At 42.2% G+C, this 134,532-nt stretch overlaps 1 protein-coding gene across 1 annotated transcript; it reads left to right on the top strand.

Moving 5' to 3' along the window:
- Positions 1 to 54,904: 54,904 nt before the first annotated feature.
- On the top strand, positions 54,905 to 113,243 carry LOC137904604 (adhesion G protein-coupled receptor L2-like). Its single transcript, XM_068748802.1, has 21 exons — positions 54,905 to 54,968; positions 67,719 to 67,932; positions 71,347 to 71,456; positions 74,664 to 75,464; positions 83,287 to 83,586; positions 86,217 to 86,317; positions 87,798 to 87,983; positions 90,629 to 90,667; positions 93,484 to 93,667; positions 95,095 to 95,217; positions 96,088 to 96,293; positions 96,734 to 96,907; positions 98,631 to 98,840; positions 99,781 to 100,001; positions 100,754 to 100,820; positions 102,556 to 102,647; positions 103,746 to 103,914; positions 105,272 to 105,400; positions 106,725 to 106,821; positions 107,847 to 107,972; positions 111,247 to 113,243. The coding sequence occupies exons 1-21, from the start codon at positions 54,905 to 54,907 to the stop codon at positions 112,107 to 112,109; spliced, it is 4,476 nt and encodes a 1,491-aa protein (XP_068604903.1). The 3' UTR covers positions 112,110 to 113,243.
- The last annotated feature ends 21,289 nt before the right edge of the window (positions 113,244 to 134,532 follow it).

Genomic DNA, 134,532 nt, shown 5'->3' with positions numbered 1-134,532 from the left:
ATCATTACGTGTCTGTAATAGAGGGCACTTGACCAGAGTGCAGCAACCTCTGCCTTCCTTTTATTCCAAGTGATTTCAAACATATTTACAGATTTTAATTTTCTTTACTGAAAAAGAGTGGATAGACGGAGACCATGCAACAAAAGGAGAAGAGGAAAACAGAGGAAGCAGAAAAACAGACAATATGTCGAGGAAATCATCAAATATTATTTGCCCGTTTTGTTAAGAGCTGACGGTGTAAGTGATTAGAAACACAAGAGTGGAAACTGATTCATGCATGATTGCCACTCAGAGTCGAACACATCTGCTTTAAGAAGGCGGGATAGCACTGTGCAGACATTGCGCCTGTTTTTCCAAGACATCCCTTTGAGTGCTTGATGGGGTTAAATTGTGGTAAACAGAAATACTGCTCTGGCCTAGATTTCTCTCACACAGCGCCTGTGTCTGTTACTAAGCGCATCCAGATCAGGCTCCCTTTGGTGGAGCTCATCTGTGACATGTGCTGACGAGCTTTGTGTTGTGAAATGCACCTAACCGTCACAGCAGAGATGTAGATTGTGGGTTTGTGCCTCCTCCACTCTTATAGCCTCACTGGCAGCGTGATGGTTGTATCACCTTTTCATATTTCTGCTCTTCTTTCTGGAGTTTTCAGGATCTTCCATCAGAATCTTCCATCTGTCTGCCTCATGCTGAGTGGTTTAAAAAAAAAACATCTCGCAGGCAAACAAAGACGGAGTTATTTTTCTCCTCAAAGAGAGGGAATGAAATGTAACATCCTTTCCCACACACTGTAATTTGTACGGCTATGAATTGTATTGACAGTTGCATAAACCTGTGTGTGTATGTGTGTGTGTGCAGTCTTCTCGAGTGCAGCTGCTTTAAGAGAGTGTAACTTTTAAGGTAAGATGACAGGACAAAGTACTCAAATAATTAAAACACAGCATTGTGGGAATACTTTTGCTAAAGACCTGCATTCTAAATAAAAAATAAAGTACTGATTTATAAGTACTGATTATGTAGAATGTTACATGTCAGAGTGATAAATATGAAACTGCAAACACTTACTTATTAATGACCAAACATACAGTGGCTGCTAAATATAAATGCCATTTATTCACGTATGTAAAAATCTATTCAATGCATATTAATTTTTAATCAGATAGGGTATTACATTTTGCATTACTCACACGAATATTAAAATAAATCTTTCATTTGAAGCTTTCAAATATTATTTATTTATTATTTATAATTGAAATGATAAATGCAATGCAGGAAAAATTATATACTATGGTACCTTTCTCTGAATGGTTGGGGGAGTAGAAAGAGAAAAAGAACTGAACGAATACAAAATTCTCAAGCACCTTCAAGTTGCACACAAGTTAAATGCTTGAGGAAATGTCATTCAGAGAACAACAACAGATCTGTGACTGTGACTCATGTATTGCAACCAGATTCCCTTTCGTTTGAACTCAACTGTGTCCGTGTGATTGTGCAACTTCACCAAGCAAGTGAAAATGTGTGTGATTTTCCACTCTCGACTCTAATGACGCCATTGTTCTCTCAATGTGAGACTTGAGAATATTACACTCAACATTCATCATACCTTAATTGAGGCTGTAAGATTGCTGTAGCGTTAAAGACCTTACACGTGTGGGTTTGAACTAACAGGAACATCTGCTCAGTGTTAAAGCAGCCTGGGTTTAATTGAAGAAATTGTGTTACAACCACAAGAGCTAATGGCCCAATCACAGCCATACACACATCCATGGAATCATTTTAGTCAAACTGCAGCTACAGTATTTACTTTTTATTTACTGTGGACTAAACTGTATTTAGTCAAGGAAGATATGTCTAACCCCCCCCCCCCCCCACACACAACACACAAAAAGTCTTAGCGACATAAGGAGGATATCATAATGATATAGCTTTGAGTCTAGAAATCTGCTAACTGCTTTGATTTGAGCAAAAGCAGGTCTGTTAGTGTTGCTTTCTGCGTAAAGAAATGAATTGGCAAAATGGATCCTTTTCCCCTCTGATCGTGATAGTTGTCGAAGCTGTCACAGCTGTGTCTGAGGACAGGAGGAGGAAAACATAAAAACAATCCCACGGATATTTTAAGCTCATCGCCAACATTTTGTGGCTTCTCTATCTGAACGCCGCACTGTGCTGTTATTAGCTTGTTTGTGGTCACTCCTTTCAAGAGCTACATCCCTACATCTTTCAGTTTCCGCCATTAATGAACTTGTTTAAAAAAAAATGTAAACCTCAGCGCTGTTAATAGATGAGAATCTGGACCCATCACGCCTGGCAAGAACAATCACAGCAACATATTCAGCGTCTCTTTTGAATCTGCAAAAACCTTCTCTGCTTGCTTCATGCTGAAAGCCTCAGCCTTGTGATTCTGTTTTCCTGTGCACGTGATTCACTTTCATGATTGCTGTAATGCTCCTAATAATATTACGATATCTGCAAAAGTAAAAAGTGAACCAACAATGTGTTACTGTTTTCTTGAAATAACATAAAAAAAAAACAATGGGGGAATGAAGGCAGTTTTACATACAAGTGTGTCTGCACATTGGATGCCATATGAAATGCTTCTTACTTATATTGACATGCCGGCAATGCTGTTTCGGCTTGTGCTTTGCTGAATTCATCTACTGTCAAGCTCAAGTTGATCTGTAATTATTCTCTTTGCTCCAGTTCCTCTCCCAGCATCCACAATCCAGACGCACCAGGGAGAAACCTTGATGAGGCGCAAGAGAAGAAAACCAGCACATTTGGGTATGACTAAAGCCTTCAAAGCATTCTCCACCAGTAAGATCTTTGTGTGTGTGTGTGATTCGGACGATAGTACAGATGAGCAGCACATGGAAAAAGATATTCTATATTTTCAGCACCATGTGTTATTTGTGTCTCTCTGGACCTTGAGGTTCGTGGAGCCTCTGCAAAACGAGGTGAGAGCTTGAAGCAGCTGCCAGACAGCGTGTAGTGTAGAAATACTACCTCTTTTGATGAGGTCAAGAGGAAAGACAAATTTTTAAAAGGAGAGAGGAAATAAGAGGATTAGAGCTGATGATGCATGTGCAACCTCCCGCTCACAAGTCTCGGATACCTGTGGCTCTTGTGACGGCTTGTTTACGATGAATTCATATCCAAAGGACAAAGGAGGAGCGTTGATGGTTGCGCAATCACCATTTCATGAAACATACCGGTACACACAAAGTTAATTGATCTGATGTTCTCCTGAAGCTTGTATATTCAACAGTAAAACTGAAGCTCATTGTAAAAACAAACAAACTAGAAAAGCAGTCAGAGCTCAGACCTCCGCCAAGCAGCTCATTGCCCTTATAATTACATTTACACCGTCCATCAAAAGGTTCTAAGTTGTTCTTGGTATCTTTATATGTCAACAATGAAAAGTAAAAGTGAATCAGATTTGATTTTTGAATCCGTAAATGGGATTTTCAATGTTAAAATGTAATATTTTTTCCTGACTCCATTCTAAATCAGATCCAGATGTAATTCGGTGGTTAGATAGAGGCCCCCACCCTACATGATTGTGTCAAATTCCATAAAGATCACTCAATAATCAACCGAGATATTGAGGAACAAATATTTAAAGCAACGTCAAGGGAAAATTCAAAGTGATCCAGAATCCAGGATCTCTTCTGGATCATCACCAAAATGTAATCATCTGTTCCTGGTAACATTCACAACATCTCCTGATAGTTTTCTTCAGATCCGTCCAGAACCTTTTGCGTTATCTTGCTAATGGACAGACAAAGAAATGGCGGCGATTACATAATCTCCGTCTCGGCGGAGGTAAATAGATTGTGGGAAAATAAGGACAAAGGCATTTTCAGAAAATGGGCTGAAATTATTAAATGCAATTCTAATAGTGCCATGTTATAATTTTAAAAGTCAATTTAATTACTATTATGAATAAACTGTAAATGTGAGAAATGATCTAAGAAATTCAAGCACCAAAGCAGACTTTGTGTAGTTTCTAAATCACGTGCGTGTTCATCATGTGCAAAGGATTTAATATGAACTTGTTGTCTGGAATACGTTCCAGTGAGGAAATGTTCAAAGTTAGCTCCATTCAAAAACAATTTACGGATTGGAGCACATGTTCACAAGCTTAAAAATGTACCAGATAGGCTTGCCAAACGGAATGGCTAAATGCCCCAAAACAAATCAAACTATTTTCTTATTGGCTTTATTATCAATCCCAGGTAATTACAGCTCTAACTGATGAAGATGCTGGCAGAGCAGCAAAAGCCAACCTCTTACCATATTTACATATAATAAATCATGGTCTGCAGAGTGTGTGACTTTGGCATTTGTATCGCAAATTTTAATAAGACATAAATAAACAAAGTAAAGGAAAGGTGATTTTGTAGCTGAGTGTCTCTGGTAGAAGCGTTCCAACATTTTGCACAATCTACCTTGCCAAGCCTCTAGCTGCTTCCTAAGTCGTATCATATGTTTGGGCTTTATTGGGACTTGAAATAGCTATTAGCCTGAGCATCCACCCTGCTGTATTTATGTCTTGCTAAATTAAGACCCAGAAAATAATGGGCTTGCATAGTGTGATATCTATTCCCTTCTGTTCAAGCCTTTTCTTTCTTTAAATCAAAAATTACCCCTTTTAAAATGAAAGCAGGCGGGTAGAATTGTAGCAAATATGAGAGGTACCAAATCTCCTTTCAAGACTGCTATTCTGGGAATTCACTCAAAATGAAATGCAAAAAAAAGTTTGCAGAGGCAGCCTTATGACAAGCGATCTGCTCAATAGTCGTCTTCAGTGGATTAAAGGAAAACCTTCAATAAACAATGAACAACACAGCCACAATAGCTCCGAATATAAACCTTGCTGCTGTGGCTGTGTGTGTGTGTGTGTGTGTGTGTGCAGTCGGCTTGCTCAGTGTGTCCTGAAAATATTGTGAGAGAAGGAGGCAGAGAGATTTTATGCCATCCACTGCATGTTGCCTAAATTACACTCTGTGGGTCATTTCCATAGGGAAAGAAGAAGGCCTGTGGCGTGTCTAATTTGACTATAATACCAGCAGAAATAGAGAGTCTCCTTGCCAAGAAGCATCTCAACTGCTTTGTCTAACATCCTGTTGCCGGAATTGTAAAAACTCTGCCAGACTTCTGTTAATATTCCATGAAATCAGATGCAAAAAAAAAAAAAAGGAACAGGTTGGTCCATGTTTACTTATGTATCTATTTTAAATGAATAGATGCACTTTCGTGATGATATTTCTACACACAATAGAAAGTTGTTTTAATTATGGTGGGAATATTAGAATGATTGGATTAGTCTGTGTTCTACATTATGAAGGCTGATTAATGCACAAAACTGAAGTCATGACCAGCAGGACACAGTGGGCCACTGTGGTTTTTCGTAAGTGGAATGCCTTTTACTGTATGAAAGTGATGTGAGTTGCTGCTGAGACCATGCAGTAAGTCGTGCTCAAGAACAGGAATGTTTTTCATGCTGATGTAAATAGCTGTATCCACTGCAGCCCCATGTGTCTGTGTCTATATATGCAGTAGTTCTTATTATTTAATATGCTTTCTTTCTATAAACAGTGTGTTATTTACACACTGAATCCAATACAGGAAACCTTGGAATCCATTCATTGGCAATAACACAAAGAGCAAAAAAAAAAAGAAAGTCCTTTCTCTTCTTAATAGACATTAACTCCTCATGAAATATAAAGTTGTGCTGATTCTATTTAAGAGGTCTATAAAAGAAATATGGTGAATGAGTGGCGGGCACAGTGTTAACCATTAATTTGTGAGTTTTAGGAAGGTCCGCTGATCCTGTGGTGTTGTCGCTGTTTCTTCACTGTTGTCATGTGAGCATAACATGGATTGAAATCTTCCTCAGTGTGTCTTAAATTGCATTCGGGTCAATCTGTGCCAAGAAGCTTCTGCCATTCAGATGTCCTTCAGAGAGCAGGATGTGTTTGACTATTTCAAATTGATTACAGGGTGAGCGATAGCCGCCAGACCTAAATTTAGAAAGGCTTTCACAAGTGAGATCTGAGATTTTCTACCATTGACACTGCTTCCTGTCGCTCAGGGTTGCAAGCTGTTTCTCAGCTTGTGTTCAAAGTTAAGCTAAATTGCACTTAATTCAAACTGACACGGAAGCCAAAATAACGGCAGACCTTCCTTTGCTACGTTTTGTAATTTTCCCAACTATGTTATAAATCTAATTATGTCTGTGGGGGGTGCAGATGGAGGCTAAGAGAAGTCTTGATTACAAAGAATGAGATGATTAGAAGGTGGTTAATCTTTTGTCTGTGGTGTCTGCTTCCTTTGTCTTCTGGTTAACATTACATTATAAATAAAACTCCTCAAAATAGACATAATAACCTTTGACTCTCTCACAGGTTAAACACTTAAAAGCTCACAACTGTGATGACAGACATTCAGTCTAAAGCCTCAGAAGGTGAACTGGAGTTCAACTGTTACACAGTCCCTAAAATACAGTTGTGTTATTATTAGACTATGTACTTCCATTTGATAAGAGCGATTAATCTGAAAATATTTAATTGGGACAGTGACATGCAGTTTATCTACACACACAAAAATTACAGTACTTAAAGAGTATACAGTAATACCTTGACATACGAGTATAATTATTTCCTGGACCGAGCTTGTAAGTCGAATCAATCGTATGTCTAATCAATTTTTCCCATATAAAAGAAATGAAAACAATTTAATCTGTTCTGGCCGTCTAAAAACACTGAAATCAACTCGACCAACAATGGATTTTTTTTTTTTTAATTGCTATATAGACACACACGCACACAGACAAAATGTATATAATATTTATATTCTATATTTATATATAATTTATATAATACTCGCTTTCTTTGGGCCCATCACTTACTCACATACAGCAAAAATCACATAAATAATGGAAACACAACACGGGAGATGAGCAGGAGACGATTACGGAGGGTGGTGAATACCATTTAGCGCCATCGTCTGGAAGTTGCTCGGATCTCAAAGCAAAATTTTGTTCGCAGGTTTGCTCGTGTCTCGGAACACTCGCATGTCAAAGCAGTCATATGTCGAGGTATTATTGCATTTCTAAATATACACTGTATTTGTATTTTTTATTTTGCTATATTTGAACTTTAGATTCACTCTGGCATCGAGTGTACATCCCTCTGGAAATATACACCTATTGTAGTCTAATCCATGACACTTTTTCATGTTCATTGTTTATTCAGGTTTCTGTTTTTTTTTTGGAGGCTGAGGTTCATGCTGGTGTTGAACTCTATACCAGGGATGGATTATTGTGGGGATTAATATAGCATCTGACTAAATAAAACACAATAATGAGACAGAGCATTGATTAAAATAGAATTGCCTGGGACTTACTGTGTCTGATCTGATATTCCAGATTGAAAATAATGTAAATTGAAAGCATTGACTCTTATGTTATCACTGCCAAACACACCAGTGGAGAAGTGAAGGATAATAGAACGACATTTGGCAGAGAGTTTAAAATAAAAGAGAACTTTCAACAGCAGCAGCAGCAAAAAAAAAAGAACTAATTGTGATTGAAATGCATTTTGACACTCGTGCATCAGGCGAGCCAGGAGCCAGCACTGCAACCCTGCTCTGCTTACACTGTTAAATGTCTTGCTGCTGTATAATTCAAGCCATGCAGTGCCACTGCTGTGTCGCATGCGCTGCTGATAATGACACGATGAATAGTCCTTTCACGCCCGCTCGTGTGTCCCTCTCCGTCATGCTGTTCCGATAAACATCTGGGCCTCGCCAATGCAGCTGTCAGAGGTGTAAACGACGCACAATGTCACTTAACGTCATTTAGCTAGTCAAGGAGATCCAGGATGGTGGAGCATGATCGTTACGACACAACAGCTCCTGACACCATTAGCGTCAGGCCTCTTGTTAACGCAGTCACGGTGCTCTATTTAACTGCTGTGACTGTGCAGACCAGTTCAAAATCCATATCGGTGCAAGTTGACACCATGTCTATTTCGCGGTAACATAATTCCTATAATAGGTGTCTGTTAATGCCGACTGTCTGCCGTGCCATCAGTAGCAGAGACAGCACCGGGGGCCCAGTGTGTTGCACGAATGAAATTCATGTCGACTGGTGAATCTCAAAAAGCAACCGTGGAGACATTGCTGTTGAGGGTTCTTACGAACCTTTTGCACATCCCTTACTGTGGAGTTACGGGGTGGAAGAGCGAATGTCGTCACACTGTATGGAGTGTTAAAACAGTGTTAGTCAAACACAACCTTCAACTCCAGGGCAATGAGACTGAAGGACCTGCAGCTCTTTTTAATTCTCTGTGCAAGAAAATGCAAACAACAGTTTGTGCCAGTGATGGAAAATTACACGTTTTATTTGGTCTTTCCCACTTCCCCAATAAAGTCAGACGAGAAAACATAATTCCTAATCAGATGACTGGCTACAGGAATTGTCGAAATGAATTACCCATCTGCTTCTGTCACAACCGGCGATAACATGCAGTTCTGATTGGAAAAAAGAAAATATTTTTGATGAGGCTCTGCAAGATGAGGGTGAGCTGGCAGAATGCACCACAATACTTTACACAAAAGACAACCCAGGGAGCCGTTGTTCCGTCCAAGACACCAGTTTGTGCTGTTATTACATACACTACATGTATTTCCTGCCAGCAGGGGTCTCTAAATGTAACATGAAGTAAAAAAGGAGGGATCATGGGAGTTGTTGTCTCAATTGTTAAAGAGCCACCGCCGCCTTTGAAAATCTGTGCAACAATACTCACAAATGTAACGTTTGAAAATCTTTTTTTCATGTTATGCTTTATGACTTCTATGAACAGAAGCAGCACTTTCTACAGATACGGTTCAACCCCATCACAATAAAGACTCTCTGTGGCTCTATTTTATTTTTATTTACTCCCAAAAATCAGTAACAGCCCCTCCAGTGTGTGATTTTAAACTGCAAGAATGGGAATTACACAAACATGAAAGTCATGAAATGTAACAGCAGCTTATGTGGCCATTGTGGCAAAGAAATAACATTGGACATGCGACCAATCACCTTTCATGTGAGGTTTCACTTCCTCCAGCTGTTGGTAGTGGAAGAAGACAGAAGGATGCCTGGCATGTATACAGAGCTCTGCAAAAGCTCTGTATACATGCAAAATAGAGCTGAGGGATACCCGATGAGGGGTCAATGTAACCTTAAAATGCGACAAATAGGAAAAGATCGTAAACACCTTATTTTGGAAAAGAACGGATGGCGGTAAATGTACTGCTGTTGTTATCCTCTGACGTCACTTTCTCCAAAACCTCCATAATGACTGTTTTCTGTTTGAACTTTGAGCCACTGCATGTGCAGGCAACCCCACAGGATTACTGTTGACTGTGCATGTGGATCGTGTGGAGTTGACGTAGTTCTACCATTTGACATGTTTTGCCACAGATGAACTTGTCTGCCATCGATGCCAATCTTGTTTAAATTCGTAGAGTGGGCAAAAAAATCTGATAGTAATGGCTAGAAGGGTCTTCAGCAGAGTACGCAGGAACTGAAGTTCCGCTGGGATTAAAGTAGACCCTAATTCTACCTTACAATGAATACAAAAAAACTAACATATAATAAATGCTGAAAACCCCCCCAAAATTTGCCATTTGCCAGAACCAGTTAAAAAAAAGTCAGATCATGCAGTGTTCAAAACGGTGGAAAAAATGCACAAATTCACAAGACTTCTTTTTACCATTTCTGTCTATTAAACTTTATTTATTTAAATATAGTAGTAGTAGTAGTAGTTTTATTTCAGTCAGTCTCTTAACTCAGACATGATTAAAATAAAATAATTAAACAAAAATGCCTTTTTAAGTGCTTTTACTGAGTTTTTTAACGCGTCGTCCAGGCAGACTATTCTCCTCCTTTGGTGTTTGTTCTAACTTTTCTTTTGTGATAAACACGAGCTCCTCTTGAATCCTAGTGGGTCTCTCTGGGTTCTAACCCAGCTTGTTGTGAGCATTAAACATAACAATTGCTGTGTTGAGATCGACAACGTCATTTAATTTTAATATATTTAATTGAATGAACAATGGGTTTGTTGGAGCATGATAATCTGCATAATGAATTGTTTCTGACTGTCTTTTTTTGCAGAATAAAAATAGGTTGGACTTTCTTTTACATTAGATAGGATGGTTTTTCACATTTTCCCATCATTATGCACAAATATTCTAAAGCGATTTCCACAAAAGCGTGTAATGCTTTGGGGCACATGGGTCAGACTAGCACGTCAGACATGTGGGATTGTTCGGCCTGGCTAGGAGGAGAGACACAGCACGGCCAAATAAGAAACATGGCTTTAGAAACATGCCACAAAGCTGCAATGTGAGACGACATCTGAAAGTGCCTTTACAGAAAAACAAGATCAAAGATGGTTATAATGGCCATACTTAGTGGCACTGGGGGCTGTCAAACGCTGTCAGTGTTCGCAAACGTCGGCCATGTCGCAGTCGTTGTTAGTGGTGTTCATTTCCATCACGAGTAAAGAGCCATTAAATAATTTCATGGTTTACCTTGATGAACGCAAGAGACATATAGCTTGAAGATGAAGACACTGTTATGAAGATGGAAACTCAGTGTTTGGGAACTTCTAAGTAATGTTCTTCCACGGGCTATTTTTGCCAGGTCTCATTAGCTTTTAATGCTTTTTGTCTTTTTTTATGGGCTCAATACTGGAGCTCCAGGACTGAAAGCAATACATGAAATTACGCTCTAACATTGCCCAGGCTACTTTTCAATTAAGCTTTTACTATTTTTATTCTTCACATATTGAATTGAAACATTGTTTTGCTTCAATCTGAAATGACATTTTAGTTAAATTGCAAGAATTGCTCAGGGACTGTCATTTCTTTAACATTCAAAGTCCAAGAATTCTAAAAAAGAAAATTAGTCTTGCTGTTTATGAATGTATTTAATCATTAATATTGAGTTTTTTTTAATCTGCTCCTATTATTAAATCTGACAGTGCGGATTGCTCTTTTGCTGAAAAGTTACATCTCTGTCTAAACCTCCAGGCGTTACCGTGGGGAGAGATTAGCCTTGCCCTTCGCCGTTTGATGTGGTCGGCTGATGTAAAGTGGCACAGCCGGTTGCATAAAGAAACACGCACCAGCCTCCATGCTCATGTTGCGTGTGAAGCATTTGAAGATGGTATATGAAGCGCACGCTTTGCTATAGTCTCCTTCTTAACAGCTTCCAGCCAAGGATGATGTCACCCCTTGCCTTGCAGAGGCGTAATCAGTCTCCTGCATGCCTGAAGGGCCCCTTAGGAGTTATCAGTCTTTGATAGTTGTCTCTGTTGCAGTTGACTCAATCTGTAACATCACTTTAGGCGTCGTGTCAGTATAGAACAAACACGCTTAATCGAGCCTGCAGTTAGAAGAGGAGAGAATCCGTCGCTCCGCTTTCCGACTCATGTCGTGGCTGCAGAGCATTAATATCAGCGCACACTCAGCGCTGCGCCTCGCCGGAGGTACAATTACATACATGCACATGACAGAAGGGGATGGAGGGAGACAGATTCACACACACACAGCGCACTGAGACACAGTGGGCTACTTCCTCATCTCCTGCTGCTCTGTCCTAAAACCTCTTCACCCTCCATGCAGGGAGCAGACATTGTGCTCTTTTCTCTTTGTCATGGTAATAATACTAAGCCTAACTGTCCACCATTTTGCCTGTCAACTTGCATTGACTTTGTTTTTCTTTCTCCTGCATGTACTGTCAAGTTTCTTGGGGTACGTTTAAGTCCCTCCCTGCATCATCTCAGTGCTTCTGGAACCAATTATATTACCCGGTCCTGCAGGGGGAGGGACAGAAAGAAGAAATCTACATCTGTTCTCTTTGCCAGTAGCATCACACCTTCACTAAGATCCCATTAAATAGATGTTCCTTTCTCGCCCTGCTGCCTCTTTCCCCTCAAACGCTTCCCTCTGTAGGCTATCGTTCTTTCGATACAGCCTCTCCTTGACGGCGTAAATGTGGGTCTCATTGTTCGCAACACCAGAATACTGCTGTGTGACACATTATCTGATGCAGGCTGCCATTGCAGCAGGCTGTTTGCCTCAGAGCCTCAGCGTCTGAGCTTTCACCTCACCCCTGGCTATCTGCTGCGCTCTGGCTTAAGGCTTATCCCCAGGCCTCTGCAGAGCTGCCGGGCTGATGAACACTAACAACTTTCTCTTTGTATGCCGTGTGAACCTCCTTACACAACCAGTGGCACATTTTCCTCCTCCTATCTACCTCTATGACTGATATTCTTCTCTAAGTGGCAAGAAGATAAGTTGCACTATGTAAGAATTGTTCGGCACAAGGCTCTCCTTTCAGCACATGTGCTGCTCCGAACAATTCACCGCACATCTTGTCCTCTTGAGCGGTGCAGACCTGCATGTTTGGATGAGATCACATCACTTGTTTTTTGAATCACATCTGGTGTTTTCGTTACGCGTAGAGGCAACGCTTCGCTTTTGCAATACACGATGCCGAGAAACCAGTTGAGAATGATAAAAAAAAACCCTAAAAAACATTTTTCACTTGAACGTTATCTAGTTATCAGTTTACACAACCGTGTCGAAAGTATTTGGACATCCAGGGATTACATCCATATGCAATGCAATTGTTGAGCGTCCCATTCCAAAACCACAATGATTTATATGTTGCTATATCAGCCCCCCCACCCCTCCACCCCCCCACCCTTCTGAGAAGGCTCTCCACAAGATTTTGGAAGCTGTGCTGCAGGGATTTTTTTTTCATTCAGCCCCTCAGCGCATTCGTGAGGTCGGGCACAGATGTTGGACAATAAGGCCTGCCTTGCAGTCCGTGCAGTCAAGGCATCCCAAAGGTGTTGAATGGGTAGAAACCAGGGCTCTGTGAAAGCCAGTCAAGGGCTTCCACACCAAACTCAGGAAAATGTCCGAGTCATCCATCTGAAGTCAGAACTAAAAAGAAAAAAAACATATGATGGGGATTTCACAGGCCTGCACTCAACCAATCCCAACCCAATCCGACTGCGTTCAGCCCATGCAGCTGTCTTTCTACCTCTCCTACCGCTGAGAGTTTGCTGGACGGTGGGAGTTGCTACCTGCAAAACGCCACATCGGCCATCTGACCCATTCCCTTACATGTGAAAACAATCAATCCCTCATCATTGCACACGTGATGCCTTCTCTGTAGAATGGAGGTAGGCATCGCACGGAAAACTATTCCTTCATTTCACCGCCTGCTCGCGCAATCAGACAGGCTCCAGCCGTATAATCATCCTTTGATATGAATGTAGTTTCCATTGAGATTTGTGTCATGTTCTTTTTATGAAATGCCCTGTTTTTACTTTGACTGCAAAGTAATACTTAAATTTCATATAAAATGATTTTCACCCCCCCATAGTTTCTGACTCGCCTTCGTTTTTTACGCAGACGTGCAATCCTGTGTGTGGGCTTGATTGAAATTCTAGTGCTACATTCAAAGTTGTCAGTAGTTTCACATGAAAAGGGGACCTATGCAATTATCTTAATCACAGTTTTAAAAGCTGTTGAGCTGTCATACACTCCCATGCAGTGAGATACACACATGACCAGAAACATTAAGAAATGACACAATGCCCCTTAATGATGTTCCATTACTTCTGTGGTAGACAAGGTCTAATTAAATGGACACAAAAAATGCACAGACGGGAAATATTTATTCTAATTTATCGACTATAAAATTTTAATCCATTTACTACAGCTCATGCTATATTGCCATACTTGTTTTCTTCATTGCGTGCTTGTATCTTTTAAAGAGTGTATTGCAATTGAAAGAAAACTAAATACAAATACAAAGAATAGATGCTACCAACCAAAATGTGGAGTAAAGTCAATGTTAGGTTCACAGGCAGCTGTGAAAAAAAATCAAACTTGCCTCATAACACAGTGGAGAGCAGCCGCGTTAAAGCCCCTGTGACGACCCAGAGGTCAGCACCCACGTCTGCAGGAGCTGCACTCACCTAATGTTAATATAACAACAACCATTTGGACATATGCCATTCTAAACAACTTGTATTCTGATGTACATGAAGGTATCACACAGACTACTTTTTTTTAAATGTGTTTTCTGTGCATTTTCCATTTTCCACACCAAAAAATGGAAATGCTAAAAAAAAAAAAGTATCTCATTGCAAAAAGTTAGCGCTTGACTGAAGTGAACCAGGTGTAATGGAAAAAGACAAAGCAAATAAATCAGAGCGCACATGAAGCATGCGACTTAAATACCAATGCCACCGGGTTCTGATATGTGCGGCGCAATGAATGCATCACAGAAACAGAAACGCCCAGTCGGTCTTCACCAGAAGAACAGCCTTATGGTCCTCTGTGCAGCTGGCTGGCGACTTCTATAAACATATATAAATTAAGCACGTGCATATGCGTTATGCATAACTAACATTTTTAAGTCAAGCCACTTTTTTTTTTTACCCTAACCCAACAGCAATTAATGAAGTTCCAGTATGACCTGTTGCTGGTGCTCTCTAATAGAATAATTTAATAACCTGATCCAATAATAATCAAATATAATAATTATTGACTCTCTAATGTTTGGGTTTCATTCCCAATCATTCCTTTCAGTCACTAGGCATGAGGCCGTTTTGTAGACGACAGATCGCCATTGAGTTTTCTGTGCCATATTGGACTGTTTGAAGTTTGATTGACGCTTGTATAATCACATCACCTTTTTGCCTTCTGCGTTGGTTTAATGGCACCTGAACAGATCATTAATGGCATCAGCCATTTTTTGTGAAAAAGCAACTTTGGAAATGCAAGAGAAAGCATCAATTAATCTTCAATTAAACACAGGTACAGATACATGCACAGAGTTGTGTGTCTGTATATTCTATACTTGTTATGTATGATGTGTACATTTGTTTCGACAGCTTTGAGGCATGTGTCTAGGCTTCACTGCAAGCCTCTGTGACCTACAGTAACTCATAACCCCCCTCCCCTGCCGCCATCTATCTGTCTCTTCCAGAGACACATAATTACAGCCTAACAAGGAAATTAGATCAAGCTGACCTTTCAGGAAAACAGCGATTGTTTATGATTGCTTTGGGAATGTATGATGGAAAAATTTGGAAAAGTGGATTTTGATGCAATGTAAATAGAGAGGGAAAAAAATGTGGGATGAATGCATACAATGTCTAAAAAATATATATTTTTGAATCTCTTTATGAGGTTTATGAGATTTAAAGACGATGGATGCAGTGATCTGGATCAAAACCCTCGCTTGCTCATGCATGGCAGCACTCAGACCTGCTTGGTTCCAACACTGTATTGATCAGCGAGTGAATGACAACAGCAGAAGCAGCTGTTACACAGTGCATACTGAGCAGATTGAACAGGAAGAGCTCTTTGTTCAGGTCACGGACAGTTCAGACAGCAGATTTCTGGTCCTGTAGCGAGCAGCGATTGTGCCGCTGAGAGAGGGGTTATTATTGGAGTTTTTATTCCTCGCCACAAACAAAGTAAGGAGGGGGGGTGAGGAAGTGGCGTCTGTTGCTCATTTCGGGACCATAACCAGAAAGATTTATAATTTTTTCCCACCAAAAAATTCTAAACACAAACAACAAAGTATTGAGGTTGGGGCCTTTTGGCGTTTAGGGACTTTTGCCATTTAATTTTAATTTCAATGGTTACAAGTTGAATTTTACATCATTCTGTGAGTGGGATTTGTTTCAGATGAGGGTTTCCAAGGAATAAAATAATTGTTAACTTTTCTTTCATTAAACTCTATATGTGTACATCTCTTATTTACCGCGGAGGCACCTTTAGATATTTTGGGAATTTTCTGCATTTATTTTCCATAATCATCATTTTTAAATATTCACTTTTTCTCCCATACACAGTCAACAAGTTGTGACATTTTTATGATCTTCCTTCAAATAAATGTACCTTCGGTGGGGGAATTTCATGTTTCTTCTTTGTTCATTGTCCCATCACAATGCAGTAAGTATCCATTAGAACATTAAGGCGCTGCTGTTAATCGCTGGATGAAACACAATCACTTCATATCTGGTGTCAACAGGAAAAAAAAAATACATCAGTCATTTACATATGACACCTGGCTGTCAAACAGACACCCATTTTGTCTGCCTGCTTCACACATTTTTCAATTTTATTTGATTAAATATTTTTCTTTTTCAAAAGCGCCCACATAAAATGCCAGTCAGACGGCAGCATGGGTTCATATTCGTTTGTACAATACTTTTTTTTATTTTTATAACCATGCATAACAAATGTGAGATCACCAGCTTCCATCACAGTCACCTCAGAATAAATGTGATTGTTCGTCTGAGATTGCATACCGTGTTGTCAGGCTGCTGTCTCCTCGGTGAGATGAAACAATGCAGCCGTGCCGTGATGCGGAGGGTGTTTCATAATGTCAGAATAACAACTGTGAGGCCTGATGTCTCAAGCGACAGTATAGAACATTCACAGCTGCCTGTGTTTAAGGGTCTATTAATTCCAGCCATGACTGCTGAAAGATGAAACAGCTGGGCCATAAACTCTTTTGACAAACTTCCACGTCATATGAAAAAAAGGGAAGGAAACGCCACAATTAGACAGTCTCCGTGTTTTTATTTCCTCCATCATCACTTGGGCAACATCTTCCCCAGCTCTGCCAGACCCAGCACTTCTAAAGGGGATGGACAGAGGGCATTATTTATTTTTCTTAACAGCCCACTCAGGACCGTTTCTCAGGATTCTTCAAGGATTTTCCAGGTAGGTTTTTTCTTCTTCCCCCCTCCCCATCGGTTTAGTGCTTTCTTTGCTGCTGGTATTAAAAATTTAAGGAATGGATCTTGTATGAAGCAGTTTGGACAGTCAGACCTCAGTTTGTCCAAGAACTGTAAAAGCCGTTAAAAGTCTGCCTTCAATAACTCATAAACTGCAAAATAACCTGCCCCTGCTGCCAAAGATGAGTTTACATAACACGCAAACTATTAGTGGTGCTTTTGAAGATCAGCCTTGAAGATGCTTCCCCTTCCTGCTTGTGAAGCCAGCGCCTCTGGGGGGCAGTAGAGGGATCAGCGCTTCCTTTCATCTCATCCTGGCTTCAGGAAAGGAGGTAAGGTCAGTGGGGGATTTGAGCTCCACTCACTACCACATGTTTCGGAGCTTGCTCAGTCTTCTTGCTCGAGGCACAGATTATCACCGTGTATACCAGCTACTGTTGCAGCCTATACCTTCGTGGCTTGTGCAACAGCGACAGATTCCGATTGGCACTGCAGGAGATTCTTCTTCCCAGCCTCTCCTTCCCATCCATATTTATGCAGCCAAATCCCTTTTGTCACTTTCACTGACGATGGGGGCAAAAAAAAAATGCACACAAACATCAACACACTTGAAGAATTCTTGAAGGACCTCCAGCTGAAATATGCATGAACAAAGCCGGGCTGGCAGCTATATTTTTACAGCTGTGACCATTTTTGCAGACTGAATGATCAACCCAGGTGTGCCTCTTCAGCAATTTAAAAATTCCGTATGTACGGCTGATGAAACGATAGCACACTGTTTATTATCATCATTTCTAGTCAAGCATTTAGCAGAACAACCCTCGAAAGACTGGGTGCAATAAAAGATTTATTTAGCGCTGGGTGTGCTCTTAGTCTCCTCTGACGTCACATTCTTTTCATGCCCTACATTTTCTTGAGCCATATAGTTGTATCATAAATAAAGTCAGGCTACTCTGGTTGTGTGTTATTATCATACTTTGTGAACCGGTAGCGTGTTTCTTGATTGTGCCGATGGTTTGGCAGAGAAAAAGTCGTGCCGGTCAGAGCATGACTGAGAAAGAAATCTTCCAGTGAGTGAAACAAAATTGCAAATTTCGCTATTTCTAGGCTTGGAGAATTTAAAACGTGTGGTGTGGGTTTGAATAATTTTAGTCTCAAAACCAGCGCTGCCAGTGGAGGAACACAGTAAAAGAGAATTAGAAATTAAAAGACCATGTCTGATATTGTCACCTTTCCAATTATTTAATCAATTAAACCTTATTATACAAACCTAATATTCCTCTGCACCCCCCCCCCCCCCCCCCCCCGCCGCAATAAATGCATAGCAAACAAAATGCATCCAGAACTTGTCCAGAGGCCTAAGTATAGGACTTTGCTTGGAGGACCAGCACGGCGAGGTCGAAGTCATCCAGCAGTGGCCTCCGTCTGGCATTTTACCCAGAGCACATCCTGTGGGAGTGGGAGCTTTGGAGCCGGCTGTGTGACCACATCAAACAATGGCTTTTTGTTGTAAACAAAGCCAGTGCAGCTTGCCGGGGGCCCTCTCTCGCTCTCTCTCTCCACGATCACACGTCCAGTCTTCCTCTCATAACTCGGAACTGTCAGACAAACGCACCCCAAGCCTCTCTTTACCGTTTGCGTTTATGCAGACCAAAAGAAGGGCCATTTGGGAACGTGAAGAGTGAAGCAGGTTGAGCAACTAAAGGTTTGTCTCAAGAGGATAGTTAAAACTCAACCGCCTGAGCAGTTGTTCAACTACGCAGCAAACATAATCAAACGTGATGTCCTTATGTTTGTTAATTGGCCAAAACAACCACTGCTGCAGCTGCTTTGTCCGGGGGGATACGGCACCAGTTGTGCATAAAGATTTGTTTTACGTGAATTTGTTTTCCTGAGAAAGTTGCGTATCTATCATTGTGTAAAAAATCTGCACGTTTGTTCTTAAAGGCACACATTTTTCTACGATGATTCCGAGCTGGAACTTCCCGGAGTGAAGTTGAGCAAAAACATCTGTACAGTTTTAAAATGTCTGACATCACAAAGTTTCCGGATTCATTAAATCCTTGTAATTATCATCATGAAATGTACGTAATACCTAAAAAGTGCAGATATCATTGAGGAAAATGCACATTGTAAACAAAATATGTTTCAATTTTTGTCATGCTTCAAAAATCTAAATACATTTACAAAATGTATCCTGAATATATTATTTAATAACACTGACTGCAGATGTACAGAATAGCAGTTCTGCAGAATCCTGTAAAGTTTATTTAGCAAACGTACAAAATCTCAAACTCATCCTTTTGATCGACATTGAAATTGCACAACTCTTCACGCACATTTGCAAATGATTCACTTTCAGTAACGGCCCCATAAACCCAAAGGTGCGGCATAATAACGTCACATTGCATAGAAAAATCCAAATGGGGAGGAGGAATGATTCAAAGCGCTACCAAATGCTGCAACCTCTGCTGTTTCGCGTTAGTGCCATCACCTCCCATAGAGCTGGTCCGCGCTTGATTGAAGCTGACAAGGCAGAATACTTTCAGTCAGGCTCGTGTTTATCCTACTAATTAGCAGCATATTATCCTCGAGTGCTGACTTTACCTGGTTGCCATAAGACCACTGATCACACTTCAAGTATGATAATGAAATATTTTTAAACACCACACTAATTGGTATGCTGGTGCAAGGTAGCAGCTGGGATGCCTGCTTAGCCATTTTCACCACTAATAGTCTTGATTGGAAGGGGGAACTGGGGAGGCAAAGGGAGGCCCAAGCCCCCCCCACCCAAGAGACCGTCAGAAGCTATTAGAGTTCATCATAGCACCTATGTATATTTTATCCAAACTGACTGTCTGTAACTCATGCCTAGTAGAATTTGGAGAAGCTGGTTAATTGCAAGGTTCGACAATAATTCTTTCATTAATTCTAGCTGGATTCCTTCGTTTCCGGCATTGCACATGGGTCCAAGCATATGCAGAGCTTGGCAGTAGTTTTTAAATGGGGGGGAAATGGAACAACCTGCTTCACTGCCCCCACTGATCCCTCGGGTTTCAGCTGTTCTTTCTTTCTTTTCTCTCTCCCATACATACTGTGTCAAGGGCAAGGTCTCCAGGCTTCTGGAAACCTGCAGAGGACGATCATTCTAAAAGCCGGTGGGGGCACACAGCAGGGGACCAGATTTACGTACTTGCTCCATATTCCCCTTTGACAGAGCTGCGACGACATTTGCTCTTAATAAATACCACAGCTTTTACAGTTGCGCAAAAATATTATTTTCAAATAAAGCGCTAGCTGTAAGGTTCAGGCCTCAATTGTTTTGTTTCTTACAAAAGGGAGACTGAACTTCCTGCTAATATTCATGTCCTCATTCTTTTTCATATGAAGTGCAAATTACAACGGGTTGAACTTGAACCAAGTATGTGCATGCTAATCATGCCTCTGGTATTTGAGATCCACATGCTGACTGTTGAAGAGGAACGAGGCGCCCATTGACTCCATTTGAATCCATTGAGCAGCACATGTTCCAATCTCAGGGCTTAGAACCGGGGCTATTAAGTATGTATGCAGTACGCAGAGACCAGGGACTTTATTCTAACCGGAGCTCTGCTCTGTGTCTTCCAGGGTTTAAAGGTTACAGTTGGATTTGCTGCAGCTCATCTTCTGCGAGCAGTTATGCAAATTAACAGTGAGAGATCTTTTAACTTCAAGAAACGTCAAGCCGTCCACCCTCAGCGCTACAGCCACGACAACAATCATCTCACGTTCTCTACACCCGATCGATAAGACAATTTATTTATATGAACCGATTGACAGGATACCTCTTGTTATCCATTTGAACCGTGTGAACATATCATGCTCGCGAATCTATTTCTTGTTCTTAAGGACTATTTGAGGAAATTAGACCAGTGTGAAAATATTTTTCTGTGCCTTTTTTTGTTCTTAAAGAAAAACAGGACGCCTGCTCTTTTCATTTTATATCCACTTACTCAAAATAAAAGCAGAATCCAATCCATTCTCTGCGAGTCTTGGAATAATACATTTGAGCTTTGAATCACAGTGTAAATTCTGTCTGCCGCCTCCGCGTTACGCAGTGGCCTGCAGAAGGAAGGGCAACAGTGAGGGGCAACTATCCACCATCATAGCTGGTGGCTGTTTTTCCTTGAACTGCAAAAACACAAGGAGCCAAAGTGCCTCAGTGTAACAGAAAAAAAAAAAAAAAGACTATCATTTATTATTCAAATGAAATGAAGTCCGGCAGATGGTGGAAGAGGGGCTGTGGGCTGAAAACCTCCTGCTCTCTACCTCTGTGATTTCAGCCAGCCCCGTGACGAAACAAGAAGTTCAAAGGGAATCAGCGATCGTGACGGGTCTCATTAGCATATTTCCAATGAGCACTAACAGAAGCAGAGCTGGGCGGGTTGGGGATACTTCCCATGCAAGAGTTAATCAATGTCTGCTGTGTGTAGACGATACTGCAAACAACCTTCACATAGTACATGACATATTCTAGTTGTTTAAAGCAGTTTCAGGTCAACCAGGCATTTTTATTAATTGTTTCATCTAATCACGGAGAAGTAACATAGACTCAGTTATAAAATGCTTTGTCAGCATTTTCTTATATTTTGGATGTCTTTGTGTGTTATAAAGGAAAGGAAAATAAAATACATAAAGATTTACCCTCGAAAAAACACCTGAATAGACGATGACATTTATTTCACTTCCATATGGACAATTAGGCATTTGCTTTCTTGCTTAACCTAATGGGAAATACTAGTAATAGTTATCCTTAGCATATAGTTTGGGAATATATGAAAACCAAGACAATAAATAAATAACCAAATAAATACATACATAAATTCTAGAAAGCTAAAAAACAAAAAGATACATTAAAAAAAGCCAAATAACTTCATGGAGTTTCCTGAAATAGTCAAACCCATAATTCTTATACAGCCACAACTAGTTGCTTTTACACTTCACTTCTTGTACAGTTTACATTCTCCTTTTGGTATTTCAACCTCCTAGCATTTCACATACTGTATCGCATATATTAATATCCAATATAGGACAGCATACAAGTACTGTAAGAATTTTTTTAAGCCCACAGTGGCTCTGCTCACCTTCTGGAAGCGTTATAGAGCCTCATGCCATTTGGGTGATCGCTGTAAAACTGTGAATAAACCAAGGCTGCCCTGAAAAAAAGAAAAAAAAAAACTCTGCAAACTCTTAAGCGCCCCTTCAGACACATAAGACTTTAGCACCTGTCAAAGCGTTACTTAAGTGTCAGTCCGTAACCCCGTGCACCCAACAGCATGCAGCCAGCCGATCGTACATGGAACTTCATGTTATTTAGCACTTCATCCAGGGACAGGCCATTCTCCCTTCTTTTCAGAATAGAGCACCACTCCATCTCTGATTTGAAATAGTGCTCCGGGAGATGCTCCTGCCCCCTCTAGGCACGACTATATTTCAAAAACTGGAATTTGAGTGAGTTTTTCTGAAGTTCCCTGCGGTGCTGTTCTTTTGGAACACAACAGGCCGCAAATCTGGCTGCAGTGGCGTTTTTCTCAGAGAAAATACAGAGGAGCATCTTGCCAGTAAAGCACAAGAGGAATTTGGTTAGAAGTGGAATGCAATTAAATGCACATAAAAGCCAAGTTTGACTTTACACAAAGGATATATGAAGGTCCCAAAACCAAACAAGGGTTATAAAAGAACAAATAGATCAGCTTTTTATTTATGGAATATATATAAATGAGCCTTCACATCCTGTGGTGGGGTTTTAGTTATCACATAACACAAGAATGCTCTGTCTGCAGACTAGAAATAAATCTGCAGCAAATAAAATCATCCAATTTGTTCATCCTAATTTGGAACTGATCATGAAAACATGGTGGCAGTTTTTTTCTTTCTTTCAATTAACCAGTTAATAGGGTATAATTCTGACATATAGCCTTTCATCTTGAAAATGTATTGCTAAATAAAAAACATTTGAGCATTTGACTTGGCATCACTTTCTCCCTTGTTTAGCACAGATGTCAAATGGCTTAAATACAATACAGATTAATATGAAGAAGAAAAAAAAGACATTTAATTGCTGGGAAAATACCCAAACATTGCTTTAGAAACAATCTTGCTGTGAATTTATCCAAGACCCTTTAAAGCAGAAAAAAACGATTGAGCGATTCTGTGTCATGATTCATGAGTGATGGTGGCGTCACAAGTTTATTTCCTCCCATAACTGTCCTCCTGCCTGCGATGAGGTTTTTTGCGGCTCACACATGACTCTCGAGCAATCTCAGCATGTGACTCCCACCCCTCTCTGCAATGTCACCTTGTAAATTCCTCTCCCTGCGCTTCAGATGCATTTTTAGTGCTTTGAACATGAAGAGACCACCATGTGCTTAGAACATACCTTCACTTGCAACAGGTTCTTCCCTTTTGTCTGACTCCCACTCCAGAGCTCATCCGCTTCTCAGCAGAGTGCACCAAAATAGAAGCAGCAAAGCGACATTGATGAGGCCGCTGGGCCTGCAGGCTGACGTTAGCCCACCCTGGAATGAAGCTGGTGATGGACCACCCCAGAGGGCTGCTAAGCTCAGGGTGCTTAGAACAATTTATGACGCCTACAAGGGGCGATTGCACTGTAGACACTTTAAAAATCAAGTGGCTGAGTCACAGACACACTGCACAACATCCGGTATTAATTCAAACTTTGTTTAATTTCAATTTTCCTGTAATTTCATGAATTATTGGGACTTAAAAACAATTCTAAAAAGGTACTGTATATATCCTATTTTAACCAAAGCATACAATATAAAGTCCAGTGAAAAATCAGAATACTTATTTCCACACGCTGCTCAAGTGCACACAAACGCAGTTTAAAGATACATACAGTGGTTATTACCACATACTGCATAAACAGATGTATTTTTATGCAACATGCATTTTTTTTTTAAATTGCACAACTCATTACAGTCTTTGAGGCTTAGTCGAGCTCCGCAGAATTTATATCTCTGTCAGGGGTCCACTCTATTTAAATATGAGGGCGCTCAGTATTCCACAGTAATCATCAAATGTGAAAAGGCTCATGAGGACATTTACATCTTATAAGTCATTATGAGTAATATAATACATGGACCTCTATAGAGACCCATTATGCCATTGTATTTATAACTCAAATCATTTAAATCTCACAATTTGAGGCATTACATGTAGATTAAATATGAATGACCTCGTTAGGATGACATGCAATGACGATGAGTAACAAACAGTTTTGCATTAATGCATAATATTACAGTTTTTCACAGTCTTCATTCACTCCCCCTCGCTAGCTCCACAAGTCATGACAGCTTCTTCTTCTTCTTCTTTTTCACATTATTATTATTATCGTTATGAATATTATTATTATTATTGTTTTTACTATGAAGTCCTGACATGAATCAAATTGCAGTTGGCCTTCAAAGGTATTGACGGTAATCAGAAGCACCCCTTCATTCAGACTGCATAAAAAGGGGTGAAATGAAGACCAGACCAGACTGTGGACGGGGTTTAATCCACAGCAGATTTCCCCCCTCAGCTTGAATAAAGCTTTGCAGCATGGCTCTCCACCATGTCTGCTTTCTCTGGTAACAAGCTTCCTCTGTGACCAGGCAGAAACATTCATAAGCAGGTCAAAGGTAGGGATAACCTCCCTCCCCTTCCTCTTCAAATAGAGGCATGCAGAGCTTCAGTGGACAGCTTTGTGGTAGTGGGGTACTGGGGAACATTCAATCCCTGCTCCCCCTCACTTGTCAGTTTTTAAACCAGTCTTTTCCACAGCCCAGTCTGCACGCAAAACAAGCCAAAATAGATAATGAAGAATGTCAGCCTAAAAACAGAAAATCTCTCCAACCAAGATTAAGCTGGTCCACGGGAGTGGATTGCATTCCACAGCAACTCTGAGTGATTTATTACTACCAAAACAAGTCCCCCAAAAAGACATCTACAGCTGGTTAATACCAACTGGTAATGACTTGTGATGAGTAATGGCATCCCTTTGAGTCAGTCGCTTTGTTCTGCTATGTCTCGATGATGGATCGCTCTTTTAAATCTGTTTCCAAGATGTGCATATTATCCCTTTCATAATCACAGTCTTTTAAAGCAGGCCCGAGGACCACGACAAACCTTGTTCATGACCTCCACCAGGTCAGGTTGCGTTATCGGCGTTTCTGGGGAGCACGAGCTGAAGCTGCACACGTCCACTTTTCACTGCGCTCATCAACAGTAGCTCCTGGGTCCATACAAACCCAATTAAGAATCAATTTGAGACAGTGTCAGACAGTCTGGCGCCCGGAGAGGGGTAAATGCATTTAATATGAGCGTTTTATCGTTGTCTCGCAGTCCTCCATCGTCGAGCAGTCTGGCATGTGTAAAGTATCTGTCATGAAGCCTCGTGCCTGAACGCTGCCGCAGCGGCGTGTCCGTGGACCTCCACACATGGCATGCACGTGAAAGGAAAGGTAGAGAAACCGATGTGACACGAGACCATGTGAAAGCCATAAATCATATTATGCCCAAGTACAATGACATTTTGACAGCGGCTATGATTGCCATATTTATTCTCCCTGCTGCTCCGTCTCAATTTAGTCAAGATAAATGTTCGGGCATGAAATGTGCTCTTGAATAATGTCAAACATTTTGGACATGGACCCGGATTGATTGAAAGGCTTTGAGAAATGGTCATCTCTGGCCTTCTTATTGTTCAAATAGTCAAAGCGACTCTGCGCCACTTCACTGACCACACCCTCCAGTCGGACACGTGGCCTTTATGCACACACATAGCTCAGCGTCAGTTTATTATTGTCGTGGACCTTGCAATGAGACCAATTTCAAGGAAATATCTATTTTTTTTATGTCAGTTCAAACAGAAAACTCAGGGTCAGACCAAACAACGGCATTCTCTTTTGTAGTTTATGGTAGCCATAAGCCATTTCCTCTGCATGGCTCCTCTCTCACCAGGTAGCACGCCATACCTGCAATTTATTTCATTTCAGATAACAAGAGCCAGCACTCAGAGCAAACCCCGCCTGAAACCTGTGCCACAGAAGCCTCATTTCAGCACCTCTCTCTCTCCACGATGACTTATGTGGCTGTGAAATGCCATGATTATCATCCGAGGCAACGCGGCGCCGAGAGGGGCCGTGAAGAGATGATGGCATCCAACGGCTAAGTGGCGGTCCCAAAATGAATCACGCTTTCTGAACATATTCACTTGAGCATGAAGGGAACAAGTTTCACAAAGTCGTGGATGCCAGTGGTGTTTTTATGTTGTCATCGATTTCAGAATCACCTATTCATCGGATCAATGTTTGCCATTAACACAAGAGCAGAGGTTTTAACAAAATGAAAAAGTTGCAGAGGGTCGTTGACTGACGATCTACGCGACAGTTCGACTTTACGGCCGCAGTGTCTGTTGTTGTTTTTATGACATACCGGAAAGCGAGCGAATCGAGTGTGCGACAGTTTCTGCGGTCTCACCCAAGATGTCTACCGAGAGGACATTGCCTCTTTCTACTCCTCATTTACAGAATCATGACGCAGCATAATATACTTAAGGTATTTTAACATGGGCCGACTTACGACCGAGTCAGCTTACGACCGAGTCAGCTTACGACAAAACCCTCAAAACCAATTGTGGTCGTAAGTCGACAAGCCCCCTGTAATTAATTGGTTTTAATCAAGACTTTATCTTCACGATCTCCTCATGAACCATCCTGGAGGCTTTGGGATCCGCTTGTGATTGACATATATTTGGATCAATTTATTATTCTTTAGGCAAAGCTGAATACATTTCTGTGACTTTCTGTTTGTGGATTTAAATTGGATGGTTTTACACTGTTTTATAAAAGAAAGATCATTTAATGCCTTTAAACAAACAAGAAAAAAATGAAATAGAGGTTAGGTTTAGGATTAAACAACTTAGTTTCCTATAAATGTTTGAATTACGGGGTGATTAAATGACCTGCATGTTCTTGTGTGACAAGAAAGGGTTCTATTTGTTTCACTGGGGTTTACCTTGAACCAGAGCCATACTGGAATAAAAAAAAAAAAAACAGTTTTACAATCCCTATGCATTAAATCCAGTGCAGAAGCACGGACAGATTTAGTCATTCAATTAATAGCAATACCAGCAATGCCAGAAAATGAAATAAACCCTGAGTCAGAACTACAGACTCAGCCCAAACTCAAAGTCCTCCCTAGACTTGTGTTTTATTTTGTCGAAACCACTTTGCAGATGAACAGAGGATGCTTTCTTCATGTTTGGTGGAGTTAAAATTCATCTGCATGTGTTACAAGACCAGGTTAAAGCGTATGGTATGTCTCTCAGCTCCCTAAAAATAGAGGCAATCCCAGAACTCCTTGAGTGACAGGATTTCTTTCACCGGCACGCAAGGATGACCCATTTCCTCTTTTCCTCAAAAGTCAACCACCAGCTGCCGTAAGGCGTTTGCACCTACTGCTTTATTGAACTGCAGTATTATCCAACAAATGAATGGCATAAAAAAAAAGATATTTGTGGAGTGACAACATTTATTGTGTTGTCTAGAATTTTGAAAGAAGGCTCTGACTGAGCGGCTCAGTATAAAGTATAAAGGAATCTTACCTATCGGCTGTAGTTGAACGAATTGTTCCTCTTTTTCTCTGCCGTTTTTTTTTTTTAGTCGAACAATGAGCATCTGTTTCCATTTTTCCTTTCTCAGCCTCGACGTGGAAGAGGGCAGACTCAAGGCACAACAACAGAGCAGCAACACTTGCAACACTCTGAAAAAAAAAAAACCCTCACCACTGGAACTCAATTAAAACATGTGTTCCCAAGTGCTTCAGCAAGTGCTTTAAAAAAAACCTGGAGTATAGAATGAGATGCTTTTTTGCAGATAAGCTCACATTTGAGTCGCGACCCCACTCGTATTTTTGGAGCAATAACACAGTTGGCAAGCAGCGACTGCGCTACATTTACAGGCATTTGTTCCCTGGTTTTTGCCATATAAGAACATTCTTTTACAGACAGAGCAGAGGCAAGGTTCTGCGAGCCCCAAAGATCTAGAGGGCAGACAAGTCTGGATACATGTTGCTTGTCAGATTTGATCTTTTTCAGAGAGCTGAAAAGGCTTTCTGCATTTGATCTAACTTCTGTCAGCAGAGGCCGGAGTCAACAATTCTCATGTGGGGGTAAAAAGGGAGACCAAATAAAAAAAACACTTCTAGAGACAAGAATGTGTCGTATGGCTTTGAAATTCAAAGCTGACTCCAAAGCCAAATGAATATGAGAATATACTGTTTATGCTCTAACTAGCTTTTTAGGGAGCAACGTTATTACCAATCATTTACAACAAGATACGCAGCATATGAATTGCTACGTGTTGAAAGTTCCCCGCCAGACTCATAAATGTGTCTTTTTGATACTGTTGAGCTAAAACCAGTTTCACCACCAGTGCTACAGTCTGGTTTACTGTGGCTTTACAAACCACTATTTTAAAACTGGTCGCGCCACACAAACTATTTGTCACATATAGATTTGTTTCAGCGTCCAGGAATACATTCTTTTGGGCACAGTCATGCCCGACTGAGCAGCCGATTGGCGAATACTATCATTTACATTTTCAGACATGGAAAATACAGTATAGAAATTATAGTAAACTACCTAACTGATCTGACTTTATAATACTGTGATTTTCATTATTTATTTATTGTTTTTAAAAATAACACAACATTCCTCAAATGAAATACGGTAAACACTTACACCACCATGCAAGCCAAATATTTCGACAAGTGGATGTGGATGTTTTTCATTTCAAAGGAAGGCAACACAAATTGAAATTGTGATGCATGCACTCGAAGTGCGGCAATCCTCAGCCTCAGCGTTTCTTGAATATTTCATTTTGATTCCAACAGAGATCTGTTGACTTGAGAAGCTCTTGGCATTTCTACTTTGACACATCCATGCTTAAGGATTACAGCAAGCATTACAGCTTCATGCAGCGTGTCATGCATCCCACGGTGTCGTCCTTGTCCTCTCTTGGCTCACGGTTCCCAAGTGAATCGATTTTATCTTTACCTCCTGACAACTACTATGGCAAGTGTGAAGAAGTGTGGACAACACTTTCTCATTAAACATGTGAGATGGACAATAAAAAAAAATAAAAAATTGTTGCGATCCAACAACAAGGACTCAGAGAGAAAAAGGTGGAGCTGCCACAAGAATAAAAAGACCGTGTGTCACAAACTCATCACATTGGTATTGGCTACAAGGAGCAGGTAGCCGTTAGTTAAAACAAACCCGTGAGATTAGGGGTGGAACTGTTTGACTCCTGCCCTCAAAACATGCACCTCTTTGGCCTCATTCAAAACGGCCCTAAAAATTCACCTTTCAGGGGGACAGAAACGGAGATAGTCATCACACATCACAACTCTCTCTGGATCAACCCCCCCCCCCCCCCCCCTTTTTTTTTGCCCACCTACGTTGTACATATTATGTGTCTTTTTAATTTGTTGCTATTTTGCACCTGTGGTGTAATTTAAATTTATTTTATTGTTATTTTGCATCAATTGAGAAATGTAATATTAGTTTTATTTGTATTGTTAAATGTCGATGATTTATGTACGAAGGACTTTCAACGGAAACAAGACCGCAAGGGCTTTTTTGAAATGCTCCTCTTCGACAGGATGTTTGACTGTATTTGTACTGCAATACATGCTACTGTTTGACTGTACTTGTACTCTAACATTCTATCTAATAAATATATTCATTCGTTCATTCATTCAGATGCATTCCTAATTACATTTATAGTGGATTTACTTAATCAGTCATGTTGTTACTATATAGTCCCATAAAACAATTCTTTCATGAAGCTATATTATGCTGTCTGTCATAAATTGCGAGATGCTACAGATTTACTGAAGTCCCTCACACAGTTGTTATTTAAACGACGCGGCTTGATTCACTAATGACTCTGAAACTGAACGATGATTACTAAGAATCAGGAAAAAGACACTCACCAGCGTTCTGATGGATTTATGAAAAGCTTCCACAAACAATCATGCAGATCCTCGTTGAATTAAATCATTGTCTTATCATGAATGCGTGGAGTTCACTTGTGTTGGAGGCTAATAATTGAGCCTGTTCAATAATGGTAGCTCCGATTATATGACTATCAAGATCATGACGACTCCCTCCCTTTTCTCATGCTGCCCTGTGATTAGCAAACTAGAGACGGCGTCTTCACGCAATGAGCTGGGAAGCGGATGTTTTCCTTAAATGCATGGAGCGAGAGCTTTTATTAAACCCCATACAAAAATCCTTAAAAAAAAAAAAGCTTGATTTAGATGCTTTTATTTTTCTTTTCTCTGTAAACGACTCTTCCCCTTCAAGCAGGGAGAATGCCTTTGAATGTGTGGCGTTTGATCATAATGAGTTAAACTGCCTAATGATGACTCAAGACATATTTACCGCAGCGTTCCTCGCTACCCTCTTATTTACCGCTTGAATGTTTGTTGAAACACTCCACATTACTGTATGAGGCTTTGGAGAGCAAACTCACACAATGCACGAAAGGCCTAAACCCAAGACAACACAGTGAGGTGAAGGGGTGAACTTGAATTCTGAAACCAACTCTTGCTCTCAGTGGGGTTTCTGCAGCTGCAAATCCCCACACAAAAAAAAACAATATTATCACTCATGTAAGCCCATCTGGAATTTAGGAGGCTCTGTGATGCGCTGGCGAGTGGCGACACGTCCGGGATGTACCATGCTTCTCGCCCATAGCGAGCCGTTATAGGCCCCAGAAACTCCCGTGACCTGCAAAGCGGAAAAGCGGCTGCAGATCGATGAGACAAGAAAATTGATGGATGGATGGATGGAATTGGTTTTAAATTTTATGCTTTGCTTTCTTGTAACGGCAGCCTGAGAGCAATTTCAAAGCAATGCATGTGAAATTACAGTGTAGTATGTACTGCAATAAATGAAACATAAAACACTAAACTAACAAAGAATTTAATCACATATCGACAAAGGAAAACTTAAATTTGATTTTTCTATAGTTTGCTGAATTAGGTGAGTGAGAAAGACAGTTCCATTTTAATTTAAGTTTTGAAATGTAACCAATAGGAACAGTAAGTGATACAATTAGCATTTGTAGATGGAATTTATTCACCCGAGTTCTTGTATTAAACCTACATTGTGAGATATACATGTATGGCTTGTGCAAAACGTAAGGGACGTATACAGAGAGAACGCATTCCATCCTTTACACTGCAATAGTTTAAACATGGTTTAAAGCAGGAATGCATAAAGATGGATTATTTGCAGAACATTTGCTGATCTGACGGCGAAATGTATTTAAACTCTTTTGATGGATTACCATACAAACATGCAGCTCTTTGTGCTTTTATTTATGGTTTTGATTGTGCCCCAAATGGCGGCAAGGATGACTGACTGCAGCAAGAACATGCAAACCAAAGTATTTTCTGACAACTTCATCAGTCCCCCAAAAAAGGGAAAAGAAAGAAGAGCGAGAGACGAGGGCCGGCTGTGTGTATTTACATATATATGCTGCATTGACCACGATGAATTCAATCCCAGCTAGCTCGGCTCTCTTGGGTCCGTTCAGATGAAATAGAGAGTTTAAACTCACGGCGGTCGGCCATACATAAACGTTGTTTTTCTATATAAGACTATATGCCAGTGGATCTGCATCATTACATGTGCAATATTTTATTCTTCTATTCTTATTTTTTTTTGCGAAACTACACTTCAGCGAAACTACACTTTGCACTAATCCGTTCCCTTTTCACCTGGTGCATTTGACTGAAATTCCCATTTCCGCTTGGTGACCAGGGAATCTTTTTTTTTTTATTGAAGCCACATGTAATGGAGACCGTTGACCTGGCTGTGTTCTACGGCTCACGACAGCAAGAGACGGTCTTAACTTGACGGCAGGGTGTTTGTTCTCAGACAGACTTTTCTATGCCCTTCTCCCAAAGTTTCACCATTGAGGGAACTTTGCTTTAAAGTAAGGTTCTAAAAATAGCAGTAGTGTTGGAGAATATTAAAAGCTCCTACTCACAGCCTAATATAATGTTCAAAAGGAAGCTGCATGGGGCTGAACTTTAGAAACCTGATGAAAATTTTGCCGTATGTCTGCTTTCCAGCTGGGCACATCATCCTCTTCTCAGTGCGTCGATTGTTGAGAAACAACAAATGAAACCTGACGTGATATTTAAAGGCAAAATGACAAAGCTCAGACAGCTTGTTAAAAGTGTTATGTCGCCTGAAAAGAGGTGGCTGTGCAGCAATGCCTCGTCTTACAGAGAGAGCACAGCAGGTATTAAAGCACAGGTATAACAATTACACATTTCATTAACCAATAGTCTGCTGTGCCACGATGGCTCGTCCTGGGTTCTACTGATAGTCTCACTGCAGACAATGAATAGTGAGGAGCTCACGAATTACACTTATTTCTTGTTATTTCTTTGTTTTGTTCCTTTTTGTGCAAGATGGAAAAAATATGTATCTACCGCCGCTGCATCCTACGCAGTCGACAAATCCTAACTGAATAATTGGGGATCAGTGCGCAAACATGTTGTCCAGTCTGTCATTAAGATAATATCATATTTGTTCCAAAATGGCAATTTAATGCTAATGTTTTGCAGCTTACAGTCAAATCCTAATGGGCTTTTAGCTTTGATGTGTCATTTCTTTGACAAAAGCTGAATTATTTCCAGTCGACTTTGTTATAGTTTTCATTTTTTTTGGGGGTGCCAAGCCAGTTACAATCCTGGTCTCAGTTCACAACCACAAAATCAGGAGTCAATTTGCCCCCCCCCCCCCCCCCCCCTCGCTCCATTGTAATCAGAAGAGACATGGTGTGCTGTAAAAATGGATGCAGGGTTAATACAAAAAAAAAAAAAAAACCCCAAAGAAATCTTGATTGCATCATGAACAATTTCTTCTGTTACAGGCAGGCATCTGTCTAAACTGTGGAAATACTTTGCACACAAATTTATACGTAATGATGTTGTTCAATAACCAAACAAAATGAAATGACAAAGGATAAAGAAACATCGTCTGAGAACCCCCCCCCCACACACACACAATGGACAGGATTTTGGCATCTGTTGCTGTGATTCCATTGTTTTTCTTCTCCTACAATAAAAGTCAGCAAGACAAAGATTCAAAGTGGCATTATGCAATTTGTGTAAATGTATAGTTTCTGATCCGTCCAGCTTTTATGTGAGAACAAATATACATCAGCTACTCAACATCATCAAGCTTAGTTGAGTCGATATGATGCATGCTATATTTATTACCCCACATAAAAGTGAAAAAAAACTTGTCTGTCATGCTTTTTCAAAAGATTTGGACACTTCTATTAAATTTCCCTGAAAATCACATTTGCTTTGAGGGAACTGTAGAAATGCAGAACATCGGTGCTTTTCATGTTCCAGCATCGTTTGAAAAATGAAGTTAAAATCGTGACCAATAAATATGAGCATTCAGACACTCCTGGCAGACACTGTTTTCTATTCATCTCCGTCCAGCATCACAGGACAGCTTTTCTTGCGTTGTGTACTGCACCACAAACACAATCAAGAACAGAGGAAAGTATATTTCAACTACTGTTGAGTAATTCTGTTTGATGGCAAGTTTGTGCCTCAAAGAAAGCGTGAATTTGGAGAAAAGTGACACCGATTCTCGTGATCACACCTGAAGTAATTTGTCAAAGTTGGTCTGTGAAAAAGGATTTAATTAGATAACAATGGTACAGTTCTTGAAATAGTCATTCATTCATATGCATTTATAGAAACATATACTATAAGGAATGTTAGAACTTATTCAACCGTGGAACTTCCGTATAACTGTTACTATTTAATACTCTGATTTCTTTCAGCGATTAAGAACCGCTCATAAGTAATTATACTTCATATATTTGCAAGCAATAGATGGGCAGACATGAGGATATGTTTCTCCTTGGTACCATCACCCTGTACTTATACACATCAGTATACAACTGATAGAGGGATGCAGTCCTGGGTGTTTCTGTCGGTGATCAAGTTCTTCTGGAGCATATCTCACAAACTCAACATTCTGGGTTCACCAAACTTTATACAGCTGTCAAGCATACAAAGTTTGGTGCCTTGGAATTGTAACTTTCCAGAACTTCTGTTAGATGTTGTTTTCATGGAAGGATGCTCTCTTAAGTATATCCCGAAGTGTGTTTATCTTTTCACAAACCAGACATCCTGAGTTCACTAAACTGCACACATCCGTTAACCATATTAGACAGATGTGCTTTTTCATCTTTTGAGCTGTATACTAATTGCATTTGGTGATGTTTCCTGAGAAACGTTATGCTTCCAGTGACTCCGAAAGATGGCCGTGTTGTCCAGATCTTATACCGTAAACTATCAATTTCAGCTTCACCAAAAATTAACTAAACCTAAATGAAGTGTGAAAAGTAGTTCTGCTTTTTAATATTGTGATTTTTTATTTTTTAGTGGAGTATGCCAGTTTCAGATTTCTTTTCTTTGTGCGTCTCCTGATTAAGCATCAAAGGATTCGGATTTAAATACACCGTTTAGGGTCTGTTTGAAATGTGTTTTATCGAGGCGTAATTATTTCTTCTTCTTCTTTTAACCCACGCACCAAAACCTTAATGACGCAGACTGTCCCTGAGGAGTACATTGACCCAGTCCGTATCCTGGTGGAAGTCCACTCCGTGTTTTGCGCGGCTCCCTCCACAGCCAGCTGCTGCAGCGAAGCGGAGACCGGTGCGCCGCGTCTCCTCCTCGCCTTGCTTGCGTCCAGTCCGACTGTCGCTCCGACTGGCTGCAGGGCTGTGGATGTGGCGCACAGGGAGCGATCGGAGCGCACCGATAATCAGAGTGAAGTCATATTATCAACCCTCTCCATGCTGCGTTAAAGGAGACCTTCATACCGACTTTCTGTAGTGAGACAGGGGCGCATCTCGTCTCCTTGAACTAAGCTTTTTTTTTTTTTAATGCAATCGAACCGTAGCGCTCCCGTCGGAAGGAGCGCACGCACTGGAGGAGGAGGAGGAGGAGGAGGAGTGAGGAGTAACGATCGTTACTTTTGAGCAGACCCCCCTCGTCATGGAGCTATTCGTCCGGTCCCGGGCGCATCGGTTCGAGCACATAGCTGCCCCTGGAACCCCTCGCCCACTGTAAAGAAGAAAGTGGGGGGCATGCAGCCGAGCCCCAGCCGTCTTTGTGCGACCCGTTGCTGAGTTTCTGGGGGGCCTCTGAAAAAGGGAGAGCGCAGAGGAGGGGGGGCTCCTGGTGTCGATCTGAATATTCACGCTCCATGCCGGGGATCCATATTTTTGGCACAGCGCGCACCGACTGTAAGTAGATATTTAATAGCGGATGTTTCCAGTCTTTGCGCGGAGATGATGGTTCATATCTCGCTCGGAATCGATGCCATTTATTTACATTTCCAGCCCAGGATATGATGAGACGCGCGTCAGAACGGGTTCCGCGGGCTCCTCCAACTGTTGTGAGGAGATCGATACTGCCCGTTAAAAAGCCCAGTCTGATGATGTTTGTAACCGAATAGCTGAAGCCTCCAGACTTTTCATTAATATGAAGTTTGGCTCGGCTGCTAGTTGAATGTGGATTTGAACGCATTAACTCTCACTGCGATGCGCGTGATCGAATGTATGGAAATGCTCCTTTAACATTGAAGGTGAACGCTGGGAAGAGGGAAGTCTTGAATGTGAATTCAAATCATGCAAAAAAGAAAAAGCCGGGATGTCATTCATGATATGATCAATGACAATTAGAAGCGTGTTGACCCCCCCCCCCCCATCTCCACCCTGGTCGGGCGCACCAGGCGCTCAGTGGTGGGATGTCAGTTACTGTCTCCATTTACTGCTCCATTTTGTGGCTATAAAATAAGATCATTTCACAGTGCATGTATAATTCACAGACCTGAGCCAGCCATGTGTGATGATGGGGCACATGCACGCACGCACACGCACACGCACGCACACACAGACACAGAGTTTTTACTGGGTTAGGAAACCTTGTCTTTGGTTGGTTTTAGGAAAACGACCAAACTCTCACGCAAAGCTTTTAGCGATATGGACACGAATCCAGCGACAAACGCCAGCAGAGCACGACCGTTATTGGACTGGGATATCAAGGTTAAATGACATTTACACATAATCCATACTATCAATGTCAAATCAGCTTCGTGCTGCAATATTATATAAGCCATACTGACAAGTTGGGGAATTGAGAGCTTCCCTGGCATATACTAACCCCTTTCATGCAGGGGGAGTATATGGATGGTGAATTTTTGAAATCCAGTTGGAAATGAAAGTAAACCAGACCATAAACAGGTTTAATTTGGAACCAGACAGCAAAGTGGATTCACAGTGCAAGGAATCAGCTTGGCCCGACGTAAATCCGAGCACATTTAGACTGTGGAGAAGGTTTTCTTTTCTTCTTTCTGTCATGCCAGCCATTTTGGAGGGATGGCATGCCCGTCGGTGCTTCCTGAGGATGACATCTGCCAGTGGGGCCATAATGAGACGTTTTACTGGTGGGTGTAAATGTTGCTCTTTGGCAATCCAGCAGTTGAGCTCAAGCTGAATCCGTTTTCTTGGAACAAATGCCGGGACGGTTTATTGTGGGGATTCAAGGGGAGCGGAGCGGGGTGGTGGTGGTGGGGGATGCTCTGCTCTCTGTCTCCAGCCCTCCTTCCCTTCGCTCCACCCTCGCTGCACTCACTCCCATCTCTCACCCTCCCCAAACTTGCTGGTTGGGTCCATTTGTCTGTGTTGTCTTGGTAGGAAGTGTCATCTCATCTCACATTGCGCAAATGGTTTCAATGCATTCTGGTGTGAATTCTATTCTAGCGGGGAGGGGAGGGGGGGGGGGGTTGTAGCTGCCAATTTCCATATCAAAGTGTCTGAGTTTCAATAGGGAGAACTTGAGCTACCAGCCCTTGTCCTCTAAGCAGTTTTGTTCTGATTGCTGCTGCCGCTGCTGCTTCTGACTAGGATTGCTGAAGACTGCAACGGATTGTGTGTGTGTGTGTGTGTGTGCGTGTGTGTGTGCATGAGGAGCAAGCGTTAGTGTTGGAAGCAGATTCACTGTGGACTGGGAGCATTTAGTTGGCCGTGATATCGCACCAAAAACCAAGCGTTGAGCTGAAAAGTTTGGACGCCATTCAGAGAGGCGGTCATGTTAGAACGATTTTGGCCGTCGCGCTCTTTAACCCAGTTTTTCTCCATCAATGAAGGGCTGGGTTTTATTTTCAAGGAGAAAGACAAAAAAACAAAAACCCCACATTAATACATGGAATAAAACTGTTTACATATTTGACAGCTATTTTGGACACAGCATCTTAGATTAAGAAAGCAAAATGAACGTGCCCAAAATATTTTAATGTTTTGTGCAAAATATATTTTTGAATACACATGCAGAGTACTTCTGCTTTCTGAAGGACTGAGAGGAGCAGTGTGTGATTGTTTTTCTGTTGCAGAGATAATATTTGTCTCCATTCTGTGCAGCTGCTTGTCAGTGAAAGAATGCAGAAGGGCGCTGTTTATTTTGATGGGTTCCTTTTTTCTCCGTGTTTGCTTGTGATACATCACCTAATGTTCCCTGCAAAAAAAAAACCAAATAAAAACAATATAACAAAATATCAACACTTATTTTGAGCGAGTATGAGGAGAAGGCGCTCCTTTGTGCATGGCTGAATTTAGGAAGGAGGATCCGCGTAGATTAATAGCGAATGAAACCGCAGCATGGGAAATGTCCCTGCATGGAGACACGATATTTACCTTTACATCAGGAATCTGATGACCAAAGTTACATTAAAATAAAAATAAAAATCAAGAATAAAGAGAGAATGAATTTTGAATCCAGAGAACAAAAAAAACATGATTTCACCTGCCATTTTCACTCATGGCAGTTCGGTTTGACAGCTGTCTCGGTCAATTCCTCTGACACATTTGCTGTGAATAGTTGGCCTAAACAAATAGGACAGAAGAGAGAGAGAGAGATGGGGGGGGTGCATGACAGAGGTAGAGGAGAATGTTGATTACTGGTGTTGCAAAGCGAGAGGCTCTTTACATCAGGAATCAGTTTGTGATGTTCAGTGCTGGGATTCCTGTTTTCCTGCAGTGGATCCCGACAGAAGCCTCGAGGACGCGGACGTCTGCTTTGAGTGTGTGCAGGCAGACAGGACAGGAGCGGTAGCATTAGCAAATGTGGTTTGTTGAGTCAAGAACAAGTGAGAGAATGGAGAGGAAACCTGCGGTGCACTGAGCTGAACCTGGCTGTTGGAATAATTAAAAAAGCTGCTGGAGAGTGGCGGTACATGCATTCTGCCCTGTCGAGGCTGCTGTCGGTGGAGACCCCGGCGTCGCTGCGCCGTCTGAGATGGATGACTCCTCGGGTAAGTGTTGCACCGCAAGCAAGGTCTGATTGCAAGGGGCTGACATCGAACCTGACATTTCCAGGTGGCACCATGAAGAGTCGCCCAACCCGCCTGGCTCTCTTTTCAAGCAGCTTTCCCTCTTTGCATTTCTAAGACCTGCAAAACAAAGGGGCTCTTTTTAAATGCTAAAAGCAAAGGCCATTCTAAAGTGAGTTTCTCTTTAAACTGTAAAAAAAAACTGCCCAACATGGCCGTTTATGCCTCGCCTCAAAAATCAGGAGACAGATGACTGGAACGGATGATTATGTGTTCGGGTGGTTAACCCGATGGATGGATATATGGCCTTGCTTCTTTTCACGGAGAAAATACATCTGAAGGCGAAGAAACTCTCTCCCATACGACCACCTCCCGGCAGCTAACTTCCCCCCCCCCACTGGTTTAAAATGGATGCTTAATGATCAACAGAGGCTTGAAGGGTCGGTCCGGCAGTCACGCCGGTTCTGCACGCTCTCTACGCCGGGCCGCTGCCCCCCCCCCCCCACCGGTGCTGTTAAAGGATGATCTGCTCAAAAGGAGGCTGTTTTTTTTTTTTTGAGTGATGGATCATCAGAGGTCTTTTTGGGGGTGTTTGTTAACCCTTCAGTGTGAGTTGGGGAGCCGTTGGCGGCCGGTGATGGATGCATCACGGGTCTTTAGACTCCATATATCAGGAGATTAGCACTGACCTGTGAGCTGTCTGGGCCGCCCTCTGAGCTCCTTCTCCGGCATGGGCATGGGCCATTAGCATATGAGGACACTGCTCTGTCTCAGGGGGGGGGGGGGGGGGGGACACAGAGATAGTGTTCTTTATTTGGTTCTGTCATAGAATAGGTCACAGGAAGTGTGCAGATAAAAGGCTGAAGGCTTTGTGTTGGCATTAGGTGTATCTGACAGGTCATCTGTCTTCAACCAAGGAAATGCCGCTCTCTTCCTAAACGGTGTCGTATAATTATCCTGGAAATTGAGGTCTGAGATCGGCTTCACCGCGGCGAGCTCGCTCCCGGTCCTCCTTCATGGTATTCACGAATCATATAAAAATGTAAATCGGCCTGCTGATGTGGGGCGATATATATATTGTTATTTCTCATTTTGCTCTTGAAATGGCCGAGATGGTGCCCCCCCCACAAAAAAAAAGGGGGGGGGGGAGCATGTGAATGAAATTCTAGTAATCTGGCTTTTCATTTCATAGAAGCAGGAGAGCAAACAGGCTTTTTTTGGGGGGAGCCAGTTATCCAATATGTTAAAAGTCTAAATTCACATTTACAGCGTGTTGTGGAATAATAAAACCCTTTACATTTAGTGCTCTCGTGTTTTTTTTTGCCCGACACTTCCTACCTCCCACTGTGCTGCTGGCATTTGTCGTCCAGCCTTTTTTTTTTTGCAGAAAGAATGCTTTTAATAATAGCTTTCAGAACGCTGCTGTGATGTTGAAAAGGAGTCATGGGATCACTTCGAGTCTGCCATTTCCCTGTCTGCCTTGTCTAATGGCTATTTGATGCCTGCTTGGTCTTGTGACGAAGCCAATATGTTTTCAAGGTGACGAGATGTTGTCAAAGCCCTTGAACGTTCCCCGGGCTTTTGATTGGCAAGTGTTGCCGCAGAAGATGAGAAACGGTGGGAGTCACACAGGAAAGAGAATCTATTACCTAGAATGGAGAGGCGCGCTTTCAGAGTTGTTTTTTTCCTTCTTCTTCTCTGCAGTCTGCCATCATGGTCTCTGCGTCTGTGGAATAAGCTCTCCTCTGCTCAAGGAGGGAACAGCTTCCAATTCCTATAAGTGATGCTATTGATGATTTTTTTTTCCCCCTGTAGCTTCACATTTTGATTAGTTATCGCCGAGAGCTAAAAACATGGAAGGGGTTCATCAGGAGCGGCGTGCGATCTGTTTATTCTACTGCTGGCAGTTAGCATTAAACAAAACCGCAACGCACTCTGCATAAATGTCATCATGGCAAACTCAACCCTCTTATATGGAGCAGGGATGATTCCCCCCCCGCCCCCCCCCCCCCCCTGCATCGTCAAAGCCTGCTCAGAACAGAGAGATTGAGAGAGACTCACAGGCTTTGTGAGATGCTGGCCGCGAGAAAGAACCTTGTTGTTGATCAGCCAAGCAAATCAGAGCTTGATATTTGAAGAGTGGAGTTGTGATTGCTAATCACTCCACTTCTGAGTTTTAATTAGAGGAGCCATAATCATTATGTCAACCTTCAGCAGAGCATAGTCAGACATCAGAGGAACTTAAGAGAACAAATAATTAGTTTTTTCATTCATTATGGCTCTAAATGCAAGCATGCACTATTGCGTGTTTGTGTGTGTGTGTGTGTGTGTGTCGTGGATTAATGCTATTTGATTTTATGTACTTGCATTGATTACAAGTGTTACAACATAATTGTGTCAGGTGAACTCGCATACGTGACGTATCTTCTCAAATCAGATCTTGGCCTTGATAAAGGAGCAGAAGCTATTTTGAGCTCCCAGGATCGTCCACGGACGCTCTTTGCATTTGAAAGGCTGAATCTAATCTCGGACGGTTTTCTTGCAGACCGAGCGGCGAGTTGGGCCGAGCGTATTTTCTATGGGTATAGTTTCTGTGCTTTGCTCCTAAGACCTTTGTTGGGACGTTTTAATTACAGCAGAGCTGGGTGTAATTGATCTAGGCTTAGAGGGATTTCACTGTCAATGAAAATGAGCCTGGGCGATAATACGGCCGAGCAAATGCTTCCACCTTTGTGCTGCACTCACTCACACAAGCCTGGTGGAGGCGAGGGCGGGGGGCAGGAGGGGGGGACGCTTTGCCTCTCTGGCCGCATCTCGATTCAGCCAGGCATCCGTCTTTCACGCGTAATGGTCAGATCATCCTCAGAGGATGGGCTGAGGCGGAGGCACAGATGAGGGTTTTCCTCAAAATGCACATTCTTGTCACCTGCAGTGTCCTCTCGCGGAGCACTTTCTTCATAGTTCAATGTTGTCACACACGGTCTTCAAACTTTTATAAGGCTGTTAGATAATGCTTCCCGATGTGGGTGAATTATTGATGGTCTTGTTCGTAAGAGTAAGACAGGTCAGGCTTTTAACTCTCTCAGCCGCTGGGTCTCTTATCCTGTAACTAAGGGACGCCGCACAAACACCCAGAGGAATGATGTACTGCAGGAGGGAGGGAGGGAGAGAGAGAGAGAGACGGAGGGCTGAAAATAAAATAAAAGAGTTGGGCTAAGCTATAACACAAGGGAAATTTGGCAGCAGAGAAAAGCGTCGCGTCTTCAGAGGGTTTTGAAACATCGATATGACGACTGTGTATTTGCTGCTTATATTTGTTGGTTTATACGGGAGCACACACACACACACACACACACACAGCGCTGCTATTTTATTTTGTCAAGACCAATTTCTCCAGTTTGGTTTTGATGTTAATGCAGTGTGCCCCCCCCCCCCCCCCCCCCCATTGTAATCTGTTTTTGGAGTCTGAGTGGACACTAGAGCTCAATTGATTAGTTAATCGTCTCTCGGAACCTTTTTTTTCTCCTCTCAAGACTAAACAATTAATGATTAATCAGAAACATCTAAATAGATGATTCAAACTTTACTTCCTGCTAGAGGAGAGCGTTAAATGTCTGCGTGAAAGCAGAGTGCCTTCATTTAGAAGACAATGGATTGATTTTTAAATACTAATCACATGAAGCTACTACTTTCACATCCTTGGTCCAAAGCAGGACTTCTGGATATTTCCTGGCGATACAAACGGCTCGTACCAGAGGCCATTTGTTCAGTGGTAGCACGGAGAATTGAGCTGCTCCTTTGGCCCCGAGTGATAAACGGTGAAATATCCTGCAGACAGGATGCGCACACTGCGGTTAAGTAGAACTGCTAAACGCACATCCCGTACACCCCGACAGCTGCTCCGATTCTTAGAGTATTGTTCCAGATCATTTGCTCTGCTCTCCAGTTTGCGATAGAATGGAGCCAGCAGGGGGAAAAAGATCTCTGATAAAGTGTTCAATTTGATTTAAAAAGATCCGACAGGAAGGTTCTTTGTAACACCTGCGTAGTGATTTGGAGTTTAATAACATGTGTCTACTATAAACAGTTTAGCTGTTGTCAAAATCCCACAGATTTGAAGGATTTAACTGCACATGAAGTCTGGTCAGTGTTACCATCCAGGCTTGGATCAGCTCTCTGGATCTGTCAGGCGATAAAGAGGCTGTTTTGTAATTTTTTTTAAAATTTATGCTCATTTTAACTTGTTCAAGCTCAGGTTGCATCTCTGAAGAGTCCTTTGGAAAAGTGTGTGTTCAGCTTTTTTATTTTAATTTTAGAAACATCAGGGAAAAGAGGACTACCATGGAGGCAGCGACTCTGGCAAACCTGCAGTAGTCCGTCTTTCAAAATGAAAATTAAGTGGTTTACGGCCAAACCGGGGGTAGTTAAATAAACAGACTAAATAACTGTCACGGTGAACACAGGAAGAGAGCGAGACTGTCACCGGCCAAGGCAGGTAAGAACCCAGAAACTGAGCTTGGTTGTTCAATACCAGGTAGTCAGTCCAAAGCAGCAGACAAATCAGGATCGGGTGTGGCAATGAGGCAGCTCCACAAACCAGGCAGTCAGAACAGACAGACAGGCAGGCAAAGAGACGGAATCCAGGAATCAGACGAGGTCTAAACACGGGAGGTCAATCTGGAACGCTGAAAAATAGGAATCACCACTAAACAATCTGGCAAATGTGCGGCGTCTGAGCCGGGGCTGATTGGAGATGTGGTGCAGGTGAGCGTAGGAGGCACAGGTGACTGCAATGAACTCACTGCAGGAGAAAGATCTGGAAGACAAGAGAAGTTAGTGCATGGGAGAAATACAGCTCCTCCTCAAGGTGCGACAGAGACAGTAATTATATACAAAGAAACAAGAAGAACAAGTCCGACTGGTTCCTAATTTCCCTCTGGGAAACACTTCAGACTGATCTCTGTGTCTGGGATTACAACAGAACAAACTGAGGGGATGGACAAATTAGTAGAAGTTAATAAAAAGTAAAAACCAAAACACTTTGAATTTAAAACAAGCATGTGACCTGTCCTCGGCTCATCCGGTTTACATATGAATTCCGTGGCTCATTTCCAGCTCGGTGCGGCCAAACAGCAAATCTGGGCAACATGGCTGACAGATATTAGGTTGATGCTTTAAGCCTCGGCGAAATACCGCATCGCTCCAAAAGTTTATTTTAATTAGAGCAGTAATTCAGAATAATCTGCAAATATGTGTGACGAGACTCAAACTTGCCGGTACAAATATGATTTCATTCTACATTACAAAGCATTTTAATAATGGTTTGGCAAACTGAATTAAAATTTCAAGATTCTGCATCCAGAAGAGAATCTCTCCAGGATTCTGTGAATTTCTGTTATCACTAACAGCCCAAAGTAATTGAAACAAATGCAGAAGACATCTGCAAACGTCATGTAAATTTTGTTCTTTCTTTCTGTCAGACATTCATTGAATATTTTCATGCCCTCGTTTACCCAAATTGGAGAGCACACAACCTTACCCACTGCTGCTAGAATGTGATCAATGCACGTTTTATTCAATTGTCAGTTACTCATCTGCTCCAAACGCAGAAAGTCACCAAAGATTATGCAGCTAGAAGTCCCAAACAGGGAGCTGGTATTTCAGTTGATCACCGCGAATCACAGACGTCAGTCACAAAAGCTCAAAAGATGGATGGATGGACGGATAATGGAGGAAGTGACAATTAAAAAGCAGCACAAGTCTGTTCAGCAACTGCTTGCTACACTAACTTACAAACAAATTGGTGAATGTAATGGAACATAGAAGACATATGAGAAGGTTTATTTCCCCCAGGAATAGGTAGAGAAAATCCAAAGCGAAGAGGAGAGCAAAAAAAACACAGTCCTTGGATGACAGAAGTACAATTACAAAAGAACGATCAATAATTTATCTGCATGCGCGCCGAATATTTAAACCTGCGCAACTTTTTCCTGTGAATTAACTTTCATTAGATTTAAGAACTTGCCAAAGGAGAGAGCAAGATTTAGAGGACTGGATTCTTCCTCAGTTGCAAAAGGCACTGACGGGTTTGTGATCACTGTGAGCTTGTGATGTGTCCCAAGGCAACATGGCAGCGATGCAGGAAATGCAGACTATCCATCTTAAGTGTGAAATTGAACCACATTTGGGAGTTCTTGTCGAGTCTTCAAGCCTGAGTGCTGTCTGATCTTTTCATCTGCTGACTGGCTGTAATGTGTTGACCTGAATATACATATAATCGAGGACCACATGGTGGTTGTAGGCGGTTCGAGTTATTTTTTTAATGTACGAGATTGGATTATTGAGAACTTCAGATTATTTTTTTTTGAATGCTGAACTCAGTGCATCAAAGATGGTTGAACGAAACGATGGTTGGTTGGTTTCAGCAGTCCTGTTTGGCATCGTGGATTTAGAGAAATAGAGAAAGCAGTTCATTATCCACTCAGGAGGCGTGAATCAGGATTTAATGCTCACGCCTTCCAACCCAGCTTGAAATCTTTAAATCTCCACCACCCAACCTGCTGAAACTTAAACTTAAACTCATGGCACCATTTTTAGCACTGAGGGTTGAGAAAAGCTCAGAAAAAAGTCTCCAACTTTATTTCTGGTAGGAGCAGCAGGATTCTCCTTCGCCCACATCAGTGGGAAGATCGACGCTAAATGAACAGACACATTGTTTTCTTTAACAATCTGTTTGTAATTATATTTAAAAGAGATATTCACATTGTTGTAATTTATATTTGAAGGCCCACACAAGAAATAAAAAAAAAATACACATTCAGTCCGTCAGCAGGAATAAACCAGTCCAGATGAATTATCATTATGGAGAGCGGTTATGTTTTCATCCATATCATTTGTCGGGGTTTCCTTTAGTCTGTCGGTTGGTTGGTCTGCAGGATTATTTATTCGAAAAGCCATAAAATTCCTATTTTCATGAGGTTTTGTGGGAATGATGGATGAGGCTATTTCGGCTGGAGATCTGGATCAGGATCAGGATTTAGGGTGTGTGTGAATGTGTGTGGTTGTTTTTCTTTGAATGAAATCAAGCATTTTTCTATATTTTCAAAAAAATCTGATAATAATGGAAAACGTTACGCTAAGGGAACCTATTATGGATTATAACCATAATAGGTTCCCTGTATATGTGCAATACAAAATCATGCACATTCTCAGAAGCAAAGCGTTGGGATCAATGCATCGTAATTAATAGGCCTAGTTTTGGATTTTCTCTTTCATTTGTTTTGCCTGACTTTAACTATCATAACCGGGTAATATCTTTCTAGAATGTGATGAATAAAATATTGTATTTTATGTTCATATAAATAAGCACAAACATTGTTCATTGAGACAGAACAGAATCGTGTGGGGTGTTTCTTCTTCTTCTCCAAATCCTTTTTATGTAACTTGACGGATAGAAACAAGAATGCAGGCAAGGATAACGCCACAGTAATCGTGACTGATCTGTTTATAAGTTCGAAGGTTGAAAGTAAAGCAATAATAATAAAGCAATGATTAAGAGCGACAATAATAATAAATATTATGGAAGGCTGTGGAAACAAGGATATCTCATTTGATAAGTTTGAGTCCTCAATCATTTAGCGTTTTCTCATTCTCTCCGGGATGAGTTAAGACACGAGGAAATGACAAGTGACATCATCTTAAAAAAACAAACATTTTCTCTCCACGATCTTTAACGAGAAACAAATGAAGGCAGCGTGGTTGCATTTTTCAAGACAATAGTGTTAATTAGCACTTTTAAAAACTTTCACAGTCATACGTCAACATTTGGAAATAATCCTGTAGGCATACAAATCGACAAAAATGATGGAACGCAATGCACGCCAGATCAGTAGTTGGCGATATGTCGCACAGTTTGGTAACTAAACAAAGAATTGGCAGGAAATGCTTGATACAGATGATTTTTACATGCTTGTAACACATTTTGCATGAGGAGCATTTAACAAATTCAACACCATGAGCATTGTTTTTGTTCTTCTCTCCATGCATGGCTGTTGGGCTAAAAAGTATAAAACGTTTTCACACGTTTTCTAAGGATTGCACTCTGCTAACTGGTGTCAGAAGTTTGCGTTCTCAGGCCCCAAGAGGACCAAACGGTAAGAAGAGGTTACCCTTCCACGTGTTGTGTAAACGGCCCCTAGAAGACTTGGCACAAACACGCTGGAGGGAAGGAAATGCAAGCTGGAGCAACTGGGAAAAAATCAGATAAGGCTAAACATTTCTAAACATTTCTTTCTCTTCCATCCTGATGGATTCACCTGCATAATACGTCTGCCGTTGGGCCTATAATAGCGCTGCCAGCCACCTCGTGAGACTCATTAAGGTCTGACGAATGCTTCACACCCTTGTGTAATGGCCAAGGTATATGAGGCTATTTTACAGCACCGCAGTAGCCGTGGTGGTTTCATGAATTAAATCAAAATCCCAATATGGTTTCCCCCCATCACTTCATCGAAACATCATTTAACATGTGGAGAATCCCTGCAGAGCAGCGCGTGGAGGTGATTTCCACCTCGTTCAGCTCTCGCACAACTTTATTTCTACCAAAAAATATGCACCTTAGGATTTGTGTATACTGTAGTTCTGCCCACACATTCTCGAGTTACCGCTGCAGGGGGTCGTCGATTTACGACCACGATTGGTTCCGAGGGTTTTGTCGTAAGCCGACTTGATCGTAAGTCGGCCCATGTTGAATTAAATTAAAGTATTGGATTAGAAAGAGACCATTTCCTATCGGTAGACATCGCGGATGAGACCGCAGAAACTGTCGATTCGCTCGCTCGCTTTCCAGTATGTCGTAAAACCACCTCATAAACAGACAAAAAAACAACGGACCAGTGCGACCCCCCCCCCCCCCCCCCCAGTATGACCCCCTGTATATTGATGCTTCTCTTCTTGCTTGATGTCATTGACACGTCACCTACAGTAGACATGCATCTGTCATGCATCTGTGTTGGTGAAAATTGATAATGTGCATCCAAATTAATGATATCAGGTTTTATGTGACATTTTTCCTGCTGTCTAACCCTGTAATATTTTCATGATTTTTTTCCCAATATAAGCATATTTCCATTTTACAATGACATTAAACACATGTTTGTCATTTTGCTTTAAAAATGACTTTAACATGTAACTGATCATATAAAGAGTTGCAGACTGACGCTCCGTTGATTGATCAATTGGCTAATGTAAGTTTACATGTTAGACTGGCAGCTCATTCAGTAAACTCACTAGAGTGAGCTGTTGCACACATTAGCCCTGAATTCAGGCAGATTCATGCACATCAGTCACAAAAGACCATAAGAGGAATACATACCACATAAATCACCCAGGATTAAAATGCAACCTGCTTGTGTTGCAGAGACAGTGCAAAGCAGAGTGGAGAGTGAACAAAAAATAAATAAAATGCTCTTGAAGTCTGATAAAACCCTGAATTTTACAATGATTTCCACAAACTGGAAGGTGATGAAAGCAGGATGATGGATGTGTTGGCGCATGTGAAGTGAGACATAGTGGCAAGAAATAACTGTTTCCAGTTGAAAGGAGCCATATAAATTTAAATAGCTTGTTACTTTAGGATTGAAATGTGTACCATATGTAAATGTGGACACTAGCAGAGACATACTGTCTGTCTGCCTGTCTGTCTGTCTAATGCAACTAACCATAACTTCCACGATTAATCTGCAAATAATTGCCCTGATTAATTTATGTAAGGAAACTTTGACCCATTTGCCGATGATGCATGACTGTGTATCATTGCAATGTGGATAATACATGCAAATCAACGATGCCCCACGTGTGTCCATTTTCCCTTCACCCTGTGCTTTCAGCTTATTTGCTGGCAAGCCTTTTTCCAGCTCTAACACTGTCATGCAAATTGCAAACCGTACTTCTGTGGTTTTGTACGTTCACCTCCTTCGGCACACAGAACAGTGGGACTCAGGTCTCTACGTGTTTATCTCAGATCATACTCTAACAAGGCGACGATGATCAAATCAGAAGCAGGGCTCTTACCGCCTATTTCCTCCCTTGAAATGTTTCCTGAGACATATTTTAAGTCTACGTTTAGCACTAACATTGAGGATTTGTGACATTTAATCGAAAACTGAGCATGATGGTCCCATCTGAATTTTGCCATGTCAGTAACTTGTGCAGATTTTAGCAACTGCCCAAATCTGACACCTCCAGCACCCGGCAGATAATCCCTAATAAGACCTCGGCCGGTCCCATCTGAACCAACAACCCCGGGAGAGTTTGAAAATAATATGTAATTTCCTTTTCGGGAGTGAAGACCTGAGATCACCCTCCGAGTTCCTGACACGGCATTTCTTCTCCTCCGCCGTTCTCTCATTGTTAAAACAAGTTGCTGTCGGCTGCAGGAATTATGTTGGATTATTGTGAACTTGAATTATTTCTGTAGGGCTGAAGACCAAATGCACAGAGTTCTCCTCCCCTGTGCATCGCTCATTAACTTTACAGACGTTGTGTATTAGCAGTTACCTCACATACATCATGTTGAAATCTAATCCATTCTGTCTGAGACTATGGTGTATAAAATGTGCCCCCCCCCCTCCCCCCCCAGAAGGTGAGAACATCAACACATCCCCTGCTGGAACCATGATGTTGACGGATTCAATGAATTGCTTGTGTTGCACGTGTGGCGCTCATGTCTGGGTGAAGGGTGATGCTGCCAGGACAATCACGGCTTCCGCTGTAAAAGCGGAGCAAGCTGGTGCTGAGCGCTGTGCATGTGTGTGTGGGTGTGCTAGTGTGGCTAAAAAAGCAGGCAGTGCTGAAATTAGGTATGGAGGAGGTGAGAAGTGAAGCTGTCGGTGCAGGGACTGATTGAAAAGCAGAAGCAGCATGTCTTTGCTGTGCCACTCGCTGCTTCACCTAACCCGGCTGCCGAACCGATAGCTCTGAGGTCTCGGCGAACAGCGACTGAGGATTTTAGGGAAATATGAAGAAATCAAGCGGATATTTGAAAGCATTTTGTTCCTGTAAATTCTCAATGTTTTTTTTCGCCCACATCCGTAACCAACATAACATAACCTTTATAAAATGCTAAAGGTTAGTGTATTCATTTAAATATTTCTGCAGACAGAAAGAAACATTTTGCCATTAATTGTAATATTTACAGGTTTTTTTTTTTTACATTTTGATAACAATTAAAGGTAAAAAAAAAAGAAATAGATTAAATACATTAGTTCCGGTTTCCTAAATGTTAGTAGTTTCTGGAATGGAAAGCTATAAAAATAGTAATTTGTCAAAATTTGTTATAAAAATAGTAAATAGATTGATTATTAACTAACTACAATAACTAGCCGAGCATTCAGTGGAGCTTACACCTCCAACAAAAGGACACGTCGTCTGTAACCATTATTTACACGGCAGGCTTTTAAGGCGTAAAATGTTCATTTTAATAAATTTAATCTTATTATGTATAGAAACATTCTTGAATCTGCACCAAATTACTTATGCTAATAAAAACGGACCCTTAAATATGCTTCTTTTTTCACACTATTAAAGAAAATGTCAAATAACAACATAGTGTTATAGAAAGTGGGAAAACAAAACAAAATGAAACTCAATTTGTACCTTTATCTAAATATATGCCAAAAATGTGATTAGATATATCCTGGAACAAGACCCATCCTCACCATTTCATGGAGATCTGGTTTACAGGTTTTGTGTAATCCTGCTGAAAACTTCAAAAATGTGCAGCCAATTGGTGAGAACACGACAAGCTGGCGGGTACTGCAAGTATTGTACTGCAGCCTTAATGTCAGTGTAGCTACTCAGCCAGACAGAATATTAATGGCCATTAATTATGTCACGGTTTCAACTGCAGCCCAGCTTTTGACCTTTTTGCTCATGTGAGCTGCTCCGGAGCCGCCTCTTGAAAACGAGCCGCCACCCTCTCCTCACTTTGCTCGACACTAACCTGGTTGTTCAGCCTGGGTTTTCTTTGTTCTCTTCACTTTGCTAAACTGCTTCTCTCACCCCTCTCTGTTTCACCATGTCCATCTGCCCGCTGGCACTCTGTCTTATCTGCCGCCTCAATCGTTTGGCCAAGAGCCGCTCAACACACCAACTGTTGTGCTCTTTCAATAAAACACTGAAGCAGTGCACCTTTCATGGCTTTTCTTTTCCGTCTCTTTTCTTCAGATATCTCCCTTTTAATCAGGAGCCATTTAGTCAAACCCAGCAAAAATAAGACATGAAAGCAGCAATTTAAGTGGCCTGGATTTGTTTGCCCGTTTAAACGTTGCAGAGACTCGTAACCGACGTGGACGCAAACAGACGTGTAAGAAGTTCTGTTCATCATGTACGCGCTTGTAAATGCAGGAACTGACACCGAACCAAGCTGTAATTATGCTGGATTATAACACTGCGTCACTAGAATCTGGATTAAAGAGTTTGTTCCGGATTTTGTTCTGCTCTTTGGGTAAAATTCGTTCTCTCCTTAAAACTTCAGACCCAATTTCCCAAATCCGAGTTAACCCCCAGATAAGCGGAAGAAGATGGATGGATGGATGGAGTTAACAGAGTGTTTCTGAAATACTGAAAAACGGTCCCAAACCAATGTGTGTGGGTTCTAATTCCAAAAGTTCTAGACTGAAGACAGGAACATTTTATTTTTTCCTTGTGGCGAGTTGGAACCAGTGAATTTTTCCTGCATTGTGTCTAAGTTAACAACACAGATGGTTAGATTGATCAGTTAACAGGTGTGGCTCTGCTTTCATCAAAATAAACACAAGAACGGTTCTGTTATGGTCTACATGTTTCTGTTTTCACATTCAAATAGCTTTTTTTATGCAAACTGCTGTTGCATATTTGGCAAAAAAAAATGTCCTCCTTTGTTCAGTCACATGTGATGAGACGTCCGGCTGCAAGCTAACCCTTCTTATCCTAAAAGCATATCCTATAGCTGCTCTGTACACACACTGAGCCTGGTGCTGGTCCATGTCTGCATCTGGCAGATGATGGCAAGCGCTCGACATCATAGGTGGAGCCAAGGAAATGACATCATGTCCCCGTAGGGGTTGAAAGCGCAGACCTGACAGGACTGTCTTGACAAAAGAGTTCCTTGGGAACATCAGGGCGATTGAAGACAGGAGGGAAAAAAAAAATAGCGTCTGGAGGCTGTGCTTTCTGCCTGTAGTTCATCTCTTACTTCTAGCCCATCAACCATTTTCTGATGTTTTTTAAATTCTCCTCTCGCATCAAATGTGCCCCCCCCCCCCCACACACACTCCTGAATGTAGGACATGGGGGGTGGGGGGTGGGGTGCAAAAGTCCTCAAATTAGAAGGTATTCAAAGTGTGTAAGATGAATTATTGTGTTGCAGGACGCCACATCTCTGTTTCACTTGTACGTTTGCAGCTTACACCTGGACTTGCGCATTAGCTTTGTCCCGTCTTACTTGGTATGTATGTATGCGCTCGTCATCGCGCTCTTCATCGCACTCTCCAAGTCGTTGACAATTGAAAATAAATTAACATTCCAGGGCTTTATTTTTTTGTCTCCTCTAAGCCTGTGGAGAAATCTTGGAGGCGAACCCAGGAGGTCAGCCCATACTCACAGGCTGTCAATCCTTCGCACTGACCCCACCGCCCCTGCCTTTCTCCCACTTCCATTCTTCTCCTCCTCTGCGCTCCCTCTCCCATCCATTCAGGCCCTCCCGGTTGAGACCCTCTCACCCTCCTCCTCTCCTCTCTCACATCACGCTCTCTTTCATTGGACACCTCTCTAGGCTGAGCGAGGCAGGCACAAGCTTTGCCGGAGCAGATTCCCATTCATCCACCTGACTGTTGCACACACAGCCTTGTGTTTCACGTACAGACATGTGGGCTGTCTCCTTCTATCCATTTGTTTTCATTTGTTTTAATTTGCTCGCCGTCCTCTTTTAAATGCGTGCTTATTATTTCCATCAGGGCTGATGTGAAAAATTAGCTGTGGGCTGTGATTTTCTCCATTATCTTAATTGATGATAGATTTCGCTCCTTGGGTTTCTACTGTGTGCGTATAAGAGACAAAGGAAAAACAGATGTCTCCAATGTTTGCATATCATTTTTCATTAAATTGCGGGGATTTGTTTTGTCTTGTTCCCAGAAATAAATGCTGTTAGTCGTGGAACCCGAGGGGGCCGGTGGGGGGGGGCATATATACTTATGTTTTTGTAGGAAGAAGATCTCATGGCGCAAATGAGAATAAATATATTTTATTTTCTTAGTTCTCTTCTGCTGTAATGTTGAGCTCATTAAATTTTGTGTAGGTGGCAACAGTTAGTCATAACTACATATTTTTCTTAAAAATATCTGCCGCAGTGGAACATGATGATCATTATGTGGAAATCGCTGGCCGAGTAACAAGTAACCTCATTTCCAGGCTTGTGGTGGGGGTTCTTGCTGATAATTCCTCAGCACATTCTCTGAGGGGTTAACGAAGCTTCGCTTATCTCTTTAAAATCATTTTCTGCTTGAGAACATCTTAGCCCCCAACAACCAGCACCCCTCTGTTCCCTGATGGGAAATTGTGATACATCTGTCAATGCTTGTGTAAAGCATCTTAAATGTCACCCGCCTAATCCTTTTATCTCAAATCCGTACTGATTCCGGGCCGGAGCTGCACCAAACAAAACGGTTTGTTAGGAAGATGAGCATGCCTGTGTCCTGCGCCGGTTTAAGAAAAAGAAAGGAGAGACGCTGCTCAGCGAGGTGACGGCTGATCAGGAGGAAGAACCCTGGGGAGGCGAGGGCAATTCTGCATCTTTGAGGCCTGACAGGCTCAGGTCCCCTGTTGTCTGGAGGGGCTGGGTAGCTCAGCGGGCCCCAACAGGCCAGAAGGGCAAGGGGATGCCCCCCCACCCACAACAGTTTTCAATCTCCCTCTGTCAACCATCATTACGGCTACCCCACGGCCCCAGGCCTCACATTTGCAGAGGATAAATGGCTGAGGAAGAAGTCATGTGTGTGTCTCGGGAGATCTGGTGTTCTTCCCAATATTGAGCTGGTTGCAGTCTCGTTAGAAGACCTGCGAATACGAGCAGCTTCACTGCACTGCTGGTGAGCGTCTTGCTGAGCTGGAGACCTTTTACCTTCCATTTGGGTCTTATCTGATCTGGTGGGGTGCCACTGGAGGATAAACAACTGGAAGAGAAATAAAACCACAATTCCTGCGAAAACCACCCAAGTTTAACTAATAAATTGTGCGTTGGCTTTATGGCTTTATGTGTATTTCCTCGGCTCAGACTCTGCTGCACAACTGCTCAGCCAGGGCGACCTCAAATGCAAATAAACTCTCAGGCTGACTTAGAGTAGTTGCAGATCCAGTCAGGTTTTCAGCTATATTATCCCCCCCCCCCCCGACCAGCCAAAGGACATGTATAGAATGAATCCAACATAAATTAGTATTCAGTTTGCTAACGTGGAAGCTTTCCATGTTGCAGGTTTTTTTTTGTTGCCAGCACATTAAGGACGATTGGAACCGACTTCTCTGTTGCTTAAATGTACGGAATTAGAAAATAACCAGGGTTGCTGACGGGAAGCTTTGTGGGAGCGGCATTCAAAAACAGGAAACATTCGCTCTCCCTTGCATAGCGACGGATACCGATTGGCCGATCCTGTTTATGGTATTGATTTGTGTCCACGTTGAGATGCTGGATGACAGCCACAAGGGAATAAATGTGCACCCGTATGGATGGCATTTCTGCATGTGTGCACGCATCAGCAGGAGTTTGCACATACTGGGTTTCATGTTCGTGCAGGCATGCGTGCTACCTGTGTGTGTGTTTGCGCTTGCGCGTGGCATTTCACATACGACACAACACACTTCCTCCTTCGTGTGCGACTTTGGTTAGCATCTTATCTGTCTGATGTGAGTCTGTGCAAGATTGTAACCTTTTTGCTGCTTTTGCAGACAAAAGCCTGTTTTTGTCTTCCCTTGATAAGGAAGGAGACAAAAGTAACTCACAAAGCCGCTGTGTCTCTAATGGCGTCCTGTTGCCGCAGTGACAAGCTCGCTCCCGTGGGGATCTGGGAGTAAATGGGGAAAGGTTGTACAGGGAAGAGTGGGAAAATAGGGCTGTGTAAACATGCAGCCCGAATGCACCAGTGCATGCTGAGTAGTGCAAAGCACCAGAGACATTCACCTGCTACGTCTTGTTGTTCGCACCATTTAATATCGCTGTGGAACATTTGAGAAATATATTTGCTCATTGAATGTAATAACAGTGAGACTTTTTTTTTAATGGTGTTGGATTGCGTTTTATGCAAAAACCTATTAAAAAGTGCAAAGAAAAAACAGAAAGCATTTTTCCTGAGGCTGTGATGATTCTGAGCTTGACCTTCCACCTTCCATCATCTTTGTGCTTTTTCTTTCTTTTTTTTCCAGATGACTGCGGATGCTTCTCCACGAGCTCCTGATCGTTGACACCCCCCCCAGTATTTTGCTATCCTGCCGCAAACTGCGTCTGAACTATTATTATTAGCCGCCGCCCTCCCGGATCGTTTGCATACAGCCCACGATGGCCTCTGCACTGTGGACGCTTCCAGTGTTGCTCCTTGTCTTTTGCTTCCCCTCCTCAAAAGGTGAGTTTCCATGGCGTTGCGTGGCAGGGAATAATATTAATTGGGTTGTCGTGAACCTTTCAGGAAGTTATTTATTGTCAAAGTGATAGTAATGAATTTCATTTGCACTAATTTCCCGGGGTTTAATCATTGTTGCTGTTCAGCGGCTTCATCCATGAGGTTTCGGCTGAACTCATTAACCCAGGGACGCTTTCATCCAAACAGCACTGTGCTGACATGTCTTGTGCTTGCCACCGCACCTCTCCTGCACTGCAACCACAGAAAATACATTCATTTTTAGATTTGCACCTGAATGAGATTGCTTTACGCAGCCAGAACACCTGCAGGACTCTTGATTTAGCGCCAGAAGTCATGAACTGGGAAAGACTTTGTCAATGTTTGAATGTCTGCCATGACATCCTAAGGCTCGTCTTTGGTACCCCCCCCCCACCCCCTCCCGTCACTTTTGATTAGTACATTTGGCTGTAATTACTAAGCGTTGTCACCCGACACACCCGCCTGTTACAATCCCATCAAATCAAATGTTGGAATGTCTGCTTAATGATCATCATTAAATTTTCCCTTTTTTTGCTCCCATTGTAAAAGGAAATAAAGTAACCCAAGATTACATGTTAGTGTGCCAAGCGCTGATTAAAGATAGCTGCTGAATCGCATTATTTTATTTTAGTGGCTTTCTTTTCAGCGTGGAATGGAATTTATTTTCTGTAAAAAAAAAAAATCTCTCCGTCAGTTATATTTGAGGTCTGGCTGTGATGTACAATTTGTTAACAATGAGAGATTGCTACAGAGAAGATTATCCCAACAGCCCTTCTAGTATATGAATGGATTCCTTAGTGGTAATTTTGTCATTTTTAGGAAATATTGAAGAGGCTTCCGGAGGCATTTGGAGAATTGCCCTTTGATTTGGCCCGGCTTTCAAACCGAGTTGAATGGCCCTGTTGAATTTCTTTAAGAGGAACGCTGCTTTGGTATGCAGAGAGTCCAGGTTTTGGGTTTCAGTTGATGTGAAGGCTCTCAGGCCAAGGAATGCATATTTGCCCATCTATCAATACATGTGTGTGTGTGTGTGTGTCCCTCTGGAAACAATATCTGATTCTATCCACATGCTGCTCACCTTCAGCCTGTCCAGCCCTGAGGGCTGGCATCCCGCCGCTTATGAGCTACGTGTCCATCAGAGGCCCTGCAACAAAAACTCTCCTTGATAATTACCTCCTGTCCCTCCCCAGGAGAGAGTCTAATCAGGTTATCTTTTTAATCCAAAACATTCCTCACACTTTAAATGACTGAAGTCTATTTTTTTTGTGTGTGTGTGTTTCTCCCTACTGGTTTTTACATTCCTGCAGCACACACATGTTGTCAAGCATCCACTCGCCTGCTTTAAAGGTTTTAGAGTAATTCAGCCCAGTGCGTTGCTGCCTGCCTTTACATGGCTGTGCTACGAGGGCTCGCTCTCACAGCTCTCATGGGATACACACTACCTGTCAGTGCAAGCATATTATCAACACAGTGGAGGACCAGGCGGCAAATTTGATTGTGGATTTGGCAGCGGCACTCCCCTCATCGGTTTGTTGAGACAAATCAGACTTGCGTTCATCAGGTTGCCAAAAACGCAACTCTAAACGAATCTGGTTAATTTTTCTGTGCCTTTTCTTGGCAAAAATATTGAGGTAAAACAGTCACCCAAAATAGTTAGCTATTGCTCATTTCAGACTTCTTGATGTGTCAGTGACAACAAGCAGCTCTGAGCCGCTATTTTGTTAGAAACGTGGTTAAATAAAGTGAATGAGTAGGTTCTTTCCATCATGCCATCAGCAACCACAGTCTGATTTCACTGGGCAAAAATGACGCGTGTTGTTTTTAATAGGACAGATCAGACTGTCGCTGGTTCTCATTGTGGCTGCTCTTTGTTCTTCCATTCACACTCTATCTTGCTGACAAAAGAAAATGCATAAAATTTAAATTTGGTCCTGTTTGGCTTTGGTGCATTTTTTATGAACACCCATCAATGTCTGGCAGATTCATTTGACTGCCTTACAATCAAAGCCACCATTGTTTCACCCAATGAATTTTTTTTAATGGGAAGGCCCTCCACATTTAAATCCAGTGCAGGAATGGAATGGTGTGTTCGTATTCCGAAAATCTGTTCGACTTCCGGGGCATTTTAAACTCTGTTTTTTCATTCGAAAACCGAGTCGTTCGGGTCCCATTATAGGAAACTAGGTCACAAACGTATGGTGCATTAGATGCTTCAGACCGCCCAGTCTACGGATATGAAAGAACACAGAATTCAAACGGAGAAGCCGGGACGGTAGGGCACGTGCACAGACACGTACCGACTGCTGTGAGAGAGTCAGAGCTGTTATCTGAGTCTTTAAAGTGAAGAAAGAAAGATTTAGGAGGGATTATGTCGCGCAGCCTGGGTCAACACTTTCAGTTGTGTTTGAATTCCAACAGGAGGGGAAGCGCCTCCGCCTTCATATCGGAATATTTCACAAAAGGGAAACGTCAAAGATTAAGTGGTTCATGCTTGATAGCTCTGTGTCGTAGCTGCAGAGACAGAGCGGGGATCAGGCTGGAGAGGACATATTTATTCAGGTCCTGTTAGGTTGCAGACCGGACAGAGGGAGAAATGAGAGGCATTAACTCATTCGTTCAACAAGGGGCGACTTTTTTCATCGTGAAATATTCCTTGGTTAAACACACCAGCGCGCTTGTGCTTCCCCATGAAAGGCCGTTAAGGTAAACAGTGCGTCTTAGCTCAACATTTGTCTCGCGCAGTGCCAGACGTTGTGCTGATGGAAGGCCCTCCCATGAGCCTCACTGGTATTTCCAGTCCCGCAGTGGCTGAGTGGGGAAGCCATTGTGCTTTAAAGTACTCTCTGGCCTCGGGCCATACACATCCAGTCTGTCATCTATTGATATGCTTTCGCTTGCCATTTTGCAATTCATACTGAATGCTGAAGGTCCAGAGCAGGGCAAATCGTGAATTATCAGCTAAACCAGGGATTTCAACTGAAGTCCAGTAAGTCCAGTCTGAATTCTGAGGCCCTTAATCCTTGACCTTTACTCATAATAATATAATTTAATTATAGAAGGTTATAATAATATATAAATACCGATTCACTTTACTTTTTACCTGCTATGTAAAGAGTCTTTGCTGCCCGGATCGAGGAATCTCGCAAGCTGAGCTTGGCTCACGGCCCACCAGTTAATGACACCTAAGTTAAATCATGGCCGATTCATCGGAGACTGTTTCAACTGAGTGGTGAGAACTAATAAAAAAAAATCACAATGACGCATTAGTCTTGTGTTCTACCCAAGTGGAAGTGTTTCCAGAACCGGGGGGGGGGGGGGGGGGGGGGGGGGTGGTTCTTCTAATACAGTACATTATTATCCAGGTCTTCAGTTTCTGTATAGAGCAGCAAGCACTGCGTCAAAGTGTGCTGCTTTAATAATAACCGAGGACCTGGAAAGTTTTGAATGGTAACAGAACTTGAAATGGAAACGAGGCCGAGTCACATCTCCCTGGGATCAGTGTTTCACTCAGAGGAAATGAAATACAATATCACCCTTGATAGGGTCATCCTAGATTTATTGCAAATGTGATTTCCTGAGTGCAATTTTGGTAAACCAAAAAGTTGCACTAAATGTCTCTATCTAATATGAGAGTGTGAGATAGTTTTTTTTTTTGGGCCTTTAGGAGAGAAGCTGGTGCTTTATTGTGTGTTTAGATGTGATTGTAAAGCTCACTTTTATATGGCCAGCTGAGGAGCAAACACTTTATTACACAAACAATTTATGGGCCTAAGAGCTACAGTGGTCTGACAGTTTGATTTCATTTGTTAAGCATGCTTTAAATCTCACTTGCTCGCAGTATCTTGGAGCAGTTCAATTCACACCCCTTATGGTAACACGTTGTATAAACATTGGACCAGATGCCTACCTCACTCTTTCCTTTCTTAAATGCTGTTCGCACTTGGGCTTTTTTCTTCTTCTTCTTCTCCAGGCAGCATAATTCAAATAATAGATGAGCCCGGCTTACAACCACAAAGTAGTTTGCCTCAGAATCTAAACTTTTGGATTTGCTCAGTGTAAGTCGCTGCATCACAGGAGGGTTCAGCTGTCATAACAAAGTGACCCATTTAATGTTGAGAGGAAGCAGAAGGTTTCATATAAAACCCAGTTCATTCTATAGAGAGCAGGCTTACGTTTACTGTGTAGGGAGAGGCTTTTCCAAGGTTTGAAAATAACCCCCCAAAAAAGCAGTATTTGTGGAGACAACAAGAACCTGTTGGATTTTTACCATGGTTCAGTGGTCACCCAGTGTCTTTAAATAACTTGAAGACATGTCAGAAATCATTTTGTTTGAAACACAAGGACTAAACCAGCTTGTAAAAACAGAGGCGAGCGCGTAACATTTAACACCGAGGGACTTTGTGCAAAGGCAATCAAAGCAGATTGCTGCTCTGACTGAATACCTGCGGCAGTTCCATTTCCTTTTTAGCGCAGCCATGCCAGCTGTTTGTCGTCACATACATTTTAGACATCAGCTTTTTTTTCTTAAAGAGAGCTTCATTTGGAGACACATCAAATATAGAAGAACACAGCAATCACTGGGAAAAGAGAGCAAAGCAATCGCTGCGTTCCTCCATGTGTCAAAATGACTCCCTGCCAGCCCACCAAAACCCAGAGCAGGTACGCAAGTAGGGAACGACTCACATTTGTGTTACGGCTGCTAATGATTTGCACACATCCTAATTTTAAGAATGCAGTTTTGTTTGCTTGTTATCACTCAGGTGTCTGTTTTTAAGACTATAAAGGAGGACAACATTCCGTGTGACTGAATTCAATGAGCGGAATGTCCAGGATTGGATCTCTCGCCTTGTGTCTGCCGGCGACCTCCCACTATAGGCGATGAATGCAGCTCTGTTGAACTCACTGTATTAGTAATCTCCTCAGGCTGAGAGTCGGCACCACAGAGCATGAGCACACTTTTTTTTTGTGCAGGAATTAAATGTCACCTCAGGGTGGGTCACCAGCAAACAAAAGGCCACCAGCCGATTTGCAGGTATAAACAGTCCAAGATAAGGAAGCCCTCTCCTGCCGTGCAGGAAATTGAATAAGTACGCTGCAAGAAAATAGTCAAAGAAACAGCCGAGCACAAAGGACGTTTTTGTTTGCCTTACGCTATCTGCATTGACCCCCCCCTTTTGCAGCATGCATCTCCATCGAGTGTGCGGGTTACAATGGCCTCATCAAGGATGACGGGCAGGAAACCGTCTGTTGTCAGGATCTTCCCATCTGTGCATTGCTTATCAGTTTGTCTTCGGCTTGCAATGACCGGAATGCCAGTGGAAGGCAATGGGGCAAGGGCGTCACACGGAAGCCAATCAAAGTGGCCAGTGTTCCAGAGAAAGTTGATGTTCTTGCCAAGGGATGTTCTGGATGTCTTATTTTCCCAGAGTGTCCTGGTAAATCTCAGCGACCTGAAATTTATAGAATAAAAAAATCGCAATTAAGGATCTGTTTTATCACTGATTTCTCAAACAACAAAATATAAAATATTTCGGCTATTGGCATGTGGTATTGCCAATTACTCACAAAACCAAAGCATCAGCCCCACAGCGAATTTGTTCAATTATCTGACATTGCAACAGCTTGCACAAGCAAGCAGCAGTCAGCAGGCAGTAAATACACCAGTAGTGTATCTTGGTAGGGGCGATACCAGTGTAGCTTGTTACCCTTACCTTGCAGACTGTAGCAGAGTTTTTGAAACTCGACACGGTGTGCATATATTGAATGCATTAACCTGAAACTCGATGCATGCACAAATACTGTCGTCCAGTGCAAGCACAAGCATTAAAACCTGGAGAAGCTTTTATTTAAGTTAAGCATCAATCAGAGCAGATCCTTTAACGCAGCTCTTTCTGCCGGTTTCATCAACTCTGCTCAGAGGGAAGCGACAATATTTTATATAATGAACTAGCAATGAACTAATTGTGTCCAAACATGCTCTCCTGGGAGCCTATTGTTTTTTCATCTTCCACGTTTCTTTAAAATATTTAGCCTCTGTGATAGTTATTTGTATCTTCATAAAAGGGCTGTTTTCTTAATAAGGTAGGTGTAAAATTACACTTTGATCGGATTGATGTGTTTGACAAGAGGAGACATTACATCTGGTGATGCTCTCCATCAGAATCGTTTGCTATTGCGATTAGTTTTGAGCTCTGACCCTCATTCATAGGATTTTTAAGATTCAGGTCTGTTATGATGTGCTGCTCTTTCCTTGCTGGTTTGCTTTCATGCATCCCCACAGGGCCAGAGGTCCTCCAACCAGTCAATGGAGGAAGAAGCCCAGATCCCCGTGGCCACATTAAGACAGAGCTTACATGTTCTCTCTATTTTCCCACTTCTCTCTCCCTCGGGAGAGTCTTCTGCAGCTGAGCCGGCTGTTCTGCTCAAGCAAAAATGATTACCGATAACTTTCTCTACATGTTGTGTAACTTCACTCCGGTTACTGCAATGTCAAATCTTAAATGTTCATGCCAGATATTTTGAGGAAATTGTGGAAGTTTCTTTTAAAAAATAAAATAAAAATAGGATTGGGGATTTTTCAGCTTTCATACAATTTGCTTCAAAATGTGTTTTCATTTTTTTTTTTACATGAATAATTTCACATGCATGCCTCTCAGCTGAGCCACATCCTACGAAGGTTGCATCGAACGAGCGAATGCATCGTGGTGGATTCACAAGGCCAGTTCATTTCACCGACTCCTTCAAATCTGTCCATATTTTCAAGGGCTAAACTTGTATTATGAGACATAGCACATTTTCTTTCTTCTTCTCAAAGCAGAAGGTTAAACGGACACTCCTTTGCAGCCGAGGAGACAAACTGAAATACCTAATTTCTTTCATAATATAAAAAAATGTCATTAAAATATCTTGATCCAAGTTCTGTTACCAGGGCTCCTGCTGACACGACTGCAATAATTAAAGTTTAAACGTTATTATTACTACTACTACTGCTTCTACTACACAACATTTAGACCACACCTTCCTAGACAGCATCCTTTCAAGGGTTGCAGCACATGAATGGAGACAAAGTTAGTAGTCCCATGAATTAGTTAGTAATTAACCACCCAGTCAAACGAGCTAACTCTTTGGTTAGTCACCTAACAGGCCTCCAGTGAGCCTTAAAGTTTGGTGAGACTCACAGACAATCTTACAAAGACTGGATCCAGATTCTGGGCGATGTCTTTATTCACATTTCCAATGTTGTATGTGCGCTCATCATGCTTGCTTCCTGTGGAGTCAATGTTATCTTATAAATGCAGTGATGATTTAAAATGTTGATTGACTCAAGCAGAAATGGAATATGGTTTTTTTTCTCCTCCAAATTGCAATGATGTGTGCGAATTTGAAAGTCTTTTGGCGAACTTTATTGGAGATTGATAATGGCAAGCATATTTTTTGCCACAGCTGCTGAACAGGGTATTGAGAAGCTCCACAATCATAACACCCAGAATAAAAATATGATCTGATATTGATATGAATGTGATTGACTATTGCTGTGGTCACATAACCCTGAATCCGTGTGTTTTCCAAAGATTGGAAACACCCATTTAGGGCTGACGGGGTTGATTGTTCTTTTGAACACTGCGTAAATGGAACTGCCTGAGGAGTTAAGTGGCAGCAGCACTGTCTGTCAATTTTAACCTGACAAACATGAAAGAATGACAAATCCTTACCCCATTAACCCCTTCAAGGACACAAGTGTCGACACATCAGACATGATTCGTTCATCTCACTAATGCATTTTTTTGAGTGAAGGAAACAGACGAGACCGGGGCTTTGATATAGAATGGCGTCTTTAAAATTCGAGGTGACAACACTGAATGCGTGCATCATCAGAAAGAGAAAAGAGATATGACTCAGAGCGCTGCGTCTAACCACAAATGCACTCTGTCCCATATTGCCAGTTTCTATTTTGGAATGCTTATATCGGAATCAAGAGTGTCTGATAGCAGCTGTGTGGGAAAGGCGGGCATAGCCCCGGGGTTTGTGGTTTCTTCTGACACTGTCTTTAGAAACAATACCCAGCAAGGTGGATGAGAGCAAGGACTAAAGTGTCCTGGGAAATGGTGCCGTATGTCCAACTAGATTTTCTTAGTTTCACTGCATTTCAACTCTTGTGCTGAAATGTGAGCCGCTGTGGCGTAGTAAGGAGTTCTCAGGGTGTTGTCTGCATTTGAAAAGGCAGATGTTATTTTTGCAAATCCCAAATCTCCCTTCTCATCTCCCACCTCACCCCTGCGTGTCTCTCGCTTCTTATGGGCAGTCATGTGCTACATTTGGGAACTTGTGTCGCACTTTTTAGGTGTCAACACCGCAGGTCTCACGCAAAAGACACGGGGAAATTTTGAGTGCTGTCTTGTAGCTGCTGGATTTATCAGAGCATTTAGCTTTTTAGGTATGTGAACAGACAGTAGAGTGTATTTTTGTTTTAGTTTATGCATAAAAAGATTACCGCAGTGGTCTCATGAATATATATTTTTTTAAGTGATAATTTTATTCCTTGGCGGCAATCAGATCTTTCCACTGAACAGATTAAAAATGCTGCAGTACAGAACAAAGAACCGGGACAAAAGAGCCAACACACTGCCGCCCCTTAGGAAATCTTTCCTCCATCAGAGCAAAACATGCTGTAGGACCACGTTGTCATTTCGGATATTGGATTATGGAGGCATCTCCTGCTATTGGAGGGAAAGCTTGACTCCAAGAGCTGCTCTTTCTTCGTGAGATGTTGGCTACCAGTAGTATCAGGAATAAAAACAGCCTTTAAAGACAAACAATCCTGAAGTGCTCCTGCTGTGACCACGGTGGGGGCACTTTTATTTGACTAAAGGCTACACCCTCCTTTATGCTGCAAAGAAAGCATCCCTGTCAAGCCCAAACTCAGAACAATGGGGGCCGGCCTTGGGGAAACGGGGCTATTTGCATGCAGCTGTTTGCCGTATCCAGGACCACAAAGGCCAATCAAAGGAGCCTTAATACAGAATGACAAGCGTCAACCGACGCCTTTGCTCTCTCTGTCTGTGCCCGCCTTTACCACTCCGTCTGCCCTCCAAAAATGGCCCAGTTATTTTTTTTAACGAATCAACATTCCTCTAGTTCCAACTCCAACTGTCTGATGCCGTGTTGCTGAAAAGTTTACAAGGTGTAAACTAAGGTTGGTAAATAATGCACATTTCATAGAACAGGTCAACCTTAACATGTATGTCGAGTTCTGGCACTTGCAGTCGCCAAACGCTGCAAAATCACGACAATAAAACCTCCATTATCTTTTCATTGCATCTCCAGGGTCACTAAAAGCTACAGTTTCAGATGCAACCATATCTGTGCCACAGTGCCACTTCCAATTTCAGGGGTCCTGATAGGAAACACCATATGTATTATGAGGTGGGGGTTGTCACCAGTGAATTATAGGCTGTCAACCGGAGAAATAGAAGAACCCGGGATGCTACATATAGAGAAAAGGAGCTGGCCGCTGCTTTGCTCTCTCTCTCTCTCGAGCTCAATAGAAGGCTTAGCAGGCAGGACTAGGGGCAGGAATCAGAAAAGCTACTTTCCTCACAACTACTCACTGACCAGAATGCAAGATAAGGTCTCTTGTCATGGAATTGTGAAGACAGCCATTGACAGTGGTTTTCTTGGCCATTTTGACTAAATGCTATGTAAAGAACATGTTTCCGTACTGGTTGTGTAATTTAGTGTTGGGAACAAAATCAGAGAGCACAGCCCTGTTTTCTCTCTTCCTGTCCACGTGTGTAAACACATGAACAGGAATTTGTGTTATGGATCCTTCCTGCAGCTTTCTTGACTTTGCTTTCCCTGCAGCTGGTGGCCTTCTGTCGCAAGTCTTCATCTTCTGCAGAGTTGAGCAGTCAAACAAAGAAGCAGAACTTGAGATGAAAGAGCTTTCCGAAGCTCCCGAAGACAGCGACATTTGCGCGCACCGCTATAACCCCGCAGATGTCTGGGGAGAAGGGACGTGCCTTGCAGACAGGGCGGTCAGGCAGGCTTTCGCTATTTAGTTTAGAGTACAGACCATAAAGATGGTTACTCACAGGTTGTCAGCCAAGTAGCTAAACACCAAAACATGATGGAGAAAAAGTGAGGTGTCAAACAACAGAATGGGCTACAAGTAGCACCGGTTTACAAAACAGACAAGACAGAAGCATCACCCAAGAGTTCTCCATTTAAAACAGCCGAAACATTCGTTCATTCATCTTCTGAGCAGCTTTATGACCGTTACCGGGTCGTGACGGAGCCTATCCCAGCATGCAATGGGCGAGATGCGGGGTACACACCCTGGACAAGCTGCCAGTTCATTGCAGGGCCACACACAGACAGCAAATCAGACACACCTATGGACAATTTACTGTAATCAATTCACATAATTTGCATGTTTTTGGTGGTGGGAGGAAATCAGGAAGAAAATCAACACAGAAAACGACATGCAATCAGAAAAGCTTGATCCCCCCCCCCCCCCAAACATTTCTTAGTCAACGGTCAGTTGAGTCACCCAAAAATATACCTTCTCTAATTCATCTCACCTTATCCCTCCACAAATCAAAATAATCCTGCATACACTCTTGAACTTTTCATTACTTGGCCTATTACAATGTGACAAGAGCGCATTAATGAGGTTGAGGCTACCCTCTGCTTGGAGGAGAAGCAATTTGTTCTTTCGCCTGCCGTCCAGCCTTGATACTCCCACTAATTGATGAAGTGTTAGCCTATGACCGGGGAGATCTATACAGGCGAGGAAGGAGGAGGGAAAGACACGAGTCCAATCAATCGCTCGACCTCTGTTGACAGCAGCATGCCATCATACCATACTGGTTTGATGGATGGGCAGTTGCTGGTGGACGGCCAGAGAAAGGAGGTTACAAAGGCAGCGTGTGCGTGTGCGTGTGCATGCGTGTGTTCATGAGGGTGTTTTAAGCCAAAAGACGGTCTTTCTACTCCGGCATTTAAAAGCCAATGAAATGGATTCTTTCAGTGTTTTTTTCTGAGCCGCTGTTATAAAGCCGTCTCTCCTTCCATGAGGAATGGCAGCCGGGACAATCATTAGTCTTTGCAGTAAAGCCTCGGACTTCACTCTGTTTTTTTTCAGCCCCCCCCCCCCCCCCCCCTATTGTGGACTGGTTTTCTGGAAGAGTTGGATAACTGTACTGGTTACTCGAATAGATGGAATGGCCCCACAGCGCTTCACTTATAGTTTGGCTACTGACGTGTTCTAATGAGGTGATAAACAGTCCAGCTACTAAGCAGAATGTACTGGCCGTTAGTTAGATCACTGTACCGCAATGAAATATCTAGTGGCCGGATGCCAAGGATTTTATATCATTAGTCTCAGATTTTGTTATCCTGTCGTTGCTAGTGTTTGCAAAAGCTTCTCCTCATGTGCAGCAACTTTCTCTCCTCTCGACAAGCGTTTCCTTCTCAGATGTGTGTGTGTGTGTGTGTGGTTTTTTTTTTTTAGTCTGTTGCTGGTGTGACATGAACAGACTGACATGGAATATCATTATTACTGAGCCAGGCACAGCAGGCTGAAATGAATAGCAGACATGTTGGTCGGGGGGTTTTCAGGGTAGGAATTTCAGCCGGGAATCGCTTCTACGTTCAGAGCTTCAAACAATGCTAATTGCGTCAGGCTCTGACTGTTAAAAGGAGCGAGGATAATTAGAGCGAGGAGCACGGTGAACCCGGGGTGGGACGCATTAGTACGTGACAATGGTTGGGGAGGCAAAGGGAGCATGGAAAAGGTAACAGGAAGAAAGGAGGGCTAATTAGTACCGAGGAGTACAGATACAGATGGCAGCTGGGGGGACCCAGCATGCTACAAGCGACGGTGATTATTGACAGCTAAATGTAACACATTTGCATGTGCCACTTAGATTTGCTTTAATTGTTCTCGGAATTTTATCAACACCATTGTTATCTTTTTCTTTTCTTCTTGTTTGGACCACTGGAACCCCAGAAAATAGATGTCTTTTTCCTTCATTCTTTCGTCCATCGTTAAAAATCTCAGGATCTGTAGATCTGCAGTATTTTGTGTCAAATGGTTCGTCCTCCCCGAAAGTAGGGCTGTCTGGCTTGCACTCCCGTCTGCCGTGTTCCATCTACAGATTTCTTTCCCTCCTGCGAGGACTCGAGACTCTTTGATCGCAGACACTGTAAAATGGATTATATTACATGGCATTCTGCTGGGACTGCGGATTTCTCTATCTTTCCTTACAGAGCAAGGAAAGCAAAAGAAACAAATGAGGGTGTTTGTCCAACTGTAAAACAAGCTTTTCTCAGACCAGATGTGTTTGGCTCTTGGGTGGACGTTCTTCTCTGTGGAGGCCTTCCTGATGTCTTTGTAACCTTTGGGATTGTTCTAGCATTTATGAATATGACACTGGTCTCCAGTGACTTAGATTCAATGCCTGAGCCAACATCCGCAACCATGAATCGCTTCGCCTTTTCCCATTCCTGTATTGCGTGTAATGGCCCGTTTGTTTAAAGCTGTGGTAAACATTGGACTGCTGTTGCCTATTCATATTGCGCAAGTGATTTCTTTTTTTTCTTTTTTTTTTTTTACTGCATGATGTGTGGTCTTATTGTATTGAACAAGTCGCCAATTTCCACTCATTCATTTGATCCATTCGTCTAAAGATTCCCGTCTGTCTCCTCCGGCAGGGTTCAGCCGTGCAGCCTTGCCTTTCGGGCTGGTCAGGAGAGAGCTTTCATGTGAAGGCTACGCCATTGATCTCCGCTGCCCGGGGAGTGATGTCATTATGATTGAGACGGCAAACTACGGCCGAACCGATGACAAGATCTGTGACGCTGACCCATTCCAGATGGAGAACGTCAACTGCTACCTCCCTGATGCCTACAAGATTACATCACAAAGGTAAAAAAAAAATGCTGGGGAGAGGAGGGATCAGAATTCACAAACATAACCAGGAGGTGAGGAGGAGCCAAGATGTGAGTCCCCCCCCCCGTGAGCTGCACTCAAAATGAAATAAAACGGACATTCAGCATCTCAAACTTGAGATTTTACCACATATTATTGATAACATGATATTGGTGGATTCTGAAATGTCAGAAAAGAGCGTTAGAGATTATTTCCCGACAGTCAGGAATTGACATCCAGCTCCTTCACACCAACTGTGTTTTGTTGTTGCCATTTGAGTAACAATCAGTGAAGCTCGGAGAGACTGCCAGTCACATGAACAAACTCTAAACACACCTTCAACAACATCGGCCTTGCTTTGTTTAGAGCACACACACACACTGGCTTTACCTCAGGCAGTGAGATATGTCCATCATCAGGCCTTTTTCCTGGTTACCGTCTCACAGGATGCTGCTCTGCTGTCAAACGATGACTCTTCAGTTTGACTGATACTTAGCCCTGGAGGTGTGTGTTTCTTTAAAGGCTATTCATAAATAGTAACCAGCACGGTTCATCTCCTAACGTGCCCCGCCCCCCCCTAAGATAGCTTCTGAGGATCATCGCCCACCATCTTGCACCTCTGGGCTCCTGCCCGCTTTATTCACTTCTTTATTTACTCCCAAGAGATGCAGCACAACAGAATAGCTCAGGAGTAGATCAAGTGTTCCTGTCTTTCGCTGACATTCTATATTTACAGCTGAGTCCCTGCACTCTCATATACTAATGCGTATGTAGCTGCCAGTGGCCGTTCCCCATTTTGACTACAACCTGCTTCATTATGCGCCAAAAAAGCCTCTCGCTTGCAGAATCTGCGTTTCAAAATCATCTCCATTGAAGAGTCCCCGGAGATGGCGTGCGAAGGAACGCTTTGGGAAGACCGTTAGCCCTAAACTAGAATTATTTTCATGATTCAGGTCAGACAAAAATGGGCTCCTGACTGTAATTAATGTCGAAGCGAAAGCCACTGATGTTGGAGCTAAACTTCAGGAGACATGAAGTAGTCCTTCTGACTGCAGCAAAGTAAAAATGTTTAAACCACATCGCATTAAGAAACAAAGTCCTGCAAATTTAAAGGAAGATCAGGGAAGATAATGGCATTACAGACGGATAAACAAACATTGAAAAGGCCGGGGGAGGAGGAAGCAGCGCCGAGTGTGTGAAGCCTGCTGCACAGTGTTGTTCGTGTTGTCACTGTGGAATTTGTGACAAAAAGTATTCATCAGCGGTCCCTTTCTCACGACAAAGCCGACCAGGCCGGAACCAAATGGCCTGGTTTTCAACAAGCTTTACGTCAACGTGATCTGTCAAGTACAATGTCTGCTTGCCGACAAAGAAGTGGCTGGATGAAAAGTGTGTGGAGAATAGAGGCTTTTTAACATTCCGGTGATCGTTCCCTCAGAGGTGTACTGTAAATGGATGCTGTTTCTGACCCTGAGCCCTCTTTGGCTCCCTTCAGCGCTCTGTTTTCAACTTGTGTGGCTATAAGAACTCATCAGACCAAGCGGATTGTTTAAATAAGAATCTTTTACAGTGATTTATTTAAATGGACCCTTGTTCTCTGAACATTTTACAGCAAAATCACTGCAAACATGCAGGTTTATAATTTTTTTTAACATTCAGTCCCACAAATGTGCTGGATTCATTCTTTACTTCACTCATTTGATCAAACTCGGCACTGAATCAACAAAGAGATGTGATCAAGAATGTCTTTGACTCCGCCCCACTAACTTATCGAAATGCTTACCAATATCTCCAATTTGGTAATCAGCTATGAATGATAGAAATGTTGTCAATATTCTAATGACAATCTGAACAACATTATCAGTTAGTGGTAGCCACGTATGGATCATGCGATGTTAAAATAGTGCTTCTGGAACTTTGATGTCTTTCAGCTCTTCCCCCTGCTGTTTTCAGTGATGAGGTTTTGATGAACTAACTGCACGCTGCCTTTTCAGCATCGGCAACAGCAGAAACAATTAGCAACTAGCCAGAGAGCATTTAGCCTCTAACGAGTCAATAATTTTCCTCAGGACACTGCGCTTAAAGGAAGCTGAATATTGGACTCCAAATGAATGCTAATGTTGCCGCTCCACATCTTCTGGTTGTGCAAATAAGCATTGGGGGGGAAGTGTCATCTCCAGATGCCTCTATAACGAACCATCGGATCTGTTGGATGTTATCTCTCTATTCCATCAGTGACTTGTGTATATATAGAGGAATAGAGAACAGGATTTTCCTCTGGAATAATTTTTTTTTATCTCGAAATCATAAATAATTCACATTTGTAAATTCTGAACGCTGAAATAAACAGAATATCTCAGGGTATCATTTGAAGTGCTCTCGTCTGCTGTCAGTCACATTTCAGCGCTGTTGCTCCTCTCCATCACCGCAGCGCTCACTGTAGTGGAGTGATGAAAGAGAATCTCTTAAGTGCGGCTGCCACCATATTGTCAGCCATGTTTACGCATCGCGGCTGTTTGTTTACTTCATAATGGACTTTGGCCCTTTCATTAATATATGAGATTGAATCATTCATTAGTTTCAGGGGAAGGGTTTCGTTAGAATAATGTACAGGTGGGGTTTAAAGTCAGGTTAATGTGGACACATTACACTTTTTATTCACCCTGAACACACACAAGGTGTTTGTGGTTCTTGTGCAACACAATCCCAATGCTTCTTTGAAGGTTGTTGTAATGTTTGAAATATTTGTCTCTGTATTGCGAACTGTCAAATTACATATATTGGGGTCCATCTTTTTTTTTGTGCCTCCCTGGCTGCTGACGAGATTCTCAGTCCCTTGGCATCGACTGAGCTTGATTGAAAAGGAGCCAATTTCCTCCTATGCAGTATATTTACTCCAACACAGGCCTCTGCTGCTCTTTTTTTCACCCTCATCCCTCCATACTTGGCAAAGATGTGCAGACACGTACACACTAACTTGCAATTCCCACATCAAATGTTGTGCTTCTTACAAATGTCCAGAGGAGCCTCCCTGTTCCCCATGAGGTCGGCTACCATTCCGACCGAATGCATGCACCTTGCCATGTGTGTTTTAATGAATGCTGTCCCTCTCGCAGCAGTATGAAGATGCAGTGAAATGAAACACCATCTCTTCTTCCAAACATGTCTCTCGCAGCTCTCTCGCTCACATCTGGTGACTCGTCCTTAATGCTTTTTTTCCTCTCTTTTGTTTGCCAAGGTTTAAACTAGAATGCTCAAGTAAGAGTCCTGGCTGGGATTTCATCTATTCCTTTACAGCTGTAGCGTTTATCCCGCCCCCACCCCTCTGTGCTATTAATGTCCTCTTTGCCGAGTACTCTTGCTGTGGGGAGTCATGATGAAATCTCTGGTCAATCTTCTTTTCTTTCCTAGGTGCAACAACCGTACGCAGTGTGTGGTTGTCACTGGCTCTGATGTCTTTCCTGATCCATGCCCTGGCACCTACAAGTACTTAGAGGTCCAGTATGAATGTGTTCCCTATAGTAAGTATTGCCATCCAAATCTCCTATACCAAACTTTGATTGTGTTTCTCAACTGTTTTGATGAATGGACAGATGTGCTGTACAGACTGGAAACTGGAAGCATTTACAAGGCATCAATAGTGATGAATGAAATCAATTAGGTTTTGGAGTCATTTAAAGGGTCATTTCACCTAATTACCAAAGAAACCCTATTATTTTAATTACCTCTGGCTGAATCTAATCATGCACTTCGTTTTGGCTGTAGCTGTCGGTGTTTCTAGATATTTGCTTTTGGGTCACGTTTTGATAGCTGTTAACCTTTTTACTACAGGTCCAAGTTGCCAAATATCCAGATGTTTCTTCAAGTCCAGAGGCTAAAATATCTTTTAAAGGAATTTAGATTTTAAAATGGCTTAAAGGAAACTTGCGTCATCGATCTGGCTAGCATATATGCATGCGTTATTGTCGTCCAGTAACTTGTGTACATGCCAGAGCAACATATCAGCATATTTCACATGTCATTTATTTTCAGGTTCTATCTATGAAGGACGAGTATTAATCGACTACCATGCATGCTGTTTCAGTGGGGTTGATTGCCGACATTGAATCTTTGAGTTTGTTACACAGCTTATAATATTAGTTACCCACAAATGTTGGGAAACGAAACCAATTAGATTTCAAAATAGATTTAGAATTCTTGGAAATAATTGGATTAGTATAATGCAAACAAAGCTTTTCCCTATTTGAGATTTATTCTCCCAGCAGTACAGCAGGAGAAGTTTCTGATATGGAGTCTGTGTTATTCAAATCACTGAAAAATAACATCAGCAGCAGAATCGTATTTTGAAATAGTGTTTTGCTTAACTTCGAGTTTGTTTGCACAATCTTACCCATAAACATTCCACCGATTTCTATTATGTTTGGGTGGTGGACGTAATCTTGGACTCCAGTACCTCCACACTGGGCCAAAAGGTTTGGTTGAACTGACCTCTTAGAGGCATTTCTAAATATTGATGTAAGATTTCTTATCTTTTTCTGAGATCATTAAGGAGAAATTACAATACTTGAATACGTGGTGGGTCTTAATTTCCCTTCTGTTCATTTAAAACATATTACACAAGCTATAAAAGTAAAATAATGTTAAATGGTCTCTGTCTCTTTTCATAGATGAACCAATTCCTCTAGTCGGGGTCATGGATCGACTTTAGTGTCTCAATGCGAGAACTGTTTAATTAAATGTACTGAAGAATCATGTGAATCCGACCCGATTAAATTCTCAGTCGTGACTGATTTGAGTTAATCTACCTTAAAAGTGTATTTTAGAGTCATTTATAAGAGCTACTCTAGGCTTCATCCCTGCCTGTGAAAGTGCTTAGTATTTAAATTGATGAATTATAAACATTTTTACAAATATTCTCCTTCTTTCAAGCAGACCAACTTCTCACCTCCCGTCCCTTTCCCTCCTGACTAATCTCTTTGCTCTTATTTTTTTTAACTCCGAGTCATTTGCATTTGTCTCTATAGACTCTCCAGCGTCTTGCAGCATCAACAATCCACCAAACAAAACTCCATATTAGGTGAACTGTTCATTGGCTGGCTCACGTGCTGTTGTTCTTCTTGCCTCATTTAATAGTTTGATCTGTAGGATTAGCACTGTGTTGCATTTTATTCATGTGGGCGAGCAGATTTTGGATTGGGTTATGATTTGTTTATAAGGGTTGAACGATCTCCACCTTTAGTTAAATACATGCCAGAGTAACTCTTGTGTTATAAATCTAAATATGACTCTTTTTTTCCCTTCCTCTGCCATTTCGAAACATTTTTCAAGGGATTTATTCTGCTTTTACTGTGGCCAATACATTATTTTGTTGGCAGCTAAAGATGGTAGGAATGAAGAGTTTAATGCACTGGAAAACCTAGTGCATAGCTTGTCTCCAGCCATAGTGTGTCTGTTTTTACACCCTAGGATGAGAGTGCCGTTTCACTAACAAGCCTTTTTTTTTCAAAGCTCTTCTCCGCATAGCGGAGCCTGCAGTTCAGCTGGTCATGACCTCCGACTAATTCTTCTCTTTGTACCTGCTAGTTGACTCGTGATAACCTTTCTCTTCCTTTTGCACTCTTTTTTTTTGCTTTCTTTTCCAATGCCTGAAATAGAAGTGGAGCAAAAAGGTAAATGAGTGGTCTGGTCCCCCCCCCCCCTCCCTCCTCACTGGCTCCTTGTTCTGTGGTGTTGAGTACAGCTCCCCTCACGTTTCCTCCCCTTCCTGAGGATTGTTTGCACCCATGGAGTCCAAATGAATTTTAAATCTGAATTTCAAATGACATCCACGGTCAACTGTTCGCCGTCGATTTGTTACAGGGACTCTTGTGTTAACACCCTTGAAGAATGTGTAGTTGTCACCTCGTAGTCTCAGATTGCTTGGGCCCACCTTTCACCACACTCATGGCACGTGTTGTGAAACAGCCCTGATGGCTGAGTGAGATTGAGGCGGACAAAAATGGAAAAAATAAAATAAATGAAAACGCTTGAAAAGAAACAAAGAATGTATTGTCTCTTTGTAATCCAGAGCCAATGAATTCAAACTCTACGACCTCCCTCACCCATCAGTGGTTACTTTTGTCTTTTGCCACAGAAGTAGTGAAAATCCTTTAGCACTGTTATTCCCCAACCTCCACTTTCATTTCATTTCTGCTTTGCTGCCACCACCACCACCATCGACAAATCTGTTGTTCACTCTTCTCTTCCCCCCCCCCAGTCGTCTTGGTTTACGACCTGAGTCATGTGAGTTTGCATGTGCAGTGTGTCCATATGCCCAGCTGTCCATCAGAGACAGGCTGGCATTTAAAAAGAAATGTGACCCCCCCCACCCCCCACTTCTCTCATTTCCCCTGTCTTTCATTTGCAGGATTTTTACCTTTTCTGTTCACCTTTTGTTATTTGGTTTTACCCTTGCTAGGATGTAGCAGCAGACCCCTGAGATGCGAGTTCTCCTAACCTCTCATTTCTCATTCCAAATAATCCCTATGACATGTTTATTTGGATGTTTTTCTCCTCTAATAATTAGCCATAGTAGAAAAGCACTATAGTTTAAAGATTTCTCCAAACTCAAAGTCACAGATCTTTTTGTCCTGAACTTGTGCAGCAGCTGAATGATGTGTCTGAAATGCATTTGCAGTATATATATTGCCTCATTTTATTTTTGGCTTCATTCTCTTCCCTGTCACTAGTCTTCATTTGCCCCGGGACTCTGAAGGGCATAGGCGAGGCCACCTTCCTGTTTGAGGCAGAGCAGCAGGCGGGGTCATGGTGCAAAGATCCTCTGCAGGCTGGAGACAAAGTCTTCTTCATGCCCTGGACACCGTATCGCACCGACACCCTCATTGAGTACGCCTCTCTGGAGGATTTCAAAAATGTCCGCCAGACAACCACCTACAAACTGCCCCACCGCGTTGATGGGACGGGCTTTGTGGCCTACGATGGCGCCATCTTCTTCAACAAGGAACGCACCCGCAACATTGTCAAGTTCGACCTGCGCACTCGCATCAAAAGTGGCGAGGCCATTGTTAATAATGCAAACTATCATGACACCTCACCTTACCGCTGGGGTGGCAAGACAGACATTGACCTGGCGGTAGACGAGAGGGGGTTGTGGGTAATCTACGCCACGGAGCAGAACAATGGGCGCATTGTGGTCAGCCAGCTCAATCCCTATACGCTGCGCTTCGAGGCCACGTGGGATACGGCATACGACAAACGCTCTGCCTCGAACGCCTTTATGGTGTGTGGCGTACTGCACGTGGTCCGCTCAACCTATGAGGAAAATGAGAGCGAGGCCAGCAGGAGCCAAATTGATTACATCTACAATACCAAACTGAGCCAGGGCGAGTACACTGACATGCTATTCCCCAACCAGTACCAGTACATCACCGCCGTGGATTACAACCCCAGGGACAACCAGCTATACGTGTGGAATAACTTTTACACACTGCGCTATGATCTGGACTTCGGGCCGCCGGATCCTGCGGAAGGTGAGCGAGCGCTTCTTCACGAGTTAAGTCACTTGTCTTTGCTCATGTTAGTCTTGGGGAAAGGAATCATTTGCAGACAAATGCCACATTCACCTCGGAATGAGGACCAGCCCCCCCAATGGGATCACGATACTTCAAAAACCTGTGTCTTTATTACCATGAGGCGAGATAAGCTACTCGCTCTGGGACCCAGTATATATACTGAACTCAGTTTTGCTCCCGCTCTATTTTGCGCACCTATCATGCCCGCGCCTTTTGAACCGGCGTGCCCTATGTATGTTTAAAATACCGAAAAAGCAGCCGTTAATGAGACCGCGCCTTATCACCAGGTGCACCATATGCTTGTGAAAATACGGTGTGTGTGTATATATATATATATATATACAGACCATGTCTTCCTCATTGAGGTCGCAAAAATAATAATTGTGATCTTATTGTAGCATAATGTTTCTAAAACCTCCATACCTTTGTGTGTGTGTGTGTGTGTGTGTGTGTGTGTGACTTGCACACCACATGGTGAATCCTAATAGAAGAACAACTTGCGAGAGAAGAGAGATCAGTTACAGTGAAGGATCTTGTCAGTTTAAATGAGGCTTAAATGAATTTGTGGAGTGCTGATGGCGACAACGTGTCATCAGACAAGGACCTCATATTAAAGTGATGATGGGCCTAATTACCCGAGTGACCCCACTCAGCCCGGCGAGGTCGCCTGTATGAAGAGGGGAAACGAGGAGCTTGACCCGACTGTTCAGCACGGCAGAACATCGGGTTGCCCTTAAGCTTGGGCTTGGAGTAAGTTATGGTTGCTAACTTCTGAGGTTTGGGGGTGGGGCTAGTCTCCAAGGTCAGATTCTTTTGACCTGCGTCGCTAAGAGGAAGGCATGCACTGACGACAGCTGTGTGCTGCGAAACTCTGCCCTTCGTCAACGTGCATGTTTGTTCTCCCTCGCATGATAGCTGGATGCCAGCGAGGACGCCAATTTTGTGTCTGTTTTGTTGCGCAGCCAAAGCCTCAATTAAGAGTAAAGTTAGAGGAGATATGAAAAATACTTTAATGAGTTCGCCACCCATTGCAAACGGCGTCCTCAACCGTTCACTTCCCGATGTATGTAAATGTAATTAACAACTGAATTATCGTAATTACCCTCTTTGTCTCAAAAGAGGCTCACGGAGAAGAGGGAAGCGACCATCGCAGAGCATTTCCCATGAAGGGCTTAACGTGCTCCTTCAGCTACTGTAAATGCCTCGGTAAACATAAATGCCATATAGGCTTAGTGTTACCGCGGCAACGGTGCACTAAATCAAGGAATGTAATACCGTATGACATAATTATAGATTTCAGACATTATTCTAAGTAACTGCTTCCTGACACTATTGTGTTATTGGGATCCAATCAGAACTGTTTTTTTGGCAGAAGAACTTGTCACGTTGAATCATTAAGTGTGTTTTATGGGAACATTTTTTAAATGTTGTGAGCTCAAGAAGGAGAAGAGCGACATCTCGAGATGCCTTGGCCAGCAGCAGCAGCAACCCTGACTTTGTGAATGGCACTTGAAAATAATTGGTTCTTGTTTATTAGGTTGTTTTTTTCAGCTCCACACCTTTAACTTCTTTACTGTGTAGCTATTAGGATTTATTGCTGCCCGTGATATGGCGTTGAATTAAACAACCTGTTCTGCAGGGCAATCTAATGGTGCTGAAATAACGTCTCTCTTTGAAACTGAGGGGCACTTGAAGCATAAAGGAAATTAATTGTGCCCATTAAGATTCATCGACCACAGACTGAAGTTACCTCGAACACCAAAATCTAGTGTATTTCTCTCCTTTAGTTGGAACTTGTGCAACACGATGAGCATCTGTGTCCTTTTCTGTCAGAAGCATCAACCTTTGCTGCCGGGCTCGTTTTAGAGGGAGCAGCCAAGCAGCAGCGGGATTAGGAGTAGAAGTAAATAGATCAAAGCAGAAAATAATTTACCCTCGCGCCTTTTCAGTCTTCCCTTTATCTCGGAGTGTTTGTAGCTTTACAGATGTCATTATTTGGGCCTGTAGTTGAAGTGGTTAGCTGAGATCAGGCCACATATTGATCTTTCTCCGTAACCTTCCGAAGAATTCGCATCATTTAAAGAAAACGCCTTTGCTCTGCTAACGCATTGTGAACGCGAAACAACGGCGGTCAATAATTAGTGTTTCTCTGAAAGCAATGCGGCTATAAAATGTAAAGGTAGGTGGATAATTTAGTCCCTGTGATGTATAACGCCATTGACTGTTTCAGAGAATTCAGAAAGAAAGAAAGAAACAATCAGATGAGCCTGTCAGTGCGTTTAACATTTCAAAATAACAAGGACAGAAGGGAGAAAATGAATCTGTCTTTGAGCGAGCATTGATCCGAGGCCTGAAAGTCAAGAGGCATGAAATTTGTCCGAAAGGCTTCGCCATGCAGAGAAGGAAACTGGTAGAACAAACAGGCTCTGCTTATATCTGGAATAGGAAACAAGAAAGAAAATAACACATCATATCCTGCATGACACGGGATATATTTATCATAAAGATGATTTAGTTTTTCTTTGCTTTGGCATTTTATGGCTAATTCTGGCTATGCATATCCTCGCTATCTGATCGTTTCTTTGTGTGTGTGTGTAATACACCTCCAGGTGAGTCTTAAAAACAGAGGACATTTATAGATGCATCTAGCTATGCTCTAAGCCTGTTTTCCACCCGCTGCAGCATCGTGTTCAGCAACAGAAATAGACACTGAGGTAAAATAAATCAAGAGCACTAATTGTTCTCCAGCTTGCCAAGGATCAATGCTGGCACGGATATGGAAGGAAAATGTTTCAGAACACATTATCAGCACGTGCGACAGAATGCTTCTGCTCTGAGTGTATTCCTGTGTGTGCATCGAGTTCACTCTGCATGCATGTGACTTTATTGTGACCTGCTTTGCCACCTTCCCCAGGCTCAGATTGTCTGCTTGTAGCTGCTGTTTCACCAGGTCTCAGTTTCAGGCCTCATCAATTTCCCCACACAGACACAGGATATGTCCAGCAGAGCTTTTTTTCTGTCTGCTGCTCTTGAAAAATAAGGCAGGGCAGAGGGTCCTACAAAAATTTCTTAGACGGCTTGAGTGTTTTATGTTCCAAGAAATAATGGCATATTCCGGGGCGCATATTAAAGCGCTGCACGTGATTTGTATTGTGGCTCTTTGCTTTCCGTGGCGAGCTGCCCTCGTCATAAAGGCTTGAATGAAGCGGAGCAGCATGAGTGCACATTAACAGTCTAATGTAAAATTCATGTCTTGTGGGATTTGTTTCTCTGCCGTTAATTATCTGCACCGGCTCGAGGTAAAGAGGCAGAAAGACCAACTGTGGCTCCTACACCGTTTTTATCCTTTGAAACCGCCTTGTTATTGAGACGCACTTAAAATGCACAACAAACGAAGACACATTGATTCACTGTGCAAGAACAAGGAGGTACCGTATGTGTCTGGTGTTATGGACGACAGTAGTGTCACAAGACTCCTGTAGGTTTAGGTTGGCGAAGGGTCGTCGACTGACGGCCTACGTGGCTTACGACAGGTCGACTTTGCGACCGCACTGGTCTGTTGTTGTTTTTGTCTGTTTACGAGGCGTTTTTACGACATACCGGAAAGCGAGGGAGTTTCTGCGGTCTCACCCACGATGTCTACCGAGGGGACATTGTCTCGTTCTACTCTCATTTCCAGTATCACAACGCAGCATAATATACTTACGGTAATTTAACAAGGGCCGACATACGACCGAGTCGGCTTACAACAGCGATTCAGCTACATTGTGCTGAAAACCACAAATGGTATTTAGATATAATAAAACATAATTATATCATAATCATTTATAACCTTTCTGACTTAATCTCATTAAGTCTGCTTAATAAGGTCCGCTTAATCACGTTCATTATGTTTATTCGACAACAACCTGAAAAATGACTACATCGCGTTCAGTCGCAAGGCTCTGTCCTGTCCCAACCAGCATCAGTGTTTCTAAAGTGGCGCCGATAACTCAAACACTGAGCCAGCGGGCCGGTCTCAGTTAGAGGAGCCCATAGCCTTCAGCGGATAAAATGTCCCAGCTTTGACAGTTCAGCACATCCCCAGTGCAGAACCCCACAATTCAGAAAGACTGTGTTTTGAAGTCCTATCACCCAGAATAAGTTGGCCGGTGTTTATCTGAAAGCAGGAGGAACTCCTGGTTCTGTTCGCTGCGTTGCTGCATGTGAACCAGCCGCCTCACATGATGCTAAAGTTGCTAAACTAAGCTAAAATAGCTGCAGACAGATTGCCTGCTTGCCTATTGATTCTCTATAAGCTTTTCCGATTTGATATTTCATCTCAACTGCATGCAGCTGTTTGTTATTGTATGAAGGGGTTTATCTTCGTATTTATTCATCATAGAAATCCTTAAACGTGCCTGAATTGGCCGTAAGTCTTCATCGCTCTTCCCTAAAAGAATGCATTCGTTGGCCATAAATGTGCAATTTATCTTGGGTATAGACGAGTAGATTTGTATTGCTCTGACTTTATGTGTAATATGAGAAAAATGTGCTTGCGTAGTGCCGTTGTGTAAGTTGCAAAAGCACAGATGCAGAATATCTGAGGCCGTGGATGATCTAATTAGGGTTTAATATTTTTTGGGTCTTTTTTAGTGATACGAAAATGGCTCTAAGGGAGCTATAAAGTGATCAAGCTAATTATTTTTCTTCCCTGATGTCTTGATTAATGATCTTGCATAATGGTTTTCCTTCATTTTATCTCTGTTTTAATTTACACACGCTCCAAAGGCCATTTGTGTTCAGTCTCAGCCGCTTCCATTATTTATCAGAGGTATTATTCGGCATATGGCAACGGTATGCCTCTGGTGTCAGAATGCCCATAAAGGGCGACTTCACTGCCTCTCGGGAGAAATGGTAGTTAATTGGCGTGGCCCTTTCTCCTGGTTGAGTGCTATCAGAGGACACGGAGCTCTTAGAGCATCAAAATCTGTTCTTCAGATTCCAAAGAAAATTGCAACGGGCATCAAAATCTGACAAGGTCATTTGCCTGGCGTAGTATTAAAAAGATCTGTTGTGTATTTGTTATTCATTGCTTTCACAATCACACCTTGACATGCTGATTGAAAACATCCACAAAGATTGTATCTTGCGTTTGAGCAATAATAATAATTAAATAAAAGGATCTCCCGGTATCTTTCCTAAATAAATTGATATATTCAAAGAGTGAGAAAGGCAGTGGTCAGGTTTCTCATCGTAGGAACAAAGACAACAAATGAGTAATAGTCCAAATTTGGCCTTGCAACTAATATTTATCTTCAATTTGGACCTGCCAGGTTTTTTTTTACCACAATTTCATTCTTTCTCAGTAAATCTCTGTATTTTCTCATTTTAAAGGATTTTCTCAGAAATTAGAGAAAAACATCCATCACATTATCCCAGAAACCCAGTTTAATGCATTTTTGTTATTTTCCTCCATCGGACTAAAATCTAAACAGAGACAGGTAGAAAAAAAACATCATCCCGTTGTTGAAATAGAACCTGAGTCAATTTTCTGTTCATTAACTAATCTATAACTCGATTAGTCCTTCCATTTCATCTACAGTTAAATAATCAAAAAATAATGTTTTACAATTCGCAGCAGCATTTTAACAAAATACCCCCAAAAAAATTATTGCAAGTTGAATGACAAAAAAATCGAATATGTTCAGGTTTCGAACAGTAAATGAAAGAAAAGAGTCAATTTTAAGATTCTCCTTTGAAGCTGTGACAATCAAGACTCAATGGAAATCTCTAAATTGGACAGTTTAGAGATTTCCATCCATTTTCTTGTAGACAAGACGGTCGTAATCATCTCATCGGCAGCCGCGTCTCTGCCTTGCAACTCTCTGAAGTGATCGCATAATAATCTGGCAAGTCTGACTGAATATTACATGAAACTGTACTATAAAGCATGCATAAATATTAGTGTGAAATGGATGTATGATCTCAGGAGCAGGTTAATCAGTCTGTGCAAGCATCCCTTTATAGGCAGATGCATATTAGAACCTGCGGCAAAGTATAAGTTTGCTCAGGTATGGAGAGGTTTAATATTCTGAAACCCAATTACACATGCTCTTATATTGTTTTATATAAATATATATTGAATCAGCAGAGTCATCTTATAAATCATCTCACATTTCATGAGGCAATAAAAAGTCTTCACGGCTAATGCATAATATATTTGAGATACCTATGTTTTCCTTTTTGAAATTCCCCACTGCTGTATTATTAATTGAAAGTTCAACTTTTCTTTCCTTTCTTTTCTATTTTATATTTTTACTACACTTAAAAAATTGATTACATTTTTTAATAAAAAATCAGCGCAGGTTCTTTTCATGATTTGTCAGTAATGTTGGCCGTTTGCCATTAATTTTCCTTGGAATCATTCTGAATGCCTTCATAGCTGTGGGTACTTGTACTAATCACATTTGTCAGCTGTTACTTTTTGCAGCCATTCTGGCTTGGACAGTCTGTAAATGTGTGGACGACAGAAACACAATGACCGCTTGAGTCTAAGGTAATTAGCCAAGGCGGTTGCCGGGAGAAAAGGTCGCTGAGTAAAATGTCAAAATCCAGCCTTGCTGTTAGGTGGTTTGGGGCTATATATAAAGAGCATCGTAGGAACGCTGTACTCCTCCACCTGCTGCCGTCTGACTACAGAACATTCTATCAGCTTTGTAATAAACCTAAATATTTCACTCGAATGAATAAGAGGCGTTCCCCTGGCTGGTTGGTTTGAGTGAAACATGAAATGCAGCCTTTGTCACCATTGTCTCTCAGGAAATGGAGTTATGTGTCTGTTGATGGAGTGTCAGATAATATGATATTGCATTTTTCCAGACGCACCCAGGGAGCCTTGAACACATCACTATAGTGCCTTTCACAACGATAGACCCCAGTGGGAGATAAATTAATCTCTGAACACAATCAAGTGTCCACAGTGTTAATAAATTTGTCAACAGTTTTAAAAAAAAACGAAGGAAGCCCATTCATTCATACATGAACAAACACCTACTGTATCCTTTATTATATATATATATATCATATTCATATTGGTTATTAAAGCTGTGAAAGATTTGTAGGGTCATATTTATGCTCTCATTTTCTACACACCGTGTCTCCTGCCTTGCAGCTGATATTTATCTGTGCACATGTTGTCCTAAGGAGCAACATACCTGGGCAGTGGAGCAAACGCTCGTGCTCCTACACGAGGCCACATTCACACAGAGATCTGGCGCGCAGGGTAGGCGTGGATTGAATACAGTGGAATCTCAATATTGCTGATGTATCTTTTTTTTTTTTTTTTGCTTGGAGCAATGCAGTTTTCTTTCCGCACATCACCTTTATCAAACTGAGAGAGGTGAACTAGGCAGAAAAACAAGTCAAATGTGGGCAGACTTTGTCTTGTTGACATTTAATCAGCCCTCAGTACCGACTCTGTTGGGAGAGATATCACTGGCTGCCATGTCAAAGAATGCCACTGCAACTCCCCGTCTTATTTATGGTCATAAGTCAACTAAAAATAGCAAGAGATGGCTGTGGTGTCATGTTTGCAGGTTTGCCTTGATTACGTTGGAAAGGTAGAAGCTACATGTGCTTTTCATTTCCACATATTATGGGCCGCAGTAAATCTAACAAACAAAAAAAGCCTTGGGACTGGGAACAGTGGCAGCTTCCTCACTGCTGAAAACAGCAGGAGTTCAAGGCTGGGATATTTATGACTCAACTTCCAACGGCTTTGGCCTTTTTCTCTTTCCAGTGCCAACTATTGAAGATTTCTCTGTCTCACCATCCATGCCCAAGACCACTTCAGTTGCCACCGCCATCGCTTTGTCCACTGTGAAAGGCCAGGATGGCACCACTGTAGCAGGAGCTGATCCGAGAGACGGGAGGGACCCGTTTGAGAACAATCGTGGCTCAGGAACAGTGGAGCCCCCCGGCCCTGAGCTGCCACCAACACCCAGACGCTTCTGTGAGGCAACCAGAAGCAGAGCCATTGACTGGCCCGAGACCCACACTGGAAATATAGTGGAGAGGCCGTGCCCTAAAGGGACCAGAGGTAGGCTCAACATCTGTGTCTCACATACGTTGGTGTTAACACTTCTTTAAAAAAATATTTTCCGCCCGCTGTTTTATGCTAGAAAGGCTATTATCTGCTAACATTATAATACAGGAAGTCTGGAATCTGACTTACAAGCACAAAAAAAAAAAAATTGGGGGGGGGGAATTACATTGTATTAAAATGAAATTCAAATAGCTTTCATAATCATAAACCAGTGTCACTGAAAATGTGGTTAATTAACCAGATCAGACTCCACTGTGATTATGCTGAAGAATCTTGAATGGCCAGATCCACTGAAACACAAAATAACAACCCATTATTCTGCCACCCTGACTGTTATTATAGGAAAATGACCATCTGATCACAGAGCTTAGTGGCAGAGCTTGATTGGTCAGATTGCTGTTGAGGAAAGTCTTCCATTTTCATTCAGTCCTTCACTCTAAACATAAATATTATTAATGTTGGAGACACGGAGTTAAAATTCAGTGGGAAGTTGAAGCTCTTCCTTTTTACATAACTGCAGCATAACATTTTTTTTTTTACATTATTTGCATTTACAGTTGCTTCTGTTTATTTTCTATCTCGCGTCAGTCAGCTTTTTAAAGGTCTCAGAATCTCATTTTCACGATTCAAAGACTGAAAAGACTTTCAAAGTTCCTGACATTATGTGAAAATGGCCCTGTTATTTTTTTATTTTTTTTACTACTTTTCATTTGTGTGTTGGCATTCTACTTACATCTGTGTTTCTGTGTCTGTGACATTTCAGCTAGAAGGATTGTTACCAGTACATTTAAAACTATTACCTGTTGCCACAATTAGAACTGCTGCATTGCTGGAAATAGGTCAAGTGACTCTGTTTTAATGTAATGGAATAATATACATCTGTTTCTCTGTCATTTTCAGTGAATGAAAAAAAATAATGCTGTTACCCTTTACCACGCAACAGCATAACAGTGTTAGAGAGGTGATGAAATACATTCAGTCACCGTGTCTGGTCATTTATCAAACTCGGAATCACTTGAAGACGTGAAGAAAGTCAAGAGCAGAGGGAACATTGTGCCGACGCTACTTAGACCAGCTCGTTTGACAAATGTACGCGCAAATGAATCCTTCACAAGTTCCGCTAACACCCCATCAGAGACTGACAGAACTGTCACATTAAAGAGCAGGCCTTTTAGAGGATAAGTAAAATAGAGACAATGTTTAGACTTGGGGGGGGGGGGGGGCACGAACAGGGAATGAGTCTCGTACTAAATGTGCGGCTGCTGTTGGCGGCTGTGCGAGAGATATTCACGGGGATTCTATTTAGACGTTGGATTTTAGATCATGCCATATAACGCGATAGCAGCTGCGCGATTTGCACTTAACGTGGCCATTGAAGGATGTGACAACGATCAGCACTGTGCTGCGCCTTTCGTCTAACTTTTTAAGGCACCTGATTCAGTCTGTCGTGGATTTTTTCGGATAAACTCTGCTTTTCCGTTCGATGAAAACCCATTTGAAGGGTTTCATGATGACCCTCTCAATCAGTCAAGTCCCTCTTAATCTGTGACTAAAGGTGCGACAATGAGGGTCGGCTCTCTCCCCTTTAATTAACTTTACACATAAATTATGGCATCTCCCATTGAAATGTGCATTTTTCAGCAAGCAACGCTATTTTATATATCCGCTGCTTTGCTCTTCATTTGGCAGTTGCAAATCTAAATCTGCTTTTAACATATTGCGGCTCTCTTTCATCTGCCTGTTAGATGAATAATTTCAATATATGGTATTCTCTACATCACCAAAATGTGTTTGAAGGTTCTACTCATATCTGGAGCCTTCAGGGTATTGAAAAAAGAAAAAAGAAAAAACTATTCAATGTGATAAACACTCGTGGCTCTGGGTCGAATGAATTAGAAAACTGAAGGTCCAAATGAACAGAAGCTAATTCTTCTTTTGCTGAAGCACCACAGGACAATCTACAACTTTGTCCACACTTGATTACGGGGATGTTGAATATGTGCATGCTTTATTTCCTCCATATTAAAACCTCTTTACTCCATTCATTTCAGCACATTGCATGTCATCGCGCTGATGTATTCGCCATTCACGGATGCACACTCCATAAAATGTGCATCATCATACTCGAAGTTGTTTGAAACTATTGCTGTTACCGCTGCATCATGGTCGGTGTCACGGTGACACAAAGTCATGACGATCCATTCTCTTTTTCACTTGAAACATTTTAAGTGTCTTTGCTGTTAAATTTGTGTTGTTAAATTGTTTTCATGTGTGTATTGTGAGTTATCTGTGTCTCACCATGTTTTAACTGCATAGGTTAATTTTCTTTATAGAACAACATCCAGTTCTTAATGTTTAAATAAAGAGTTGAGTAGTATGGGAAAATATTTAAAAAAAAGTTTTAAATTCAGAAAAGTTCAAAAATAATGAATACAGAGTCCATTTCTTTTCCTGACTGTCTTGCCCAGGATATTTACCAGCAGTAGGCTGCTAGTGTTGAACAATTAGTTCATCAGGAACCTGCCATGGAGATGATCTATGAATGAAGGATCAGCATGACAAACCGCATTCGATCAAGGTTTTGCTCTCCCTCCCACTGATGTGTTTATTCTGTGCTACTGCAGGCATCGCCTCCTTCCTTTGTACTGTGGCAGGGAGCTGGTGCTCCAAGGGCCCAGACCTCAGCAACTGCACCTCCCACTGGGTGAATCAAGTGGCACAAAAGGTAAAGCACGATCTGCCAATTCAAGCTATAGCAGCAAACAAACCTTTTCCTTTATTTAATGTTCTTACAACCGCAAAGAATGGGTCTTGGGTATACATCATGTAGACATGTGCAACTTGTTTTTTTTTGTTGTTTTTTTATATAGTCAAACGAGTGGCAGCGTGAAGAAATCAGTCTGAAATGTGGAGAAAAATGTCACGTTCTGCAGACAGTTATTGAGAATCAAAGAGCCTTTCACTTTTTAATTGACTAATCTGCTTTGAAGTTCAGCAGCCATGCAGGTAGAAATCTAATGCAGATGCACAGAGAGGAGAGTCAGTTGCCTGAACAGACCCCCCAACGTAAGGAAAATGGGGGCATTCTAAAGAGGAGATGCTTTTTCTCTTGGTGTGAAAAATACATTCCACACAGCAGGTTCAGACAGTTTGGGCTGAGGGCATTTTCCCTATTTATTGGAGACTGCAGGGAAAGTAGAAAGCATGTACTAGAAAAAGGCTGTATGCATTGTAAATCAGCGCATTGTTTGAGAGAGTGGATGTGGAGTGCAGTACATAATAAGAAAAACACATAGAATGTACTTACAAATGGCAAAGAAAGATCTCAGACAAACAGATAATCATGTTTTCATTTTAGTACGCTATAATGAATATATTGAGAAAACTTCAAATTTCTACTCCAATGTAGGTTCTTTACCGCATCATTAAGAGACAGGGGCCTCTATTGCAATGATAGAAACCATGATTAGCTTTTTAGGTTTTGCTCATTAAAGGAAATGTATTAATAATCTCATGATTGGGTTAGCACTACTATTGAATTTGAGTTAGATTTAATTACCAACAGTGGTTTTACAAAAACCCTCCTGGTGGTCTGCTGACACGTCCGTAGTTCTTCTCATCAACTGGGAAATATTGCAGATATTTTTTCCACTTATTTATCGACGTGGAATTACAGGCTGAATGTTATGACTGTTTCTCCTACTCGTAATTATGCTCGGTGTGATAAGATATAGCTGCAATGACTCTGTCTTTGTGAACTTTCATTGGCAGTGGAATCACAAGGTTGCTTTTTTCATTGTTGTCTTTACATGCACTGCTTCATTTCCTCTGAGTTCCAAATGGAAATGTTCATTGATTTCTGATACATTAACTCTGGGAGCATCATACCATGAGGCATTTGGATTTAGTATTTATAGTATATGCTGTATAGAATGTGTGATACATGTCATTGAGTCATCTAACACGCTGAGGTTAAAGGATGGCGAGACTTTTCTTTGCTTAAGGTCATGTGTTTCCATCTTGTGATGGCGTTCCCTACAAATACATGCTGATTTTCCTTCCATTCTGAACGAGCCCTCTCGCAATAGATTATGACTCTGAGGCGTATATGACATGTATTATTTCATCTTCACATTACAGAGCCGTCTCGAGCCTGCTTCCACTGACGCGTCATTGATGTACGTTTTCCCTGTCGCCATTCATAGATTCGAAGCGGCGAAAATGCTGCTAATTTAGCCAATGAGCTGGCGCACCACACACAGGGCCCGGTGTTTGCCGGAGACGTCAGCTCCTCTGTGCGCCTGATGGAGCAGCTCGTGGACATCTTGGATGCTCAGCTGCAGGAGCTCAAGCCCAATGAGAAAGACTCAGCTGGACGCAGCTTCAACAAGGTACTGTGAGAATTCCTGTCTGGCTTAAACTTTGCCCCCCCCCCCCCACCCCCCTTCGGCACAAGTCTTTGTCAGGGTGGCTCAGGACATTCATTAGCAGGCTACCAACCTGTACACGCATACACATGCTTTGACTTGCTCACACACACACAGTCTCAGGCGAGGCAATGAGGCAGGCAGGTCCTTTACGGCACCCTGGTAATTACTGGCTTTGAACATCCTGGTTCACCTGGCAGCTCTACCTTAAAGAATCTAATGACTTTGGGCCCCCACTACTACAAAAAAATAAATAACTCTACATTGCTGACAAGAGTGCACCTCCTCTTGAGGCTCTGCAGGCGCTCGAGGAGAAACGAGGAGACCTGAGGGGCACCTACGTCTCTCAGCTGCTACCAGTCCCATGTAGAGATGACTGGCAGTTTCAAAAATGGCGTTGCTATAAAGACTTTCTAGACGGCAGCTGCTCTGTAAACAAAGTACAAAAAAAAAAAACCACGGCCATTGTGAAATGCTCAGGCAGCCGCATTGTTAGGTTTCATTTGAAGATAAGCGCCAGCAGCTCTGATCGAGTTGTGCTGAGCTGCCGTCACAACATTATTTTCACCATGAAGTACTCCCAGTTTTCAATTATAGAAAAATGCATTTAGATGCATGTTGCTTCCTAATTTTGTTTGAAGTGCTGTTTTTCACCCCCTGCCCCCATGCCACTTTTCAATGGGTTGTTTTGAGCAACTTTCATTTTAATTGGAATCTTTTCAATTTGATCTATTCATTTATTTAGAAAGATGATTATAAAGGTAGCAGAACAGAAGAGCAGCTGACAATGTCGGGTCGCAGCAAGAACGCTCTGGTGGAGGTTGCATGTTCTTCCCGTCTTAGAATTCCTTGCGGGTGTCCGAGCCTCCTCCTGCAATTCAAATGCATACATTACGGGTGATTGTGTGAATCTTAATTACTGAAAGGTGTGAAAATGAGCATGAATGATTGTCTTTCTATGGTGTGACCTCATGATGAACTGGTGAACCTGTGTTCCCCAACTGCCTCCCACAGTCCGCTGCCTTAGGCTCTGACTCCACATGGCACTTCCGGAGGGTAACTGTTTATGGAAAAGGGATTGATGGATGGAAACAGGGATGCTTATTAGCTTTTTCATGCCCATGCATGCTCATAGAAGATGATTAGAACATAAGCAACCTATAGACATGACCGAGAAATCAAGTAACATTCTCATTTACATGATGAGAACAAACTCCAACCTTATCTAATTGTGTCTCATTATAAATAATGGCGTCTCTGTTTATTTCTCTGTATGTGTTGTCTTTGCATGTCATTTGCATATCTCAGTTACTGATTATATGATTTACTTTACAGTAGGTGGGAGTCAAAGACACAGTTTTAATAAAGTTGACCTATAGCAGCCTGTTCAATATGGATGAACTTTGAACAAGCAGGCAAACAGAGCCTTTGTGTGCTGCTGAGGTCAGGTTTAGGGCTCTGTAGACTCATCCAGCCATTTTCCGTAGCTGTTTATCTTCCACAGGCGTGCAGGAGGCGCCAGCCTGGTCATATTTGTCCAGTCATCACAGGTTGTGATGCTGCTCAGCTAATCAAAGCTCTGCAATGAGACACTAGACAAGGCGCAACGGTTTCAGAAACAAGAGTCACGTTTCTGTCCTCTAAAAAAGAACAGACAAAACAGGCCTTACAGTAGATGGCAGACAACGTGCCTCTTGTTTGGATGGTGAGCAGCAAGGCCCGCAAAATGATGTCAGCATCAGTCTAAGTGTAGCAAAAATGGCTCTCTCCGCACGCTGCTTTACTAAATATTCCAACTCCATGATGAAAGCAATTTCTGCACCGCTTCTGTTCTGCTAACATAAATTGACATCATGCTTTATTGAAGTTTGTTATCCTTACTTCTTCTGTTTCCTGTTTACTTCTGCGGCCAGGTTTACATGAGAAAATGGCTTAAATGAAAATTACACACTGTTAGTTACTGACTGCAAATTGTTCCACTTGTTTTGCTCGGCCCACATTAGTGATAAAATACAGTGATGAAAGATGAATTGTCATATCTAGGGAAAGCTGTTATTATTGCTATTATGCTGTTATTGTTATTATGGTTATTAAGTTGGGTTAAGTAGTACATAAGTACATTTATCAGTTCTCGAAATATCATGTATTTGCTTTAATCCTGTGTTCAAAGATATGGGGTTATCCTCGGTTTGAGGAGACTCCTCCTCCACAATGAGAACACTTTAATGCCAAGAGATGCTGTGTCATCCTCTCCAGTCCATGAAATACAAATGAACCCATCTCTGCATTGTTTATCTTCACAATGTATTTTAAAGTCTCGCTAATGGGGAGCGTCAGAATGGACTCTCACCATTTTATCCTCCACACCTCTCTGCATTTTTCATCTTCTTCCCGCACAACAATGCGATCCATGTTCGTATTAAAATCCCCCCCCCCCCCCACAGAAAGCTTTGAGAGCTGCTGGATCACTTTAAGGTTCTAGTTCATTGATGTGCTCCTTTTCTTCTCTTAATTAATTCTCTTTTTTTATGCTAAGTGGCATTATTTAATCCCTGGTGTTTACTCCTGATATCTCTTTTGTGCCCAATCCCCATCATTGTATGGAAAAGCTCCAAAAAAGAGAGAGGACATGCAGAGCGTACATGAAGGTATAACCACCACTATAAGCGTAACGTGTTGCTTTGTGTCCTCCCATCCACGCCGCCTCAGCAACAGCATGCAGCGCTGCAGATCCGTGTCTTTTGTTGTCATGTGTGTGTGCTTGGTGACCCGCTTGTGAAATGTATGTCTGCTTCCTCTGCTGTCCCTTGTCCTATCTCGCTATCCTCTGTCTATGTCATTGCCATTTCCCTGTTTTCTCTCCTCTGTGAGCCATGACTGGTACCTCTCTTTCATTTGTATTTCTCCTCCCTCACCTTTTGTCTCTCGCTCTACCTCTCATTTTCGGCTTTTCACACTTTGTGTGAATAATTGCCTTCCCACGGCCATAATTGCAGCTCCCTGTCAGATAGAACTCGGATCAAAGTGGCAATGTGCTCAATTTTCACTTTCTTGCATTGTGCAATGTCTCCCTTGTCTCCACTGCAATAAAGCGGGGGAAAACGTGTAGTTCTATTTTATCAATGTTATTAATTTCCATTAAGACCAGTTGCTGATCGCGCGATGTGGCCGGATGTATTGCATCGGTTAGGTTCAGCTGAGAGATGAGCTGAGATGCAAGAACACTTGGGAGTAGAAGCCGAGCATGGCATCAGACAAATTATCTGCTTTTCTATTTATCAGTGGCTCATGGCCTGCCTGTATGCAAGGTCTCATTTTTCAGAGGCAAACCGGTGATGATTTCTCTGCAAATGATTTCGAAATGTTGTTTTAGTCATGTTACTGGCATGGCGTTATGGATTGCGTGGACGGCCAACAGTTCGATCCAGGCAGAAATATGTAGGATGGATTGCCAAGACGCTTTTTTTATTTGCTTGTCTTTTGACATGAGTGCTGCCGAGACAATGAATCCTAAAGACTCTGGCGATCCGTCTTGTTTTCTCTCTACAGATTCTGGTTTTAGAAGCGTACCCCACTGATCTAACAACAATGCACTATCCTATAACATGATGGATGGCAGAGTCAGTCTCATTGTCAGTGTCAAACAAGATATGAGGAATGGGCTGCTTCTTTAACTCAATGCCGCTTGATTTTTGAAAACTCATCTTCGATTCCCAAGTGATGTTGATTCAAGTGGCATCACTTGACGCCGTTTACCAGGCATTGCATCACTCCTTCTGCAGTTTTGAGGAAAACACAGACATCATTCTGTTCTCAACTTTCATCCTATCCAGGTACATTTAGTTGTGTGAATGCACTAAGACACGCAACAACAACACCAGCATGCGGCTATTCTTATTGTTGACATGTTAGCATTTGACTAGTCTTGTGCCGAGTGTAACACGAGTAAGGCCTCGCAAAGCAGCTAGCTCGGCTGCTACTGTCGACTGTCGACTGTTGCCCTCGAGACCCGCGTTGGAGCCCCCACCACTGAACGCTTCTCTCCAGCTATGAAAACCCTACTAGCGCCTGTGCAAATTATAACGCGACCTCCACCCAAACAAGAATACAAAATGATAGAAAATTCAATCAGAAGTCAGATCCGTCCACTGCTACACAAATTAGACTCGTAACCCCCCATCCCTCCCTCCCCCTTATGGACATCATGGGTCCCTCGAGGCGTCTCACCGAGGTGAAGACCATTTAGTGTCTGTCTGGCTGTAATGGCTATGACCCTGTAATAGTGCTCTCTCTCTCCACCCATACGCACACTCATGCTTAACTCCCATCATAGCCGCAGCTCACAAGCGTCTCGCTGCCTGCAAGGTCGGGGCTGCACAGATTGATTTCTGTGCTTCTGCTCGAGCTATAATGACACGCTGAGAGAGCCCTGCGTCTGGATACACTCGTCGCCGCTGTGGTTAATATGAGCTCAGCGGTTAAATGTTGTGGTTAATCATATATTCCTGCAGACTTTGGTTGATCCCCTTTTCTTATATTCTAAATGGATAATCCCGGCTGCGGTCAATTAGTGTTGTGGATAATCACAGCTGTGACTCATTTGTACAGTGAGGAAAGACTTGTTATGGCTAATTACCGTTATTGTGGTGGGTTTTGCTCTGGTTAATGGCACCTATGGTTAAATTGTCTCTCTAATTTGCCGCAAGTGTTTTGTCTAGATTCCAAATCGGAGACTAAGTGGCTTTGTGGTCGATCGTGTCACACAGGAGTCATGAACTCGCCCCGCCAGGGTCAAAGGAAACTCGTGTTTTTATCAACATGTGATACTTGCGTGGGTTTTGTGGAATGTTTTCCTTACTTACTGCTTATCAGAAAGCAGGAAATTAAAGGATTACAATGGAAAACAAGCAGAAATCCCCCCCCCCCCCCCCTTCAACTTGACTCAGGTTGCCACTGGACAGATCTGATGAGAGATGTTCATGATCATAAAATTGGATTTGTTCATGATAATTGCTTCAGAAAACAGATGCTTAAAGCAGGAAGTGAAAATGCAGAATTGTGGAGAATTTCATCCAGTGAAATAAAATAAAATACACTGGTTTGTATTCCTACCCCCCCCCCCCCCCCCCCATCCTCAAGCCTATTTACATTATTTAATAAAGAATTTAGTCTGGGAGAAGCTTCCACAACTTTAGCTATTCTTTTTTTAATAAACAGAATATTCAGTAACAGATACTGCTTTTTTTTATCCTCATTATTATTTTAGTTCCCCTTGTCTTCTTTGGCCCCTTGCGTCTTCAGTCACAGTGATCTTGACAACAATTTGCAGTTGTTGCTCCTTTCATTGTCGGCCATGCATGCCCTTTCTGTCATTTGCACCCAAGTCCCCTCTCATTGTTATTAAACTGAAGTTATGATGGGAGGAAGCAGCAAGCTGACATTTCACTCATCTCCATGGATACAGGCAATTGTAGACACTGTTGACAACCTCCTGAGACCCGAAGCTCTGAAATCCTGGAAAGACATGAATTCCACAGAACAAAGTCGTGCTGCAACAATGCTCCTGGATACGCTGGAGGAAGGGGCGTTTGTCCTGGCGGAAAATCTCATCGAGCCGGCAATCGTAAAAGTGCCTGCAGTGAATATCAGTAAGTTTTTCTCTAATAACTATAAAACAGATGCAGCTTCACATCTACATCTGTCTGTCACAATTCATGATACAGATGGTTCATTTTCGTATTTCCAGGAATAAAATTGGCTTTCCAGTTATATTTTTTATTTTGTTAAGGGGGGGTGGGGGGGTGGTACTGTGGCGTTCATACAAGAAACGGCTAATTCACAGTTAAAGATAATAATGATAATAATGTATGCACACAGGCAGTTTATTAGAAACCAGATCTCCATACATAGGTCACCTTTGCATGGTGAACTGTCATATCGCATAGCTCTCAGTTGCTATGGTAATTGCCTCATGATTCACCCTCTTTGTCACATACCTCACTGATTTTTAATCTTTTTCATAAACCTGATTGAACGTGCGCTGCACAGAGAAAAAAGAAACAAAGAGCCCATTTGAATAGAGAGAAAAACGCAGCGAGCTCCATCTACTTTCGCCGAGCCTTCCGCATTAAGTGGTAGTGAGCTAAGCTGATAAGGACTGGTTGCTCCAGCATAGGCACTGATTAATTGCATTGTGAAATATTCTGTATATTGGCCACTTAATCACTGAATTCAGGCAATTTTTATGAGCATGTCAAGTTCCTGCTTATCTGCACAACAGAGATCATATCAGGCGGAAGGCGAATCATAAACACTGTCGTTAGAAGAAACGCACAACCTTAGAGAACGGCACACCTGACCTCCGGGGAAGAGTTGAAGAAAGTGGTTACTCATTCAGTTTTTCCACGCCCAAATTGCACCCCCAGGGGAGCACCAATGGCAAGATATGAAAGGAATGGGGAGAGAGAAGATATAGAGCGAGTTAAAAAACTAGACAGAGCAGCCAGAGAACAATTCCTCATCTCTGTCCGTCAGAAGCCATCTATCAGAGGAGGGGAGGCTGTTTCTGATGGGAGGAAGTGGGCTGATGTGTGTGTCCTCCTGACCCTTCAGCAATTTCGCACATCAAAGGGAAGCACCACCCGGCAGCTGGCATACCGGGGCGAGGGGCCACAGGAATTTGTAGGATTTTCAGAGATATGCTCTTCAAGCCCAGAGTTATCTAAAGTCACCGGGGGGATAGAGAAAGTAAAAGCTCAATGATAGTTTTGATCCTGTGAATAATTTGACATTCATGGTGCTGTCGGATCTTTGTTCATTCTCCACCGTCGTGATTCTTGTTATGTCCTTTTTGCGCTTGCTTGGGACACTTTCACAATACAAACCGGCAGCTTAGTGACACGGTTTGTTTTAAATTGGATGCCGCTCTGTGGCATCTTGCGAGCAAGATGTTTGGCTGCTTTTGCACGTACCTTGTTGGGACAGACAGTAGAGTTCATTAAACAAAGTGCTCTGTTTAGAAATCAATTTATTGAAACGCAATGCATCTCTCTCTCCTTCTGCTACCATCGCTCAGTGCTGGATGTGTACGTGTTAAGCACCGATGGTCAGGTGCAAGACTTCAGGTTTCCGCAGACGAGCAGGGGCGGCTCATCGCTTCAGCTCTCCTCCAACACGGTCAAAGTCAACAGCAAAAACGGTGAGAGAAAAAATTGCTGTAGAAACATCTAATCATAGTTTGATTTTCCCCCACCCCCTTTTCAGCAGCTAACTGGTGATGTAAAATCTTCTCGTGGTCGACATGCTCATTGCCTTTCATGCGGCAGACAAAATTTGAACATTTTTCACTTATTCATAGGGCGTTGCATGCAAGGATTGGTTCGCATTAACGCTAAAGCTTAAGGCAGGGGGGGGCATTTAGTGTAGATTGACTTCAGGCTGGAATCAATATTAATAATTTATGCGTATAGCTGCAAAACTCTTGCAATGATGATTTTTATTCAGTGAAATGTCACAAGCAGTTGTGGTCTTGAGAGAGCTAGAGAAATCAGAAGGCAGCATTTCTCAATCAATGGTACATAAGAATATTTCTGGGAACCAATTCAAACATAATGAATGAATTAATGTTTTATTTTTCCAGTTAAATACAAAACACATACATATAAAGGATATACAATTTACAAAATGTTTAACCGAAAGAAGAAGAAGCTGAAGTCAAATACTTATTTTTGCTTCTCCGACTCCCATCCTTTAAATCAAATTACCTAAAACTACAGCAAAATGAACACAAATTAAACTACAGTCATAAATCACTCACATACATTTATAGCCTTTACAGAATGTCACAAATTATAGTTTTTTTTCAAACTCATTCGATGTTTAACTGATTCCATAATTTTACACCAATAACAGAAATGCATCGATATTTAACAGTTGTTCTTACTTTACATGTTTCAAATATAAACAACCCTCTTAAATGATATCTCCCTTCTCTTAACTTAAATAATTTAAGAAAGTCAAAAGATGATTTCTAATCCTTGTCTCATGACTCCGTTATTGTGGTTTGCAGGTGTGGCTAAGCTGGTATTTGTGCTCTACAAACACCTGGGTCAGTTCCTCAGCACAGAGAACGCCACGCTGAGGGGAATGGGAGACCTGAGCAAGCGCAACCTCTCTGTCACCGTCAACTCCCACATCCTGTCAGCTTCCATAACCAAGGAGTCCAGCCGTGTGTTTGTGACCGACCCCGTGATCTTCACACTGGAGCACCTGGATGTAAGTCTCCCCCCTGAAATGCCCCCCCCCCATGCAGTACCGTGCACCAAAGCAGTTAAACACTGAAATGACTGAACAGTCCTTTGCGTTGGAGGGCATTGATGTATTACCGTTATAGAAAATCTGCTGGAGAAAGCTGAAAGAAAATTTGCTGTCATTGCGCATGTGTTTTCTCTTTTTGTTTTCTCTTCGTTTTTTGCCACGGAGAAAGGATTTCTGAATTTGGATCCTTTTCATCCCTTTTCTTCCGACAATCTATCACATTTGAAGAACTTTAAAAAAAAACACGATAGTAACCTCTGAAACAAACATGCAGAACAGCAGGTACATCATCGTATGGTTGCAGATATGAAATATAAAAGACGTATGTGTGTACTTTCACCACATTTTTCATAGATATGTTTAATCAATTTCTCTCTTTCTGAATTTGTGTTTTGCAGAAGGAGCACTACTACAACCCCAACTGCTCCTTCTGGAATTACTCTGAGCGCAGCATGATGGGTTACTGGTCCACTCAGGGCTGTAAACTGCTGGAAACCAACAAGAGCCACACCACTTGCTCCTGCAGTCACTTGACCAATTTTGCCATCCTCATGGTTCATCGGGGAAATGTGGTAAGCGGTTCCATCTTTATTGGTTGAATGAGCTGTTTTTCTATCTCTGTTACTTGCTCTGATAGATTTGTGCACACATGCAAGAACAAGAATGGCATTTCAGGGTAGATAGTTAGATTATGGCTGCAGGAGAAGGTAAGGGTCGGGGGCGAGAAAGTAAGGTGGTGTGGACGGAGGGGGGGGGGGGGGGGGGGTCGAGATGTCTTGAGCTCAGCCGAATCCGCAGCTTGAAACTAGAGCCTCGCCGATTCCCTTCACATCACCTCAGCTGCAGCCCTTAATTAGATTACAAATATCACAGGAGGTATTGCCTCACTTTTTAGGCCGTGTCGCTTTTTGATGATCGAGTTTGTGATTTTCCCATATGCCCATCTTGAAACATGCTCAGTTTTAGATTTTCTGTAACACGGCATGATTTTGACTTCAAAAAGTCACATCACATGGTCTCCTTTCTTTAAGGCGGTATTGCAGCTGATGTCACTCTCTTCAGCGCGGACCCCATAATGTGATCTGAGCATTTTCGCTTTGAGGCCCAAATGTCGTCAAACTAAAGGAATACATTCACTATTTTTCAAGTCCGTCGGAATGCAGTGTATCACACACCTATATGGACACTGAGTCAAGTGTTACTTCAGTAGATTATTTTTAGCAAATCATAATGAAGCGAATGTTGCTTGCACAGGATATTTCCTGATGGTTACTTTCACCATGAGAGTTTATCTGCCACTGGGGAAAAAGAATCTCCTGGGAAATAGAGGGCTGACTGTTGATCCAATCAGTTCAGCAGCCTCACACTATTTTTATCTGCTTCCAAGGCTCCATTATAGACGAGATGAATGAATAAATTCCCTCTTTCATCCTGCACTGTCGAGACTTTCCACTGTGAGGAAAATGGAGACTGATACAGTTGTCTTTGCATCAGAGGCACCAACAATAATAGCACTTTGAACGTGCTGGAGGCGGGGGGGAAGTCTGTTTCCAGTTTAATTTGGAATAATCCCCTCCTAATGCAATGCAATGCTTTCCATTGATGGAGGTCAACATTCCTTGTTTTATGCAAAATGTTTGAAGCTAAAAAGAGATATCAAAGTCGATGTCTTGTAAAGTCATCTTTGTACAAACAGTCTGTTTTGATACGATCATCCATCCATTGCTGCTCAGTCGGGAAGCATCGTCTCCGGAATGAAGGCTGTAATTCGCAGATTTAGCTTCAGACTACTGATTTACTGGCTTCAAATGAAAATGTAGAACAAAGAGCTTGAATTTTTTTTTTCCATTTCTCTTCAATTGACAGAGCCATAAAGGAGTGACTTTATAAAAGCCAGTATAAACAGGAGGAACTAGACTGATACTGCAGAATTCATGCATTAGTCAAGGTTGAAGAATCCTACAAATATCTGTCTTGCTTTTCTGGCCCACGCCCCATTGCTCTGCAAAACTGGAAAAGCACCCTGTCCAGTACAGAAAACAATTACTGGAGCTATCTCTAGATCATTAATTAGGCTCTTTCCTGGCCAATGGCCCAAACAGGTTTGATGAAAACACAGACCAATGGCCACTGACGGGGAAAAGAAACAAGCAAAACCTGTCTCTGTATTCATAAAACAAAAGGTTTTAAAATGGACTGATGGGCAACATCATTCAAAAAACACACTCAGGTCAGCATTTGTACACGTTTGTGCTTAAATATGAACGTCGGTCCGCCGTGTCCGTTTGTCTGCAGGGGGACGGGAGCGTCCACGAGCTTCTTCTCACCGTCATCACGCGGATGGGCATCGCTGTGACCCTCGTCTGCCTCGCCATTAGCCTCTTCACCTTCTGCTTTTTTAGAGGTCTGCAATGTGACCGCAACACCATCCACAAAAACCTCTGCCTCAACCTCTTCGTCGGCGAGCTCGTCTACCTCGTGGGCATCAACATGACGGAACCAAAGGTACCGTGAAAAGGTTTCATTCTGCTGATTCACAGGTTTGTCTGAGGTAATTAATCTGTTGGCTTGAATGTTTCCTTCACTTCTTGCTAAAATGGCTTTACAGCTATAGCAACAAAAAAAAAATTGCTTTTTTTGGGATGATTAAATTATGTCGCTGGTTGTTTGTTTTATTCAATGGCTCCCTCTATGTCACATTCCATCTCTGATTCTTCTAATGAATTACTCTTTACAGAAATCATTGGGTTTTGCAGTGTAACTGAAAACTTTGAACAAAAGTTCAGTGCACTGTTTGTATTTTAATAGTAAACCTAACACAGATTTAAGTGTGAAATAAGTTTAAATATATACCGTACATGGAATAAAAAGAATAAGTGAATGCTTTCCTATTCCATGTGGCGTTTGTGGCGATTAGCTTAGCTTGACACGTTTATTGAGTAGTTATATAATTGAAAAAAATTATTACAACTAATCTCCTCCCTGAGGTTTTGGGGAAAATAAGTTTTGTAATAAATAAATTGAAAAGTGGTTTGGCCTGACATTCATCTTTGGCATTTAACATATACTGTACATTGTTAGCATTTGGCCACGTAGGGCCAGCGCTACAAGCTGGACGGTTGCCTTTATACACATCCAGCATGAATTTGGATGAGTGCATCTGTCCAACTGATGAATGAGGCCTTTATTCTGTCTCATTTCTGTTTTGATGAGCCCTTGGGGGGGGGGGGGGGGGGGTGATATATAGTGCTTAAGCAACAAAATGCACCAGCCCCTTGCTCCATTTGTTTTGTTGATTGGAGCAGTTTTGTAGATATTGTTAAAAAACGTGCACAATTAAATTCCAAACAAGGATAAAACTGTTTGGGTTAACAGTGATCAGTCATTTTGAGCCAGTAGCAAACATGTGATTGTCCTCTATGCGTGATGTCTGTCCTCCTCTCAGCTGGTGTGTTCCATCATCGCCGGCCTTCTCCACTTCTGCTTCCTGGCTGCGTTTGCCTGGATTTGTCTGGAGGGCGTGCAGCTCTACCTCATGCTGGTTGAGGTGTTTGAGAGCGAGTTCTCACGCAGGAAGTACTACTACATCTCTGGGTACCTCGTCCCGACTTTGGTGGTGGGCATCTCAGCGGCCGTCGACTACAGAAGCTACGGCACACAGCGAGCGTGAGTGTGTGGCGTCTATGCAAAAATTCGACTTGGACTCGGCCGCATTAATCCGCCCATCTCCCCGTCGAGACTCTCACCGCAGGCATGTACTAATGATAGTAACAGCACAAAAAAGGGTTGTCCACCTCGCTCCCCTGACAAATTTACACGCTGTCGGCGTGAAGAGAGGATGTGAGGAAAGCTGCAACGTTAATGACTTCTCCTTCCGAGCCGATCCGATGTGCTCTTTTTTTTTTTAAGTCTCTCTGTGTGGATAATTGCCGAACTTGTCAGTTAAAAGTTTATGCACTTTCCTGCTGGTCTTCATCCAAGCAGTGAGCTTTAGGCCTGCAGTCCTCTAATGTATGGGCTTTAGGTACTTTAAACTCAGTTTCTATTGTTCTAGGCTGTTTCATTTCTGTTTCCTGGTGATAGAGACACACTGATGTGCAGTTCATTCGCAAACCATTTGGCGAATGATTGTTTACGGATCAGAGTCGCGTGCACGCCGCCTGGCTTCCTGTGTTTGTAGACATTTGCAGACTGTGAAGTCATGAGTCCAATAACCACTGACTTTTAGGCTGTAGCTTCTTGTGGCTTGATTCCAACGCTCCCTCAAGGTCGGGAGTTTCTTCCCTGTGGTCAGAGAAGTATCTTCTGTTACTGCGACCTATCATCCACCTCTGCTGAGCCACGGTGGAGGAGGCGCAGCGTAGTTTTGGCAGTGAGGTGATTTAATGAACTTTACCTATACATTTTACTCTCCATAGGTGTTGGCTGAGAGTTGACAACCATTTTATCTGGACGTTCATCGGACCTGTGACCGTCATCATTTTGGTAAGTTGATATTTTGTGTATCTGTGCATTCAAAAACAAACGAAAGCTTTGAAATGAGTGTACAGATTTTCTCTCTGTCGCTCTACTGACAGCCTCTTAGCTCTGCTTTCTCTGATCAATTTACAAGAAAGGAAAGTGGGCCAATTATAGCTGACACAAAGACATCAGTGTCCACTCAGCTATGAAATCCTCTGAAATCACAACTGGTGACCAGCAGCATTTTAGAGGTGTTTAGTCCTTGCTGCACATCTAGAGAATATTTACCTCCTGCAATCAGGGGGAGAAATCATCTCAGGCATGAAGGTCATTTGCTCAGTGGGAAAACAAGGGCGATGATGGTGGAGGGTGAACATGGAAGTACGGTAATGAGTGGGTTGGCCTGACAACCATTACCACAGCTCATAGCCCTGCTGAGGATCACAGCCAATCCTAGCACACGGACCTCTCCATCTTCACCTTTTAATATTTCATGTGTTGCAGTGGGTGTTCGCAATAAATGCACACACACACACACACACACACACACACACACACACGTGCATGCATGCTTGCAGAAAAGTCTGTGCAAACACATAGCATATGCAGACACATACTTAAACACACATGTAAATCTGTTCATAGCCTGTAAATACATATAAAACCAAATTGCTGAGTCAGCAGTGCTGTTTTTTTTGTGCTGTGTTTGGCACACAAGCCAGAAACCTGACTATTGTGTAAGTCCCTAGGAGTCTGAGCATGAGGGGGAGTCCATATGCAGTTTCCTTTTAATGATAAATAAGTAAACTGCATAGACATTCTGCTTTGTTTTCCTCACAGCTAATAATGATTTTTCTTTTTTTCTTTTTTTTACTGGTAAAGTTGATTGTTTTTAAATGATTTTTTAAAATTATTCTAAGATAAGAGGCTCTCATTTTGTCTTGCTTCATAAATTGAGCGCTCCCTTTTCCTGCCCAAACTCCCCCTCAGTCATTCTGTGGCATTTTTAGTTCAGCTTAAGCCAAGATAATGGCGAGTGAGCTTTTGTTCAGCTAGAAAGTTGAAGCCAACTCAGCTGTTAGACAGGAAGTTGTCACATGGTGCATGGATGCACACAGCAAATGCACACACACACACACACACACACCTGCACACAGGGAATTTAGAATATATTGGGAACGCAGGTAGTGACAGGTTCTGAGTACCACAGCCCAAAGGCTTGCACTAAGTAGTTCCATCACAATCTACTATTTAATGAAATGTTTTATGACAAGCGAGTTGGTGCACACTATGGAAGGCACTTTAAATAGGTTCCTTTTATAGTCTGGAGAATAAATCAATAAAATGGACATTCTATTATTATTTCTAAATCAGTTTTCCTTTTCAAATGACATGATCTCCATTTGGCGGTGACGGAACTCACCACACCGGGTAGCTCCGTAACCGCAGACATCAAATTTGTCCCAAAAAGCTGACTTAAATCTGATTTGTTCTTCTGAATGTTGACAGTCAGGCAGGCTGTAAAACTAGCCGGATGTGTCCTCCACATCTCCTTAAAGTTAATGATGACAGAGAATGGTAGAGCTGCTGGTTTTTGTCTTTCCTGCAAATCCTGCAATCAAACTATATTACATATGTTTTTCTTCATATATAGTTTCTATCATTGGTGCAGCATTTCCTGTGCTGTCGCATCAGCAGCATGAATTGCATGTCTGCCGAAGTGCAGTCTGTTAACTCTGATCTTCCTCTGTTTTGACAGGTCAATGTCATCTTCCTGTTGGTGACCATGTTCAAGATGCTGAAGCACTCCACCTCCATGAAGCCTGACTCGTCTAGGCTGGGGGGCATCAGGTGAGGGGTGTCACTCTGTGAGATTAGTCGGCCCCAAAGAATATGTGAAAAGAAAAATAATTGCACCATCGCTGCGTTTTCCACCCTTCATTTCTGAAAAGCTGTATTTGACCAGCATGTTGAATTTCCTCTTCATATGACCCGAACAGAACAATATTCTCCCTTTCAGATTTTCCTGTTGCCTGTAGACGAAGTGCTGCCGTTTTCGGTTGCTTTTATGATTCCAGCGTTTGCCCTACGTGGGATTATATTGCCTTTTTTTTTTCTTCCTAACAGCTTTTTTTGACCTTTTGTGTCTATGTGCCGCTGCGCTGGCATGGTTTACTGGGTTTCGTGAAACATGTACTCAACATTATGCCTCATAGATTTAAAGACTGTAAAAATGGAGACGAGCATATACCCACCCCCACTTTTCTACTTCCAAAGAGCTAGATAGAAAGACGGGCCCTGGTACAGGTCATTTGATGAAGTTCAGTTGTGCTTTCAGGGTTTTTTTTTCTCTGTCTTTTGAAAGACACTTTAGCTGGAGTTCATGTTTTATCTGTAGAAATCAAGCCTAACTGTTGTTAATTAAGGTGCTTCTGAAATTCCCTTTATGTAAAGTGACTGAATGCATTTCAAGTGATTGTATAGACAAAAAAATCTGCTGCCATCAACCTTCCCAACACACTCCTCGCTGCATCTTCTCTGCTGCGTCTCCTGGTGACTCGCTTCTCTGTCATGTAGCAATAATGAAAAGCCATCGCCGTTCAAAGGGACTGTGAAGCTGTCTCTTTTTTTTCCCTCAAGGCTCTCCTGGAAGCCGTCAAAAGGAAGATCTGCTTTGTTGGCATTTTCTTTCACCAACAACTCTAAGAAAGAACCACGGAAATATTTTCTGATTCGGCATCTAATAACAAAAGTACTTTTATACCAAAAACCTTGTATCAGCATTTTTTCGGCATGCCAACACGACTTTTCAAAAAGGAAAGTAGCAAATGATGGTGCTGCTTTTCTTTTTTTTTTTAACGAGCTGTTGCCCAGTGTCAAATCATCTAATGATAGCGTCTCCTGCAGTACTGCTGTTTCAACATTATGGCTGCTCTGTGTCTTCTGCAGGTCATGGGTTTTGGGAGCTTTTGTCCTTCTTTGTCTGATGGGGCTGACATGGTCCTTTGGCTTACTCTTCCTCAACGAGCCCTCAATCGTCATGGCATACCTCTTCACCGTCTTTAACACACTTCAGGGGATTTTCATTTTCATCTTCCACTGCCTTCTCCAGAAAAAGGTTAGATTGCATACTGTACATGTACTATTGAATTAGTAGAAATTACAGATTTGATAGATTTATGTAGGAAATTTTACATTTATTTTATTTGGTCTTCATGTCCTCATGAAAGGGCGAAACACATCTCCTGAGAAACTATTGGGTAGAACCTAATGAATGTGTTATTTGGCCTAGAAATGTGCATGTCATTATTTATTTTCTTCAATTAGCATTGTTTGCCCACATATTTAACCATATTTTATATGAGGTGAGTTGATAGATGTTATAGAATGTTCACATCAACACAATATTTAAAAAAATTGGTAGAGAGATTATAAATTATGAGAACAGTTTTCTCTATGTGGACAAAGCTAATAATAAATTGCTCCAAAAACAATGGTCTAAACAAAGTTAAAGCAGTTAAACAAAGACTCAATTCATCAAATCGTCAATTGGCATAATATAATTCAGCAACTTTATATAATTTAATTTTTAAAACCACTTTTCACACAAAATTACCCAACAAATTTCTTATTCCAGCTTCTTGAATATGAGAATTTGTTGCATTACGGAAATGTCACCTTCCAGACAATTGACTTTTTAACAGTTTAACTATCATTCATTCCAGCTTTAGTTTGATTTTAGCACAGCACTGCCACAAATTGCCTGTTTCCTTCCAAATCAATTTAATCCCTCTTCTGCCGGTGTGTATCCACAAATATTTATATTGCAACCTTTCATTTCATTTATATATTCTCACTTGGTAATGGGCCTCCTGTCTACAATATTCCAACATGTTATCCAATTGTTTGTTAGATGTGGCTGTTAAACCACTGTCAGCTGGGGATATACTTTTATCAAACATTCTTATTTTCAATGGCAAACTGGAAAAAGGCAAAAACAATAAAAAACATTAGAATTCTAGCATCAACAGATAGAAGTAGTAAAATTGTAGCATTTTGGTATACACACATACAATATACAAACAAAAGCACATAAGAACTCCAGCAACAAAGATGTTAGTGGGTCGTGTATCGATGACAATGCTCGTAATAGAGACCGTGAATGCTGACTTGGAGATGAAATTGTCCACTTTTAGTGTCTTTAAAATCAGATGTGCAGAGCACATGTTGTCGACGGCAGATGTAATTTGATGCAAGGTGAAAGAGCAAGGATGGTTTTCGGTAGATGAGCATGAAGCAGTGACGTTCATTACGGGTGTGTAAAGATGTCCATCTTCACTATATGGTTTAGAGCTTTTTTAAGTTGCTGTTCACAAGAGCAGCGTATGCACATTGGCCAATTGCCAATGCGACCTGCCAAGAGCATGTCCCACCTTTCACACGTGTACCCCTGTCCTGACTTTGCTCCTCTGCAGGTCCGTAAAGAGTACAGCAAATGTTTCCGTCAGTCCCAGTGCTGTGGTGCGCTGCCGCCTGAGGGCCCCCACAGTTCGGCCAAGACAACCACTTCACGGTCCACGGCCCGCTACTCATCTGCCACACAGGTATGCATTCGCCACATGGAAACTCAGATAATAGATAGATGTTTAAAAAAAAAAAAAAAAAATCTTCATTCACTCATCTTCTGAACCGCATTGCCCGTTACCGGGTTGCGGGTTGGGCTCGAGCCTATCCCGGCATGCAATGGGCGAGAGGCGGGGTACACCCTGGACAAGCCACCAGCTCATCGCAGGGCAACACAGAGACAGACAAACATTCACGCACACACCTATGGACAATTTAGTGTAACAAATTCACCTAATTTGCATGTTTTTGGTGGTGGGAGGAAGCCGGAGAACCCGGAGAAAACCCACGCAGACATGGGGAGAACATGCAAACTCCTCACAAAAAGGCTGCAAGTCAGATTCAATCCTGTGACCGTCCTACTGTGAGGCAAAATACCAAAACCATCAATGACTTCATTGCACAAAGTACATTTCCAAGTAGCTAAATCTAATTTAATTCACTTCTAAAGATTTATGTCTTTAGGGACTAATTACCTTTTGGCAGAAACCCTCAGAGAGGATATCAGTTTGGCCTGAAACTGATATCTGATATACTGATATTTGGCCTCAAATTTGGTGTTGGCCTCACAGGCCCAATAATTTAGCAAAAAAGTTAAACTCTTCCCTTTATTTTCAACCTGGTTGAGTTTCTTCATTATTTTAGTTGAAACTCAAATTTTCGTTTTTCATTTCAGGTCCTTATGTTCGGCTTTCTTATCAAGCAGTTATTTTATGAAAGTGCATCTCAAGGTCTGGAAATGTAACTTTTGAGAGGAATGAACTGTTCCAATATGTCTCTCTAGCTTAAAGTACTTTATCTGATCTTTTTAGCTGTTTTTTTTTTTATACAAATTTTATTACTGTCCGTTGAGAGAAACCTTTTTAAAGCTAAAGTAACTGAGAGAATTTTAGAACAGATGGAAAAAAAAAATATTCAAATGGTCTCTCATCTCTTCTATCTCATGAACACTTCTGGGAATCTGCTGCCGATTCCTCTTCGTACTAACCAGAGGGAAAAAAATAGCCGCTCGGTTCCGAAAGCTCAAATTACAAGCTCAAGATTAATATTTGGTATCTGCTGGATCAATAGTTCATGCCTTGGTCTGTGGCAGCTTGACGATGTCATCTGGCTGTGGGTGATTAGTTACAACTTGTCTATCCATCCAACCGTTTTCTTGTAGATGAGACTATAGTACGAAGAAAAAAAAAAACAGTTTTGAACCGTGAACTTGCAAAGCAACTCTCATCAGAGACTGAATCCTTGAATAACATGAAGCGGCGCCATGATGAGCTATGATCAATGGCTGTTTTTTTCTCGACCCAGAGCCGCATCAGGCGGATGTGGAACGACACTGTGAGGAAACAGTCGGAGTCCTCCTTCATCTCGGGAGACATCAACAGCACCTCCACGCTCAACCAGGGTGAGACGCCGTTTCTTCCGCCGCCGCCGCCGCCGGTCGAGACGCATTTGCCACCGTCCTTGTGATAATGCTCTGAATTGATAATAAACACTTCAATGGCTGCAGCTTTACGCAGCGCAGCGGCAGTCTGGAAAAGAGGCAGATAAGACGTGATTTTGATGTTTTGTTCCCGTCAGTGTTGAGCATGAGAGACCGTTAAATGCTGCACTTTTTCTGCTTCTCCCGAGTCCTGTGAAAGGGAGAAGGAGGTTGCATGAAATGTCACAGACGAGGGCTCGAGTTCAAATCCCAACTACCCTGAGTGGAAAGGCCGACTGCAAGCAGTCCGGTAACGTTTCCTCACTGCAGAATGGTTGTCATGCAGGATGAAGGTAAGCCTTGGGGCAGATGAGCAAAGCCATGCTGAGGTCAGAGCAGAACTTTGGTAGTGATCCAGCATCGGGAGGTTTTAGGCTTCAGACCATGCCAGCTTGGATTTGGCTGTAGCCAGGCATTAGTTTAGATAGTTTCTAAACACGCACACACACACACTCGGCGTTTTCTCAAGGATCCATCCGAATGACTGAGGATAGTTATTTTATTCTTGAGCATTTACACAAGCACGCCGCTGTTGATGGGGATGCTCTGTCATTCCGGGCCAGACATTTGACATGTTTTGTCTAGTGTCTCGACTGGATGAACTTGTTTAGGTGAATTTGCATTGTGTAATCACTGGCGCTGATTGTGTTGCTAGATTTTGGCCAACATTTTCGGTGATAATTGTGTTTGTCAGTTGCATCCGCAGACTGTTTGGAGAATGTCTTGCCTTGACCGATGTCTCTGTGGCTGCATTGTCTGTAATAGAAGGCAGATGGTTTCCCAGTCATAAATCTTTTTTGGTGTCGAGCGTTGGACAGCGAATGCTGGTGTTCACGCTGACAGCTGTCCAGCGCGCCCGCCGCCACAAACCAGCACCTCGAGCTCTTTTTCCTCAGCTGTTCCGCGCCTCATTTTTCCCCTCCTTCTCTCTTCTTCTGTTGTTTCAGGGATGACTGGAAACTACCTCCTAACTAATCCTCTCCTCCGAACCCACGACACTAACCCTTATAACAACCTGCTGGCAGAAACTGTGGTGTGCAACACCCCCTCCCCACCGGCCTTTCACTCCCCAGGTGCACAGCCTCCCGCCTCCTCTGTCCTCACGCATATTTGTTCTGAAGCACAAGATAGACATTTTGGAAACTTCTATTGGTTCGAGGGACGCCATGATTAGCACCGGTTGTGTCTCTCACGAAGGGTGTGTTCACACGCCAATGTAAAGCCGTGGATGCAAATTCACATTGTCCCCCTGACACAAATTGCAACGTATGCATCGAGACGCTGTGTTGCAAAAAAAAAAAAAGAAAACGGTAGAGATTGAGATTCTGCAACCGTCATGCATTCAGGTGCTGCAGGACTTGGATGTGGTGACGGTGAGCAAGCTTGTAGCTGGATGACAAAATGCTTTGTTGTGTGAAGCAGTAATAGTTTTATTATATATTTGTTTTATTGTTTTTAGTGAGCTTTCAAGGTGCTTTCAATCAAATGTTGTCGCAGTTTCACCCAGTCAGGCAGCTGCACATCTGGGTGTAGCTTCAGATCAGACACCAGGTAAAGGTTACATCAAACTTGTCATCGAACTCTCTCCTTTAGGTGTGTTAAAAAACACGAGAGGTGAGTTTTGTTTGTGGTTCTGACGCAGCTTGCTTTGACAGCGTTATTAATCTAAATTCCCCCGTTCTTCACTCGCATCTCTGTGTTTCCAGTCATTCTTATCTGAGCACGATTCTCCTTTATAAACACAGAGTGAGATAAACTCAAAGATGCCAATGTCTGTCTTATCTTAACAACAGTTTGTAGCCGGAATCTCTCTGATTGCGAGCCTCATATGTCGGACCGCGTCATTTACGATGTTACTCTGTGTTCTAGGATGTTGAATTTCTCTACAACACGTCAGTGTTGATCATGACCTAGTTCCTCACTAGCAGCCCAAAAGAAACCCAATCAAAGGAAAAAAACACAGCGCGTGACGCAATGCGGGAAGAATCATAGCCCTCAGATGTTCGTATTTGATGATAAAACAGAATATACCAGAGCAGCAGCATTACAGCAAACGTGCGTAAGGAGCGCATGTGCATCAATGTATGGTTTTGAGCCAGTGCAGTCGACACTCTTTTGTTTCGTGCTACAAGCTCACAGCACAATGCAAACGCGTCACATTCAGAAATAATGAAGCGGAACTGCGACCGAAACAATGTCTTTGTAAAAACAAAGACATTTAATGAATTTTTTTTACGTGTGAGCTCAGCAGCAGCAGAGTAGCTCGGATGCAGGAAGTCAGTGTATATGTGGACAGCTTGTGTTTTATTGCCCCAAAATGTTTAACAAGATTAATTGTTGTAGGATAATTGGATGCTAAGACTGGAGCAGCGGAGACAAATAAATGGACGCATAATTCATGAGCAGATACTTTTGAACATCATCATAACACACAGAGCTTCTACCTGTAAAGGAGCTTTTCTTTCCCTCTCTCTCTCTCCTCTGAAGGCGAACCCATGTGATTTCAGAACATATGGAAACTGATTTGAGAATATCAGACAGCAGCATGACGCACAAATGTCAAAACCTGGTGTGAAGATTGCCAACCAAGTATGAAATATGCACGGGGAGACTTTTGCGTTTAACATAATCTCATTTCACATTTTTGCCTGCTATAGTCATTACATTTTGCTCCTGGAGAAGGATGATCATGTCTCCCATTATGAGCGAATTAATACTAAGTAATACCCTGCAGATGTTCATCCGATGCAGGATCAGATCTTGGCTGAGTGTCTACTGGAACACTTCCCAGAGTGCAGCTGTCGCCGTGTCCAGTTGAATTCTGTTCACATCATTCCCCTCGCTCCCAGTAGACAATACCTGTCTGAAATAAAATCGAAGTCTGCGCATAAACAAATGCAAATTTGAAAGTCGGGTCTATTCAGAGTGCTTAATAATCTTTCCTTGCTGCCTTTCTGCCCTTTTCTATTTGTGCCCGTCTAACTCTTTTTTTCTTTTCTCATTTTGTAGAAATGCCTTTGGTTTTGTTTGTAGAGCTTCTTTTTTTCCCCCCTTAGGTGTTATCATCTGTTTTCTGACACATTCATTTGAAATTTATACAACAGACTCCCCCCTTTTCTGTGTGTGATAAAACCCCGATGAAGCTACAAAAATGTCAGCCTTTCACTTATTTGCTCAGGGAATACCCAGCAAAGAAAACTCTCATATCAAATCAAATGAGGCCCTTTGCTTTGACCCTGCTTGTGCTCAGTCCTAGGCTGTGTGTGTGTGTGTGTGTGTGCGCGTGTGTGCGTGTGTGTGTGTGTCTTTTGTTCAGAAGAAACTGGTAATTGCAGTGCTGAATGAAAAACACAATGTGTCATTGAGTAATGGTAATGCCATCAGGAATTGTACATTTACTGCTTACACAAAAAAAGACATGCTTGCTGCTGAACTCCTTTCACCTGCTGAGCCCCGGATTCAGTTGTCCTTGGCTTGTCCTTAGTTTAAACTCATTGTTCCAGCATCACCAGCAGCAATTTAGGCAAAGCATATCATGTGGGTTGAATCATAGTTGATTGCAAGGACATGATCCACGTCGGATTGACTGAATCCTGGCTGACGTTACAAGCTTCCACCTTTGTCTTATTTCAGTGATTTTGCTGTTTCTGCTGCAATTGAAAAAAAGCATCTGTTTTACTTTTTTTTTTGCACATCAGCTGTTCTTAGGCCAGATAGCCTGAGCAGACACACTTGATGTGAGTGGTGGCAAAGTGAGTCATTGCACCGTGCCTGCCTGTCGTGGTGTGTGTGTGTGGGGTGGGGGGGTTGTGGGACCCCAGTGCAGAGAGGTGGCTGGCCATCTGTGTTCCACATTAATCTTTTGTCTTTTGCTTTTTTTTTTTAAACAGGTGGAATGTTTTATTCATTATTAACGTCACAACACTTTCTCATCATCTTGCGTTTTTCTCATTTGTCTTGTTGCTTCTTGTACGTTGCTATGTTGTTACCTGATCATTGGCTAGTTACTGTGTTGCCGTCTTGTGTGTGTTTTTTTTTTTTACGTTTTAAGTCAGATTTTATTCTAATTTCTCCAATATTGTTCAGGATAATCTCTTAGATTGGCTATAATGTTATTCAGACAGGATGAGGATGGACATGTTTGGGGCTAATTGGCTTCGCCTTTGAATTTCAAAACTTTTTTATTTGCATAAAATTGAAATTAACCCAAGATCAAAGAGCACAAGAGTGGAGTGTCCTGAGCAGTATCAACTTGTATGTGGATGGCGTACTGAAGACTGATTGTGTGTCTAAAGGCAAAAACAAAAAAAAAGAGATTTAACATATTCTATTTGCATTTCATTGCAGGACAGCACTCTCTGAGCAACAGCAGGGACATCAGTGCCATGGACACCCTCCCCCTCAATGGCAATTTCAACAACAGCTACTCTCTGCGAGACGACAACTATGAGGCCGTGGGAGTTAGGGCCCCGGGTGAGTTGGGGGGGCTGAACCTTCACGATGCCGCCTTTGAGAAGATGATCATATCTGAGATTGTCCACAACAACCTGAGGCCCCGAGGGGCAGCCAAGGGCCACGAGACTCAAAGGGAGCGAGACAGAGCTTTGCCCCCTCAGACCAGGGTGGCAATTGACCGAGGTGGGGGTGGAAGTGGCAGCGAGGATGATGCTATCGTTGCAGATCACACTGAGGCCTCATTCCCTCAGACTGGGAATGGAAAAGCAGACCACCCTACCCTGGAGCTGCTCCTGCACCCCCACCATAAAGAGGTGCTGGATGCACCCCTCCTGCCCCAGAGGACTCACTCCCTGCTCTACAGCGCCCAGAAGACCCCCAGACACCTGGACGGTGACCATGGCTCTGAGACTGTTACTGCAGTGGAAGACATTGGCTTGCAGTCACCGTCCAACAACAGAGACTCTCTTTACACCAGCATGCCAAATTTGAGAGACTCGCCCTCGCCCTCGCCTTCGGCCTCACCATACCCCCCCGAGCAGGAGGATGAGGAGCTCTCCCCGTCCCTTCCAAGTGAGGGTGAGGAAGTGTATCGTAAAAGTATGCCTGAGCTTGGCGATGCACCACAGCCCATGTCCTACTACCATATAAATCGTGGCCCCAGTGACGAGTGCATCCCCCCTGACAATGAAGACTGTGCACAGGAGGAAGAGGCGCCCAGCGATGGGCAAATGCAGCTCATTACCAGCCTCTGAGTGGGCTGTCTTAATTTGCACAGGTTTTGACAGATGGGTCCTTTCGGTTGATGCCAGAAGAGCCAAGAAGTCCAGCTCGGCGCTCTGTTCGCCCCTTCCTGTTAGGACAGAGAGTGACATGTTGAGTGGGGAATAGAATGAAGACTTTTGCACACAAATCTCAAAAGACGCCATCCAAAACCAGACAAATATGGACTGTGAAAGCTCTGCTGTTGGACTAAAGAGGTGCAGAGAATAACACATGCCTCTGTGGTGGAGATACGTCTGGCATTTCTCTTGTTCTGTGCTGTTGAAGAATAAGGGATGGAAAAAAAAGAACTATGAAACCACTCTAAAATTCCTGGAAGACTTTGCAGAACCAGGGCCTCTTTAGTCAAGAAGTACAGAACTAGAACTAGTGTGGCTCCACAACACAGTGAGGACTGTAAATGTAAGAAACCACTAATTCAGACTCAGGCCTTATATTTTCTCTATTGCACATTTAACTGTTGTCAAACGTAACAGCTAAAGAAAATATATTTTGCTGTACCACTAGTGTAAAAAGTAAAAAAAAAAAAAGAAAAAAGAAATGGCAACCATTCGGTAAATGTGCCCTTTCAATGTTGATAAGATTCTTCAGACAAGGTTAATCAAAATGGTGAAAATGTACTTCTTCCTCTCACACTTGACTTGGTATATGTTTGAATATGAAAAAAAAAAAAACGTTTTGAAAGCTATCAATCCATATAAAACCATCTCTGCTTGTGAAGTGCTTTCGCTTTCATAAATGATCCGTTTTTTGCCAGTAGTATATTTGTTAACACAAGGCCATTCAGATTTGGCGTGAATTGGAACTTGTGTAATTTATTTTATTTTGGAAAAAAACACACACACACAAATCTGTCAGGTTTATCGACTTATATTGGTGTCAATGCGAGTGCAGTTTTTGCTTACCTTGTTTCATCCCTTGACACTAATTAATTTATTAACTGAGCTATTCAGGTTAAAAAAAATGGAGAGAAAAAAACATGGTTTGGAAGTGTGAAAAGTTGTTGCAGCACTGATTAGATTCATTTTATTCCTTTTGTAAGAGCCCATCATCAGCTGATATTTAATTCAACTCATGTTTGATATCAAATAAATGTGAACGTTTTTCTTGTTCTCAGTTTTTTTGTTTTGTTGTTTTGCTGCTGCTTATTTATTTTAATCAACAATCACATTGCAATGATGACACCTTTTATGCATGCTGTCATACTATATACCAGGGGTGGGCAAACTTTTTGACTCGCGGGCCACAATAGGTTCTAAAATTTGACAGAGGGGCCGGACCAAGAACAGATGGATGGAGTGTTTGTGTGAACTAATATAAATGACACATGAAAGCTATTGCATTAAAGGATTTGGCCTTTTACAGGTAGTATTACAGGGAAAAGGTCAAATGAATGAGGTTTAATTATAATACAATTTTATTTAATGATATAATTTGGACAAGTTTGGCGGGCCGGATCAAAAAGACCAACGGGCCGCATATGGCCCCCGGGCCTGGGTTTGCCCATGCCTGCTATATACTCAAAATAATTATTGAATAGATCATTTCTTTCATGAAACTTACAAAAGTAGGAACAAATATACTCTTCTCCGTGACCTATTTTCTGGGGCGGATTAATACGTCTATTGCACTCGCATTATTCATTAGCATAGTGGCGCGTTAGGTACTTACTCAAAATACGGTGTCAGTGTTCGTTGTCGTGCTTCAATGAGATGTGTTTTATGGTCTCTCAATTTTCTGAAACACTGTAGCAGACAAACACTCGAAGCAATCAACACCCCCAGTTTCATAATGAGCAGCACAGCACTTCAGCAATCACTCATACAGAACATTCAATTTCCTCCAAAAAATAAACATTAACTTTCATCACTGCAAATGTTTGCTTTATCGTTGCTTCCGCCAGAGCAGTCAGGTGTCAGGGGAACACTGCTAGTACAAAGGAAGACAGGGAAATTCTTTTATTTCTTCTGTAATTCCTCACTGAGATTTATATATACAGAAACGAAATAATACATTTTGATATTCTCAGCAGCTGACTAATGTAGTCGTAAAAATACTCACATAAAAGGTTTCAACAGTCTGTGAGGGTAATTTAAAGCAGGGAATAGAGAATGAGAGGAAAGGGGAGGGAGGGATGGCTCAGTGAAATAAAGACATGATTATAGGAAGCAAGTTGGAACAACAAATAATTTTCTCCATCATTTTGGCTTTTCAGATATTCCTGTCTCACCCCCCCTCCCATGCCATCCCAAATAGGCATAATAATGCATATAAATACGCATTTCATCAAATAATATCTTGTTATGTATGATTGATCGTTACTGGTTTAACGTGTGACTTCACTGCTTGACTTCAGAATGAAAGCAACAAGGAATCAGATTCCCAAAAATAGACACTTGCCTGACGAAGGGTCAAGAATTTTAAATACTGCTTACTTAAATGAGAAAAACTTAAAAAGAAGAGAACAAGAGAAATATTTAGCCACAACCAGAATGATTAATTAATGAAATGTGTTGTTCTTGTCCTGGGATGTAATCAGATTATACAATATTGCCAGCCTTACCGTTTACCTGTCACTGCAGCAGCACGATCCGTTTAACAAGAGGCACCGTAATTATTTCTGCTCAGTGTCTAAATTGTTCCATGCGCTGCCTTTTAGTACATCATGTGAAAAGGCGACGCATCATATGCAGTATTTGACTGATTTAATATCTTTCTTCCATGACTCCCCAGGAGATCCGACTGACCACACACACTCAGCAGACATACAGCACATGCAGTCGTTGTAGGATATGGGTGGTGCACTTTATTAGTTGGAGTTAGATGCCAGTTTGCTGTCAAGAGGCAGACACGAAGGCCAAGGCAAAGCTATGAGTCCTCTATGGCTGTCTGCCTTGTTTGAACATCAGCCCCTTGTTTTTATATGGAGTCTCCCAAAAGCCAGGAAAGACCTCAATTCCATCTGCACCTCATACAGAAACCTGGCTTCCTATCAGTTATGGATTTATATATTGTTTTTAATCGATGACCTTCTCTTATTTCACCAGGAATGACCTAGCATTGCCTGTGAAAGGTTCTTCACTGTAGGAGCAACAGGGCCAGAGGCCACTCCGAGGAGGGCAAGTTTACCCATCTGCATTTTCATAACAGACAAAACCGTGATGAATGCGCCACGACGTCTTCACAAAGCATAAGCTTCTATTTTTTTCAGGATGCATATATATTGGTTCATTATCGCTAAGTCACCTGTGCGTAGAATTACCTCTATATTGAAATGAACAATATACATATGATCCCATCCTTGGGTGGGTGTGCGCTGCAGAGGTTCTTGATATAAAGATCATCATGCAGCCTCCAGATATAAGACTTTACTGCCTGTGATTATCCGGCCATGTTATAATGCAGCGTATTATTCAATCAGTGTTTGTGTTGCAAATGAAAAAAGTTGTCAAAGACTATTTGGAGATGAAAGTGCTTGACTTATGGACTCATCTTTTTATCTGCGTGCAGCCAAAGCCCAGCCTCCGTGGGGGCGGTGCCAAATAAAGGCGCACTAAGGCTCAATCCGAGAAGACATTTCAGTGTTTTCAATTGAATCCGTTTGATGTTCCAGCCTCTGGTGATTTAGACATTATTTCATGTCCATCATCAAAAAGACATCAAACAAGATGCAGGATTCAAAAATCAGATCACAGAGTCTGGACCAAAATGTGCTGGAGTGTGTGTTCTTTCACTTCTGACTGCATGTAGCATATAGAGTCTCTTTGCTACATGCAGACACACGTGTATGCGTGTAAAGGTTTTCCAGGTGCTGCATTGCAGAGTCATTAAAATGCAATAAATACACACTGAATTTTAGGGGGAAATAGGCTAGCAGCAATAAAAAAAGATTTCTTGAAAAGAAACATTTAAATAAGTTAGTTGAGCCTGGTTAAATAAAAGACTAGTAAATAACATTTAAAACAGGACAATTATCTCAGGTTTCCAGATCTGAGAATTTAAATGAGGGCAAATGCAGAACAATTTGCAGCATTAAATGAATATTACATTTTCCAAATCAGCTTTCAACTCCGCTCCAACAAAGGTTCATCACTGGTCTTCAAAGTGAAAGGCATTGTTGCAGACAATGTTTATAGACTGGGATAACAATCTTTTCTTAAGCTTGTGCAGGAGCTGTGCATAATAGCATTAGTGCTGCTACAATGTAGAAGGAGCGTTGTATTTCCTCAGGGCCTCTCTAAATGTACAGCTGACATTCCTCTACATTTCACTCTGCAGCAGGAAGATAAAGAACCCCCCCCCCCCCCCCCCCCCCCCCCCACCCCACAACAACAGCAGCCTTGGCAAACAGCAACTTCTCTGTGTGCAAAACAGGACAAACTCAGGTTCCCTGACATTTTTACAGCTGTGTCACATAATGCACGCAGCACACATAGAGACTTGTAAGCATATGTGTTTAGAAAAAGAAACACATTTTACGATGTACAGAAACTGCTTTTCTATCTCCTTTTAGTAACAGAAGCAATAATTGTTATTTAACTATCTCGCGGGTTGTTGTTGTTTTTCCCCACTTCAACCCTGTGGCATTTGTGTTTTTTTTCATTCTCAAGACATCTAGCCCCCTCCAATGGGGGCCTGTTAAAATAGAAATATGAGCTTCCTCCACAACTGAAAAAAAGCTTATTATGAGAGATTAAGATTTAAGGCTAAAATATGCTCAAGAATCGGACTCAGACCGGCTCAATATAATTTCTGTGTGTGTGTGTGTGTATATGTGTGTGTGTGAGGAAATGAAAGAAAGTGTTTCGGAGAAAGAGTCAAAGAGAAGAAGTGAGAAAGTGAGAGGGAGAAAGAAGGTGGGGGCGACTGTGAGACAGACAGAGAGCAGCAGCGGCAGACCAAGATGTCAGAAACAATCCTGCGTTGGAGGCCTGTACTTATAAAACTGTCATACCTCGTAGGAAACACCCGCAGTGACCTCACAATTGGGCTAAGGTAGGCTGTCACGCCCATTACACAATAAACACTCGACAGAGGTCCATGTTTTTGTTGGGTCGTCCCTGTTAAAATAATAGTAATGCATTCCCTCCATGACACAAACATAACATATGACTGCTATTAGCAAAAGCTCAAGAGAGGAATTTTCCCACATTTAAGAAATTGGTCCCACAGATTTTGGTCATTTGAGACTAAATGTAATGAACTGGGAGGAAAAAGAAAAGTGAATTTGTGAATAAATTCCAGTCCCGCTCAAGCATTAAATATGGTAATTTGTACTGTATGTCTGATATTTAAAGCAGTTTGATGTTTTGAGAGCGAGAGAGAGAGAGAGAGAGAAAATTTAGAAAATAGTTTGAAGAATGGGAATAATTTAATTCAGTGATGTTTTGGAGTGATTATTAATTGCCATCCTCATCGCTATATTCCACATCTTTTTCTCATTTAAATGAAATTCCTACAAATATAAAAGCAGACTTGCGCCTGTTTTGCATTACCAATGTTTCATTAAAAAGAGAGTGTGAAAGACAAAAACGTTGAAGTAAGGAACTGATTTACATATAAATTCTTAATATTTACCTCCGCCATGGAGGTAATGATTTTGACGCTGTTTGTCTGTTTGTCAGCAGGATTACGGAGAAACTGCTGGATGGATCTTTTAAAAATGCAGGTTTTCCCATTTACTTATAATGGAGGCTTCTTTTGTTTTTATCTTGTAAAATATGAATTCAATTCACTCACTGAAACTCACCATCATAAAGGGGTCTGATCTGGATCTGATCCAGAATGAAGTCAGGAAAAAATATTTAATTTTAACATAGAAAATCCCATTTATGGATTAAAAAATCAGTTAAAAAATACACATCAACTCTGATTCTCTTTTACTTTTCATGGTTGGTGTATAAAGACACCAGAACCATTTTAGAACCTTTTGGTGATGATCCAGATCACCATGTAGAATCTACATTGTAATTCATTGTAAATCTAATTACAAGGGGAATGAGCTGCTTGGCGGAGGTCTGAGCTCTCCGAGTGCTTTTCTAGCTAATACTTAAAATGTACTTGAAAATTCGACATTCGATATAAAGCACAAAAATCTGCATGCTACTTTAAATGACAGTGCCATTATTTCTACTTTATGCTATCGCCATTCGCCAATGCCTTGCTGAGACGATTTATATCATTAAACAGCAGGGTGTCTTTGACTAATACTTTATGGGTCTTTTTATGCACAACTAACTCACTTAAAGTTGTTATAGCCACACACACTGCTACACTAGCATGTGGAGATAGTTACAAAGCTGTGATAATCAATGTCACACACTCAAAACCTCTCCAGTGCATGTTTTCTTTTATTATTTCATTGGTTTGAAAATCAAAGTGACATAATCAAAATAAAAAAAGAGAGAGAGAATGGCCTCCTGCTACAAGTAGTCCTATCTGCATGTTATTATGGGTTTCCTGTATAGTCACCGAATGACCTTCACCATGACTTCATATTTCATCATCATAAAAACAGACACACATGCTCCAAACGACCCACAAACATATGAGAATAAGAGGAACAAGAATTAAATAGTGTTATTGTAATTTTTGTTTTGAAAACAGTTTGCTATCAAAGGAAACATCTGTTTCTATTAAAATGTGTCTTCTTCTGACACGTAGCTTCAAAGGAAACGCTTTAATTTGTTTCTCTCAAAAGATTCTTTCATAGAGGTGGAGATCAACTTTCAGAGAGAAGCTCCTCAGCTGTTTCAACTTCTTTCAATCAGCTGCCCCGAAGCAAAGTTTCTTTCCCACAGGGGTCCAATCGGGGACTTCATGTGTGACGACCCCAGGTGTGTGAGCCAATGGGAACGGAGCAGCCTCCCTGAAGCTGAGATGTAACGATTCTGATACAAATCTACAATAGAAACGAGGCAGTTGCTTCTGCTCAGGGTTAATGCTGTCTTCTGCTATAAATAAAACACAAATCAAAGAAAGAAAAGGAGGAGCAAGTACTACTCATGGAACTTTATCCAAAGTTATTGTTCTATTAAAGTTTTGCTTGCTATATATGATGAATAATGTAAAACTGTACTCTTTCTATCTTGTTCATGACTGAAAGGCAGTATGAATTTAGAGCCATAATTTAACCTAGAGAGGTTTTATGTCTTTGGATTTTTTTCATGAGGCTGTATTATATATTATGAACCGTTTCTGTCTTACAGGGTTAACATAAAATGTTAAAACAGGCTAGCTCGGTTCTCTCACAGCAAAATGGTCCTTGGTTTATATCTGCCAGGGACCTTTCTGTGAGGGGTTTTCATAATTCAATTCAATTCAATTGTATTTCTATAGCACCAGATCACAATAGAAAGTTATCTCAAGGCACTTTACAGGATTAGCAGGGAAAGATCTGCAGGGAACGACAGAACCCAACTTGACCCACAAGAGCAAGAACTTTGGTGACGGAGGCAAGGAAAAACTTCCCTTTAACAGGCAGAAACCTTGGACAGAACCTAAGACTCATAGTGGACGGCCATCTGTCTGGACCGGCTGGGTTAAGAAGGAGAGAGAGAGAGAATGACAGAATAATGTTCTCCCCATGTCTGCATGGGTTCTCCAGCTTCCTCCCACCACCAAAACATGCAATATATTGATTGATAAAATAGGAATGAATAGGAATGTTGTCTTGCATGTGGCGCTGCAATTAACTGGTGACTTGTCCAGGGTGTTCCCCATCCAATGTCAGGTACACTTCTGCGCTTGTCCCACACTGTTCTCTGTCGGAACATCATTTTTTTCCAGCTCATATCTGGAAAAACTGTTTTGATATTGTTTTCAATATAACAAGCATGCTTAGTTTTCTAGTTTTCTTGGAGTGAAAAGGTTTGGGGGGAAAATAATGCAGAATAAATAATAAATGTAAGGACAAATGTCTCCTTTTTTGCAGCCCCGATATGCCGAGCTGTAAGGTCATCCTGAGCTGCAGCTTTGGGTTCCATTTGAAGTGAGAAATCAGACTGAAAAGCCAAGAGGCAGCTTGAGAAATGTTCACCTGACACCTATTTCACAATTCAGTCTGTGAAGAGTGAATTGCAAAACCTCTTCCTGGCCCCTTGGTCACATCCATAGGCCAAAACCTCAGGCACACCTCAGATGTTCAATAATATAAGTGCCTGCCCCACAGAGTGTAAGAACCACGAGAGTGATTCACAAACAGCACAACAGTAACCTGATCAGATCACAGCATTGCAGTATCAACCTGAAGTTAACTCTTTTCTTGATCTAGCAAGTGACGAGGAGTGATGAGAACTATCATCTAAAAAATATATGAGAGGTATTTTGCTTTAACTGATGCTCTGAGTGTCAACGATCCATATTGTGAGATTCCCTGTAGAAGAAATCAAAGATGCACACAGCAATGGAAAGAGTATATTTCCACCGGTGTACAGCCATAAACAATGAAGATGAACATACAATAGGTGGCCTTGATGTTGAGCTGGTTTCTCTGATATCTCTAAACTTCTGGTTGCGAGTGGTGTTCTGTTCTTGGACTTATGTGCCAGTCACAGTTTGTCCACTTTACTGTCGTTTCATCGGACCTACTTGGACACTCGGGAAAGGGGCAGAGCTGTCAACTGATCACTACCAGGTGGTGAGTTGCATTCGCTGGCAGGGTAGGGGGGCTGGACAGACTCTGCAGGCTGAAGCGTGTTTTAAGGGTCTTCTGGGAAAGTCTAGCAGAGCCCTGTGTCGTGCACCTCCAGGAGAACGTTGACATTGAGTGGACCCTGTTCTCCACCTCCATTGTCAAAGCAGCTGCACGGAACTGTGGTTGCAGTGTCTCTGGTGCCTGCCGCGGCAGCAACACCCAAACCTGGTGGTGGAGTCCGGAAGTAAGGGATGCCGTCAAGCTGAAGAAGGAGTCTTATCGAGTCTTGTTGACTTGTGGGACTCCGGAGGCATCTGACAGGCACCGATAGGCCTGGGAACGCCTCAGGATCCCTCCGGAAGAGCTGGAGGAGCTGTCTGGGAACAGGGAAGTCTGGAAATCCCTGCTAAGACTGTTGCTTCCACGACCCGGCCCCAGATAAGCGGTGGAAGATGGATGGACGGAAATTAAATTGTTCACCCTTTTTCGCCGTAGGTAAAAATGTCATCTGTAATGGTGGAAGTTTAACAATAAAGACAGCAACTCCTGTGATTCACTCTATTTATTAGTTTTGTTTGGCTAGATTGAGAAAGATTTACAGACAAAAAAAACACCACAAAGTATATTGTCGTTATAAATTGAAATGTAAAAGTATAAATATTATCACAGAATGACATGTTTTGAGTACTTTCTTGATGACTTGAGGGGGTTAAATCTATATTTTTCCAATCTCAGCTAGCCTTGACCCTCCCTTCATTTCAAACAGCCTTTTTTCATTTTAGTTTTTTCTTTTCCCTTGTGACTTTGCAGGGAGGGGAATGGTCATTTAATGCACCGTTAAAGGGCTACAGCTGGAAAAGTGAACAGAAACATTTTTAACAGCCTTACAAAGCCCCTTAAGTCTAAACCCGAGCTCAGAGCGGCTTTTGACCACCTCACGCAAAAAAAAGGAAGCCGTCCCTCAAACCACAGGCTTCAAATGCTGCGTGTCAGTCTTCCATGTCTGACAGATGTGATGGTCAATTCACATCCATTCCATTCCATTTTCTGACTGAGCTTATCAAGTATTTATTTTTAAAAGAATACCCAGATCACGGTTGAATTGTAAAAAACAATCTCGGGGCGGCCTGGTGGCGCAGTGGTAAGCACTGTTACCTCACAGCAAGACGGTCGCAGGTTCGTCTCCGACTTGTGGCCGTTCTGTGAGGAGTTTGCATGTTCTCCCCGTGTCTGCGTGGGTTCTCTCCGGGTTCTCCGGCTTCCTCCGACCACCAAAAACATGCAGCTTAGGCTGATTGGTGACACTAAATTGGCCGTAGGTGTGAGTGTGTGTGTGGCTGGTTGTCTGTCTCTGTGTTGCCCTGCGATGGACTGGCGGCTTGTCCAGGGTGTACCCCGCCTCTCGCCGATTGGCTCCAGCTTGGCCCGCCACCCGATGACGGAATAAGCGGTTGGAAAATGAATGAATGAATGAATCTCAAACATACTATAGATTTGGATATGTGATGTGCACAATTTAGCAGAGGCCTTGAAGGCATGCCGGAGAAATAGGGAGGAAAGGGCTTGTCCTATTCTTAAACTGTGGGAAAAGCGGGACCTGTCGTGGATGTACAGAGTGCATGTCTCCTCGAGGAAGAGCAAATCATGAAGTCATGGTAAAAAAAAAAATTACTTCATCAAAAGGATATGCAACCATGCGGCCTCTGGAAAGTTGCACTACTTGTCCTTGGGTGTGTCAGCACATTTACGCTTTCTCCAGGACGCCATTTCATAAACTTAAGGACAACGCAGAAATACTGGATGTGAGTGAAGGAAGCGTGTATGCACACACACTTAATAGGAACAACTGTCCAAGTGTGTGTGACTCATCAAAGCAGACAACTGGGTAAACGGCACAAGACGGGGCGCGAAAGTTCAGATTACATCCCTGCTGCCCCGAGGCTCATTGTGTGTCACGAGTTCAGCATTAATTGCTGCCTTTGGGAACATTTGTTCTTGGCGTGATTACTTGTCAGGAGGAACCATGACTTTATATTGCAGAGCAGCTTGTTTTGTGACAAATAATTCAGGTTTTTAACAAGACAGAACTGATTCTCAACACTATAAAAAGCAGAAGTGTGCCTCTGTGACTTGTACTTCTGCAGTAATTGCAACTCAAGCGTCAAACTAAGCCCCCCCCCCCAAAAAAAAAAAATGTTTTTCACTATTAATGCTGTTTCACGGTTTTCTGCATTTTAGAGCAGCAAGAACCAATGGGTCAACTGATTTGATTGTCAGTTGTTTCAGTATTGTTTGACACACAAATTCCTGAATGCTCTAATTGTTTCATTTTCATTTTCAAACAAAGGGTTAGATAAAAATAAAAAAAAATACTGAAAGATGTGAATTTTCATTTTGTGACATTTTGAAGGCCCCAAATATTAATCAATTAATCACAAATAAACTGAGAGATGTTTAACTTAAGCGGCACTGCTTTTATATTGCGTATCTGTTTAACACATCACTCAAAAAAGGCGATCTAAAATTGGACATGAACATTGTTTGATCAGCGATTTCAGTGTCACTTCTCTCATTCATTGCTCCGCTTAACAGTTAGAATTGCAAGCATACCCACATCAACACTCTGAAACAGGCTCTATTACACACGCACACACTTTGTACATGCATGCACGCACACAAACACGCACACACACACACACACACACAGACTTTGGACTTTGAAGCCTTGCGACCGTCATGTCCATCTTTTCAAACACTGTCCAGACAGGAGAAAAACCTTGGCCATCAACTCTCCTCTCTCAACCTGTCCATCACTGTCACTCTGGATCAGTGGTGCAGAACTCATCCTTCCTCTCCCGCTGGTCCCTGCTGGACTGGACTTGCTCAGTCTATCCCCTCATATCGTTGTCAGGAGTCCCAACTGACAGCCTGCTGCTGCAGCTGATTTCAGCCCCTGCTATGGGGCGATGCCAGCAAGCTGTGCTCGTACAGTGGGTGGCCGTCTGGTAAGAAAAGGCTTTGATAGGTTGCAATGATGGAGTCATTCATTCATCTTAACACCGAACAAGCCCTATCACATGCATCATATAGCAACATTTCAGAATGGCCTTTCCTGACGTTGACACGAGAATTCTCCAATCTTGCATTTCACAGCAAGAGACGATGATGTGGTTGAAACACATGTCTTAACTGCTCAACCAGACCGGATGTCCCACCAGTCCCATGTCTTTGCATGAGCAAAGAACTTTTCTTTTTTTCTTCTTTTTTTATGTTCACCACATGTGTAAATTCTATCGTAATGGTTTGGTTTTCCAGAGAACTCAGGATCTTTCAAACAAACCACAACAGGCGGTAAACCCAGCTACTCAGCCTCCCACAGAGACAGGGACAGTCAGCGGAGAAGTGAGAGTGGGGATTGGAATTTAATTACAGCCTTGAAGCCCTCAGAGTCCAATATGAGAGAGAGGGATGAGACATAAATCTGCAGGGGTGCCTTTGTTTGTACGGTGGCTGCAACAAGAAAATCATTGAAAACCCACTGCGGTGACACTTAAGTCTGTAGAACAGTGGTTCAAAGTTTGACGGGTGAACAACATGGCTTTCCAAGACTGACACAGTCATTCACTCATTCAAACCAGATTTCTTTAATTAAAGTGTCCATTCTTGTTTTACTATGGAAAACCGTGCCTCAATAACAGACTTCAAGTAACAAAGACAAATATAGATTTCCTTACACACCCAAGGTAGTATTCTAAGCGATATGTTTGACTGTGTATTAAAACGATGGTAAAATTTCAGCAAGTGACAGAAGAGTCTTTTTTTTTCAGTCTAGGGACTGCGGGGAATTCGCTGATTAACTATTGAGGTGGTTGACTAAACTAACTGTCTTGCAATACATCACTTTGGGAGCCAAGATTCGTGGATAAAATCAATCTGTCTTTTTCCACATTGCTGACCGTAAACGCAATTCCCCTGTGTCTAAGTAAAAGAGCATGGATGTGCTCTTGCATCCTATGGCCTTATGATTAGATTCAAAGCTGCTTTGGCCAGCACATCAAGAGAATGTTTCTGGGCTGCAGATTGGCCAGACTGGCGGCACAGCGTAGAATCTGCAGAGTGAGTTAGAAGTCGCAGGCCTGCTCCCAATCCATTGTATTCCAGCCAGGGTGGGGCACCGAGGATGAAAACCAGATTGGGTGCACCACATGCTGTTCTACATACAGCGTGAGGAATAAGTCCCAAAGGACACACTGCGTCTCTTTTGTTGTTGCTTCACATTTGTAACAGAGATCCAGCGAGGAAGTATTGATTTAGGACACACTGGATTCTGCTCTGAATGGTACGACAGCAGTACGGGGTGCATTCACGACAGTGTGGTGTGCAGTGCAACTCAGGGAACGAGAGGGGAAAATACGGGCTTGTGGCTCTGTGAGAAGATGTCAGGGGGTGGTGCACCCTCTAGTGCAGAAATCCAGATGTAGGTCATTGCCAAAAAATTCCAAAATCCTGATGTTGTAGCCAACTGGGAGGCTGCAAAACCTCCTCCATGTAAATAACGTCAGCAAATCACCCCCCTACAATCCTTTCCATAAGGAATCTGGAGACGTTTAAGCTGAGACAGCCATGAGAATACAAACCGCATGTCTTCTACTGTTAGGGTTTCTTAAATCACCTCAGCCCTGTTTTTTAAAAAAAGCATGGTGAAATTTGACAGGAACACGTCAGGCAATAGTCGCGAGGGCATGCCTTTCAGGGAGGTTGTACAGAAAAGCATGGCAGTTGTGAATGCTTTTGGCATCAATATTGTGGTAATATACCTATTTTTGTGACAAGTTCTGCTCTACAAATTGTTTTAAAACATTATTGTTATTTTATTAGTCCAGATAAAAGCCTTTAGGCATATATTTGATAGAAATGGAGCCATGAATGGCCTTGTTACGGGTAGAAAGAAAGGTTTCAGTCTTGAGCTTTTAAACTTAGAGGATAAGTCTGGAATGAGAAACGAGCATGCACACAATGAGAGACCTACATGAGTAGCTGGTCCAGCTTTGCTGTGCATAAAACAGATGGATTCTCCTCACAGAAATTCGGCTGGCATGAAGCCTGAAAATAAAACATCCAACATCGGTAAAAACGGGCGTCTCTAGAGGGCACCGGCCGATTCCACCTGCTTTCTATTTATTTGTCTACGCAAGCGTCACTATTCCCTTGTCACAGTTCCACTGCCGTTATGTCCGTTTTTCTGCAGCTATCTCTTTCCCCAGGAGCTGTGAAGTTTTACCCACCAGATGTTTCACTCTCGGTCGTGGAGACATTCCCATTCGGAGATGTAGCTTTTAAAGATCTCGCTGAAATTTTAGCAATGTGGGAGACCGTTGTGAGAAATATGGAAACGGTCGAAACCCGGACGTGCTGGTCTGCAACCTCATAGCTTGACATTTTCTCTCCATAAAATCACAGCAGTGACATCTGGAGTTAATACAGCAAACCACGGTAATAATTCAGACGCCAGGGTGGTTTTCACTACATGTATGCACTAAAATGGATCTCAAACAGAGAAAGCAATAATGCAGACACTCTCTCACCATCCAAATCTCGAATCTCAAGTAATCTCAAGCAATTAACCGTGATTTTCATTTGAAGACAATTTTCCAGTTTTAAAAGTTTTAAAAAATAATTAAAATAAAATAGAAACAAATGTCGGTTTAAAAGAAATCATGTCGGAGCATTTAAATATCCGGTTTTATTCAACCAGCAGTGAAAAATCCAACGAGAAAAAAATTACTTTACTGAGAAAATTGTTTAAATATTCTTTTTTTTATTACTCATTTTTACTTGAGTCTAGAAGTGGAGCTATTTTGGGGTAGTCAAAATTTTAACATTCCGCATTGAGATTTATGGATTTTCTAATGTAATGAGCAACTACATCTGGAAAGACTTGTCACGTTTTAATTATTTGACATTTTAATGCTTTTAGTAACACCACAGGGAAGAAAAAAATGACGGTAATAATTTATCTGACTTTATTATGAAAATGAGCAAAAACATAGTTTGTATCACCAGCCATTAAATACCATTACAATCTCCTGAGTTAATTATGCTCACAGGCTTCACAGCACGTTTTCATAACTTTACGGCTATGCAACGTTTTTCCATTCTTGATGAAAATACGCTGTGAGCTCAGCCTTAAACAAAGTTTAGAGGCCGGCAGTATACACGTGACATATATGTACTGTGACATGTCAACATGACTGGCTGTATTTATCCCAGTGCCGGCTGCGACTGACCAGCCACACATGACTTCTGTACCAGTCGCTAAGGATAATTAACTATCTGGAAACTATTTCAGCCCTGCCAAGTTTGTGTCACATCAGGTATGTCTCCATTTAATGCCTTCCGCTCTAAGTTTAGGTGGCTGGCTCCGGCTCTGAGTGCTTTTCTTTGTGTGGAATTATAATGGCAGAATAGAGAATGCAATAATATGGGCACAGGCTCAAAATGTTTTTACTCCCTGGTTACCCCTATGAACTGTGTGTTTTTGCCAAAAAATGTCAGGACAGCATAACGATGATGAAGACCCTCATCTCTTTGGCATTTGTATTTGAATCCAGCATACATAAATACTGCCCTGCGGAGGCAAAATGTTTTACACACTTGAAAATTCAGCTAAGATCTGTATCTGACCTTTTGACATCTATTTTGCTATATTCTATGCTAATGATTTAAATAGTAAATTAATAATTACACAACACTTTTTATGATACTAAAACAATCTAGTTAAAGTAGACGCAAATTCTTAGCTTTTCTACCCTCTAAAACAGAAAATGCAGGAACTGAATTGAATTATAATGCGCATTTTATTTTCCGTAAAGTAATGAACATTAGAAGACAAAGTGACAAGATGACGAATGACCTTTTAAATGTCACTTTGCTGGCAGCCTAAAAACATTACATTGATTTTTTTCTTGAGTTCCCCGATGCAGATAATGCACATGGATTTGCCAAATAATTCATGCCATGTCTTGTGTCTTCATCCATCAGAGGTTTTTAAAGAAGTGGTGGAATTACTGAGTGAAATGTCTTATGTAAAGTAAATTATTGCTGCATCACAGCCAAAAAACAACATCAACAATGAAAAGGCATGACATATTAAACCTGTCTTTGGAGTCTGATGAATCCCTTAGTCTTATTTGTTTGATGTATTTGCATAATAAAATACTACATCCGACACAGTTGTCATATTGGTGCACTGTTGCACCTGTGAAGTGTAGATGTTGTTTCTTCAATTGAGACATAGCCATTGCAGCCCAATTCATCGGGGGGGGGGGGGGGCATCAAACCCTCTGTTCTCCTTGTAAAACAGCAGAAAGGCTCTCAGCAGCTTCCCTTCTGAAGCTCAGTCATTTCCAACTTCAGGATAGATCTGGGACTTGTGCCACTAAATAAAATCTATGAACATGCCCACATTGTCAAATTTATCTGCAAACGGTGGTGCTTTACAAAACAAAAATCAATCACGACCACATTTAATGAAATGGAATGCATTAGAAAACCTGTGAAGGAGAAAGGCCTATGTTTAGCGTGTCGTCTTATTTCATTGGAAGAAACATTCAAATGTGCTCGGCTTCATAATCACTGTGGATCTCGCACCAAGTGTAGTGTAGGATTTAAGGGAGTACAATGGCATGTACGTGGCGTGCTGTAAAAGACCCTTTACTGTGCATTCACTCCGACATCCAGAAATAACAGATCAGGGTAAGATTAAAATCAAGGACTTTCTGGGAAATCATCTATTGTTAATCATTAATCTATGTGTCTGTGTCTGTGTGCGTGTGCAGGTGTGTGTGTGAGTAGGTGTGTGTGTGAAGAGAGGTGGGGAGGCAGATAAATTCTAGATGAAACTGGATTGCTGCCAACCAGTTCAAATTAAAGACTATTCCTGCATTGTTCGAAGTGATTGCTGAGTGCGAGGCATCAGTTATGCTGACTGCAGAGCTATAAATAACATTTTACTGTGGTGAGGATGTGCGGGTCTGTTAGCATGACATCTGGGCTTTCATTTTTTTGGGGGGGGGGCAGGGAGAGAGAAAAAAAAAGCCCATATCTGCACGATCATATAAAAACAGCAGTCTGAACAGAATACAGATGAGAGATGTTGGCGACATTCTCCCACAGCCTCCTTCAGCAACGATGCTTCCAAACAATGTGACCTTGGCTGATTGTGCAATATTGTTTGCTCCTCTTCTTAAAGCCTTCAGTGTGTAACTGCAGTATTCAGGCACTGATTGTGACAACAGACCTGCACTGCGAAAAGGAATAAAGACTTGCACCGCCTCTGCGTCCCATATTTTTGAGGATTGGTACCGGTATATTATGCATATGATGTCAGGTATATGCAGATCAATAGGGCTCCGCTGCATGTGGCCGGTGGGATTCATAGTCATCACTCACTTTAACGAGGTAGCGAGTGATAGAACAACAAGATCACTAAGAGTAATGTTCCACCGGGGGGAGAGCAGAGACCGCCACCAGATGGTTCAATCGGGAATGACTGGAATACCAAACAGGCTTCACAAATGGGATCGTTTTACTTGCAGGGTTAGGTAGCGTAATCTCCGCCATGCTCGGAGGAACACACTCTGCACTCCAGTCCGAAATGGATTCTGTACAGTGAACAGAACCCTTCCCCATGATTGGCAAAGAAAATAATGATGTTCTGCGGTTTTGTTGTGCGCATGCTAAGTGTCTGCATCATAGCCCCTCACATTGCTGAAGATATACAGTATCACGCAGGCCATATCGATCCACCCTAATTTAATTTCATAGCAAATTGTAGATTCTATGACGCCTACGGTTGCCATATGGTGACACTGGAAATGGTCTGTTTAATTCCTGTTATATTGTCATCGGGCCGACGAGTCCTTCGGCTGCCTTGAGCTCTCTGTGAGACGGGAGACCAACAAAGGGAATATGAATTAAGTGTGTTACTGAGCTAGCCTCTGGCGTGCTGAATTGTAAATTCAGCAGTGCTTTATGAGCTTCTCATGCGATTCAAACCGGATAATTCATAGTCTTAATTACAGTGTTAGCAGGCAGACCCGCTCTACAAAAAGATGTTCAAAATGGCGTTCGTAGAGTCTAAAAAAACTTTCACGCCATCATTTTAGATTTACAGAGAGAAAGCCGCGTCGAATGCAGAAAAAAAGACTGAAGCACCCAAGAAGCTTGAGCAGCCTATGAGAGCAGCCCGGGCAGACTACTCAACTCTGAGTTTAAGCTGTTTAACAACCCGATTCCCTGCTGATCACTGGTACCCTAGGCCAAAACAAAATTTAGAGCTGTTTGAGAACTGGAATGACGTGAGCGAGGTTTAAATCCAGACACAGTCACGTCTTATTAACGCAGACACGTTGCACAAACTGCAGGTTTGCAGCGGCCAAATATTTAGAGCAGAGGCAGCAGTCATGTTATTTGGTTGAAACACACGACCACAGACTGCCGATCCAGCACGACTCGGAAAGTCATAAAGTGAACGATCGCATGATGAAGAAACTCTATTAAAAAAGAAGTTGATTCAAATAAATCCACGATAGAAACAAGAATAAGCAGCAACCGGCTGAGAGCGCGAGTCGTGCACTTATGAGAATAAATAGACTTCAGGTTAAGTGTGCCCAAAATTAACCCGGTAAAACTACTGTCATCTACAGTCATTTTCAATTTGGTGCGTCTCTGGAAACCTCCACACAAATGAGCCAACAAAACACTCAACCTGCAGTTTGGTTTAATTGAGTAGTGCATGTAAAAATTTAATCATTTCCGCCGAGGGCTGTCGGGAAGCTTTTACCCAGTTCTGTGATATTAAGAGAGAAAAATCCTGCAGTACGTCAACAAGACTGAGAGCCATGGCAAGCCAAATAAGGACATAGTGCCCCCCTCCCCCAAAAAAAAAAAAACTTCTAACAAATTGATTAAACATCATCGAAAAGAGAAAGTCCCCCCCCTCAGTCTGCTCTTCCTTGCTATCGTTAACATTATAGACACTCCAAAAGCTGCTGTCTGTGGAACTGACGAGCGGTGCCATGCCGGGCGTTTGATCCCAGTCGCAATCATAACGATGTTGATTGAGCTTTTTCTCCTACTGCTGCAGGTACAGGTGAATCGTTCGATCCAGGCTCCCTGAGGTAAGCCTTTGCCTGGGTGATGCTTCTGTCTACCTGTCACCTCTGTCCCCGGGGCAGAAGCAAACAGAAATAGAGTCTGCAGATATCACTGCAGGGCTGTACATATGGATGGATTGATGGAACTGCAAACCTGCAGTTCATATTTGGATACTTTTTTTCGCAGGATTTTTTTTTGGTTTTGTGATGCCGTTGTCCTGACTTGTTTTTTTTTAAATATATAGACTTTAACTTGGACTCTTTTTGTATTATTATCAGTGACAAATTTTGAAGAAAATAGTGGTGCTGAAGGGGGTTGTGATCGAAAGAAGTCTGCACTAAATGACAGTTTGGTGACGGCATGAAGCTTCGAGCGTGGCTGATTAACACGTCTTAACAGTTAGCAGCATCCGGCTGGAGCCTCTGGCGATTTGGAATGCGTCTACTGTCTTCTATTTCCTCTCAGCTGGTTTTTGTCAACAAACCGCTGTGAAAAATATTTAGCTTACTGAATGTTCGAGCGTCTCCACCCAGCACTGGTTTGCATTGCATTTCTCTTCCAATGCATCTACAATCACCATCGACTGATTTGAGACCAGGTCTTTGCTGTAAACAGCTGCTTATGGGTTTATACAAAAAGGGTTGATGAGGCCAGTGGGACTAAAAACCACGCAGCGCTGTTGTGGACAGAGAACTAAACAATGAACTCGAAACACTATGAGCTGCAGACCAGAAACTCATTCCTTTCATGAAACCGGTAGCATTGGAACATTCGCCGTCAAGCAGCTGATGGCAAAGCCAGTCTTGCTTGCTGGAGCTTTCCAATCAGCACGATACTTTAAAACAATCCAACCCTTTCAAGTTCATTGCCACACAGCCGTCACCACAGCCTTGATTGAGAATAATGACGACTACGTGTCCACCGTGATGAATTGCTCCTTTCAAACAAGCCTCTGATGTTGATTTTCAGCCCATGCAGAAATGAGCTGAAACCAGTAGCTGACTGGGAGGTGGAGAAAAAAAAATACAAAATGCATTCATCAATCTGAAAACATATGGGCGCACGTTAAGTGGGTCAAAGGCCAAAAGTCGACAAGTCAAGCAGGCTTGGCTTTGTGAGATGTATGGGGAGCTGTCATTGGGTTCTTAACGCCAGCGTTATAGCCCATAGTTAGGAAGTGGATCAAAAACGTCGCCTCTGCTGACCGCGCTGCAGTCGAACCCTGTGGTTAGTCTTTTATGTAAAACAGAACGTGAGTCATGACGAGTCGTATATCCCGACAGCCTTACATAGTCTAATCCCAGCGCTATAAAGGATTACGACTTGTGTCACGTCTTATCAGTTTGGGCATTACTTAGACTTTACAGTAAGGCGGCTCAGGTTTAACATTATCACAGGTCATTCCCTGCTCTGTTTATGTTGGGGGGGGGGTTTCTTTTAGAGAGATTTATGTCCAGTGTGCTCACTGATCAGTTTTCTTGCAAAAGGGGGGTTTATGCCAACCCCAGAAGTGGAAAGATCGGGGTTGGAAACCGTCTAGTTGAGGAGGGTAGCATTTTAGCTGGATTGGGGCGGGAGACAGACATTCAAAAGAGCTTACTGCTGTAGCTTTCACTCTGGCTTTGATTGTCTTTACTTTGATCTGGTTCAGGGCGGCCATGTTGTGCAGTGTTATCCTCCCGTAATCTCTGCCATCTCTGAAACGCTGCAGTGGAAAACACCCTGACCGGGCTCCTCTGTCTCTGCGCCACATTGGCTGATATCTTTCATTCCTCACAGTGAGCACGAGTCACGTTCATCGCAGAAAGAAAATAGGAGAACCATCTTCTGAGGGAGCAATACTTCACCCACAAAGACGCACAGCAGAGTGTCCCGTCTCTTGAAGCAGAGAATCGTGCTCCACTTTGAAATGGGAGTATACAAATATGACTCCGCCAATGTGACCTGGGCTTCTGTTGCGGTTTTAAACTCCCTCATGCATGCCCTGTTTTTTTTAATGATTCAAACCTCGACTTAATCAAATGCAACATTACCTTCCTTTCAGCAACAAAAAGAGTGCACCACAGAGAAGCTCTCATGCGCTTTCTTTTCTGAGGGTGGGAGCAGGAGTGGGGTTCTGAGCGCTAGAACTAAAGCATAACTTCAAAGGGATACTGTGCTTCTATCCCAAATTAGCTGCCTGTGCAACTGTCTGGGCTCTTTGAGGCCATCTTCTGATGGTACGAATACATTATATTGTGGTTGTGAAATTACAGGCATTTATATTGTAGTTCACTGCCGAGCTTGCCAAAAGATAAAAAAAAAAAAAAAACTACATTCCCTGCATGAAGGCGTGAAGGAGGCCTGGCAGCAGGACTACAAATGAGCACTCGTGGTTTTCGGGTCAACATTCCCAGACCGATGTATTGTGCATGTATGCTATACCTCTAGATACCCACAGCTTAACGGCGATCCAGCGTTAAGGTGTTTTTACATGGCGATTGCTCACTAGTGCCACAATGAATACCAATAGAACAAAATAATGCATTGTGATTTTGAAATATCACGCCATCCTTCTGCAGGCAGCGGGTTTTACGCTTCAATCTGCAAACACAAGCAACATAGTGAAAATGAGGCATGCTTTGTATACTTATAGTATTAAGCATCGCATTAAAGCTGATAAAAAAAATCTTTTACTTACAAACTAAGACTTAAGACCTTTGCAACAGGCCATTTGAGCATTTTTGTCGAGGAGCCAAAGCACATATTCGGCAGAATTATATTCAGTGGGAAAGCTGTCATGCGTGTTGACACACACTTGGAACACCTTCTACAGTTTGCACATGATTTGTATCGCCTGTTTATCATTAGACCAAAGACGAGGACCTACATCATACTGAAATATCCGATTGGTCTGCAGCGGCGGACAAAACAGCACATGCCGTCCCCAGTGCTCTTCTTTTAATCTTAATTACATAAACAAATCCATGATTAAAAGTTGTATTGAAGCTCTGCGCCAGCTGTTTTAGGCAGGCTGACACTGCTGTATACATGTGTCTTTGCACACTAAATCAAACGTCCCATTGTGCTCATCTGGAGTGAATTAGGTTGCGGGAGGGAGGGGAGCCTCTAGCCTTTGATATACAGAGGAGGAAATGGGTAATGTCCTGGAACCACATGGAGCATCCTAATAGGAGCTGGTGACCGATAAGATGGAGATAACCGGATCATCTCTGTCAGTCTGCAATCTATAAACTTCAGACATTGTGCTGATCACAATTCAATCACTTTAAAATCAGACAGGCTATATAATAAATCAGCTTTATCAGTACCTAAATGTCTTCATACAGGCAGTGCCAATAATCCACCATTAATATCACATTGGAAAAACAGAGAGAGATTTCCAAGCAGAATGAATCTAATGCTCCGCAGGAATCTTAAAATGAGAGAAAATCTTGCCGTTAAAAAGTTGCTGGTTTGAATGCCAGCAGGAGGAAGGAAATTTAGGGATCCAGTGACAACCAGAGGCTTGAGAGCTACAAATATTGCACGCCTCACTCCCTATAAATTCAGCTGATGTGCTGTAGAAGAAGGCACTAAAGCCTGAACCTCTGGAGCAGTGA

Source organism: Brachionichthys hirsutus, chromosome 15 (assembly GCF_040956055.1).
Source record: "Brachionichthys hirsutus isolate HB-005 chromosome 15, CSIRO-AGI_Bhir_v1, whole genome shotgun sequence".
Classification (NCBI taxonomy): domain Eukaryota; kingdom Metazoa; phylum Chordata; class Actinopteri; order Lophiiformes; family Brachionichthyidae; genus Brachionichthys; species Brachionichthys hirsutus.
This window is presented reverse-complemented; position numbering and strand designations above follow the sequence as displayed.

Bases quoted from the DNA above. Each gene is read 5' to 3' on its own strand.
- LOC137904604 (XM_068748802.1), top strand. From the start codon at position 54,905: ATGGCCTCTGCACTGTGGACGCTTCCAGTGTTGCTCCTTGTCTTTTGC. The intron at 86,318-87,797 runs GTAAAGCACGAT...CGCCATTCATAG, and splicing joins TGAATCAAGTGGCACAAAAG to ATTCGAAGCGGCGAAAATGC. The intron at 96,908-98,630 runs GTAAGCGGTTCC...GTTTGTCTGCAG, and splicing joins TGGTTCATCGGGGAAATGTG to GGGGACGGGAGCGTCCACGA.